The sequence below is a fragment of the Microtus oregoni genome, unplaced genomic scaffold (genome assembly GCF_018167655.1).
Source record: "Microtus oregoni isolate MIOR12 unplaced genomic scaffold, Mior012 000006F_ref0000085, whole genome shotgun sequence".
Classification (NCBI taxonomy): domain Eukaryota; kingdom Metazoa; phylum Chordata; class Mammalia; order Rodentia; family Cricetidae; genus Microtus; species Microtus oregoni.
Genome location: NW_024543065.1, coordinates 58,337,782 through 58,470,751, shown reverse-complemented (window position 1 = coordinate 58,470,751; position 132,970 = coordinate 58,337,782). Strand labels below are relative to the sequence as shown.

Genomic DNA, 132,970 nt, shown 5'->3' with positions numbered 1-132,970 from the left:
TGGCCAGGAGAGGATCTGGTGAGAATCTGCTTGCTTGAACTCCCCTGCCCAACTACACCTGCAGACCTGACCCAGACTGTCAACTTCAGTAGGAAGGGTGGGCCTTATAAGAAGTGAGAAGAGTGCCTGCCCTCAAAGATGCTTTAGCTGGCCTGACATGGTGGCACCTGCTCTGATCCCAGTACACCGGAGGAAGAGGCAGGCAGATCTCTGTGTGTTCAAGGCCAGCCTGGTACATAGTGAGACCCTTCCACTCTCCAAAACAAAGTTTGTTGTGGTTTTGTTTGTTTGGTTTTGGTTTTTCAAGAAAAGGTTTCTCAGTGTAGCCTGGACTGTCCTGGAACTTGCTCTGTAGACCAGACTGACCTCAAACTCACAGAGATCCACCTGCCTCTGCTTCCCGAGTGCTGGGATTAAAGGCGTGCACCACCACTGCCCAGCTCCAAAGGGAAGTTTTAGCTGAAAGGTCAGCTTGTGAGGTACCTGACCTCAGGTTACACCTCTGCAACCTTTTTTTTTTCTTCCTTTTTCAAATGAAGGTGGTCTTGCCACCACATCTGACTTGTAAATTATATGATAATTTATTTTTTAAGTGTGTGGGTCAATGACCTTGCTAGAAAATCTCATTCTCTTGGTTGTTAGACTTTCCTTCTGGGGTAGCCTAACTCACTCAAATAGTGTCTTTAGTCACTATGGAAACCATGGGACTGGCAGCTCCAGCCATAGCTGAGGGCAGAGCAAACTGCCCTTCACTCCAGCCCTCAACTGCTGCCTCCCTTCCCACGACAGTCTTGCTGTGGCCCTGGTGCAGCTGACTTTATCATGCCGGCCTCCCATCCCTATTTCTAAGGAGGAAGACAGTAATTTAAGAGCATGCCCAGTTAGACCGGTGGTAGAGGTCCCCTTGGAGAAGGGACAGGCAGTGTGTTCCCATGACAATGTGGAGTTGGAGCAGACTTGCAGAGATAACCCAGTTGAGGAAGAGTGCAGTGTTGTGCCGAAGGCTGGTGAGTGACAGGGCCACAAAGGACCAAGGACAGGCTAGAGTTGGGACAGAGTTAGGCTTCATTGCAGAGGTAAGAGACTACAGTAGGTGATGAAAGGCTATGCAGTTAGAGGTTAAGGTATAAACTCTGGCTGGGTCTGGTGATTCACACCTGTATTTCCAGCGCTTAGGAGGCTAGTCTGGACTTCTGTTTGAAAAAATGGGGTGGTAGAGACCCTGGAGCCAGATACCCAAACTTGTCCCAGCTCTGCTTGATGTGTGAGTTCAGGCAGCTGCTTGGTTCCTCTGTCTCAGGTGCTTATGTAACAGGCTGCCTGTCACAAGGTGGTCACTACCATGTGGATATTGGCAGTTATTACTGAGGATCCCAGGGCAGAGACTGAGGATAGAAGAAGGGGCACTCCGGGATGCTCTGACCTCGTCTCTCTCCTAATTCCAGATGACTTCAGGATCTTCTGCGGGGACCTGGGCAATGAGGTGAATGATGACATATTGGCACGTGCCTTCAGCCGTTTCCCATCCTTCCTTAAGGCTAAAGTGATCCGTGACAAGCGCACAGGCAAAACCAAGGGCTACGGCTTTGTCAGCTTCAAGGACCCCAGTGACTATGTGCGAGCCATGCGTGAGATGAACGGTGGGTGAGGCCTGTCCTGGGGATAGTGAGTGTGGTAGACCCCCGACATAAGCCTGACCTCCCTAGTTTGACCTGGAATCCTCCATTCCCACAGGGAAGTACGTGGGCTCACGCCCCATCAAACTTCGCAAAAGCATGTGGAAGGACCGGAACCTGGATGTGGTCCGCAAGAAGCAGAAGGAAAAGAAAAAGCTGGGCCTCAGATAGGGTCTGTGGCTCGGCACCCGCTCCCACCCAGCCGGGCGCTAGCTCCTTCCCACAGATGTTTGTGGGAAACCCCAGTTTTCCACTCCCCTGTCCCAAAACCAGTTTCAATAAATTTACCTTCATTTCCATCCCTGACTGGGCTTAGAAACTGTCAGCTGACAGGGCCTGGCTCACTGAGAAGTGGGAACTTGGAAAGTTTACCCAGCAAACATTTAGGAGCACAATGTCAAGCCTGTAGTGTGCCCATTCTTTTGTTTTTGGTTTCTTAAGCATTCCTTTTGTGTATGTGGTGTGTGTGGTGTGGATGTAATAAGTCAGAGGACTTCTAGTTCTGTTCTCTCCTACCACGCGGGTTCCAGGGATCAAACTGGTCCTCAAACTTGGTGGTAAACATCTTTCTTTACCCACTGAGTCATCTCACCAACTCCCTCTCTCGTATGTTCCTGACTGGCCTCAAACCTGGATGTGGTTCACAACTGTACTCCAAGCACTTGGAAGGCTGAGACAGGAGGAACAAGCATTTGAGGCCAACCTGTGCTACATAGCAAGAATTTGTTTTTAAAAGGGAGACCCAGATCTCTAAGGCTACATACATGCACTACCACACCAAATGTATGGGGGTGCTGGGGATTGAATTGAGGGTTTGTTGTTGTTGTTGTTAAATGTATTTATTTATCATGTATACAGTTTTTATCTGCTTGTATGCCTGCATAACAGAAGAGGGCACCAGATCTCATTTTAGATGGTTGTGAGCCATCATATGTTTGCTGGGAATTGAACTCAGGTCCGCTGGAAGAGCAACCAGTGCTCTTAACCTCTGAGCCATCTCTCCAGCCCAAATTGAGGGCTGTGTTTGTACTAGGTAGGGCCAACCATCAGAGCCTTACCTCTACCCTCTGACCTCTTAAAGTTTTAAGTGTATGGCCTATTCTGTGAGGAAGAGGAGCTGTGGCAAGGTCAAAGCCAAGCCTGGCTTGGGTCCGTGTTTCTGACTCCAGCCTGTGCTCTTGGCACTGAAGCAAGGTGCCCTTCTAGAGTGCACATCATGACAGGCTCCCATCTACCCCAAGGTCTAGGCAATGCTGGGTCTTCTGTGGGTTCTCTGAAGCTCTTAGAGCTCATGATGCACTGTCTCCATGGCCCCCCAGCCAGATAGGCCTGGACGCGATCAGGACTTGGATTGAGAAGTTCAGGAACTAACCTGAGGATAGAGCCATTCTGAAGGAGGAATTCTCTGTAGCCCAGGCTGGGCTCCAGCTTGGCATTCCTACCTCAGCCTCCCAGTGTGCAGCGCCATCTCTAGCTGAGACTTCATGCTCTCTTCCTCACCTTGTGGACTTCAGATGTGCGCATTACTTTGCTGAGCCCTATTCAGCATCTCTTGTAGGCTTCTGGGTTTCCACTTCACTTTTCTTCAAACCTATTAGCTGTTTGCATCTCGGGTCTATCCCTAGCTTCAAGCTTGAGGAATGTCCTCTAGACTGTGGACACCAGGCCTAAGCTCAGATGACCCTCTAAAGACAGCACTGAGCCCAGAAAGCTGAGACAATGTTTAGACATCAAACCCAGCCTGGCTCAAAGGTTGACACTGGAACCCTGAAGCTTGAGTTGGTGATGCATGAGGAGAAGCCCAGAAATTGGGAAGCTGAGGCAGGAGGATCAACATGAATTCCAGGCCAGTCTGAATTGATAGCAAGACTCTTATCTTAAAAGCCTACAGAGCCGGGTGGTAGTGGCACACGCCTTTAATCCCAGCACTCGGGAGGCAGAGGCAGGTGGATCTCTGTGAGTTCGAGGCCAGCCTGGTCTACAAGAGCTAGTGCCAGGACAGGCTCCAAAGCTACAGAGAAACCCTGTCTCGAAAAACCAAAAAAAAAAAAAAAAAAAAAAAAATCCTACAGAATGGAATTCCCAAGCTGGGGGTGATAGCATATGCTTGTATGACTGGGGTAGGGGAACTGCCAAGAGTGAGACCCAGACTCTAAATAAATAAATAAATAAACTGGCTGCGTGTGGTGGCACACACCTTTAACTCCAGCACTGGGAGGCAGAGGCAGAAAAATTCTATGAATTTGATGCCATCCTGATCTACATATCAAGTTCCAGGCTAGCCAGAGTTACACGAAGTGAGACTCTGTTTCAAAAAAGGAAGGAAGAAGAAGATCAGAAATGAAATGTCCTAGTCTTATCCACAGAAGCTGGGGAGGCCCAAGCCAGAAGGCAGAGGTGCTGGGCTGGAGTGTAGGAAGAAGGTGTGGAGGTTTCCTAGAGACACACCTATCAGAACCCTGGGTTGGGGAACAAATTAAGGGAGACAGGCACCAGGATGGAGAGGTAATTCCAAACCTCTCTGGAAGATCACTCTGGAGAGGTGTCAAATTTCTCCTGTTCCGTGTCCCCACACCCCTTACAACTCCCTCTCTGACGTCACATTTTCCAGTCTGGCCCCAGGAGTGAGGACCTCCCTGACAGGAAGTGCCCTTTAGCCCCCTGCCACCTGGAATGGAGCGCTAAGCCCCAGAACCCTTAGACTCCCTTCTCCCAGTGTCCAGCCAGCCCTTCCTACCCTGAACCCCTTCTCCCTGCAACTAAAGGAGTGAGTGAGGAGATGGAAATATGGCCCAAGAAAAGAGGATTGTCAAAGAGCACCAGACTACAATTCTGGGCCACAACAGGTAGAGTAAAAACCATCGCTAGCATGGTACAGAGAGATGGGGCAACAGGGACACGCAGGAGTAAACAAGATACTTGTCAAGAGATAGGGTGGCAAGGCCTCACCTCAGGCTAGTACAACAGGGATCTAGGACTGGGAACCAAAGTCATAGAAGAGGGAGACAGGAAAGGCCAGATTCAGGTAAAGGAAATCTGGGGTAAGGACACCAGGACCCTTTAGGCCCCTGGTGGGTGGGTGGATTGGGAGCGGGGGGGGGGGGGGGGGGGGGGGGGTCTAGGGGATCTCCCCAGGGGCTCATGACTCACTCAACACTGGATCCAGTCACAGCTCCCAAAAGACTGTTCTCTTGGGGTTCAGTTTTTCTGCCTCCCTCTCTCACACTCCACAATACTGAAGAATGAAGGGACTGTGCCCGTTCTGGAGCCTGGACTAAAAAGACGTGGACCAAGAGGCTGGAGAGATGGCTCCGTGGTTCAGAGCATACGCTGCTCTTGCAGAGGTGCCCACATGGTAGCTCATAACCATCCATTACTGCATCTCTAGAGGATCCAATGCCACCTTCCAATTTCCATAGGCACCACATATGCACATGGTATACAGACAGAAAAACACATAAAAATTTTTAAAAATTTTGCTAGGCATCGTTGTACATGTTTGTAATCTCAGAACCCAGGAAGAAGGAGGAAGATCAACAATTATCTTTGAGGCCGTCCTGGGCTGCATAATCAAACCCTTGCTCTAAAAACCAAGGGGTTAGGTAAATGAGATGACTTAGTGGGGAGAGACACGACACATTGTGGCTACTTCTGATGACCTGAGTTTGATCCGCAGAATTCACATGGTGAGAAGAGAGCACTCACCCCACAAGGTGACCTTTGACTTCTGGCAATGTATATACACACAGAGAGACACACACACTAAAAATACAAACCTATAGTGCAGTGGTGGTACACACCTTTAGTCCAAGCTCTCAGAAGGCAGAGGCAGGAGGATCTCTGTAAATCTGAGGCCAGCCTGGTCTGCAGGACTAGTTCCAAGCATACAAAGAAAAACTTTGTCTCAAAAAAGCCAAGAAGGAAAGGAGTAGAAACAAACAAACAATGCCAGACATGGTGGCACATGCCTTTAATCCCAACACTCAGGAGGCAGATTTAGATAGAAGTCTGTGAGGCCAGTTGGGGCAATATAGTGAGATTCTGTTCTGGAAAAAATAAGAAATAGAAATAATAAAATAGGCAGGGCCGTGGTGGCGCACTTCTTTAATCCCAGCACTTGTGAGGCAGAGCAGGAGGATCTCTGTGAGTTCGAGGCCAGCCTGGTCTACAAGAGTTAGTTCCAGGATAGGTTTCAAAGCTACAGAGAAACCTGGCTCAAAAAATAAAATAAAATAAAAACAGAAAAAGAAAAAAGAAAAAGAAATAATAAAATAAAAACCAAAGACTTGTTGGGAAGATGACTATGACTTTCATGGGTAAATGTGCTTGCCACACAAGTCTGGACCTGAGTTCAATCCCAGAGCCCTGTAAAGCTGGGACAGAACTGATTCCACAAAGTTGTCTTCGGACTTCTACATACATGTCCTGGCACACATACACGACAATAAAGTTAAGGGTAAGGGGGTAGAGATACAGCTAAGTGGTAGATTACTTGCCAGCACGAATAAAGAAAAATGTGGTACTGGAGAGATGGTTTAGCATTAAGAACACTGGCTGTTCTTCCAGAGGATCCAGATTCAATTCCCAGCACCCACATGGCAGCTCACAACTGTCTGTAACTCCAGTTCCAGGGGATCTGGCACCCTCACACAGACACACATGTGGACAAAATACCACATGTAATATAAGTAAATTATAAAAGAAAAGAAAAATGTTATACTTATTTGTTTATTATTTCTCTGTTTGAGTCTCACTTTGTAGCCCTGGCTAGCCCGGAACTCACTGTATGAACTAAGCTGGGATTGAAATCCAGACATCTGCCTGCCTCTGCCTCCCTAGTGCTGGGGTGAAAGGCAAGTGCTACCATGTCTGGCAATGAAAATGTTTTTAATATTAAATATTTACTTACAAATATGTAAATATTTAATATTAAAAATATTAAGGTGGCAAATATTTTAATGCTAAATATTTACCTATTAATATTTATTAAGAAAGTGCTTAAAAATGGTCAGGTTATGGAATTTAAGGTTTGCCTGGCTTAGCAAATTAGAACAAAACAAACAAACAAATAGAATACCTAGTTTCTGAGTTTCTGTTTAAAAAGCAAGCAAACACAGACTTTTTGGTATAACTATGTCCCAAATATTATGTATACATATGCACATTGTACGTGTTATTCTTTTCTGAATAATTTGAAGCAAGCTACAAACACGACATTTCATCCCTAAATGTTTTCACTTTCTTACAAAGATATCTTCCCCAACAAACCATTGCCATAATTAAAATAATTTTTGCCAAAAATTAAAATAATTTTAATGAATAAAATTATTCCATGCAATAACACATTCAGTTCATACTCAAAATTTCCCAGTTTTCCGGGACTGCTAAAGCCCAGAAAGACATGGGATCTTGACAGAAAGAGAAGCGGGAGAAAGCATGCCACAATTTCCCGTTCATAAAATTGAGGTGAAAGCATCTCCCTCTTAAGAAGATTAAATGAAGGCCCGTTGTGTAAGCCTCCTCGGACCCAGCAGTCCCTCATTTAACGTTAACAGTTACTATCACTATTATTATAACACGTTGATGTTATTTTGATTAAGAGTGCCACTATTCGGAAGACCCTTCCTAACGGTGCCTGGTAGGGGATTCAGGGTTGGATTCCCCCCACCTCACCCATCTGGCTGTCTGTCACCCTGCCGATTATGACGTAGGCTGATGCTAGGGAAAGGGGGCATCTGGCCGGAAATCCCTCTTCCTGTTGCAGATAAGCCCAGAACTGCCCAGCTGACCCCAGACCCTCCTCCCCCACCACCTTTCATGTCACAGCACCAAATTCCCAAGACGGGAAACCTGTCCAAGCCCCTCACCCCATCCCCACTACCCCATAAACACCCCTTAGACCTCTGCACCCCCAGCCCTGCCCTGCGCCAGTTCCCCAAGTCCTTTTCCAAGCCCAATTCATCCCTGAAAGGGGACAATTCCAGGGACCAGTGTGCATCCCTAAAGCAGGGGGTGCAAGTTGGCCACGCCCCCATCCCTGCAACTTGACCCGGGCTACGACCCCCAGCTCTGACGTCTCGGAAAATTCCCCCTCCCCTACTCAGGCCCCCCGGGAAGGGGGCATGGTATGAAATGGGGCTGAGACCCCCCTGGCTACGAGAGAAGGAACCTGCCAGAGGTGAGCCACTGAGAACTGGGGACTGATGCCTGGGTATCTAAAGTGGGAACTTCTAAGACGCTGGGAGCCTGGATTGAAGTGTCTGAGAGAGGGAGAAGGGACTGGAAACCAATATTCCATTTCCTGGGGAAGGAGGCTGCAGAAGTCTAGACTCCTGGGTCTGAGGGAAACAAGGGCTGCAGTCAGGCTCCTGGGTCCCTAAATGTCACTGGCTTGTCCATTACCCTTGGAACTTTTCCTTTCTTTTCCAGGACAATCAGAACAAGCATCCATGGACCTGTGGAACTGGGATGAAGCGTCACTGCAGGAAGTGCCTCCTGGGGACAAGATGACAGGACTGGGTAGGCTGCTGTGGCTTGGGACAAACTGGATGCTAGGGTGCAAGGATGCAGCCCTCTTGACCCCTGATGTGGCCTTAACATCCTTGTTGCCCGCAGAAGGAGCGGAATTTGGCTTCTATTTCCCTGAAGTGGCCCTGCAAGGGGACGCACCGATCACACCAATGACAGTAGAGAACTGCTGGAAAGGTGGCTGCTGGGCTGGACCCCCTGGGTGCTAGGGAAATGGGAGAGGATGGGCTCCTAGAAGGCACGAGGGGGCTGCCCGGAAGGCTGAAGGAGGCATGGGTGGGTGGCCAAGGTCCCTAAGTCACTGCTCACATCATCCCTAAACTAAGCTATCTTGTCCATCACAGGGTTCTCAGAGCTGGACTGGAGCCCCGCTTTACCACAGGAGGAAGTACCTTGTGAGAAGGGTGAGTGTATAGGAAAGGAGATGGGAGGAGGGTACCAGAGCCTCACACACCAGAGCTGAGTTTAGATCCCCTGGTCTACAGAGGAGCGGGACTAGAACTAGGGACGCCTACATCCAGAAGGCTATATAAAGCGCCAACCTCCTACAACTCCCAAGGGTGCAGGGGACCAAGACTCCTGGGCTCCCCTCACTTCAGGTGCATCCTCCTCACAGGGCCGGTTGCTCACCCCGTTCCGTGGTCGCGAGACTGGAGTGACCTGGGGTGCAATACCTCGGACCCGTGGAACTGCGCTTTACAGACGCCAGGCACAAGCCCTTCCTTCCCTGGCTTTGAAGGGGCGACCGACCAATATCCTGCCACCTCAGCTGGAGGGGATCCCTCGTGGTCGCACCCCCCGGCCACCTGGAGCACCGCCAGCTGGGACAGTTCTGCGGGCACCAATGGCGCCACCTATTGGGACAATGGCCTGGGCGGGGAAGCCCGTGCGGACTATAAAACGTCGTGGGGCGGGTCTGCGGGTTCGGACTACACCTCCTCGTGGAATCCTGGGCTGCAGGACTGCAGCGTCCCTTGCGAGGCGTTCCAGAGTGCAGCATTCACCACGTCCTCCAAATCGAGCCAGCAGTCTGATCGGGCCACCTTAAGTCGCTACCGCAAAACTAACCACCGAGGTAAGAAGCTGCAAAGTGTAGAGAAGGGGAAGTCAAATGGATAAGAATGGAGTGGAGCCTGGATACTTTGGCGGGGAGCGTGGGTGGTTCTTGGTAACTAAAAGAGGCGCGATCTGGGAAACTGGCAGCTAGGGGGCCGGAGTTATGTACCGTGAATCTTGGGAAGGAAGGGGTGAAAGGACACTGGTGACTTTCTAGGGACCAACGGCTCCTGGTTTTTTTTTTTTTTTTTTTTTTTGGTTTTTTCGAGACAGGGTTTCTCTGTGGCTTTGGAGCCTGTCCTGGAACTAGCTCTGTAGACCAGGCTGGCCTCGAACTCACAGAGATCCGCCTGCCTCTGCCTCCCGAGTGCTGGGATTAAAGGCGTGCGCCACCACCGCCCGGCGGCTCCTGGGTTATGTAAGAGAAAAGAGTAGTTCGAGACCAGCCTGGTCTACAGAGCTAGTTCCAGGACAGGCTCCAAAGCCACAGAGAAACCCTGTCTCGAAAAACAAAACAAAACAAAAAAAAAAAAGAGTAGCATTCAGACGCCTGGTCTTCCAGGTGGGGGAGGCTAAACCCGTGAATGCCCTAGGTGGGGCTCAGGCTGCTGAAACTGGCTCTTGGATCTCTACTATGGAGGGATCCGAACTCACAGACGCCCGAGGAGGGATGGAGTTAAACTCTTGGGTCTTGAACCTTTTAGCCTTCGTCGTGAAGGCTCCCCGACTCCCAGGGTTGTCCAGCCGAGTGTTCTGGGTTTGAGAAGCCTGGCCTTCATCCGCCTCTCTACCTCGCAGGTCCCATTCAGCTGTGGCAATTTCTCCTGGAGCTGCTCCACGACGGGGACCGCAGCAGCTGCATCCGCTGGACGGGTAACAGTCGCGAGTTCCAACTGTGCGACCCCAAAGAGGTGAGACAGCTCCTCAGGCACGGAGCAAATCCAACCCAGTCCGGAGAAGAGCCTAATCCAGTCCTTGACCCCGCCCCCACCCACCCTCGACCACAGTTAAAACCCGCTCCACCTATAGTGGCTAAGGTCCACCCCCTGGCCCCTCTGACCTCCGGATTGCATCCAAGGTGGCCAGGCTGTGGGGCGAGCGCAAGAGGAAGCCGGGAATGAACTATGAGAAGCTGAGCCGAGGTCTGCGCTACTATTACCGCCGCGACATCGTGCTCAAGAGCGGTGGGCGCAAGTACACGTACCGCTTCGGGGGACGTGTGCCGGTCCTTCCCTGTCGGGACAGCATGGGGCACCTGCCAGGTGCAGAAAGCCAATAAAAACACCCCGTCGAACGTGCTCACTTGTCTGCTTCTTTTCCACTGACACTGATTAGACCGTTGGGGAACCTAAATGTGCACTCTTACATTTCCACATGGCGTCTCCACCCAGACTCAGGTATCCCGACCTCTATCTGTCTTTGAGTCTGTGAGCCTGGATTCTGATGCCCTCAGTCCCTAGACTGCCAATGTCTTAGTTCCCCAACTAGGAGGATCCCGGAGTGAGGACTAGCCCCTCCCATTTCGAATCCATCAGATACTAAGCCCAGTTCCCTCCCTGCTGAGCCCCTGCCAGCCCTTCCTCAGGTGTTTAGGTATCAAGGTCCCAGCTCTCCTCTCAGCATCTTCTGAGCCTATTAACTTGGAAATAAGTTCAGGGGGAAATAAGTTCAGGGTAAGAAGTCCATAGGGCCGCCGGGCGGTGGTGGCGCACGCCTTTAATCCCAGCACTCAGGAGGCAGAGGCAGGCGGATCTCTGTGAGTTCGAGGCCAGCCTGGTCTACAAAGGGAGTTCCAGGACAGGCTCCAAAGCCACAGAGAAACCCTGTCTCGAAAAAACAAAAAAACAAAACAAACAAACAAAAAAAAAAAAAGACAAGTCCATAGGGCCTATTGTGTGTGCCTGTCCAGAATAGGGACTTAAAAACAAAAACTGAACGCCGGGCGGTGGTGGCGCTCGCCTTTAATCCCAGCACTCGGGGGGGGCTGGAGAGATGGCTCAGAGGTTAAGAGCATTGCCTCCTCTTCCAAAGGTCCTGAGTTCAATTCCCAGCAACCACATGGTGGCTCACAACCATCTGTAATGGGGTCTGCTGCCCTCTTCTGGCCTGCAGGCATACACACAAACAGAGTATTGTATACATAATCCCAACACTCAGGAGGCAGAGGCAGGCGGATCTCTGTGAGTTCGAGACCAGCCTGGTCTACAAGAGCTAGTTCCAGGACAGGCTCCAAAGCTACAGAGAAACCCTGTCTCGAAAAAACCAAAAAAAAAAAAAAAAAAACACCTGAACTTGCTAAGGCTTGACAATAGCTTATCCTCAAATTTATCTAAGTATTTATTGGTTTTTCAAAACAAGGTTTCTCTGTGTAGCCCTGGCTGTCAAGTGTCACTCACTTTGTAGACCAGGCCTCGAACTCAGAGATCCACAAGCGAGTTCCAGGACAACTAGGGCTGTTACACAAAGAAGCCCTGTCTTGAAGGAAAAAAAAAAAAACCAAATAAACAAAAAAGGTCATTTAACTGTAACTGGTGACACAGGCCACTTGATTTCACAGCATTCAGAAGACTGAGGCAGAATTATAAATTGAGGGCCTCAAGATCTGCCTGGTCTACATAGCAAGGCACTGTTTTAAAAAAAAAAAAAAGGTCATCAAGAGATGAAACAGCAGTAATCAATCAACGGGGCCTGCTCAGAGCTTCAGTTACACTTTTGGGACCTCACTGCTCCAGACCATGAGCCAGAAGCAAAGCCATGTGCTTTATAAAGAAGTCCCGTTTGGGCATTTCTGTGGCTTTAACCCAATCATAGAAGTTTATCTGCTCTGTCTTGAAGAAAAGATGCAGGCTCAGGGCCAGGAATAGTGGGACATGTCCTTACAAAGATCTCTATGAGTTTGAGGTCAGCTTGGTCTACATAGGGAATTCCAGGACAGTCAGGGCTATATAGAGACCCTGTCCCAAGAAAAACAGAAAGAGACTGAATGACTCAGGCTCCCCCTCTGAAAGACCCTACAGACCCCCTCCTCAAAACCCGCAGCTAGCATGCTCCCGGGGAAACGTCCTGTTTGCTTTAAAAAAATTCTCCGGATCAGCAGCCAGCCTGCTCTCGTAAGAACATCCCATGTGCTTGAGAGAGCAGGATGTCTATGAGATAGGAAGACTGCAGGGCAGGATGTCAATAAGATAGGACATCAACAAAGCAGGTTGACTGCAAAACAGGATATCTATAAGATAGGAACAGGATGACTGTTGCCAGGCATCCATGCTGAGAGAGGAAACCATTCATGCCCCCGCCTCATTCCGATAACCACGCTTTTGCTTCTGTAAACTTGCTTTTTGCTCTCCCCTATAAAAAGCCCGCCCTCCAGTTGGCAGGCACGCAAGTCTTCCGAGAGATCTTGCCGCCCACAGGTACCTGTATCTACTCAATAAACCTCTTGCGATTTGCATCTGTGCGGTCTCGGCCTGTTCCTTGGCGTTGGGGAGGTCTCCTCCCGAAAGAAGGTCCTCGTCGAGGGTCTTTCACCTCCAAAAAAGAATTTGCTGAGTACCCTCTAGCTCTAGAAGCCACTGAATAATTAAAACTAATGCACACCCCCGAAAACCATGGGTATTCCAAGTTGGAAGACATAGGACCAGAACTTTAAAAGGCCTATTGGGGGCTGGAGAGATGGCTCAGCGGTTAAGAGCATTGCCTGCTCTTCCAAAGGTCCTGAGTTCAATTCCCAGCAACCACATGGTGGCTCACAACCATCTGTAATGAGACCTGCAGGAAGAATACTGTATACATAATAAAAAAAAAACAAATAAATAAATATTTAAAAAAAATAAAAGGCCTATTGGACACTTAACCCACTCCAGGAGCCCCCAAAGAGAGCCTCATATATAACTCTCTCATCCTGAACCCTGTCCTCAGAGAGTTCACCGTGCAGTGGACAGGAACACCCTACACTGCCACTAGAAAGGGAAAGCCCACAGTTCTTGGGAGTGGGATGAAGAAAGCCCAGGGGATTATGGAAGCCCAAAAGGAGGAAACTGATCTAGGCCAGGAGGAAGAGAGACTGGGGGTGGGGCAGAGAGAAGTCAGGAAAGCAAAGAATGTTTCAATCAGAAGACCCAGAGACGGAAAATCTTAGTGTTGTTCAGAAATACGCATATAAAAGGGGAGGCTCCACTTCACAAAGGATCGATGGGCCGTGGTGTCTTGGTTTCCTACGCACTGGGGAGCCATAGAGATATATAAGAGACCTGGATTATAGGAAGATGTTGGAAGGAATGGATGTGTACACAAATAACTCCACAGATAATTACAGTGCTGACTGAAACAATAGGAAAGAGGCTCCTGGACCAGTTAGGTCTGAACACTGCCTCAAAGACAGTATGCAGGGCTAGTGAGACGCTGAGGAAAGGCGCCTGCCTGATAACCTGCATTTAAACCCGGGGACTCAACTGGTGGAGACTCCATCGAGAACCATCTCCCTCAAGTTGTCCTGTCTTCACACAGGTACAGTGACGTGCTCATCCCCACCCCCACCCCACAGTTGCTAAAAGGCATTAGGAGGGACGCTTCAGAGGCCCGACTGTGGAGGGAGAGGGAAGCGGTTGGTTCGCTTTTACTCCACCCTTTTCCAGTCCCTCACTCGCCCTCATTTGCATACGAGTTTTGTTCATTCCTCAGAGATTTAGAAATCAAAGCCTCTAAGCAGGCGAGAAGGGGAGCCATCTACAGGCGGAACAAGGAAAAAGGGCAAAGCGGGGGAAGGCGGCTAAAGGAGGGTGCCCGGGGTGCAGGGAGTGAGGAGAGCGTAGGTGAAAGGTGTGGTGCAGGGAGTGAGGAGAGCGTAGGTGAAAGGTGTTTGTAAGGGCTTTGGTTTTAGACTAGTTATGCCAGAAGCCAGGGAATGAGCTCTGGCTGAGAAAAGGACGTGGTATAACCGAGGTGGTAACAGCGTCCTAGGGCAGGGGGTGCACGCTGTGCAACAGCAGGGGAGCCGAGACGCCTGGGAATGGACCTGCTGTGATGCTCCAGGGGGAGGACCCGGACTGCAGGAGGGAGAAATATTCTAAACTCAGCACCCACAGGATTACTTGATAGGTCAGGCAGGCTATATGAAAAAGTTGGGTTTTGTTTTGTTTTTAATTCCATAACAAGAATGATAGAGTAGCCATTTCCCTGAAGGAACTCAGCTGCCTAAATAGGTAAACTGTGATTTTTTAGGTTTAAGGACAGCCATGAACAGGGAGTGGCGTCTGGTCCGATGAAGAGTGAGACTAGGACAGACCGCTTGCTTCTCACCTTTGGACAGAGGTCTTAGGACCTGTGAAGGTAAGAATTTTGTCTTTTCTTCAGTAGTGCCTTCTTATAGATGTGTTTGATAAGGAGAAAACACACTATAAATATTTCTCGAATGCATAGCAGACCCCAGAATAGAAGTACCATTCAGGCTGTAAAACTCAGCACATAGACAACACCATCTGCCAAAATGAAAACAAAGACCTAATTCATCAAAGCCCATAGTTCTGGGGCTGTCTGAATGTTCTAACCTTGCTTTTGGCTTTTGAAGTTCCTCTTTTGGCTGTTCTTTGTTTGTTTGTTTTGGTTAGTTAGTTTTTGGTTTTTCAAGTCCTGGAATTCATTCTGCAGACCAGGCTGGCCTCGAACTCAGAGATCTGCCTGTCTCTGCTTCCCAAATGCAGCGGTTAAAGGTATGTACTACCATTGCCCAGCTGGCTAACTGTTCTTGTTAACTGAAGCATACCAACCCAGAATATGATTTTTGCCCTTAAAAACTCACCCTGAGAGCCGGGTGGTGGTGGCGCACGCCTTTAATCCCAGCACTCGGGAGGCAGAGGCAGGCGGATCTCTGTGAGTTCGAGACCAGCCTGGTCTACAAGAGCTAGTTCCAGGACAGGCTCCAAAGCCACAGAGAAACCCTGTCTCGAAAAACCAAAAAACAAAAACAAAAAAAAAAAAAAAACTCACCCTGAGGAAAGACTGAGCGATACACTGGCATACTGAACACCCAGCGTAGTTCCCAGAGCTCTCTAGTGGATGTCCCTCAACACATGAATGAAAATAACTTTCGAATCCAGTACAAGTTTGTTATCCCAGCACGTCGGAATCTGAGTTCGAGGCCAGCCTGACCTCGAAATCCTGTCTCAAAACACAATCAGATTATCTGGGACATTTTTCCATTCCCGCTCTGCAGATAGTCCCGCGACTGCCTTTGTCCTCCCAGAAGGACAGGCAAGTGTCTAGAGCCCATAATTAGAATTCAGTAGCCTGTCGAGTCCAGCGCAAGATCCGGATTGGACCGGCAACAATAATGAACAGGATTTAGTTCAATAGGAAGTCGGGCTTCTTCGGAAGTGGGCGTGGCCATGTCCGCTTTTGGACACGCCTCCCGTGGCTTCTCTATCCGCCGGAGGACTCAGTTCGACTCCTCCTCTCGCAGCTTCCGGCCGGTCGGAATTCCGCTTCCCGTCTGACATTGTCGCCTTTGCTTAAGGGTCACATTGAACTACTGCTGCTCCAGGGCAGTCTTTAGGTGAGTGCGAAGGGTCGGGATCCCGGGGGACCCAGTCCGGAGCAGAGAAGCGGCCCGGGGCTTCCCTGACGCCGGAAAGGAGCTTCCGGCCGCCATGGCTGCCTCGGGCCCGAGGTCGTGGAGCTGACCATTGCAGCCTTCTTTCTTGTTGCTAGGTCTCATTCTGAGACGTCTCTATTAACTTACTCCTTCCTCCAGCCCTACGAGCTAGGACCGCTACTGTCCCCTTTGACTACGCTGGGGCTGGAGTGTGAAGCGCTTTAGCCTCCGTTACACGACGATAAGGATTTGAACCCAGCAAATTGGACTGTGGTGCTTTTAGCCGCGGGTTCCCAGGCGTGGCCGCCGCGTTCCAAGGCCTCAGCCTGTCACCTCGTCTTGTTTCTTTTCCCGCAGCATCATCATTTATTTATTTATTTATTTATTTATTTATTTATTTTGGTTTTTCGAGACAGGGTTTCTCTGTGGTTTTGGAGCCTGTCCTGGAACTAGCTCTTGTAGACCAGGCTGGTCTCGAACTCACGGAGATCCGCCTGCCTCTGCCTCCCAAGTGCTGGGATTAAAGGCGTGCGCCACCACCGCCCGGCTAGCATCATCTTTGATAAACTCGAGATATTGCACAAAATTGCTTCCAACACTGGGTCTGTTAAATCCTCCGTCCCCAACCTGCCTCCCCAAATGACCCCTTTCTGCTGCCCCAGATGCCCCACTTCGGGCCACTTGAATTGACACTGGCAGCGTACTTCTGTGGCGCCAAGGTCCCGCAGATGCTCTAGAATAGACAGTTTTTCTCGATGGTTTTGACTGTGTCATCTTTTCAGTAAAATCAGAGGGGTTTTTTTTTTTTTTAAAAAAAAAAAAGCCGTGGATACTCAGGGTCAGTAGAATTCGAGGCGCTAAGGTATTCGAATGCATGTGGGGGAGTTGCATGGTGGTTTTATTAACCTCTGGTTGAAATGTAGCATTTACTTTCGTTAGGAATGGAGGCAGCAACTTGAGTAGGTTTGGCAACCTATGGAACTTTGTCAGCAGTCAAAATCACAGATACCTGACACATTCTAGTTGAAAGTGTCACAAGTCACCGGGGTTACTTGGTCACTTTTTTTCTTTTTCCTTTTAGTTTTTTTCGAGACAGGGTTTCTCTGTGTAGCCCCGCTGTTCTGGAACTCACTCTGTGGACCAGACTTGCCTGTAACTCACAGAGATCCTCTGTCTCTGACTCCTGAGTGCTGGGATCAAAGGCGTGCACCACCACTGCCCGGCTCATTGAGCCATATTTTGAGAAAAGTTTATGAGTCCGCCAGACCCCCTTGTAATGTTGTTTTTGATGATGTTGGATGCAGCACAACCATCCGGGTGCTGTTTGACCTTGGGAAGTCATTTAACCACCCTGTCCCTCGTATAGACAGCACAGATAGTAGTACCTTTTAGAATGGCTATAGGACTAGGTAGGTGCGTATAGAGTGCACATAGTATGTGCTATGCACACAGTAAGTGTTAGCTGGAATATAAGGATAAAGCCTAGTTTTTCCAAGGAGACCTCTGTCTCCTGACCCTACACTCAGACACATGGATTCTCGCTGCCCTTCATCTTTCTGTCTTTGTTGAGGAGAAGGAAGTAATAGCTGTTCACATTCAACCCATTCTTCTGATCTGGTCTTCTTCCGTGGGCCTCGTTGATCTGACATCCCTATGCCCAGGCACCGCTAGAATGATTGCCAGTGTACCCACTTTGTTTGCCTCCAGGAATTGGCACTATGGCTGAAGACATCAAGACCAAAATCAAGAACTACAAAACTGCCCCCTTTGACAGCCGCTTCCCAAACCAGAACCAGACCAGGAACTGCTGGCAGAACTATCTGGGTAAGCAGAATACCGGGGCGGGAGGGTAACGTGTGGATCTCACCTGTGTCTTCTCTTGCCTCGTGAAGCCAGGTAGGGAACAGAGACCTATGCATACCAGCTTGTGGCCATTCACTCTGGATTTACTGTCTGGATGGCCCAGTCCCTCATACTATCTGTCGAGGTCACAAACTTTAGACTCAGCAATAATTTTTTTTTGAAGAATTGTGTATGCATTTTGTGTGTATGCCACACATGCACGCTACATACAAGTGAATATAATACGTAAATGCTTAGTTTAGAAGTGAGTCCTGCCATCACATCCGTGTAGAAGATGGGTATTGTCATCTCTCTGTTCTCTGTCTGCTTTGTGCCCAGTCTTAAACACACTTCCCTCTCTCCTCACTAGAGGCACGATACCACTGGTAAAAGCAGTCACATTTTGGTGCTCCTGCCACACTTGAGTCCACGTGACCTTCCCTTAAAAAATATAAAACAGAACAAGCACCGGTACACCCTCCTGTCTTCCTTGCTTCTGATCAAGACTGTCTTCCCCTTTCCCAGCCCTGTCTGTACTTCCGTCATCCTCATCTCTTCCCCTCATACTTTGCTGTCATCCCTAGCTCTAGAATGTTCTAATTGAGCAACAGTGTAGCTGCCCAGGTCAGGTGTATGCAGCTCATTATGGTATACTTATGAGTTTGCATTCCCTCTGTGTATATAACCAATTATGAAGCAAAAACTTCCTCAAAAAGTTGATCCAAGCCTCTTTTCTTCACAGACTTCCACCGCTGCGAGAAGGCAATGACCGCAAAGGGGGGTGATGTCTCCGTGTGTGAGTGGTACCGACGTGTATACAAGTCCCTCTGCCCCATATCATGGGTATGTGCTTTCCAGTAGGACCTTTGGGTGTTCAGGTGGGGACCTGGCAGAGAGGACTATGGTGACAAGTGAGAATTCATCTCCAAGGGCCAAGATAGGACCAACCATACAGTGTCACTGATACCTCCTCAGTTAGGGCCTCCATCCCAGGACCACCCTCCTAGATCCACTTCCTTGGCTATGCACTGTAGAAACCTGGACTTTGGAAGAATGGTAGTGGCACACACCTTTAATCCCAGCACTCTTGGGAGGCAGAGGTGCAATCTCTGTGGTTCAGGGCCAGCCTGGTATGCGGAGCAAGTTCTAGGATAACTAGGACTACACAGAGAAACTCTGTCTCAAAAAACAAAAAAAAGGAAGGAAAATTAAAGAAGGAGACTTAGCATTTCCGTTCAAAATGGCCTAGGTTGGGTTCCCAGCACCCATGTCTATAACAGCTGCCCATAACTGGAGGGCGTCCTGTGGACTCAAGGACACTGTACTCTGTGTACAAACCCATGCACAGATACACATACATACATAATTAAAAATAAAATCTTGTTTTGTTTTTTGGGACAGGGTTTCTCTGTGTAGCCCTGACTTCCCTGGAACTCACTCTGCAGGCCAGGCTGATCTTGAACTCACAGAGATCTGCCTACCTCTGCCTCCCGAGTGCTGGGATTAAAGGTGTGCGCCGCCACCACCACCCGGCTCTCTGTAGTTTTTTAAGATGTATTATTGTACATGTGGGGTGTGTGTGGTACAGGTGTGCCACTGCATACGTGCAGAGATCAGAAGACAGCTGTGTGGAGTCAGGTTTCCTGCCCACCTTTACAGATGCAAATGCGGGTTCTCAGGCTCACCTGGCAAGCGCTTCCTCTCCTGGTCCATCACTGGCCCCACATTCTCCTTGTTAAGACAGGGTCTTGCTGTGTAGTGCAGGCTGGTGTTGAACTCCTGATCCTCCTCCCACAGCCTCTTGGGTTCATGGTTTTTCTTTTTCTTTCTCCCTTGCTGAAGTACTCTAGGGCAAACCTCAGATGTGCCTTTTCGCCCCTGCCTGTTGAGTAGGCATCGCCACTAAATCAGGGCCCACGGAGAGAGTGCCTCTAGCACTGATGTGAGACTTCTAGTCAGTATTTAATACTCCAGCATATTCTCTTTTGTGAAATCAGAGGACCCTGCTGACTATAGGACCTCAAGAGATGCTCGATTTTTATAAAAATTGATGAAGTGATTATAACATTCATGCTCATTTCAGAAACACTGAAAGCGTGTCTTAGAACCAAAATATGGTACTTTAGTTCAGTGTGGTGGTTGCACGTCTGACATCCTAGCACACAGGAGGTGGATCAGAAGTTAAAGGTCATCCTGGGCTATTTGAGACCCCATTGTTTTTTTTTAACTGTGTGTGTGTGTGTGTGTGTGTGTGTGTGTGTGTGTGTGTAAATATATAGCACCCATATGTGTGCCTGTGGGGGTCAGTAGAAGGTGTTTGGTCTCCTGGAACTAGAGTTACAGATTGTGAGCCTCTATATGGGTGCTGGGAATCAAACCTGGGTCCTCTGCAAGAGCATCAAGTACGCTTAATTGGTGAGTCATCTCTCCAGCCTCTCATATTGTATACTGTATTGAGATTTGCTTTGACTTGCTGTGGGATGGTGATTGTTGTTAGACAGAGTCTTACTTAGTCTAGAATGACCTTGAACTCCTGAGATCTTGCCTCAGCCTCCTGGGAGCTGGGGTTACTGGCAAAGGCCACCACACCATGTCTGAAGCAGTGCCGGGATGGATGCCATGCTTCCTGTGTGCTAGGCAAGCAGTCTACCGGCTGCCTATATATGATACAGGAATTTATATATATTGGTTTTGTTTTGTTTTTCAAGACAGAATTTCTCTGTGTAGCAGTGCTGGCTGTCCAGACTTGCTTTGTAGACCAGGCTGATCTCAAACTCACAGAGGTCTGCCTACCTCTGCCTCCTGAGTGCTGGGATTAAAGGTGTGTGCCAACACCACCTGGCTGTGTTTGTGTTTTTTAAGATGTTATTAATTATGTGCTTGGGTATGTGCATTTGAGGGGGTGTCCCTGGAGGCCAGAGGAGTCAGAGCCTTTTGGAGCTGGAGTCACAGTTGGTCATGAGCCTCCTGATACAGGTCTGGGAACTGAACTCAGCTCTTCCTGTGCTCTTAACCAGAGTCATCGCTCCAGCCCCTTCTGTAGGTTCATGGTTATTTTTAGAATCTTCAGCTTTTAATTATGAATATGTGTGTATTAAGGGTGAATGCAGGTGCCTGGGGTGGCCAGAAGAGTGTCAGATCCCCTGGAACAGGATATACAGGCAGCTGTGAGCTGCCTAACATAGGGGTTGGGAACTGAACTCCAGCCCTCTGCAACAGGCAAGAGCAGCAAGCGCTCTTAAACACTGAGTCATCTCCCCAGACTTGTGTGCGTGTGTATTTAAGTGTTTAAGGCTATTCTAATCTCATATGTGTTTGTGGGGACAAAGGTCAGTACCTCTATTATCTACATTTGAATCAGTTTTTGTCCAGTCATCTTTTATTTTCCCTAATAGAAAACATTTTGTTTTCCTAAAAAGTTTAGTGTTTTATAGAATTTTATTATTAATTATTTCGGTTTTTTTGAGACAGGGTTTCTCTGTGTAGCATTGGAGCCTGTCCTGACACTAACTCTTGTAGACCAGGCTGATTGCAAACTCACAGAGATCCACCTGCCTCTGCCTCCCAAATGTTGGGACACCACCACTGCTCAGCTGTGTTTTGTAGAATTTTTAAAGTAACTGGGTGTAGGTTCCTTTCTTTCTTATTCTTCTTCCTTTTTTTGTTCCTTCTCCTCTAGTGGTAGTGGTGGTATGTGTGAGTATGTTTACAACTTTATACAGATATGGTTCACACTCTGTATTTTACCTTTTTTTTTTTGGAGCAAGACTGGCCCTGATATTCACTATTCACCACAGTCTGCCAACCTCTAGCTCCTGATTGCTCAATGCAGGTCTGAGCTAACACATCTGATTGTATGTGTTTTTTTGTTTTTTGTTTTTGTTTGTTTATTTGTTTTTTGCTTTATCTTCTAAGAATCAAAAAACGGGGCTGGAGAGAGATAGCTCAGAGATTAAGAGCAGTGACTGCTCTTCCAAAGGTCCTGAGTTAACTCCTTGCAACGACATGGTGGTTCACAACCATCTATAATAAGATCTGGTGCCCTCTTCTGGTGTGCAGGCATACATGCAGGCAGAACACTGTGTATATAATAAATCTTTAAAAAGAGAAAAAATCCTCTGCTCTGTTGACAGAGGTTTTCATTTTGTAGTCCCAAAGAAACACACAGAGGTCTACATTAATTTTAAACTGGTTGGCCTATTATCTCAGGCTTCTTATTAACTAACTCTTACATCTTAACCCATATTTCTTGTCTATGTTTAGCCACAAGGATGGTATCTTTTATCAGTGAGGCATTCTCATCTTGCTTCATCTGGGTCTGGGTGACAAGTGCAGACCAAGCCTTTCCTCTTTTTAGAATTCTCCTGTTCTGGTCACCCCACCTATACTTCCTGCCTGACTACTGGCCAATCGGCATTTTATTAAACCAATACAAGTGACAAATTTTTATAGGGTACAAAACTATTGTCCCACAGTACTGCTCTTTAGCTGGACTTGGTCTTTGGGGGAATAAATCCATGACAGGGAATGTTTTTCCCTGTTTGCATGATTTCCTATTTCCACAGTGTGTGTGTGTGTGTGTGTGTGTGTGTGTGTGTGTGTGTGTGTGTGTAGTGGGTCTATTGGGGTAAAGGGATAATTTGCCAAAGGTCCTTATGCCTCATGCTCTAGTTTTGTGTTGTGGTTAATGTCTGAGACAGAGCCTCCTGTATTCTTGGCTCACTAGATAGCTGATGCTAACCTTCAACCCTTGATCCTTTGCCTCTACTTCCTAAGTGCTGGGAGTGTAAGAGTGCCACCATGTGTGAGGCTTCCTTGTGTGTGCTTTTTTCCTTTTAATTTATATGTATGAGCATTTTACCTGCACGTGTGTCTGTACCGAGTGGATACCTAGTGCCTGTAAAGGTCAGAAGGCAATGAATCCCATGGGAGTGGAGTTACCATTGGTTGTGAGCTACCATTTGGGTGCTGAAATCAAACCTGGGTCCTCTGCAAAAACAGCAAGTACTCCTAACCACAGAGCCATCTAACTCCCTTGGTGTGCTTTTGTTTTTTTGTTTTTTGTTTTGTTCAAACAGGGTTTTTCTGTATAACAGCCCTGGTTGTCCTGGAACTAACTTTGTAGAACAAGTTTGTCTTGAACTCACAGAGTTTGAGAGATCCACCTGCCTCTGCCTCCCACGTGCTGGAATTAAAAGTCTCTTCCATCCCTGCCAGCCTGGTCTACAAAGTGAGTTTCAGGTCAGCCAGAGCTGTTACACAGAGAAACTGTCTCAAAAATCCAAAACCAACCAAACGAAAATCCTATGCAGTCAGACTTTTCTTTGGGCCATCAGCTCACAAATAAACACAGGGTGACTTAATTATGAAAGCTCAGCCTCAGTTTAGGTTTGCTTTTAGCTAACTCTTCTAACAAATTAACTCATTCTTACTACTTTACGTTCTGTCATGTACCAACCATCCTGCTTCTTCCATATCTCTGATTCATCTCCTGCTTCCTCTCTCTCTCTGCCCAGCAGTCCCGCTTATTCCTCCTGCCTAGCCATTGGCCATTCAACTCTTTATTACACCAATCACAGCAATATAGCTTCACACAGAGTACAAATATCCCGCAACACCCTTATGTCGAGTGTGGTGAAACAAGTCTTGCCAGCACTTAGGAGAAAGAGGCAGTCGGGTCTCTGAGTTCGGGGCCGACTTGGTCTACATAGTGAGTTCTAAGACAGCCAGGGCTATCTGGGAAGGCCTATCTAAATAAAAGGACCCCTTCTTTAAAAAACAAAGCAAAAAAAAAAAAAAAAGAAAAGAAAAAGGTAAACCAGTAACTGAAAAATTCTGAGAGAGCTATGGCCAATGAAGTCTGTCTGTGTGTGGGCTTTAGACAAAGCCAGCCTTGGGAAGGTGCATCCTGTGCCAGTCACCACTGCAGCAGAACAGCAGAGGTGTTGTGAACATGACAAAGCTTGGTGCTGGCCTGTGGTAGGCAAGCAGGTTTCCTGACGGTGGTGTTGCTTCTGTAAACTGGTCTGCTCCCTTGCGGTCAGACTGCAGTCTCCCTTGTCTGTGCTTTATCCGTTGACTCAGCCTCTCATAAATAAATGTGAGGGTGAAATAGCTCCGTGGATAAAGGCACTTGCTGCCAAAGATGACAGCCTGAATGGATCCCCAGGACCCACACGGAAGAAGAGACCCATCTCCTTCAGATGTCCCCACCCCCCACATACATGCACGTACACGCACAAATGTAAAACAGATCATGTGTATCTGTATGTAAGTAGATCCACCGAATGGTGTTTTTTCTTGAGAATGTTAGCAGTTTGATGGGGACCTTTCCATAGTTTCCTTTCCTACGCGGCATCTGTGATGAGCAGTGAAATCCCTTGTGCTTGGCATCTTTTGATACTAGACTACAGAAACTGGTTATTCTTTTGCACTAGAATATATATAGGCTAGCCTCATCTTCTATAAATGCCCAGTGTCTCAGTTAGGGTTACTCTTGCTGTGGTGAAACACCAAAAACAAATTGTGGGGACAGGAACTCAAGCAGGGCAGGAGTTGATGCAGAGGCCGTGGAGGATGCTGCTTACTGGTTTGCTCAGCCTGCTTTCTTTCTTATAGAATCCAGGCCCTCCAGGCCAGGGATGGAACTATCCACAGTGAGCTGGGCCCTCCTCTGTCAATAATCACTAATGCCCGCCGGGCTTGCCTACATAGAGCCATTTTCTTTCTTTCTTGCCTTTTGTTTTCTTTCTTTTGTCCTCCCCTCCCACCAGGGTTTTTCTGTGTATCTCTGACTGTCCTAAAACACTTTCTGTAGACCAGGCTGGCCTCAGACTCACAGAGAGATCTGCCTACCTCTACCTCCCAAGTGCTAGGATTAAGGGCATGCACCACCACCACCAAGCCCAATGAAATTGACTGATTGATTGATTTCTTTCTTTTAAAAATTTATTAATTGTGTTCAAGGCCAACCTGGTCTACAGGATACAAACCCTATCTCAAAAAAAAAAAAAAAAAATAAGAAAAGAAGAGTGGTTTTGTCTTTGTGAGTCGTTGTTGATTCCCTGGGACAGTGGTTGGCACATGGCAGGACTTGTCCTCTGCTGGCCACATGCGTCAGTGGGCAAAGTAAGGAAATGTGGTTTGTCACTGGAGGAGTTAACGCCCATTGTCTTTTACAGGTCTCAGCCTGGGATGACCGCAGAGCAGAAGGCACATTTCCTGGGAAGATCTGACCTGGCTCCACCCACCTCTCCTCTGTTCGCTCTCCTCTCCCCATACAGTAAAGGGGGACCTGGGTATATGATGGTCCCTACTCTGGGACCCTGAATCATGATGCAGCACCTAATAAAATTTCACTGAAAAGTTTGACGCTGTGTGTGTAGGACAGCTGGGCAAGAAGCGGGGTGCACTGGCCGAGAAGGGGCCTCACGTGGTTATTGTTCTTATTTTAAAACGAAGAGTAGATTTCGTTTTAAGGATTTAGTTATTTCAGCTAGTGGAGGCACATGTCTTTAATCCCTGCACTGAGGAAGCAGAGGAAGGCAGATCTCTGTGAGATCGAGGCCAGCCTGGTCTACAGAGAGTTCTAGGACAGCCAGTGCTTCATAGGGAAATCCTGTCTCACAAAAACTTAACAAAACAAAAAAAGATTTATGTATTATTTCATGTGTACGTGTACACATGTGAGCCTAGGGGACGGGAAGAGAGCTGGAGTTACAGACGATCGTAGGTGCTGGGAACCAAGCTCCAGTCTTCTGCGAGAGCAGCAAGTGTTCTGTTTATGGGTGTTTTGTCTGCATGTGTCTGTGTACAGTGTGCATGCGGTGCCTGCAGAGGCCAGAAGAGGGCATCAGACACCCTGAGATGGGTTGTATAGCCTGTGGTGGGTGCTGGGGATTGAACCTGGATCCTCTGAAGGAATAGCCAGTGCTCATAACCACTGAGCCATTTCTCCAGTCTCCATTTTTTTCTGCTTGTTTCACTTTTTTATTTTGTAAAGGTTTATTTATTTATTATGTATGCAGTGTTCTGTCTGCATGTGTACTTGCAGGCCAGGAGAGGGCACCAGATCTCATTACAGATGGTTGTGAGCCACCAGGTGGTGGTTGGGAATTGAACTCAGGACCTCTAGAAGAGCAGCCGGTGCTCTTAACCTCTGAGCCATCTCTCCAGCCCTACATTTTTATTTTATAAATTTTGATCACCCCTAAGTCAGTGGAGTGGATGGTCACGCAAAATAGCTTCAAGTCTTTAGTGTGCTAAAATTAATCTCCATGTTGCCCCTTATGTGGATAGGTTTTTGGGTTTTTTTTTTTTTTTTTTTTTTGTCTGGCAGTACTGGGAATCAAACTGAGGACCTCATGCATGCTAAGCAAGCTCTCTGCTGCTGAGCTGCAGCCCCAACTAGTGTCAGTAGTTAGGAACAAAGCCCCATCCATTTCCTCTACCTTTTCTCCTTTCTGTCTTGTCATAGGATGACCTTGAACTGCAGATTCTCCTGGCTTTACTTCCCAGGTGTCAGTGTTACAGGGTGCAGCACACCATGCCTTTGGTTCTGTCCTCTTAGTTTTTTGTTTGTTTTTGTTTTGTTTTTTATTTTAATGTGTGTGTTGGGGAAGCTATGTGCATGACTGCTACATTCTTGGAGGTTGGAAGAGTGTTTTGGATCCCCTGGAACTGGAGTTACAAGATGGGGAGCTATGAGCTGCCTGATGTGGATGCTAGAAACCACGCTCAGATCCTCTGCAAGAACAGCCAGTACTCTTAACCTGAGCCATCTCTCCAGCTCTCCTTAGTGAAAATTAAATTTACTTTAAAAAGTAAATCCTAGCCGGGTGGTGGTGGCGCACGCCTTTAATCCCAGCACTCGGGAGGCAGAGGCAGGCGGATCTCTGTGAGTTCGAGGCCAGCCTGGTCTACAAGAGCTAGTTCCAGGACAGGAACCAAAAGCTACAGAGAAACCCTGTCTCGAAAAATCAAAAAAAAAAAAAAAGTAAATCCTACCAGGTACTGGTGGTGCACACCTTTAATCTCAGCACTTGGGAGGCAGAGGCAGGTGAATCTCTGAGTTTGAGGCCAGCCTGGTCTACAAGAGCTAGTTCCAGGACAGGCTCCAAAACCACAGAGAAACCCTGTCTCGAAAAACCAAATAAATAAATAAATAAATAAAATAAATAAAATGCAGGAAGTTCTCAGGCCTAGTAACAAGCTCCTGCTCGAGGTTCCCTCTCCTGTCCCGGGCCTCATTCCTCATTGTGTGTTCATCACCATGATGATTGATGAAAATCAGTGAAACTGGGCTGTAATGGAGCACGTTTAATCCCAGGCAGAGGCAGGCAGAGAGTTCTAGGACAGCCAGGGCTAATGAAAATTCATGTCAGTGAGAGAAGGCCAGACAGGCACATCCCTCGAAAGAATTGCCGTAGACCTATGTATCAGGGAGACGGCCTCGGAAGCTAGAAAGTCTCCTATGACTGCAGGAACTCTTACCATGGCTGTGTCTGCTGAGAATTCAGATGAACAGAGATGCTGTATGTCCTGAGGATAGCAGCCCTTGAGTGGGATCTCTAAGACACCTACCTAGAGGAGGACCAGTAACTAGTGCTCACGGGCCTTGAGGGGCTGTTTGTAACTGGTTTAGACAGTGAGAACTGTTTTGTTGGTTCTGGGGGTTGAACTCAAGAGAAACCCAGAGGCTAACAACAGCCACACCCCCAGCACCCCCAGCCCCTCACTGGGGGATTCTAGGCAGGGGCTCTACCACTGAGCCACACCCCAGCCCCTCACTGGGGGATTCTAGGCAGGGGCTCTACCACTGAGCCACATCCCCAGCCCCTCACTGGGGGATTCTAGGCAAGAACTGAGCTGTGTCACAAGATTTCTCTCTGTCTCTCTGTCTCTCTGTGTGTGTGTCTCTCTCTCTCATTTTTTTGTGTATAGATACAAATGCTGACAATGCCCTATAAGACTAGAAGACGGCTTTGAATCTGGAACTGGGATTGCATGTGGTTGTACACTGCATGATAACTGGTGCTGGGGATGAGCTCCCATCCACAGGAGCAGTGAATGCTCTTGGCTCCTGAGCCAGCTCTGTGCTGAGGATGAGCTCCCATCCACAGGAGCAGCAGATGCTCTTGGCTCCTGAGCCAGCTCTGTGCTGGGGATGAGCTCCCATCCACAGGAGCAGTGGATGCTCTTGGCTTCTTTTTTTTTTTTTTTTTTTTTTTTTTTTTTGGTTTTTTTCGAGACAGGGTTTCTCTGTAGCTTTGGAGCCTGTCCTGGAACTAGCTCTTGTAGACCAGGCTGGTCTCGAACTCACAGAGACCCGCCTGCCTCTGCCTCCCGAGTGCTGGGATTAAAGGCATGTGCCACCACCACCCGGCCTTTATTTTGCTTTTTGAGATAGGATCTTGCTATTATTGCCCAAGCTGACCTTGGACTGATTCACTGTGTAGTCCAGGCATGCCTTGAACTTGGAATCCTCCTGTCTCAGCCTTCTGGGTGGCTGTATTACACACTTGTATCACCAGCCCTGGCCATTTTCTTTATTTTTAAAGATTTTTTTATTTTACTTTTAATTGTGCGTGAGGGATTGTATGTGCCTGTGGAGGCCAGAAGAGGGCAGCATTCTCCCTGAAGCTGGAGATGGAGCAGTAGTGAGCTTCCACCAGGGTGGCAGGAGCTAAACTCAGGTTCTCCAGAGCAGTGTGTACTCTTAACCGCTGAGTCATCTCTCCAGCACCCCCCCCCCCTTGTTTAGAGGTGTGTATAATGTGCGTTTGGACACACGAGAAGGTCAGAAGACAGCTTTGCCGCTTCTCTCGCCTTTCCGTAGGGTCTCAGGCATGCAGGCAGGCATGCAGGGCAATCACCTTTTATGCTCCCAGCCATTTTGCCCTGTTACTTTTAAAAATGTTTTCTATTTTCAGATTATTTTGCCTCCATGTATGTGCCCTTGAAGATCAGAAAGAAGGCATTGGGTCCCCTGGAACTAGAGTTATGCAGATGACTTTGGGCCACCACCATGTGATTTCTGAGAATCGAACCCAGGTCCTCTGCAGGAGCAATAACAAGTGCTCTAAACTGCTGAGCCATCTCTCCAGCCCAGTGCTCTAGGGCTTTTGTTTGTTTTTTGAGGGGATTTTTTGTTTGTTTGTTTGGTTTAGTTTGGTTTGTTTGTTTGTTTCTTTGTTTGTTTTATGGTCTTTCGAGACAGGGTTCCTCTGTGTAACAGTTCTGACTGGCCTGGAACTCCATTTGTAGAGCAGGCTGGCCTCGAACTCACAGAGATCCACCTGTCTCTGCCTCCTGAATGCTGGGATTAAAGGTGTGTGCCACCACCTGGCTAGTATTTTTCTTACACTTATTTGTGTGTGTGTGTGCACGTGCATGAGTATTAGGGGTGCCTGTGCCAGAGCCTAAGGGGAGAGATCAGAGGACAGTTTGCAGGAGACAGTTCTCTCCAGTCATGAGTCCAAGGGATGGAGATCAGGTCATCAGGCTCGGTGGCAAGTGCCTTTACCTGCTGAGCCCCGAGATCCGTGCCAATGGGAGGAGGGAACTGACTCATGTTAGTCACCCTCTCACCTCCACGCGCGTGTGCGCGCGCACACACGATAAGTAAATACAATTTGAAACAAAACAAAAGCAGGGAGGTGGTGACACACCTTTAATCCTAGCACTCAGGAGGCAGAGGCAGGTGGATCTCTGAGTTTGAGGCCAGTCTGGTCTACAGAGTGAGTTCCAGGACACAAAGAAACCTTGGCTGAAAAAACAAAACAAAACAAAAAAAACAGAAAGATCTCAAAAAACACAAATTATGGCTTTAGCAACATGAAAATTTGGGGGCTGGGGAGATGTCTCAGTGGTTATGAGCACTGGCTGCTCTTCCAAAGGACTCAGGTTCAATTCCTAACACCCACATGTGTCTGTAATGTCAGTTCCAGGACTTCTGACACCCTCACACAGACAGATGTGCAGGAAAAACACTAATAAACATAAAGCAAAAATAAATTTTATAAAATGTAGCTGGGGAGATGGCTAGGCAGTGTAGAATATTTGTTGGTCTTTCAGAGGACCTGGGTTTGATTCCCAGCACCTGCCTGGTGGCTCACAGCCATCTGTATCTCCAGTTCCCGGGGATCTGATGCCCTCTTCTGGGATATAGGTAAATGTAAACATGCAGGCAAAACACTCAAACACACAAAATAAATAAAGCTTAAAAAATGTTTTTAAAGCGGGCTGGGTGGTGGTGTAGCACGCCTTTAATCCCAGCACTTGGGAGACAGAGGCAGATGGATCTCTGTGAGTTCGAGGCCACCCTGGTCTACAAGAGCTAGTTCCGGGACGGGCACCAAAGCTACGGAGAAACCCTGTCTCGAAAAACCAAAAAAATTAAAAAAAAATAAATAAAATAAAGATGCCAAGAATAGGGAAAGAGGAGCTAAAAATCCGAGGGTAAAGAAGTCTTCTCACAATGGGAATCGTCTGTGTTTCTTTGTTCTCTCTCCAATCCATCATTTCCCATTGTTCCACCTGTTACTTGTTCTCCTTTTTCTACATGGTTCTTAGTCCCGCCTGTTACAAATGCTCCCAGTCATATATATCCTTAAAACCAGCAATTCCCCAGCCTAGCAGGTTCCAGGGCCGGAATTCTTTTGTCCCATAGAAAATCAGATAAGGGTTTTCACACTCACACACAGATCCATGGGAGTGGCTGGTACACGTCCGGTGAGCTCCTTAACGGAGAAAGTTAATTAAGAAAGGGAAAAACCATCAGGGGATTCTAGAGGGGAAGGTTAGTGCGCTACACTACGTTTTGCGGTGGTAGGAAGAGCTAAAAGGTTTATTTCTAGTGAAATTATAAATAGAGCACCGATTGTTTAAGTCAGCGCCTCTTTTCTCCCAGCAAGCACAGAGGCTTACCTGGTAACCAAACAACCTACTTAAAAAGTCAGAGGGAAGCTGATGGCCCTTGAATCTGATAAGACAAACACCAGACGCTGCAGTTTCTATGGGCCTAGGTCTGGAGTTAGACTTATTGCTCTAAGGGGAGAAGAGACCCAGGCCTCTGAATTATCAGTTCCAGTTCTGTGCTATGCTGTTATCAACCGTCCTGGTCGTGGGGTAAAACCAGAGCAGCAGCTTGGGCAGGTAGTAATTCTGCATCTTTGGAGATGTGTGAATGTCTTAGATGGGGCTCTCTCTGCCTGGACCCTGATCATTGATCAAATGCCTGCTGATAAAGATAATGGCAGGAAGGCAGATCTTAGCACTTGATGTAGGAGAGAGGAACAGGCCTGGCAGTGGCAAACTGTTTTCACGACAATTCTGAACTGCGGGAATGAATCCCCAAACATGTAACACAAAGGGAGTTAGCTACAGCAAAGGACAGCCACTTTATCCACAAAGCAATAGTGCCCAAAGCCTTGTTTTTCGGTTTCGCCTTTACCAGGTCCCTTGGTTCTTATAAGTTGCTCATAAAAAGATGGCTGAGAAATTACTATATAATGTTGCGGCTTGTAGCAATATATATATATTATATACATATGTATATTTATTTTAGCATGGCCCAATTGTTTAGTAAATTATTTAGACCAAAACTTATCTACTGTTCATCAATATTTATTTAGGTTTTCTTGGAAGACATTAATATAGATGTAAATCAAAAGAGAAAACTGTTTTAAATCTAAAGTAGGTTGATTGTTTAATTTCCAATTACTTAAATTAGAAAACAGCTCATGTTCTCTCTCTTTGTTCGATTTTTTTTTTTTTTTGAGACAGGTTTTTGGCCCTATGTAACAATTCTAGCTATCCTGGAACTAGCTCTTTTTTTTTTTTAAAGATGTATTTATTTATTATGTATACAACATTCCTTCCCTGTATGCTTGCATGCCAGAAGAGGGCACCAGATCTCATTATAGATGACTGTGAGCCACCATGTGGTTGCTGGGAATTGAACTCAGGACCTCTGTAAGAACAGTCAGTGCTCTTAACCTCTGAGCCATCTCTCCAGCCATCTCTCCAGCCCTGGAACTAGCTCTTGTACACCAGACTTGTCTCAAACTCATAGAGATCCGCCTGCCTCTGTCCCCCGAGTGCTAGGATTAAAGGTGTGTGCCACCACACACTGCCCAGCTGAAAATAACTTTGTTTTGTTTTTCCAGACAGCAGGGTTTTCTGTGTAACCTCATGTTCTTTCTCTCTCTCTCTCTTTCTTTCTCTCTCTTTCTCTCTCTCTCTTTCTTTCTTTCTTTTCATGTTTTTTCTTTTTTTTTAAATATTTGTTTATTTATTTATTTTGTATACAATATCCTTTGTGCGTGTATGCCTGATCGCTAGAAGAGGGCACCAGACCTCATTACAGATGGTTGTGAGCCACCATGTGGTTGCTGGGAATTGAACTCAGGACCTTTGGAAGAGCAGGCAATGCTCTTAACCACTGAGCCATCTCTCCAGCCCTTCATGTTTTTTCTTAACATCAATGCCTGGTGTTTTGTTTTGGGGTTAGGGTCTCACTGTTTAGCTATGGCTGACTTGGAAGTCACACTTTGGACACTAGGCTGACCTCGAACTCACAAAGATCCATCCTTCTGCTCCCGTTGGGATTAATGGCTTGCGCCAAGGCAGGGCCTTCTGTAACACAAGCTGGCCGTGTAACTAGCCATATAACAGAGTAATACTGAACTTGATAGTCTTCTGTCCCAGTCTCCCACACTTAGCTAGCCCACTGTCTTGACAAGGGAATTTTAAGCGCCATTTGTTTACCTACTCCTGTGTTAGGGAAGTGACTGTTGGCCTAGAAAACTCAACCAAAGCTCTGGAGATATTCTGGGGCAGGAACCTTGCTTCAAGGGACCACCAGGGGGTGCCGTCGGGGAGACCGCGCCCTCTGCTAGCCTACCGAACCTCCGAAGTTTTCTTGGACGCTGCCACCTGGGAAGCAAGGACCAAGTTACTCACGGTGCAGATGTGCGCAAAGTCGCCCTGGCACTAGGAGATAGCAAGATTTACGCCTAGATGTGTTTCTTTCTTTTGTTTCCCTTTCCTCCTCCACCTCCACTCTCTGCCCGTCTCTGTCCCAACCCCACCTGCAGCTTCTGAAGCTCAGGATGGTCTTGAACCCGTGATCCTGCACCTCTCCACTACTGGAATTACAATTACAGGTGTGCACTCTTCTGTCCTGCTTGAATTTAGATCCCTTCCGTTATTCAGCCTGAACAAAATGTGCATGTGCGCGAGCATGAGTGTGCGTGCGTGTGTGTGTGTGTGTGTGTGTGCGTGCATGTGTGTGTGTGTGTGTGCGTGCATGTGTGTGTACTGAGGAAAGAAGCTCTTTGTGTCCCACCAAGCCCATGCCATATGTCCCCTTTCTTCTTCTAGCACACTCCTCCCTCCCTCCCTCTTCACACACACCTGTCTCAAACCCCCTCAAGCTATCACCATCCCCCGCGGCTGCTACCGCAGCCCTAATCAAGTGCCTCTCCTCTCTAGCCCCTCCCAGGGGCCTGCCTTGAGCTTGCTCTGTGCTCCTCTGCTGTGGGGGTCTTCTTTTAGTTCTCGCTCTGTGTGGGAGGCAGTTTTCTGATCAGGGATCCCCAGGTGGATCTGTCATGGATCTGACTTCAGCTCCCAGGAAAACTCTTGTTGTCCCCAGGGAAAGAACAGCACGTGTCGTGGGGATTAGCTTGTCCACCCCTCCCCCCACCCCTCCTGCATCACTGCAGCCTGGGAACTAGAGGCCCTGGGTACAGGCATCCCCTTGCCCCAGTGGCCAGTCATGAGCACAATCCTGAATTTCAGGTCTGGAAATCACTCATAAAATCTATCTTCCCATCATGGTCGGCCCGCTGAACCCTTGTCCCCTCCTCCTTGGAGGGTTTTGGGCTTATATAGGGAGCTGCTGTGGGTGGGTGGGGCTGGCCAAAGAAGCTTCTGCAGAGAAGGTGAGGGGGTTCTGGGAATTAACAGGGCAGGGGGAACTGAGAGGCAACAACTGCCCTGTGAGAGCCCAACTCTCTTCTTCTGTAGAAGGCTCACCGCCAGGCTGTAGGATGCTGGTATCAGCCTGGGCTCTGCAGCAAAGGAGCATCCCCTGACAGATAGAGAAGAGGATCTGCTGGGTCCTCCCTCCTAACCTCTGTCCTGTCTCACCCCTGCTTCCATGTCCCCAGCAGGAAGATGAATTCTGCAGCAACAGAGGGAGAGAAGGGGTCTTCTGTGGTGGTGGGGCTGCTGGTTGTAGGCAACATCATTATTCTGGTGAGGCCCCAGTTCTGGGGAGCATGGGGGCGCGCGTGTGTTGGGGGGGGTGACGGCCCCACGTCTATCTGTTTCAGTCTCTAGTCCCTGAAGGGAGCTGGGGGGACGGGGAGCGGGAGCAGCCTGTTCTCACGGTCTTCCTGGTCTGTAACTGAGTCCTTGTGGAGCTTGTACATTCAACCACAACTTGCGAAAAATGCCTGGTAAGAGGAATGATGGCACACCCGTAATCCTAGCATTTGGAAGGATGAGGCCGGAGAGCTGCTGTGAGTTGGAGGCTGACCTAGAACAGAGTGTCCTGAGAGAGAAGGAGGGAGGAAAAGAGGAGGAGGGAGCAGCTGGGTGTGGTGCACCTCTGGGATCCCAGCACTTGGAGGTGCCTCAGGACAGAGTTCAAGGCCAGCTTCAGCTAAGTAGAGATTTGAAGACCAGCCTGGGCTGCAGGAGACCAAATCTTTAGAACAAATTATTCTGACTGGGTGTGGCGGCCCACACTTTTAATCCCAGCACTTTTGGAGGGGAAGCAGGGGATTGCTGTAAATTCAAGGCCAGTTTGGTCTATGTAGGGAGTTCTAGGATAGCCAGGGCTATATAGCATGACTCAGTCACAGCAAGGCAAAGCCAAACAACAACAAAAAGAACATAACACCAAGCAGAACAGGGCTCTTCCCCTCTCCTTCCTCCTTCCCCCAACTTGGGCACTTGGGGGCAGTCAGTTCCAGGTCTGCTCACACTGAGCCTGGAACTACCAACAAAATTTAGATAAAGTTTTGTGTCTTAAAACAAACAAAAACATGCAGGCTTTTGAAATGACTGTGGAGATAAATAAAGGTTGTCGTGGCTAAGCCTGAGGACTTACGGGTCAATTCCTGGGACCCATGGAGTGGAGGGAGGAAGCCGACTCCCACAAAAATGTCCTCTGACCTCCACACTTAAGGCATTGCACTTCTGCTTATGCACACTCATACACGAGACATAATAAACATCGTTAAACACGTGGCAGCTATGATCACAATGCAACTGCTTTCAGTTTTTGAGACAGGATCTCACTATGTGGCCCTGGGTGACCTGGACCTTGTTAAGTAGACTGGGTTAGCCTCTAACTTGTAGAGATCCTCCTGCCTCTGCCTCCTGAGTGCACCAAGCCAGAAATAGTTGACTCTTTTATTTTTATTTTTTTTTAAGATTTATTTATTATGTATACGACATTCTGCCTCCTTGTATGCCTGCATGCCAGAAGAGGGCACCAGATCTCATTTCAGATGGTTGTGAGGCACCATGTGGTTGCTGGGAATTGAATTCAGTACCTCTGGAAAAGCAGCCAGTGCTCTTAACCTCCAAGCCATCTCTCCAGCTTCCTTTTTTGTTATTTTTGAGAGAAAGTCTCTCATGTAGGCTAACCTGGCCTCAAACTCCCTATGTAGCTAAGAATAATCTTTGAATTTTGGATCCTTCTGCCTCTACTGGGCTTACGGGTATGTGACAGCAGGCCCAGTTTATATGAGGCTGGCACAGGGCTTTCTGCAGGCTAGAGAAGCCCTCTACCAACTGAGAGACATCCCGCAGTCTTTCTGATATTTCCTTAAGCAAACACAAGCAGAAACAGATAAGCCTATTTTCTTGTTCCAGTGTATCCTGCTGTATGTCCAACAGTTGCTCCCATGGCCTCTAGGCTGCTCCGTATAAGACCACAGGATGCCAGGCTCCAGGCATCTGGATAGTCACACAGGCACGCTGCCACGTGGCCTCTACTCCCCTCATCATGGTGCCACAGCAACAGGCCTTGCTCTGGACAGTGCACCTGTCAGATGAACGAACTGGCTAAAGCCTGGCATGGGTCCTCTCCTTTTATCTTCGAAGCCGCTGGCTCCTGGGATATGAGGGCTGAGGCTCTGGCTGGACTGTTTCTTCCTTCTCTACACCCCATCCCTGCTCATAAAGGCGTGAGCTGGCCTCCCTTCCAAGCCCACTTTACCCCAAGGGCATAGGGAGGGGGTTCTGGGCCAAGAAAGAAGTGTGTTTTGGAAACTCACACAACCCAACTGCTGGCTCCAGGCACACGTTCCTAACCTTTCCCTGCCCAGTTGTCAGGCCTGGCCCTGTTTGCCGAGACAGTGTGGGTGACAGCTGACCAGTACCGTGTGTACCCACTGATGGGCGTCTCAGGCAAGGACGATGTCTTCGCGGGTGCCTGGATTGCTATCTTCTGCGGCTTCTCCTTCTTCGTGGTGGCCAGCTTTGGTGTAGGAGCCACATTCTGCCGCCGTCGGTCCATGGTCCTCACGGTGAGATCCTAGGTGGGGGATGGCGGGTGATAGTGAGGGCCATGATATAACGCTGGGTGGCACCCACTGAGGACCTCACAGCACCATTTCCCTGCCCTGGCCCCATACCTCAGTTTCAGCCATCACCCCCATTGTACAGAGGAAACTGGGGTACAGTGAGGAGAAGGATGGTCAAAGCAGCTATAAAGAGACTCCTAAAAGTGACATAAATAAATAAATATATAAATGTATTTCTATATATATTCCCAATAAAATAATGGTAATTGAAACCCGACTGTTTGGTCTCCAAGGTCTGTGGTCTGAGTTGTGGCAATAATAGTGAAATGTAATAACGCAGCTAGCATTTAACAAGAACTCAGCCCTTTAAACAGATTAGTTCATACGTGTCATGTGACCTATGATGAAACGCCACCACCACCACTGTCATTACTATTTGACAGATTCAGAGAGGAAGTCACAGCCCAGTTACGCTGGAATAAACCAGCTCTTGACTCCAGTCTAGTTTTCGTTTAAAATTTATTCCACTTTTTAAATTTTATTTATATTTTTATGCACTCTGCATGTACACCTGCAGGCCAGAAGAGGGCATCAGATCCTAAAACTGATGGTGGTAGCCACCATGTGGATGTTGGGAATTGAACTCAGGTCCTCTGGAAGAGCAGCCAGTGCTCTTAACCTCTGAGCCATCTCTCCAGCCCCAAGGTGCACACTCGCTCAGGTATCCAAGGAAACCAAAAGAGAGAGTTGGATGCCCTGAAGCTGAAGTAACAGTTGACCATGGGGTGCTGATGGGGGAGCCAGGAACTGAACTCGGGTCCTCTGCATGGCTTTCACTTAGTCATCTCTCCAGCCCCTGCTTTCATTTGCTTGTTTGTTTGAAGACAAAGTCTCCCTATGTAGCCCCAGCTGCCCTCAAACTGACAATCCTCCTGCCTCAGCCTCTCAAGTGCTAGGATTATAGGTGTGTGCCGTCACACCAACCAAGCCCATAGTCTTTTTGTTTTGTTTTGAGATGGGGTCTAGCTAAACTTTGTCTGACCTTGAATTTACTGTGTAAACCAGGCCTGCTTTGAAATGAACTGCCAGACCCCTACTTTTATTCCTCCCTTAACCTTACAGCAAGCAGTTTATATCTCTGTCCTTATGAAGCCTTGTAAAACTGTGCTTTTAAGCCCATTCACCAGGCAGAGAAACCGAAGCTCCAAGAGGGAAGCCGTGGCCTCTCCCAGGTGTTGGGGAGAGAGCAGGTGTCCCGTAGAAACAGATTGGTGTTTCCCCTCCTACGGAGAGTCCTTTAGGCTACCAGGACCATCATTTATGTAGTCAACAAGAGTTTACTGAACAAGAAGCTCTGAACACAACTAAAAAGCCCTTGATTTGGGGAGTGAAGGGAGCCTGGTAGGTTGAGGAAAACCCACAGCCAGCAGCAGCAAAGAAAAACATGCCCAGTGCCCACCGAGCATGTGTGTTCTGGGTAGCGGGAGCAGCACAAGCAAAGGTCCTGTGGCCGGAGTGAGGCAGCAGTCTTTCTGGCAGTCAGAAAACAGTACAGGGCAGGGTCTGGGAGGGGAACTGCTGGGGACACTTCGCTTTATTATGTAGAAGAGGGAGCTGTTATTGAAAGGAGTTCCTCACCACTCCCTTCCTCCTCTCACCCCCCCCCCCCAATTCCCCTCTTTTGATGCAGGGTCTCACTGTGTAGCTTGGCCGGCCGGCACCCACTACGTAGGCCAAGCTACTCACAGATACCTGCTGCTTCCGCCCAAGTGATTGAGGTGTGCACCACCACACCCAGCTCCTCTCTTCCTGTTCCCTTCCATCCCCCCCCCATCACACATTTAGCAGAACAATTTCATCAAAGCCTAAAATCAACCTAACTACTGTTTTTGTTTATTGTTTCTTTTGAGACAGGGTTTCTCTATGTACTCCTGGCTGCCCTGGAGCTGTCCTGTGTTGACCAGCCTAGGTTCAAACTCACAGACATCCTCCTGCCTCTGCCTCTGCATCTCAAGTTTGGGGGTTAAAGGCATGCACTGCCACTCCTGGCCCCTAACCATTTTTAAAAAATATGTCTGGCTTGTCTTTCTCCCCATTTTTTTTTTTCAAAGACAAGGCTTCTTTATGTAGCCATGGCTGTCCTGGAACTCACTCTGTAGATCAGGCTGGCCTAGAACTCAGAGAGCTGCCTGCTTCTGCCTCCCTACTAGCATAGGGATTAAAGGTGTGCGCCACCACTGACAAGCTTGGTCTCGAGTTTTCAGTCTTCCACCTCTATTTCTTTCAAAATGTGTGCATGCGTGTGTGCACATTGCCAGAAAGGCGACCCAGAGTCTTTTGTTTTGTTTTTTCTTTTTGTTTTGTTTTTTCTTTTTGTTTTGTTTTTTTGAGACAGGGTTTTTCTGTGTAACAGTCTTGGTTGTCCTGGAACTCGCTCTGTAGACCAAGCTGGCCTCGAACTCACAGAGATCCGCCTGTCTCTGCCTCCCGAGTGCTGGAATTAAAGGTGCATGCCACCACGGCACGGCAAACAGTCTTATGCTAGGTAGCACTGTCCCGCTGAACAACAGTTCTTTTGGGACTGTGCATTATAGCACACACTTCATTCCATCTCTTGGTGGCAGGAGGGGTGGGCAGATTTCTGTGAATTTGAATCCAGCTCTGTATGTAGTGATTTCCTGGCTAACTGTGGAGGAGGTGCAAGGCCTCCATCTAGCCTCTGCGCCATGGCTGCCTTTGCTCTCTCTGCAGTACCTGCTGCTGATGCTCATAGTCTACATCTTTGAGTGTGCCTCCTGCATCACATCCTACACCCACCGAGACTATGTGAGCCAGGCAGGGGCTAGAACCCTGTCGGGAAGGGATGAGGGGGGAATGGCATCCCTAGAGCTGGAAGGGTCGAGGGGAGGTGGGCCTCCATCCCTAGCCAGCTGGCTCCTGCTCTTCCCTGTCCCCCCCTCCTCAGATGGTGTCCAACCCGTCCCTAATCACCAAGCAAATGCTGACCTTCTACAGTGCAGACAGCGACCAGGGCCAGGAGCTAACCCGCCTCTGGGACCGGGTCATGATTGAGGTTGGTTGGGCTCTGTGATCATCTCTCAGTGATGGCAGAGGGGATATGCAGAAGACAATCCACTCAGGGGACCCAGGAGGGGTAGGGGAGCCTTTGGTTGCTATGGTTTTGTAGACCACAGACCCAGAAGTTTCCTTTCTCGTCACCAGGTTGGTAAGTGGCAGGGTGGCCTGCATTGTGACTCTGACAGTGGATTCTGCAGTGATTCTCCGTCCATTGTAGTGATGGTGACAATGATGACCTTAAGGATGTAATCCAGGCTGACCTTGAGCCCACTGTTGTGTGTATGTGTGTTGCTGGGAACCCAACCCAGGACTTCATACATTTGAAGCAAAGGCTCCACCACTTAGCTATTTGTTACCCAACTTCCCAGCCCTCTTTTTTTGTTTTTCTTAACTTTTTGAGATGGGGTCACCATAAGCTACCCAGACTACCCTTTAATTCACTATGTAGCCCAGGCAGGCCTTGAATTTGTGATTCTGCCTTAATCTCCTGATTAGCTAGGATTACAGCCCTGTTCCACTATGCTGAGTGAACAGTTAGCTCATACCTTAATCCCAGTGAGTAGATCTTGTGAGTTCGAGGCTAGCCTGGGCTAGCCTGGGCTCCAGCACAACCAGGGCTACACAGGGAAACCCTGCCTCAAAAAACCAAGCAACAACAACAGCAAAGGGTTTGCTGAAGTCCAGTCTGGTGTTGAACTCTTTGTATACCCAAGGATGACTTTGGAATCCGGGTGCTTCTGCTTCCACCTTCCTGTTCTGAGATTCCAGATCTGAGATACAACACAACCATCTCTAGCTCAGAAGCTGAACTCTTAATTGCATCCAACATAATGTTGCAGAAGAAGAAGGTGGAGGAGGAAGAAGTTGCTGAATCCCAGTCCAGCCCAAGTCATGCAGGAGCCCAGAAACTACACCGTGTTGAAGGGTGTCCATCCAAGGGCTTCTGATTAAATACCCATTTGAGATGGGCATTGTGGTGAAGCCTTAGAATTCTAGCACTTGGGTGGCTGAGGCAAGCTGCCACCAGTTTAAGACTAGGGTACATCATGAGACCCTGTCCCCAGAACAGCAACAAACCACTCAGTGGGCTGAAAAAAAAAATCATAAATCTGCCTTTTGTAAAATTTGATTTAAAATTTTTGGTTGTTTTTTATTTTCTTTGTTTGTTTGTTTTTCAAGATAGGGTTTCTCTCTGTAACAGTCCTAGCTGTCCTGGAACTTGCTTTGTACAACAGGTTGGCCTCAAACTCATTGAGATCTGCCTGCCTCTGCCTCCCAAGCGCTGAGATTAAAGGCATGCGCCACTACCACCTGGCAGATTTAATTTTTTTTGGTTTTTCGAGACAGGGTTTCTCTGTGGTTTTAGAGCCTGTCCTGGAACTAGCTCTTGCAGACCAGGCTGGCCTCGAACTCACAGAGATCTGCCTGCCCCTGCCTCCCAAGTGCTGGGATTAAAGGCGTGTGCCACCACCGCCCGACTCAGATTTAAATTTTTTAAAAAAATATTTATTTATGCCGGGCCAGCCTGGTCTGCAAGAGCTAGTTCCAGGACAGGAACCAAAAGCTACGAAGAAACCCTGTCTCGAAAAATCAAAAAAAAAAAAATTATTTATTTATTATGTTTACAGTGTTCTGTCTGTGTGTATGTCTGCAGGCCAGAAAAGGGCACCAGACCTCATTACAGATGGTTGTGAGCTACCATGTGGTTGCCGGGAATTGAACTCAGGACCTTTGGGAAAGCAGGCAATGCTCTTAACCACTGAGCCATCTCTCCAGCCCAGATTTAATTTTTTTTTTATGTGAATATGTGTGTGTATGTGTGTGGGGGTACCCACAGAGGTCAGAAGAGGACATCAAATTCTCTGGAACTGGAGTTACAGGTGGTTGTGAGCCACCCCACATGGATGCTGGGAATTGAACTTGAGCATCAGGTGTTCTTAACTGCTGGGCTGCCTCCCAGCAATGCCACCCCACTCCATCTAGTTTTTGGTGTCATTTTGTCAGCACAGTTAGCAACAAAAGAATTTTAGAAGAAAATGAGTGTAGGCTTGGGCCAAATCTATCAGCCTTACACACACACACACACACACACACACACACACACACACACACACGCATGCACTAGAGCCCAGGACTCTAACAAGTGGGGACCAGCTGTGCCTAAAGTCAATCTGCCTCTCTTTAACAGTGTGACCTCAGCCCAGCCCTGCCTAAACTTGGTTCTTTCCACAGCAAGAATGCTGCGGCACATCTGGCCCCCTGGACTGGGTGAATTACACATCTGCCTTCCGGGCAGCCACTCCAGAAGTGGAATTCCCCTGGCCTCCTCTGTGCTGTCGCCGGACAGGGAACTTCATCCCCATCAGTGAAGAAGGCTGCAGAGTGGGCCACATGGACTACCTGTTTACCAAGGTGTGTCCCTTTGCCCTCTGCGTCTGTCTGTCCATCTGTTCTATTCTCCCTTTCCCCCTTCAACTGTCTGTCTGTCCATCTGTCTTCCAGCCTCTCCTGTCTGGCTTTTTCTTTCTTTCCCTGGTCCTCCCAGCTCTTTGTATGAGTAAGCAGGATGCACAGACACTCTGATTCAGACCTGATGTCTGCACCAAGAGGACCTAGCTAGTTGCTGGAGCTAGGCCTTGCATGAGAGCCTGTCATCCTGCTCAACTCGTGACCTCAGTCAGGCTGGGCTCATGACCAGTCTGAGCAACTTCAGGAGCCCCTGTCTCAGAAGTAAAAAGAAGGCCAAGGAGAGTACTCAGTGGTAGAGCCCCTGCCTAGAATCCCCCAGTGAGGGGCTGGGAGTGTGGCTCATTGGTAGAGCCCCTGCCTAGAATCCCCCAGTGAGGGGCTGGGAGTGTGGCTCAGTGGTAGAGCCCCTGCCTAGAATCCATCAGTGAGAGTCTGGGGTGTGACTCATTGGTAGAGCCCCTGTCTAGAATCCACCAGTGAGGGGCTGGGGTGTGGTTTAGTGATATAGCACTTTCCTAAGCATGTAAGAAGCCTGGGATTCAACTCCTAGTATCGCTAATATTAAAAAATAACAGCTGAAAGTGATCATGTGGTTCACATCTGTAATCTCCATTGTGGAGGACCACTGCCAGTTTGAGCCTTGGCAATATAACCAAGACCCTGTCTCAGAAAATAATGACAACTGAGCATGGTGGCATACACTTAATCCCAGCACTCAAGAGGCAGAGGCAGGAGGATCTCTGTAAATTCAGGGCCAGCCCGGTTTACAGTGTGGGTTCCAAGACAGTCAGGGCTACACAGGGAAACATTGTCTAAAAAAAAAAAAAATAATAGCAGGTGAAGTGTGGTGGTGCTCGGGTTTGACCTAATTCAGACAGATCTCTATGAATTCAAGTCCAGCCTGGTCTACATAGCAAGTTCTACGTTAGATAGGACTACATAGTACCTCAAAATAATAACAATAATAAGCAATTCAAGGCAAGCCTGGTCTATGTAATAAATTCTAGGTCAGAGAGGGCTGTACAGTGAGACCCTGTCTCAACCAAAACTTAACAAAATGGAAAATGCTGCTGTCACAACGGTAGCACAGCCAGCAGTAAGGACCCACGGGGAGCCTTCCCTTTGTCCGGCGTTTGCGGCTGCTTATCACAGTCACATGGGGAAAAGATGACAATGGCCCTGCTTGACACGCGACAGAGGAAGAAGTTCGTTCCTGTGGTGGGGAGAGCAGGGAGGCCAGGGCAGGGCAGGGGCATAAGCAAGAGGTAGGAGGGTTAAGACGAGACCTGGTCCCATTTGTATCTGTGGCTACAAATCTTCTTTCAGGTCTGGAAGGGAGTTGTCCCAGGATACCCCATCCCCAAGGACAGATTAGGACAGCCCATTCTCAAGCCAAAGCCCCATGCATGTTCTTCCATTATTCCAGATTCTTCCATATCCCAGGGACCTCAGAATTCCAGCATCCGTTCTCCAGACTGCCACTTAGCAGGCTGGAAAACTGGGGCTCAGAGAACCAGAATTGTGCCTCTGTTCTACTAACAAGAAGCAGAGCTAGTCCCAGGCTTGGTTGCGTTGCACCGGCCAGGGTCATGCACTCTGGACCTGTAGTCTCAGCTGCTCTGTGGCTGGAACAGGAGCCAGGAAGGTGACCTTGGTGCAGGGCTCTGGCCTGGCTCAACCTCGTCTCTAGTGAGCAGGTAACAGGAGCGAATGACAAACAGAGCTGGATTTCAAACGCTTAGGGCTTGTGGGTAGCATAGAAAGCCAGGCAGGACACAAGCAAGCCCAGACTGACAGCTGCCATCCCAGCAGCACCTGCTGGCTCTGGCCCTGGGTTCAGTGATCACTCTCCTGGCTTCCCTAAGAAGGCAAACATGGCTACAACCCCACAACACAGATGGGAAAACCAAGGCAAAGAAAGGGACGTCTCCCAGGGCACATGGTGACTTTTTATCACCCACCACCCTCCCACGATAGCTTCACAAGCCTCTACTGTCCCTCTCTCCAGGGTTGCTTTGAGCACATCGGTCATGCCATCAACAGCTACACCTGGGGCATATCGTGGTTCGGCTTTGCCATCTTGATGTGGACAGTGAGAGATGGGGCACCTGGGGCTGTGGAGGAGGGACCTGTGGGTGTCCAGGGGTGTGGGTGTGGGCTTGGGGGAGGCAGGTGGTTTGAGCTAGAGCACCCAATCTCATCATTTGCCCACCTAGCTCCCTGTGATGCTAGTAGCCATGTATTTCTACACCACTCTCTGAAGATGAAGAGGAGGCCGTATATCCACCTCTGTCTGAAGCTCCTGCCTCTCAGCTGCACCTGGGCCTTTCCCCCACCCGCAGCCCCATGTACCTCAGCCACAGCTCACCCATGTCCACCTCCCTCCATCTTCCCTTTTTTGCAATCCCAAAGTCCCTTTGTAGGTATAAGAGCTGCCCTGGGCCCTAGCTGTGCCCCAGGCCTGGATTTGTGTGCCTGAACCCCCTTGGCCCTGTTGCACTTGGTTGATCTCTTTATCTTTCTGGTGACAATGAAATGTACTGTCCTTGGAGGCCCTGCCTCTGTTCCTGACAACCCATCATGCACCTCTCTTGTGCCTTTCAGAACTTCTTGCAGGCATAGCCATTGCTGCTCAGTAGTTTGTAGAAGCTCTAACAGACCTAGATTGCTGCAAGGGGAGGGGCAGATCCGCTATGGTCACTGTGGGTCCTGATCACCCAGCATGTGTCTGAGCATGGGTTAGATAGCCAATAAATACTGGCTGACTAAATAAACACAAGCCTCTTTTTCTGTGTTGTTGGAGATGGGGGTTTTACTCTGCAACCCAGACGGTCTTTGGAATTTATACATCCTAAACTAGCCTGGAAGCCAAGGTGATCTCGCTGCCCCCCCCCCCCAGCCCCGCCCCTGGAGAAGATTACAGGTGCGAGCCACAACCACCTCCTCTTCCGGTCTCCACCTCTAGAATCTAGAATGCTGATATCCCAGGCATGCAACACTCCCCCCAGCCTACATTTGTTTTCTTTTCGGGACAAGGGTGAGTGAGTAACACTTCAGAAGGAAGTGGTGAAATCCGGCTGGCATGGGGAAGCATCACGTGGGATATATTGGCTCATGCCGTTGATTCAAAATGGCTGGCTGCATGCTTGTCTGGATACAGGTCTGTCCAGGTTTCCAGAAACTGGCTTCACTCTCAGACGAGACTCCTCTGAGAACATCAGAGTTCACACTTTGAAATTTTCTTTTCTTTCTTTCTTTCTTTCTTTCTTTCTTTTTTTTTCTTTTTTTGAGACAGACATAGTCTCACTGTGTAGTCCAGGCTCTGTGTGGGTGTGTATATGTGCGTTGTTTGCATGTGCTCTCTCATACACACACGCACTCAGAGGCCAGAGGAGATCAGCTGTCTTTCACTGGGTCTCACTTTATTCCCTTAAGACATGGTCTGTCACTGAACCATGAGCCCAACATATTTTTCAGGCTGGATTTTCTGGCCAGCAAGCCCCAGCATTCCTCCCATCTCTGCCCACTCCAGCGCTAGGGTTACTGATCTGAACTCAGGTCCTCTTTCCCCATTGAGTCATTGTGCCATTAGCATCACACTCTTTTTTTTTTTTTTTTTTTTTTTTTTTTTTGGTTTTTCGAGACAGGGTTTCTCTGTGGCTTTGGAGCCTGTCCTGGAACTAGCTCTGTAGACCAGGCTGGTCTCGAACTCACAGAGATCCGCCAGCCTCTGCCTCCCGAGTGCTGGGATTAAAGGCGTGCGCCACCATCGCCCGGCAGCATCACACTCTTGATGCCCCTGCCTCTGCCTCCTGAGTGCTGGGATTACAGATATGCATCACTATGACTGTCTTCAAATCAGAATTTTCAAAACACCACAGAGATGTGATATATTCCAGATTTTAATACATAAGAGGAGGCCCAGCTCGCTGACTGGCTGAGCTGGCTTCTCTGTAGTCCCTAGTAGGAAACTGTCTCCACCTCTAGGCACATGTCTGACTAACCTGTGACCACATCAAGGAAACGGGGTGTTCCGTGCTGCTCTGCTCTTAGCAGATGTCCTCCTGAGCAAGTTCACTGTGACTTAGCATGTGGCTGGGATTCTCTGGGAGAGGCAACTCTGTGCTCTCCCCAGTCCCCCACAACAGTCTGAGCCTCACTGTGTCATCTACAAAATGGGGATTATAATAGTTGCTGTCTCATAGCGCAAGACCCAATTGTTTTAGGGTTGGTTGGTTTGTTTTCTTTTTACTATTTTTTAAAATGTATTTATTTTTTATTTTTGGGAGACAGTTTCTTTTTTCTTTTTTGGTTTTTTGAGACAGGGTTTCTCTGTAGCTTTGTAGCCTGTCCTGGAACTCACTCTGTAGAACACGATGACCTCGAACTCACAGAGATCCGCCTGCCTCTGCCCACTGAGTGCTGGGATTAAAGGCGTGTGCCACCACCACCTGTCTAACACTGGCTGTGTGGTTGTTGGCCGTCTTCCTGGTCGCTCTCCACTTTATTTTGGAGACAGGGTCTCCTCTCACTGACCCTGAAGCTCACTGTTTGCCGGCTGGCTGGCTGCTCCGTCTTCACCCACCACAGCGGCACACATGCATCCAGGCCCAGCTTTTGCACTCAGGTCCTCAAGACTGAGTGGCAAACCCTTCCCACTGAACCGTCTCTCCAGTCCCAAACATTTAAGTTTTAAAAAGTTAAAAAATATGCCACTGCTGGTATTTTGTGCAGAAGGTCCACGGAGGGAAGAATTACTCTGCTAAGCGTTTCTGAACTTGCCCTAAAGCAGTTCAGACAGGCCAGGCCTCGGGAGCTTGGGGTGAATCTGGCCTCTGGGGGAGGGAGTCAGGTAGGCAGACCTGATTTCTGTCCTAGGTCTGCCACCACCCTTACTGACCGCTCCAGGCCACATTCCTGCTAAGTGGCTCAGCTGGACTGACTGTGGTGTGGCTTGGTGGAGACAGCCTGGGCTGGCCTGACAGGTTTCTCCTCTCTGGCCTCTTGCCCAGAGATCAGTGCCTTTGGGTAAGAGGGGAGCAGAGAGGCGAGGGCCAGGTCAGAACAGGGCTTAAGAGAGGGAGGTGGCCATCTGGTGTCTGTTCCTCCCGCCATCCTCCAGCCTTTTCAAGACTATTGTTCTTCCACCTCTAACCGGCTGTGGCTCCCCAGTGCCCTCAACACGTAGTCTAGTTCCTCAGCTGATAGGGAGTGTCCACATGGCTCGGCCCCTTGCTACTTCCCATGCTTATCTCTCTTTTCTGCCCCACTGAACATCTCCTGAGAACTCACAGAACAGAAAGAATAATGCAATGGTTCACAGCAACCAAGCAGGCCGCCAACCAATCCTTTTCCACCCACAAAAATAAGCTTGTTGTTTTTCATTTCAATGTAAAGCTTGCATATGTTTACCCAGCCAGTTCACTTCTGTGAACCTGTCCTGAATACTCACTTAGAAGTGCCTACAGATACTTATTATCACAAGGAGAGTTGGAAAGTAATAACTGGCCGGGTGTGTGGCACACTCCTTTAATGCAGGATCCAGGATACAGAGGTAGGAGGAGCAGGAGTTTAAGACCAGCCTGGACTATGCAGGGAGTTTGAGGCCACCTTGAGCTATGCCAGGAGATCCTATTTCAAATAACCAACAGATAGTTGGGGGATAGGGGTGCATTTAGAGGCAGGTGGGTCTCTGTGAGTTTAAAACCAGCTTGATCTACATAGTGAGTTCCAGGACATTCAGGGCTATGGAGAGACTCCACCTTAAACAAACAAACACTGTTCTAGGATTTGAGGACCCAAGAGAATGTAAATCAGGCCCCTCTCCAAGGCCAGCTGTGGTGGTTGCTACGGGTAATCTCAGCACTTGGGAGACTAAAACAGGTGATCTCAAGTCTGAAACCAGCTTGGGCTACATATTGACACCCTGGCCCTCATCTTGGAAGTGTAGGTGATGCAGTTTATCATAGAACACTTGCCTATCAAGTGCAAAGCCCTGGGGGAGACACGTGGGCCAGTAAGATGGCTCGGTGGGTAAAGGGGCTTGCCATATGTGTTGGTCCCTTTTCTGTTGCTGTGACTAAAACTCTGTGACCAAGGCTAGGAGAAAAGCTTTATTGGGGTTTATGGCTTCAATGGATAAGAGTCTCTCATGGAGAGGAGGCATAGTACTCATGCTGGCTGGAGTAGGTTGCTGAGATAGTACATCTCCAAGGAAAAAGAAACTGGAAATGGGATGAGGGGCTTTACATTCCCAAGGCCAGTGTTTCCTTCCTTCAGCTGCATAGCCCTCCTCTGAACAGATCCACCAACTGAGGACAAGTATTCAAACGTCCAAGCCTATAGGGGACACTTCTTTCTTTTCTTTTTTTATGTTTTTCAAGACAGGGTTTCTCTGTAACAGCCTTGGAACTCACTTTGTAGATCAGGCTGGTTTTGAATTCACAGAGATCTGCCTGCCTATACCTCCTGAGTGCTGGTATTAAAGGCCACCATCACCCAGTGTGATTTCTCTTTCTTTCTTTCTTTCTTTCTTTTTTTCTTTTTCAAGACAAGGTTTCTCTGTGTAGCTTTGGAGACTGTCCTGGAACTCACTCTGTAGACCAGGTTGGCCTTGAACTCACAGAGATCCTCCTGCCTCTGCCTCCTGAGTGCTGGGATTAAAGGCACCTGCCACCAGTGCCTGGCTCAGGTTGTTAGACTTTCATAATGTGATGGTTTGAATAAGAAATCTTGCTGGGGGCTGGAGAGATGGCTCAGAGGTTAAGAGCACTGCCTGCTCTTCCAAAGGTCCTGAGTTCAATTCCCAGCAACCACATGGTGGCTCACAACCATCTGTAATGATATCTGGTGCCCTCTTCTGGCCTGCAGGCATACACACAGACAGAATATGGTATACATAATAAATAAATATTAAAAAAAAAAAAAGGAAATCTTGCTGGGCTCAGTAGTGGTGGCGCACACTCTGTCTCAAACTACCCCCCAAGAAAAAGAAAGAAAAGAAAGTCTAACAACCTGAGTTTGATCAGGTAAAAGGAGAAAACCCAGAAGACAATCCCAGTGACCCACTTTCTGTAGCTGCGCCCCAATGCCTAACAGCCCATTCACCCATCAATTATCAACTGATTGATCCATTGATGAAGTTAGTGCTTTTGTGACCCCATTACTCCTCAATAGTGCCACCAGCTGGGGACCAAAGACCACCCTCTTCCTGTGCTCCTGTGAGGGCCAGTCATGATAATCTAAGTCTGGGCAGAAAGAAAGTTCTTTACTTCCTCCAACCATTATCACCTGGGCCATTGATAATTTAAATGGAGTCTGGAGTCTCAATAGTTTACCCTGAGACAATGCCTGGCAGGCCGAGGTTACCTGACGTCCACCCAAGAGCAGACCATTCAAAGGAAATTGCTGGCATTCGAAGCACTGTAAAATAGAAACACCTGCCAGCACTTCTCCAGGACATCCCTAGACAAATGTCAGCCAATCAGGGGTCCTGGACCTCAGAGACTCCTCACCCCCACCTTTACTACTATAAAAACCCAATTCTAATTGAGCTTGGGGCTCTCTGGTTATTCCAATGCAGAGAGACTGATTAAACTTGATTAAAATAAAGGCTCTTTGCTTTTACATATGGGACTTGGTCTCCTTTGTTGGCTTTCGTGGGGGCCCACGGATTTGGGCATAACACTCCCTCATCCTAGAAGCAGCTGTGGAGAAACAAATCTTTCTCCCTCTTTCTGAGACAGGATCTGATTATGCCAACTCTCCAGGACTAAACCCAAGTCAAAATCCAGTCTGAAACCTAAACCACGGAACTAGGGAGATCTGCTCAATGTAACTGCACAAGCAGGAGGACCAGAGTTCAAATCCCTCGTGTCCTGTGTTTGTAAAAACAAAAAACCAGTGTGGTAGGCTGTGCCTTTAACCCATGTTGTGAATGGGGTGGACATAGGAGGGTGAAACAGGATTGATGGCACTTGTGGGCTGGGAGTCTAGCTCCAGAAGTAATGAGAAGACCTGCCTCAAGGGAAGAAGTTAGGAGAGCAAGGACCCCTGTCATCCTCCTAAGATGGAGGGGGAGTGGTGGGCATGGTTAAAATATACGTGTATTAGATTCTCAAAGAATTAATAAAACTATATTTTAAAACTAAGAGATAGGTCATAATAAATATTAGAGCAGAAAAAGTAATCACAACCCCCCTCCTTTGTAGATAAGGCAAATCAGACCATGTGACTACACTGACCCCCATCTACAGGATCAACTCTGTTTAATAATCATGTACTGTTTTGTTAATCTGTCTCCCTTTTTCTCTGGGACAGGATCTGGATATGCAGCTCGGGCTGACCCCTGCCTCAGATTCCCAAATCCTGGGATTGCAGGCGAGTTCCGCCATTCTCCACTCAACCTGAGGTAGCTCGAAGGCCGGACTCTCAGAGAACAGTCCGGGCTCTCAGAGGACAGTGACTGAGCCCGCGTGAATTGAGACAACGGGTTTCACCTGTCTGACCTTCAGATATTAACTCCATAGGACACCCATCCTCTGCCCAGGCTGATGTGCACAGCGTGATGGCTAGAAAGGGCTGAGTCAACCGTCGCTAATGCTAACAGTACTTCTTTCCAACGCTTTTGCTTACAGTTGTGGGTACTGAGCCATGCTCTTCCAAAGTGCTGCTCTTTTTAGGATACTCATCCCACCCATTCCCATAGCAGCTCTTCGGCCGTAGGCCTCATTAAAGGAGGCGCCTAGCAGGAAAAAGTCGCGGGCTCCCCGCCTCCGGCCCCCTAATCAATCAACAGCGAGAGCAGCCTCGGGCCAATCAAGAGCGGCAGCGGCAGAGCAAGGTCTGCCTCTTCGAGAGCGCCCTCGTGTCTCATTGGTTGTGTATCAGGACCAGCCAACGAGCAGGCTGAGCCCAGAACTGGTTTGTACAAGGTGCCTCCCTGGCCAAGATCCAGGTAGTAGACCCTGGGCGCCGCGATGCACTCAGTTGCTGCTGGCTCAGCAGCTGTCGACTCGGAGCATTAGAAGCGCTTTATTTAATAGAATAGAATAGAATAGAAGTGATTTCAAACAGGCCAATCTTGATGGCATCTTCCTTGCCCGGACACAGCTCATCCTCCAGTCCACGGTGGTTTAGGAAAATAGGCAAGGAAGGGGGCTCCCCAACGTCCACAGCCAGGGTTGGCTTCTGAGGCTTTTCCGATTCACCCTCTCCCTACTTCCCCTCACTTTGTTAATGACAAGGCAAAGCAGCTTCCTACAAGGGCCTAATGTGCGTTCTAAATAGCCTTGTTTTCCCGGAGGACTCAGTTGGGTTCCAGCACCCACATCAGGCCGTTCATAACTGTCTACAACTCCGCTCCAGCGAATCTGACATCTTCTGTCTTCTGAGGGCACCTGCACACACACGTGGGTCACACACACACACTCATGCGCGCGCACAAAAGATTAACAGTGGGTAAGGGCAGGAACAGAGTCTTACTATGTAGGCTTGGATGGCCTGGCACTTGCTATGTAGATCAAGCTGGCATCAAGTTCATAGAGATCTGCCTCCAGAGTGAAAAATAAATCTTTTTTAAAAAAAATCCTTTCCGTTATATTCAGATAAAATTTTATGGTACAAACTAGGTGTATGCAGGAATGAACCCCTTTCACAGTGTCTCCCCAAAATGGGTATGTGTAACCTCCCTAAAACATTCCTCATCCTTTCTTTGATGGAGAATACCCCCTTAGAAATTATTCCTATGCTCTCCTCATATCTCACAGAAGATAAGTCTGTCTCCCTTCTTTCATGTCTGGCTATGTTTATTTGGACCTTGCACTGATGAAGACGCTGCATTCCCTTACATCTTCCCTGTACATTGTAAACTCCACATTGTGGGGGTTGAGAGAAAGCCCGAGTCTTCAGACTGGAGGTGCTCAAACGGCAGGGCAGAGAGTAAGCAGGAAAGATGGTGCTTTCCTGGAGTTTGTGTTGAAGGACCCAGTAAGGCCATTAACAGTGACAGAAAAATGTCAGTAGAGAGGGCAAAAATGGGGCAAAATCCGAAGCCAATCAACACTGTGGGCTGGTTAAGGACACATGACATCTCAGCTTCACGCCTTGACACTTACACCCCCTTCCCCAGGCCAATCAGACTCAAGGTCCAAGTTCTGCAGCCAATCAGCTGCAGCGAGAAGCCTCCGGGGTGCATCACTGGCTGGTCAGCACCAGAGCTGCAGCCAATCAGCGTCTGCCTCAGCACCAAGTGCATGGAGGCTGTGCACGCGCTGGTGGCCTCGAGCCCCGGCCTTGCGTTGAGCCCGCTTTCTAACGGTCATTTCTGGCCTATGCTGCCCTCAAAGTGGGTGAGGTTGATGTGGGAAGAGACCGAACTGGTAAGTGCTATGGCTTTTCTTCCTTTTTCTTCTTTGATAGTGGGCCTAGTCCAGAGAATGCTAGAGTAGGGTAGGGGCGTCCTTAAGGGATATTGTTGAGGATCAGAGTGGTTTTAGGTCGCGTGCGTCTCTTCGTCACTTTTGGGCCCAGGCCGAGCAGGTGAGGCAGCATGTCTCTGACTTTTGTCCATGGTCCCTGAGGCCAGCCTAGGCTGAATTGGGTAAACAGGGCGCCACCAGCTCCGCCTGGCTTTGGTAACTGGAGGGAGAGGCTTGTGGTTCGCTGGTGTGCACGTGAAGGGAAGCTTTGGGGTCTTTGGACCCAGCTCGGATTGGAATCAGTATTCGTGAGGTTAAAAGTCTACTGGGAAACTGTCAATAGCCATTTTCCCAGGCTACCTATGTTTTCCCGCCAACAGGTTGATGTGCTCAAGAGTTTTCAGTATTGTGTGTTAGGTTGGGCATGTGACCAGGATGTTTGACCAGTGGTTCTCTGGGGGTTCTGGGGAGGGAGCCTCTAAACCTCACTCAAGCCTGTGGCCCAATAGGAATGAATACGTCCCTGATGGGATCTGTGGCGTGAGCTATTAGCACGGAGCAGGTATAGCAGTTGTGCTGGCCCGTCGGCGAGAGCTGCGTGAGCTCCTCTGAGCTGTAGGAAATCATCTTGACTGGTGACCTTTTACTTTGGTTTTTTTGAGACAGGGACTTGCTATACGTTCTTAGTCTGGCCCCAATCTTACGATCTTCCTGCCTCCGTTTCCGGAGTGATAGAATTCTAAGCGTGCGTTCCCGCTTCTGGCTCACGGATGGTTTTGTTTTACACTTGCGGGGCAGTGTGCTGACACCTGGTTTCACTTGGCTGTGGAGAGGTGTTAAAGTTCTCAGAGTACTTTAGAGTACACCCAGGTTGCAGATAGGGAAGGCAGTCCCATGACTGGGCTTCCACGGTCTGTTTGCTCTTGGGAATCATAAGGAAATGTGCGCACATGTATGTATTCCGTGAAAGATGATGGAAATATTAGCCTGCACAGGCATGAGTTTCAGAGCGATCTATGGGATCTGTTATTTATTTACATGTAAAATGGTATGAGTATCTAAAATGTTCAATGTAAAGGGCTGCTCCTGTGTCTGGAAGGTGAGCTCCTGAGAGGCTAAGAATCATTGGAATAAAGCAGACTCCTGTACTTTGTATGGATTCTGGGAAAGACCACAAATTACCCATTTTTCCCATGCTTGTTGTTGGCCTCATTTTAATAATTTATTACTATTATTATTAATATTTTTTGAAACAGGTTTTCTCTGTGTAGCCCTGGCTGTCCTGGAGCTCACCCAGTAGACCAGGGTGCCCTCAAACTCAGAGATCCTCCTGCCTCTGCTTCCCAAGTGTTGGGATTAAAGGCCTGTGCCACACCACCCAGCGCTGTCTATGTATATACAGTATATGTCGGTTTCATATGCTAACCTGCATATCCTCCACTCAACAGAGGCCCTGAAGTATGCGTCTGTTCACAGTCCACTCTCATGAGTGGACAGTTGCGGTCCTTGTGGGTTTAGCGTCATTTTGGTCCAGTAAACTCTGGGCTCTGGATTCCCAGATTATAGTCTAGGGATATATGGGTGAGCTTATGTGTGGGGTTCTCTCAGCATCCAAGTGGGCACTTTCTTGATCCCCTGGGACTCTTCAGCCTACAGGGGACAAAGCCCAAGAAGGCCAGAGTGAGGCCCTCTGCTTGGGTTTAGGTGAATATGGAATTTGGTCCTCGTCTTGAAGCAGTCCCCATAAGGAGGCTGAGGTTGTGGGGCGAGTTTAGCTTTACAGTGAGACTGAAAAGGGGTTGTGAAGACTCAAGGTGCCCATCTTTTCTGATGGCTGGTCCCATTCCTTTGTCAGCTGATCCACAGAGGTGTGCTACCACAGGGGCTCCCCTGATCATCGACTATATTCTGTTTTCGTGTTCTGCTCAGTGCAAGTATTCTTTTTCTTCAGTTTAGCCCCATGTGATGGTTTAAGGGAAGAAGGGGACAAATTCACCAGGTGTCTGTCTGCTCTGGTACGTGTGGAGTGTGCTTGACTCAGGTGAGCAGCTCAGTCGTTTTCAGATTTGCATAATTTGTCTTAGTGTGTGTAAACACTGTGGAGCATTTGGAAACCTTGATCTGGGGGAAAATGTGCTCCTGGGAAGATTTCTGCTCTAACCGAATTTTTCTAAACCGAATTCTGTTCAGCTTGGCTTGAGGCATGGACTCTGTTTCAAACACACGAGACAAAGGGAGGTGTGGTACCTGTAATCACAACTCTTGGGAGGCTGCAGTGGGGGAATTGACAGACCAGTCTGGGCTACACAGTGAGAGTCTGTCTCCAAACAAAGGGGGGTGAGGGAGGACAAAAAGAACATTTTCCACAAAACAACCACTCCTGGCATATTGTGATAGTCTAAATTTAATTGTAATATTTAAACAGAATCAATATTTGTATGGCTTTGATGACACATTACATTGAGCTGGGTTTGCATTACAATACAGTGGTTTACAGAAGCTTTGGTTTGGGATCCAGGCTGAGTGCACTGAGCACCTCACACGTGTTCCCTTTACTGTCATTGGCCAGTTCTACTACTAGGAATAAAAATGTCATCCTTCAAGTTTGATTCAGTAATATGGTATTAAAGAGAACAGAGAAAGCTGGGTATAATAACTCATTCTTTTTTTTTTTTTTAACACGGAAAAGACATCCATCACCGCGCTATAAATTATGAGGCAATGGTGTTGTGGGGCATGCCCAGCAGTCACGTTTTGGGCATCTGCCCTTTCTCTCTGTCTTCTTGGGCTTGTATTTGGAGTTCCTCATCTAGGCGTTCTTTTGCACGGACAAACTTTGACTGCAGGTAGGAGCCACCCACAGATTTGTCGTTCACTTTAAATGGGTGTTGATAATTCTTCTGGCCCAGCTCAGGGTTCAGCCTGGAGATGTCGAGAATCTGCTGGGCCTCTTGGAGGCTGAGGCCAGAGAGGTTGGATGTGGCTGCAGACTGGTGCCCAGCACAACCCCGAGCATCAGCAGCTGCCTGGCTTGCTGCAAACTCAGGGCCCGGGCAAAGGCTCTGCCCATCACCTGCACATCCATCACAATGATCTTGGCCAGGTACTTGGCCATGGCGGCCGCTCCACCTCAGGGGCACAGTTGTCGCTTCCTAACCCAGTGGGACCAGCTCATTCTTAGAACCCAGCACTTGGGAGGCTAAGGCAGGAAGATTTCCATGAGGTCAACCTGGGTTATAGAATGAGTTCCAGGTCAGCCTGGGCAATAGACCTTATCTCAAACAACAAAATCAAATTAACAAAACAGTGAGACAATTATGCCTCCCTTCCCCACGTATTTCTCTTCCGATCACATGTTCAAATCTATCCGCGTTAGCCTCTGCCTGTCACAGGCTGTGTCCTCCTGACCTGAGGTTTCTTGACTCTGTCTATTCCAGGGTGAAGGTAGCAGATGATTCTCTCTGCGTGAGCCTGGGAAGCAGAAAATGGGGACATTTTTGTTGTTGTTGTTTCATTCAGTGTCTCATGTTGCTCAGGCTGACTTCAAACTCCTGATCCTCCTACCTCAGCCTCCTGAGTACTAGGATTACCAGCAAGAGCCACTTTTCTCAGAGAAGGGAGACATTCCAAGAACAATAAGTCGGGTGATAAATCGGAAGCCAGATGCAGCAGGTAGCTTAGTTTGGGAAAGGATCAAACTTGAAATTGTCCCTTAGAGCTTGGTGGTGGTGGCACACACCTTTAATTCCAGCACTCAGGAGGCAGAGGCAGGTGGATCTCTGTGAGTTCGAGGCCAGCCTGGTCTACAGAGTGTTCCAGGACACCCAGGGCTACACAGAGGAACCCTGACTCAAACAAACAAAAATTTCCTAGAGAAGTACTTCATTAGGAGAGACAGTCTCCATGTACAGCATGAGCAGAAGTCTTGAAAAGCCATCTGATCCCAGAGGATTTTTCTGACTTGTATAGGTTTTTATGAAGTAGCAGAAGTTTTATACCATGTGATTTAGTCGAGCGAGATCTGTGTGACTCCTGGCATTACAAGGATCCAGATTGGATAGCCTTATATTGCAATTGCAAGGCGAGGGGCTGCAAGGCCACAGAACAGCAGGGCTTCTTAACTGAGTCCCAGAGAGGTGGAGTGCAACAGGGGGTGGGGCTAAGGCAGCCAGAGAGTCTGTGATCTAACAGTGTATCCCTACCCTTGCAAGTCAAAGTGCCCGCTGTAGGATCTGTTTCTGTTGTCATTGTTTAATGCCCAATGACTTGGATTGCCCTTCCATGGCTGTAGAAAGAGGCTAGGGAAGGACCTCAAGTGTCACTAGCATAAGGGTTCGGGTTCAAAGGGCCCTGAGAATACTTCTAAGGGCTCTCTAAGGGGATAGCCTTACCATGGGTAGACACCATGTGGGAGGCAAGATGGGGTTTCCTATTCTTAGGGGGCTTTCGTTTACTCAGTGGGGCATCCCCTTGCTCTTTTCTCCCTTTCGGTGCCCTGAAAGCCCACTGTCACTGCCCGTCAACTATCTTTGCTTACAGAGATACTTTGAGCAGCCCCCATTTCTTGGTCATCAGTGGGTAATGCATACTAGTGGGGCAGCTGAGTCACTGGCGGGGGGAGGGGAGGGGCTTCCTCCTGTGGGTGAAGAGGCTGTCGCCAGACCCCAGTACATTGTCCCTCTACCACTGTGGCTTTGTACCACTTCTTGTTTTTAGAGACTGTGTGTTTTCGTATTGGAGAAGGTTTGTGTGTTTGCAGGCCTATCAGAGGGATTGACATTCTGGGTGTCTTTTACATAGGAATATCTAATGTGTTCCCAAGTGTGTGAGGTTAGGAATTAGAAAGCTCAGAAATGGAAAATATTTAACATTCGGGGAGCAGATGAACACAAGGTTGCCATTTGCATTTTCCCTTTCGCTCTGACTCATCTTCCCCTATCTCCACCCTACTGCCCCTTCACCAGCCTCACCCACCGACACACCCTGGCTGATCTAGGAGGGGCTGACACCTGCCTGCATCCAAGCTAGAATGGGAGGGAGAGCATCCTAGACCTGGAGGGAGAGAGTGGTAGAAGGCTGTTCTGAATACCCTGGGCTGGGGCCAAAGGGAGAAAAGCAAACCTTACCTTATTGGGTCTAGGAGGGGGCTGGAATCTAGGGAGAAACGTATGGGGACTCAGACTGATTCTTGTCACTAAAGCAGTCTGTCAACATCTGGCTAGTTTCTCTCCCAGTTAGTTATCACATCTGTATGACATACCACACACAGATATCCGGAAAGAAGTGAATAAGAAGATCAGCTTAGGTTCAGATTGATAGAATGGGGGAAAAAAAGAAAAGCAAGAAAAAGATAAAGTCTCCAAGGCTTTATCCCTTCCTCAAATTTAAGAGTGCCAAAGCTGGGTGTGGTGGCTGTGGTGGCACTGCCTGGCTGAGGCAGGACAGAGATTTCAAGGACATCTTGAACTACACAGGAAGAGGAAGAGAGAGGGAGAGAGAGAGGCTAAAATTGCGAAGAGGTGGAAATCTCCAGGGACCTTGACCCTTCGAGCAGAAAGTGAAAGAAGCCCCTGGTTTTGATTTCAGAGAAATGTCATTTGTCATCAGCCCAGGAAAGATTTCTCTACTCGAAGACCACCACAGGCTTCCTGGGGTTACCCCCTCAGAGTCTGCTGGGAGGATCTGAGTCACACAGACCAGGTCCTTGCTGGGGTCCAGAGGACAAGGGTCAGCCTTACAGAATAAGAAGAGCTTCAAATTCCACTTCTGTCCTTATTCTTCTGAGGTGTCAGAAATGGTCTCCAGCTACTCCATGCAACGGTCACCTCTAAGACACAGAACTAACAGCAGCTGAACGCTGGCCTGCACTCGCAGAGCACTTCCTTATGCATGGCTCTTCATCGCGCCTCCACCTCCGAAGGACACACTGAGAGGAGATGCGTGAGGTGACAGAGGCTCAGACAGATGACTTGCCCGAGGTGACTCAACTAGTAAATGGCAGAGATGAGGCTCAGCCTCTAACTATTCCAAAATGCCTGTCACCAGAGGCTCACGTCTTTGACTATAAGGAACCCACAAGTAAGAGTTAGGGTGAGGAACTGTCTGGTTGTTACAAGTAGAAGGTAGTCTCTTGTGGGTCTCCAGCAGAGACAGAGGTATAAGGCCACACCCCTTTGGGGGACTGTGGCAGACTGATACTTGGGATGACTGAGGACGGGGTGGAGCTAGCTGGAGGTGGGGGGCAGGAGCCCCAAGAGCAGTAGAGAGCATGCGGTGCCAGGAGGCAGCTACAGAGGTGAGTGACTGTCTCTCCCCAGCTGAGCCTTTCCACCATTTCTGTCTACTCCCTGCCAGCTTGCATCCCTCACCCCAAGGTGTCCATGTATAACCCCTCCCTCCTACAGGCTCCTTTCTCATGGAGGGCCTGCATACAGAGAGGGCTAGGCCTGCTAGGTGCTAAGACACTTGGGCTATTTCTCAATGTCCACCTCCAACATTCTGGGAGGCCGGTGTGATGGTTTTGTATGCATTTAAACTCCTGGCTTGTTGGGCTCTTTCTGATCTTCATTTTTTTGGCTTATGAAAAACAGAAATCAAGCCATTCCTTAGCCTCATTTTGAGAGGAAAGAACTTCCCATTCTCCAGTTTCCCTTTTCTCTCTCACGTCCACAGGCACAAAGCCTTCTCTAAACTTGTGGCTCCCTCAGCTCACTGGATGGGAATCTCTGGTCTTCCTAATCCCTTCTCTGAGGATGTGTTCTAAAAGCTTCAGCCTCGGAGAGGGATGCCCTAGGATGCTCTCCTGAGGTGTAACCTGTCTGCTGCCTTCCCAGGCTTTCTGGGCTTACAGTGGGGGAGGACCCACAAGCTTTTTGAGTTCCTCCATGAACTTACACCTTACTCCATTCAGAATTGCCAGGTTTCATGTGAAGTGAGACTGCTCAGAGGGTTTCCCCTGAAAAAGAGCCCAGGGAAGCAAAAGTCTTTAAACTGAGTTGCTAACTAAATCAGTCCTAAATTCACTACTTGATACTTCTGCTAACTGCCTGGCTCTTGCTCCCTAGGCCCCAGAGTGGCTTCTCCTGCTGCTGCATTCCCACAGCTTGCCCTTGACTTAGTTTATCTGACTCATACAGGATAGACAGCCCAATCTGAAACCAGAGAGTCACTCACTCTTTCTCCCTTCCCTTCCACAGGCCTGAGTATGCGATTTCTCCCTTCCTTTTCGGCCATGGACCCCACATTGTGACTTTTCTTTTAGAGCCTCTGAAACTGGTAGATTAGCCAGGAGCGATGTCCCAGACCCCCACAAGAATAACTAGCCCCTATGGCTCTGATAGGTTGGTGCAGTTAGCCGCGAGGCTTCGGCCAGCACTGTGTGACACCCTGATCACTGTAGGGGGCCTGGAGTTCCCTGCTCACAGTCTGGTGCTGGCAGGAGCAAGCCCAAGGCTGGGTTGCAGGGGCCGGTGGGCTCTGGTTGAAGGCATCAGCCCATCTACCTTTGCTCAGCTTCTGACCTTTGTTTATGGAGAGAGTGTAGAGCTACAGCCTGGGGAGCTGGGGAACCTGGAAGAGGCAGCCAGAGCCTTGGGGGTGCAGGCCCTGGAAGAGGCATGCAAGCAAGCTCAAAAGCATAAGAATGAAGACAAGCTGGATCCAGGACGGAAAAGGCACCATAATTCAGAAGAACTCATGAGGAGTTCTGAGAGAGGACTGGGGGGCCCTGAAGAGAAACAAACACCAGAGAAGGATTTTGGAAGTCATGAGGGAGGACAGGAGACCGTACACAAGCACAAAGCCCCCGAAGAGAGCCTGGAGATGGCAGCGGTAACTAGGAAGAGGAGTTCAGAGGAGGCCCTCAGTCCTGCCTCGGTGGGCTCTGGGGGAGCAGAGAGGAAGCAAGGAGAGGCCATGCGAGGTTTAGAGAGCCCTGAGGGCTCTGAGGAGTGTCTTCGTGGGTGCTCTGGTCCCCTTTCCTCACCAGGTTCCCTCCTAACCAGCCTCATTCCCAGGCCCTGTTGGGCTGAGGCCCCTTGGTTGGGGCAGGGCCAACCTGCCCTGTGGAGCATCTTCCTGTGGCCGCCCAGATATGGCGTTCCCTTCTCCCTTAGCACCCCCATCACTGCAGCCTGGCAGGTCTGGCCTCAAGACCAGAGGTGAGTGAAGGAGGGCTTAGTGGAAGATCTAGGCTGGGAGGGAGTAGCTCAGGAGAGGCAGCAGTAATGCGTGGGAAGGCACCACATCTCTGCATTTCCTGAGTTAAGGAGACAACAAAGTATTCTGGTCCCGAGAGAGGCCAGAGCTGGTTAGGTTCTCAGGCTTTGCCAAGGCTATCATTCTTCTCCATCCAGGATCCCACTGACCTTGAACCACTCCAAAGGTCTTTGGAGTCAGAATTGGCAGCCCTCCTCCAGCCCCACTCCAGGTAAGCCCCTTCCTGTTCCATCCAGGGCTTCCGGAGAGCCGCTGGGCTCCTGGAGTCCAGCCTTAGCAGCGTCCCTACTACACTCTACTTGCAGGATCCTTTCCCCAGGGCCCTGAACAACTCAGCCCTTGGGAGATAGAAGAGTCTGGGCAAGGGTACACAGGTAAGCAGGGTACTAGAACTGCTGCCTCTGCCCCTCCCAAGCGCTCAGCTTGCCTGGATGGATGGATTCAGCCTCAGGGATCCTGGTCATGCCACTTTGACTTCTCTGTCCACACAGGCCCACTGGCAACCTGTGTGGGTCAAGAACGCACACCGCGCTGCCCGTCTCACCAGCACCCTCATTTACCCCTTCCGGCTCGCTCTCGGCCCTATTCTTGCTCTGTCTGTGGAAAAAGGTTTTCACTCAAGCATCAGATGGAGACGCATTACCGAGTCCACACAGGTATGGACTGTGTGCATTTGTCTTTTTTCTTTTTCTTTTTCTTTTTTTTGCTCCCATCGCTGGTCTGCCAGCTCCTCCCTTGCCCCATTGCTTGACTTTCCCCTAGCTTGGCCAACCTTCGCCCATTTCTTTCTTCTCTGGCTTTCTCCACCTGTAGGAGAGAAGCCCTTCTCCTGTAGCCTCTGTCCTCAGCGCTGCCGGGATTTCTCTGCCATGACCAAGCACCTGAGGACACATGGGGCTGCTCCCTATCGCTGCCCTCTGTGCAGGGTTGGCTGCCCCAGCCTGGCTTCCATGCAGGCGCACATGCGTGGCCACTCGCCCAGCCAGCTGCCGCCTGGATGGACCATACGCTCCACCTTCCTCTACTCTTCCTCGAGGCCGAGTCGGACCTCAATCTCTCCCGGGAGTCCTACCTCCTCCTCTGGCACCTGACCGGGTATTGGTAGCTTCTCTGGCTTGATAAGTGTCCAACCAAAGAATGAAAGGCGAGCCCTGTCTCTATTGCCACCTGGCTAATTTGTCCCGCAGAAGTGCTGCGGGACAGGAACCAAGAACCCTCTCTGGATGCGCGTGGGTTGCAGAAGTCTCGGCCGACTGGAGAGTCCGAGTTAAAGACATATTTTAGTTGGTTGGAATGAAGACTAACTGGGGACTATCAATTTCATCACTATAATAAAGAGTTTTCTGTGCTCTCCAGTCAGGATGAGTCCAGAATTTTCCGTCTGCGCCGGGGTGTGTGGGTGGTGGTGTGTCCAACCCTTGTCCCATGTCCTGTAGCGGCCCCTGCTGGGCATTCACACACTAAACAGAGAGTCGGGCATTTCATTTCCGGGGACTCCGTATAATTCCCGAGGGCAGCACGCCGGGACGAGGAGGGTGGCTGTGAGGGCTCCAAGGCTCTGGTCCCTTCCACAGCAATGCACCGCGCGCGTACTCCAGACTGGAGAGGAGCGCAGGCTCAGGTCGTGGTTTTAGGTACCCGTCTGCTCTCCCTGAGAGCAAGGGACGGAGGACCAGCCTCTCGAGCATCTCCCCTCCGCTCCGTGCAATGCGACTACGGGACTGCGCTTAGAAGTGAACGCCACCGCCCTTCCCTCAGCCCACGCCTAGCGCATAAGCGAACTTCGTTTGCCGGTGTCGGTCGGGTTCCCAGGGTCCGACGCCCGCGGTACCCTGGGAATGGTAGTCCGTGCAGGCCGCTAGTTCCGACTAGAACAATGGGAGGAGTCTGAACCGGGGACCACACCTCCTCGAGACCAGGAACTGGCTCTCCGGCTCTCCGTCGCTGACCCCGTAGTCCCAGTCCTCGCGCCCTAGCTGTCGGCGGAAGAAGCAAGGCCGTCTGGACTACATTTCCCAGATGTCTTTGCGCCTCCCGCTCTCAGGCCGCGACGCGGGGTTCGTTTTCCAGGTGTGGCCTGAGCGTGACGGCCGACCAACCCGGACTCCTGCTCCCGTGGTGCCCCGCGCGTGGCCAGCCCAGCCCCCCCGGCTCCTGCGCCCGCCCCGCAGCGGCGCTGGTTGTTGTCGTGAGCCGCAGCCGCCCCGCTTCGCCCCTCCCCTTCTCCCCTCCCCCCGGCCCTGCGCACGGGCCGCCCCTCCCCCCGCCTCCCCGGCCCCTCTCACGGTGCCAAGATGGCGGCAGCGGCGGGCGGCGGCAGTTGCCCCGGGCCTGGCTCCGCACGGGGCCGCTTCCCGGGCCGGCCGCGGGGTTCCGGCGGGGGTGGGGGCCGCGGCGGCCGAGGCAGCGGAGCCGAAAGAGTGCGGGTAACCCTGCGGCGCGGCGGCGGCTCGGCGGGGCCGGGAGGAGCCGAGCCCGGGGAGGACACGGCCCTGCTCCGTTTGCTGGGGCTCCGCCGGGGCCTGCGCCGGCTCCGCCGTCTGTGGGCTGGTCCGCGCGTTCAGCGGGGCCGGGGTCGCGGCCGGGGCCGGGGCTGGGGCCCGAACCGTGGCTGCATGCCGGAGGAGGAGAGCAGTGACGGGGAATCCGAGGAGGAGGTGAGGCGGTCGGAGGCGTCTCTTGCGCCGGGTGGGGCGGAGGCCAGGGGCTTGCAGGGCTCCGGATAGCTTCGAAGGGTGTTGTGGACAAGTGGGGTTCTCGGGGAGCTTGGAAATAACCATGGAAGGAGGCAGGCTGCGTGGAGCTTTCGGGCGGTTAGGGCCTCTGAAAGTGGTCAGGGAAAACCTGATTGCAGCGAGACTCCTGGGCTCCAGGCAAGCCCTGCTGGTGTCCTGAGCTGATCTTTCGCGGTAGCAATGGCAGAGCAGAAGAGGAGTGGGTGAAGGGGCCACAGGGATTGCATGCTCGACCAGTGGTGGTTGACAGCAGCAGCGTGGCCTTAATGGACCAGGACTAGAGCCTCATGGGCTCTCACCTGCAGGCTGCCTTCTTGGGCCTCACAAGCCGCGACATATCCCTGGTTTCCCAGTGTCCCTGTTGCTCTTTGGTTCTAAGATAGAGTGGTGGAGGATTCTTTGAGTACAGGTTGAAGAGGGCTAGAATGAGAGCTGAGTCTTGAGTCTGGGGTGAGTGCAGCTGGTGATTTGGCCCTCTGAGCCTTTTGGAGAAGGAGGAGTGTGTGGATGTGTGGATTATATTGCTTAGGAGAGCTAGTAGTCCTCTGAGGGCTCCGAGTGGCTTCTAATGTGATAAACCACCTGCTCCACCTCCCCCCCCCCCCCCACAGCATTCCCATTTAGGAATGCCCTGCATGGGTGTAGATGAAGGACTTGCTTCGTATTAAGTTGGAATTAGCCCTCAGTGTAATGCCTACTGCTTCTCTTGAGGAGAGAGACCCTCTAGTGTTCTGGGCCAGTGCCCCACTGAAGGCTGTGCTGGTATGGTCTGGTTCAAAACTGCTTTGTGCCTTCATTTCCTCTGACCTGGCCTCAGTCTGTTAAGTTTTTTTGGTAAATAAGCGGGAGTACATTAAGGTGGAAGCTAAGTATTATATCCTCAGCACCTGAAACCCAGGTGGAACCAGGGCTTTGGCACTGACTGCTGTTTCTCCCCTCACCCCTGGTCCCCTAAATCAGGAATTTCAGGGTTTTCATTCAGATGAAGATGTGGCCCCCAGTTCCCTGCGCTCTGCGCTCCGGTCCCAGCGAGGTGAGTGATGGGGAAGCTCTACCTCTTTAGTCTGATGGGGATGGTCTTGCCCTTTGTGTCAGCTCTCTGGCCGTCACCTAGTTTCCACCAGTTCCTCAGTTTCCTGTGTTCAGAGTCCAAGCTAGCTGGGGCTTTGGAGGAACAGACAAGTAAAACTTAATACCTTGCCCTTCTGGGGTGTTTTTATCAAGTCCTCCGGGCCAGCTTGACCCAACTCGCCATAACTGTTTTCCTTTTAGGTCGAGCCCCTCGGGGTCGGGGCCGAAAGCATAAGACGACCCCCCTTCCTCCTCCTCGCCTAGCAGATGTGGCTCCTGGTCCCCCAAAGACCTCTTCTCGGAAACGGGGTGAGGAGGGCACCGAACGAATGGTGCAGGCACTGACTGAGCTTCTCCGGCGGGCCCAGGCACCCCAAGCCCCCCGGAGCCGGGCATGTGAGCCCTCTACTCCCCGTCGGTCTCGGGGTCGACCCCCAGGACGGCCAGCAGGCCCCTGTCGGAAAAAGCAGCAAGCAGTAGTGATAGCAGAGGCGGCTGTGACAATCCCTAAACCTGAGCCTCCACCTCCTGTGGTTCCAGTAAAGAACAGAACTGGCAGCTGGAAGTGCAAGGAGGGACCTGGTCCAGGACCTGGAACCCCCAAACGTGGAGGACAGCCTGGGAGAGGAGGCCGTGGAGGCAGGGGCAGAGGCCGAGGCGGACTTCCCCTTATGATCAAGTTTGTTTCAAAGGCTAAAAAAGTGAAGATTGGACAGTTGTCCCAGGGACTAGAATCAGGTCAGGGTCGTAGTCAACATGGAGAAAGCTGGCAGGATACCCCCCAAAGAAGAGATGAAGATGAACAGGAAGGGGACTCTTGTTGGAAGAAACCAGAGCAGAAACTGGAGGAGGAGGGAGAGGAGAAGGAAGAAAAGGAAGACAACACTGAGATCAAAGAAGAGGAGACTGAGACAGCTGTGACTGAGGAAGAAGTGATGCTAGTCAAGGAGAAGGAAGAGGCAAAGCTGCCATCACCACCCTTGACTCCTCCAGTCCCTTCACCACCACCTCCTCTCCCACCCCCATCAGTATCTCCACCTCCAACATCCCCTCTACCACCCCCAGTTTCTCCTCCTCCCCCACCATCCCCTTCCCCACACCCAGCCTCAGAAAAACAAGAAGAGTCTCCTCCTCTTGTGGTGCCAGCTACATGCTCTAGGAAGAGGGGCCGGCCTCCCCTGACTCCTAGCCAACGGGCAGAGCGGGAAGCTGCTCGGTCAGTACCAGAGGGCATCTTTTCTCCCACTCCAAACCCCAGCACCACCACAGGAAGCCCTCCGGAAGACAGTCCTACTGTGGCCCCCAAAAGTACCACCTTCTTGAAGAATATACGGCAGTTTATTATGCCTGTGGTGAGTGCCCGTTCCTCCCGTGTTATCAAGACACCCCGGCGATTTATGGATGAAGACCCTCCCAAGCCTCCAAAGATGGAGGTTTCTATTGCTCGACCTCCTGTTGCGACCTCCCCACTTGCTCCCCAGGAGCCAGTACCAGTCCCCTCTCCACCTCGTGTCCCAACTCCCCCATCTACTCCAGTCCCACTCCCTGAGAAGAGACGGTCTATCCTAAGAGAGCCCACGTTTCGCTGGACTTCATTAACCCGGGAGCTGCCGCCACCTCCCCCTGCTCCTCCACCAGCCTCATCACCACCAGCACCATCTCCACCACCCACCCCTGCCACTCCTTCCCGGAGGCCCCTACTCCTTCGGGCCCCCCAGTTTACCCCAAGTGAAGCCCACCTGAAGATCTATGAATCGGTGCTTACTCCTCCTCCTGGGGCTCTTGAAGCCCCTGAGCCAGAGCTGCCTCCTGCTGATGACTCTCCAGCTGAGCCTGAGCCTCGGGCAGTGGGGCGGACCAACCACCTCAGCTTGCCTCGATTTGTCCCTGTGGTCACCACTCCTGTTAAGGTCGAGGTGCCCCACAATGGGGCTCCAGCTCTGAGCAATGGGCAGCAGCTTCAGACTCAGCTCCAGCAGCCCCCACAGGCCTTGCAGACACAGCTCCTACCCCAGGCACTACCACCACAGCAACCGCAAGTACAGCCACAGGTACAGCTGCAGCCACCTCCATCACCGCAGCAGACACCACCACTGGAAAAGGCCCCTGGTGCAAGTCCAGGTCCGCTGCCGCTGTCTGGGGTGGAGGAAAAAATGTTTAGCCTCCTTAAGAGAGCTAAGGTGCAGCTATTCAAGATTGATCAGCAGCAACAGCAGAAAGTGGCAGCTTCAATGTCGGTGAGTGCAGTGCTTTGAGCAGGCCCCTGCCTTCATGCAGCTGTCTCCCTAGCCAGTGTTTAGCAGGAACACTTGACCAGTTTCCCCTTCATTTCCACCTGTTTGTTCCCTGGCCCTATCCCTTCCCTCTCCTACTCCCCAGTTTTCACTGGTCCTCACTTTGCAGCTCCTAACCCTGTGGTTTCCCCAGCAGCCAAGTCCTGTAGTGCAAATGGAGGAGGCTGTGGGGACTGTCAAACAGACCCCAGACAGAGGCTGTGTCAAGTCTGAAGATGAATCCATGGACGCTAAGAGAGATCGAGCCTCGGTATGCAGTGAGAGGAGGGTCTTCTGAAGAAGGCTGGCTACAGGATCATAGGGAACAATGTCCCACACCTGTTCCTGGTTTTTCCTCTCCCAGGGCCCTGAGTCACCTGTGCAAGGCCCCAGAATCAAACATGTCTGCCGTCATGCTGCTGTGGCCTTGGGTCAGGCTCGGGCCATGGTGCCTGAAGATGTACCCCGCCTCAGTGCCCTCCCTCTCCGGGATCGGCAGGACCTCGCAGCTGAGGGTAGGGGACTTGTGTAGGGGGAGGCTAGACATCAAGGTTTGTGCATGAGCAAGAGCTCCAGGGAGCCGAGTAGAGAGCTTTGTTTGGGCTTAGGGGGCGAGTGGACAAACCCAGTTAGCTCCAGGGTACCTGGAGCCGTCAGTGTGGGAAAGCATAGGGAAAACAGAAACGAGGTAGGATACCTAGTGTTTTGTGGCTCTGTCTCCCCTCCATCTGTTACAATAGATACGTCATCAGCATCAGAGACTGAGAGTGTCCCATCCCGATCCCAACGGGAAAAGGTGGAATCCACAGGGCCTGCGGGAGACTTGGAGCCTACAGGGTCTGCAGGGGCCCTGACCCATACGCCACGGCGGTCACTGCCATCTCACCATGGCAAGAAGATGAGAATGGCTCGTTGCGGGCATTGCCGGGGTTGCTTGCGTGTGCAAGACTGTGGCTCTTGTGTCAACTGCTTGGATAAACCTAAGTTTGGGGGCCCCAACACTAAGAAGCAGTGCTGTGTGTAAGTAGCTGGAGTGTGGCCTTCTGGTCCCATCTGGGGTTGTTAAGTCACTTGAGCCTCCTGCCCCAGCCTTTCTTCTGCCCAGTCAGAGCAGTGGGATTGGCATCCTTGTGGAGAGCTTCCTCTCTTCCCCCCAGACCACCAGTCCCCTACCCTGGTGACGTGCTGCTCCCCTCCCCAGATACCGGAAGTGTGACAAGATAGAGGCTCGGAAGATGGAGCGGCTAGCCAAAAAAGGTAATAAAGATTGAAGAGCATTTATTCGTAAAACCTTAGTAGTGTGGCAGAGGCCACATTTTCTTTGTTCTCCGCCTTGCCTTTGCATTTGTCACGTGTCCTTCTCTACCAAAGCTTGCATCTCTCCTGCATTCCTTTTGTGCCACACTTTCCGGATTTCCTTTGTCCTGGTGCCCAAGTCCCTTGCTGAGTTCAAATCCTACCAAGTCCCCTGTTCCCACAGGCCGGACGATAGTGAAGACGCTGTTGCCCTGGGATTCCGATGAATCTCCCGAGGCCTCCCCTGGTCCTCCAGGCCCACGCCGGGGGGCGGGAGCTGGGGGGCCCCGGGAGGAGGTGGGGGCCACTCCCGGGCCCGAGGAGCAGGACTCCCTCCTACTGCAGCGCAAGTCAGCTCGACGCTGCGTCAAACAGCGACCCTCCTATGATGTCTTCGAGGACTCAGATGACTCAGATCCCGGGGGTCCCCCTGCTCCAAGACGTCGAACCCCCAGAGAACATGGTGCGTTCTCAGTTAGTTTGTCCTATGTCTCTTTTCCTTTTGGCCATTCTGGGGGTGAAATCCAGGGCCTTCTGCCTTTTGTTTAGAAGGGACAAGGCTCCTTAGTCTGTCCACAAGGGTAGCTGGGGATAAAGATAAAGCAGTTCTAGGGACGCACATACACAGTTGGTGTGAGGTGCTCACTAAGGGCCTGGTTGGAGGAAGCCCTGGATGTAGGTGCAGAGGGGTGGAGGGCCCAGCATGAGAAGGGTCAGCTGTCCTGTGTCCTGCCTAGAGCTGCCAGTGCTAGAACCTGAGGAGCAGAGCCGGCCCCGCAAACCCACCCTGCAGCCTGTGTTGCAGCTCAAGGCCCGAAGGCGCCTGGACAAGGTCAGCACGGCCCGCTCCGAGAACCCCAAGCCCTGTGTGAGGCATGGCTCCTGCTCTCCAGGAGCTACCTGGCAAGTCAGGGTGATGGGCACACCTGAGTGTCGTGGTGTGTCCTCACCAGAGGACAGGTCCTGAGGGATGAGGCAGGTCTTGCCTTTCTGGAAAGCCAAGTGGGATCTGGGCAAAAGGCAGGGTCTGGCAGGTTGGGGGAGGCCAGTGAGGAGAGGAGTCTACAGAGGGGTGGGATTGGCATCCTTTGACAACTCCATGTCCCTCCTTAGGATTCTTTAGCCCCTGGCTCCTTTGCCTCTTTCCCCAATGGCTGGACTGGAAAGCAGAAGTCCCCTGATGGTGTGCACCGGGTCCGAGTAGATTTTAAGGTACAGGGTTGAGGGCCAGTTGTAGAGCCTGTGGTGGGAGAAACTTCCTGATTGTATCAAGAGTAAACAGAGCTTTCAGCATGGATCTGACTCGTGTTCCTGGCTGCTTTCCAATCCTGTGTCTTACTCTATTACCCAGGAGGATTGTGACCTAGAGAACGTGTGGCTTATGGGCGGTCTCAGTGTGCTTACTTCTGTGCCAGGGGGACCACCGATGGTGTGCCTTCTGTGTGCCAGCAAAGGCCTCCATGAGGTTGGTGCTTTGCCTTTTTTTTTTTTTAAATAGATAATCTTGGCTTCCAAGTCTCCATTCACCCAGGGCTCGTCCTCTGGCTGTCCAGCCTCATTCTGTTCATCATTTCCTTATCCCTCCTAGTTGGTCTTTTGCCAAGTCTGCTGTGATCCTTTCCACCCCTTCTGTCTGGAGGAGGCTGAACGGCCCTTGCCCCAGCATCGAGATACCTGGTGCTGCCGGCGCTGCAAGTTCTGCCATGTCTGTGGGCGCAAAGGCCGTGGGTCCAAGGTGGGGCACTAGCAGTCTAGGGCAGATGGAGGCCTAGGGGGAGGGGTATCATTATACAGTATATTTTACCCTGCTTTTTCTTCTGCTGTCCTCTAGCACCTCCTGGAATGTGAACGTTGCCGCCATGCTTACCACCCAGCCTGCCTGGGACCTAGCTACCCAACCCGGGCCACACGTAAACGGCGCCACTGGGTGAGAGATGAGCCCATATCCCTTGCTCTGGCATTCTACTTGTTCCACCCTCAGATATAACCTAGCCAAAGCTCTCAAAAGATGTAAGGGCTGGGCTGTTCATCACTCTTGAGAATGTGACTGGCAACATTCTCTGGGTAGAGTATACACCCAGGCAGAATTGACTTTTAGGAGCTCATGAGTTCAGTATTCCTAGCCTCACAGGAAGGACCCTGAGATCCACTTCTGCCCCTCCCTTTCTCCTCCTCTTAGCATAATTTCCTGTACTGGTCCTTCATTTGTTTCCTTCCACCTCTCCTCTCATCTCACCTGTCAGTCTGCTGCAGCCTGCTGTCCAGCTGTCTTCTAACATCACCCTTCTCCCCAGATCTGTTCAGCCTGTGTGCGCTGTAAGAGCTGTGGGGCAACTCCAGGCAAGAACTGGGATGTCGAGTGGTCTGGAGATTACAGCCTCTGTCCCAGGTGCACCGAGCTCTATGAGAAAGGTGGGACCTGGCAGGAGAACGGGGGGCGTGGTATGGTGGAATGGGCCAGGCTCTGGACTAGGGTCCTACTCAGTGGGCCTCCAGCAACGAAAGGAAGAAATTGTAGTAGCTTTCCAGCTTTTAGCTGTGGAAGTCCTCCAGTATACAGATAATGAGCACAGAGCAGAGCCATTCTGAGAAGTGCAAGTCCAGGGCTTGGGAATTCACCTAGTCACTAAGATTTCTCCTGGAAGAACCCAAGTTTCCACTGTGCAGCTTGAAGACCAGTGCTTTCTTCATTTGTTCACCCAGATCGTTTAGCAAAATTTTTCTTTTCTTTTTGAAAGATACTGACTATAGAGAACACACGCTGTCCACGGACAGCTTTTAGACTGAAGGGTATAATGGAAGCAGCCTATGTAGTTGTCAGAGATGTGCACAGCCTCTGCACCTGACTAGGGCCTGCTCCTGCCTGCTCTTGACTTTGACCTCTCACTTCCTCCCCCAGGGAACTACTGCCCAATTTGCACACGCTGCTATGAAGACAATGACTATGAGAGCAAGATGATGCAGTGCGCACAGTGTGACCACTGGGTGCATGCCAAATGTGAGGGACTTTCAGGTGAGAAGAAGAGTGCTTAAGGGGCACAGGTTCAGCCCTTGGGGGACCCTATTCCCACCCCAGGCCTGTAGGATGACAGGTACACTAACTGTCCTTGGGTCCAGGGGCCTCCCAAGAGCCCTTAAATCTTTCCAATCCATTGTCTCCTTTGTCATCGGCTATTTTAGATGAAGACTATGAGATCCTTTCTGGGCTGCCAGACTCGGTGCTGTACACATGTGGGCCATGTGCTGGGGCAACACAGCCCCGTTGGAGAGAGGCCCTGAGTGGGGCCCTGCAGGGAGGCCTGCGCCAGGTGCTCCAGGGCCTATTGAGCTCGAAGATGGCAGGCCCATTGCTGCTGTGCACCCAGGTCTGGAGGACCCCAGAGGCAGTCGGGTGGGGTTGGGCTCAGGATCAGCCCTTCTGACTTTCTGAATTTGCAGTGTGGGCAGGATGGGAAGCAGCTCCACCCAGGACCCTGCGATTTGCAAGCTGTGGGACAGCGCTTTGAGGAAGGCCACTATAAGTCTGTGGTGAGTGGGGTATGGGGAGGAGCAGCCGGCTGCTGTGAGAAGAGGGCAGAGACAGTCTGGGGTTGGAGTTTGGGGTCAGGGCCCAGACACTAAGAAACTCCCTTACAGCACAGCTTCATGGAAGACATGGTAGCCATCTTGATGAGGCACTCAGAAGAAGGAGAGACCCCAGAGCGCCGCGCTGGGAACCAGATGAAAGGACTCCTACTGAAGGTGAATGCTGGGATGGTGCTAGAGGGTAATCGGAGTGGCGGTAGAGGACAAAGAATGTCCCTTCAGACCCTGCCCCGTCTGTTCTCATCCTGTTAACCCATTTTCCAGCTGCTAGAGTCTGCGTTCTGCTGGTTCGACGCCCATGACCCTAAGTACTGGCGACGGAGTACCCGGCTGCCAAAGTGAGCAAGACTGAGTAGCTGGTGGGGGATCAAGGAGTGAGGCCAAAAGCAAGGGCACTTGGGATTCCAGGGATAAGGCTTAGGATGAGGAGCAGGGTTCGGGTCAAGGCTGGAGAGAAGGGTGGTGGAGCCAGGGTAAGCTTTCCTCATTGCTTTAGACTAGCAAAGGTTTATGTGTGTGATTAGCACTGTCTTTGCTTCTGCTTTTTTTTTTCCAATTATTTTATGTGCATTGCCTGCTGTATGGCATGTCTGTTCGTATGAGGGTGTCTGATCCCCTGGAACTAAAGTTACAGTTATAGGCTGCCATTTGGGTCCTGGTAATTGAACCTGGGTCCTCTGGAAGAGCAGCCAGTGCTGCTAACCACTGAATCATTTCTCCAGTCTCTGTTTCTACTTTTAGAAAGCATTTGGGGAAGCTCATGTTTTGAATGGTAGGCAGGTACTGATGGCCTAGTGGTCAGAGCCCAAGAGGCTGTGAGAGCCTAGACAAATAAGCCACTAGAGTCTGGGGATCAGGAGTCCTGCAAGGGTGACACATAAGCTGAGAAACAGTATTCCAGAAGCTTAGGAACAGCACATCTAGCTAGCACAGAGGAGTGTAGCTTATTTGGGAGAAAAAAAGTCCAAGTGAGAATGGAAGAAAGGAGTCAATGGTGTGCTAAAGCTTATATTGTGGGTGGGCTCCAGTTGAATTACCTTTGTTGAACACATCCGATACTAACCCTGCCTTCACAGCGGAGTCCTCCCCAATGCCGTGTTGCCCCCTTCTTTGGACCATGTCTATGCCCAGTGGAGACAGCAAGAATCAGAGAGCCCAGAATCTGGGCAACCTCCAGGGGATCCTTCAGCAGGTACTAGGAAGCAGAGACTGGTACCTGATTGTTGGGCCACGCTTTAGATCCTGACTCCTAGGTTTACTTTCCCGCATCCTTCACAGTTTTCCAGAGCAAGGACCCCGCTGCTTTCTCGCACCTGGATGACCCCCGTCAGTGTGCACTCTGTCTCAAGTATGGGGATGCTGACTCCAAGGTAAAGGTTACTATACAAAGCTCTAGGTTTTGGGGCCTGGTCCTCGGAACCCTCCATCTCCCTTAATGCCACTCCTCTTCTTCCCACAGGAGGCTGGGCGGCTTCTGTACATTGGGCAAAATGAGTGGACACATGTCAATTGTGCCATTTGGTCAGCTGAAGTGTTTGAGGAGAATGATGGCTCCCTTAAGAATGTCCATGCTGCTGTTGCACGAGGAAGGCAGATGGTAAGGGCATGGGCCCAGAAAGGTGGGCAGCTCCTGGGGTCACAGGTGGGTCCTTCCTTCAGTGTAGAACTTACCCTTTATTACACGGTAATCTCTGGGACATGTCCTTCCGTTCCACTACTGGTCCCTAGTACCCTTTTGTGGTGCTGGGAATTGAAATTAAGGCTTCACTTGTGCTAGGCAAGTGTTTTACCACTGAGCTATATTTTTAGCCCTCCCTCTTTTTTTTTTTTTTTTTGTTTTTGTTTTTTCGAGACAGGGTTTCTCTGTGGTTTTGGAGCCTGTCCTGGAACTAGCTCTTGTAGACCAAGCCCTCTCTCTTTTATTTATTTATTTGGTTGGTTGTTTGGTTTTTGGAGACAGTGTCATGAGCCCTGGCTGCCCTAGTACTCTTATGTAGCCCAGTCGCGTTCCAAACGTACTCTTTCTGCTTCTGCTTGCTGAATGCTGGGATTGTAGGCATGTGCCCCTGGTCTGGCTCTCTCAGTGCCAGTTTGGTTGTCTCAAGACTCTGGCACTGGTATTGACAACATTTTTTCTCTAGCTTGATCTAGGCCTGTATCCCAAGAGACAGGTATTAAACACCTGTTGACAGTACTGTTATAGGACACCTTCCATACAGTGCCATCTCCCTCTTACTAGGCAGTCTCTTTAACCCAGTCAAGTCAGCTTCAGAATCTTTTTTCAGCCTAGAGGTGATGGTACAAGCTTTAATCCCAGCACTCAGGAGGTAGAGGCAGAAGGGTCTCTGTGAGTATGAGGCCAGCCTGGTTGGTCTACAGAGTGAGTTCTAGGACAGCCAAGGCTACACAGAGAAACCCTATCTGGAAAAACCAAAAACAAACCAAAAAAACCAGGACATTTCTCACTGTGTGTCCCTGGGAGGAGTCTCAGAGAAGAAGACTTCCCTTGGTGGGAGCTGTGTGATAACTAGTGTAAAGAAGGGGGCAAGTACCGGTCAACAAGAGTTGGTGACTTTCCCCAGGGTCACTTCAGCTTTCGGAGGTTGTTTGGGTGTACACGTGGCCCTGGGGACAGCCGGGGAAGGCTGTGTAATGGTAGGCCAGCCAGGGCCTGTGCAAATTATCAGTGATGCTGAGCCACATAGTTTTCATCTCAGCAGTCCCTTCCTCCCCCAGCGCTGTGAGCTCTGCCTGAAGCCTGGAGCCACAGTGGGCTGCTGCCTGTCCTCCTGCCTCAGCAACTTCCACTTCATGTGTGCTCGGGCCAGCTACTGCATCTTCCAGGATGACAAGAAGGTTTTCTGCCAGAAACACACAGACCTCCTAGATGGCAAGGTGGGCCAGGATGCTGGAATCAGCTGCCCATTCCCCTATTTTCTTGTGTTTCCCTGTGATCCTATAGGCCAAGCCCTTGAGTGCTGAGTCCCTGCCTTCAGAGCTTTTCCCTCTTACTTCTCTACCCTCTGCCAATTGAGCAACTCCCATTTGCTTTCTGCCTCTCAGGAGATCGTGACCCCTGACGGTTTTGATGTTCTCCGGCGGGTCTATGTGGACTTTGAGGGCATCAACTTCAAACGAAAGTTCTTGACTGGGCTTGAACCAGATGTCATCAATATACTCATTGGTAAGCCATTTGCTCTCTTACATACTGCTGCTGACCTCACCTGGCCCTACCCTATCTGACCTCTCCTTTGTACTATAGGCTCCATCAGAATCAACTCCCTGGGCACCCTGTCTGATCTCTCAGACTGTGAGGGTCGGCTCTTCCCCATTGGCTATCAGTGAGCACTCTAGGGCTGATGGGGGGAGGAGGACTTGAGGGCTGGATGTTGTTTCTAGGTTTCCCTTAACTGTTGTCCCCTTTGCTCCAGGTGCTCCCGCCTGTACTGGAGCACAGTGGATGCTCGGAGGCGCTGCTGGTATCGGTGCCGAATTCTAGAGTATCGCCCCTGGGGGCCAAGGGAGGAGCCGGTTCACCTGGAGGCAGCAGAGGAGAACCAGACCATTGTGCATAGCCCCACCCCTTCCTCAGGTAGCCTCACCCCATTCCCTAGATGGGACCCCTCAAAGAGGTTACCACCAACCCCATACCCTCCTTGCCTTAAACTTAAAGATAGCCAGGCGGTTGTGGTACGCGCCTTTAATCCCAGCACAGGAGGCAGAGGCAGGTGGATCTCTGTGTGTTCAAGGTCAGCCTGGTCTACAGAGCGAGCACTGACTCCATAGCTACTGGGAAACACTGTCTCGAGAAACGAAAAAGAAAAAGAAACTTAAGGGTGTCCTTATCTTCCCTTTCCTGGAATGACAGAAGCAATAGCAGCTGGCTTTGAAGCATACTACAGAGGCTGTGCCCAGCATTTTATAGGAAGTGAGGGAAGAGCACCAGACTACCAGCCATAGGGAATAGGAGTGGTCACAGCTGGTTTCCTAAGGGTTGTGTGCTCTTGCTAAGGGCACAGACTCTACTGTACTATGTACAAGGGGAAGGTTTATCACTACAATAAGTGGTAAAGTCGGTTTGGGGTCCAGATGTGCTTATTTCCTGGCTGTGTGTACATGAGCCTACAGAGGCCAGAGGGGTGCCTGGAGCTGGAGTGATTGTGAGCCACTTGGCATAGTCTCTGGGAAAGGAACTCTGGTCTCATGGAAGAGAAGCAAGTGCTCTTTAACTACTGAGCCGTCTCTACAGACTTTGAAGGGGCATGTATAGGGAAGTTTTGGTACTGAGTCTCCACCTCCCCTGAAACAGTTTTCTTGCCATTTCAGAGCCCCCCAATCATGATGACCTGCCAGATGCAGATTCCCTGATTCCTGGAGATCCTGTACACCACTCACCTATTCAGAATCTGGATCCCCCACTTCGGACAGATTCAAGCAGTGGCCCTCCTCCCACCCCCCGCTCCTTCTCAGGGGCTCGAATCAAAGTGCCCAACTACTCACCATCTCGGAGGCCCTTGGGTGGTGTCTCATTTGGTCCTCTGCCCTCCCCAGGTAAGCACATGGTGTCAAGAATGGCTAGAACAGCTGGGTATTGGTGGTACACACCTTTAATCCTTGCAGTCAGGCGGCAGAGGCTGGCGAATCTCTGAGTTCGAGACCATTCTGGTCTAGAGAACCCTGGTCTAGGACAGCCAGGGCTACACAGAGGAACCTTGTCTTGGAAAAAAAAAGAATGAGTGAAGCTAGGAACAACTAGGAAATGTGGAACAGCTTGCTGATACTGATCTTTTCTTCCACAGGAAGTCCATCTTCCCTGACCCACCATATCCCTACTGTGGGAGACTCGGACTTTCCAGCTCCCCCCAGGCGATCTCGCCGTCCTAGCCCCCTGGCCACAAGGCCACCACCATCCCGGCGGACCTCCTCTCCTCTCAGAACTTCCCCTCAGCTCAGGGTGCCCCTGTCTACCTCAGTCACAGCCCTCACACCTACCTCAGGGGAGCTGGCTCCCCCTGACCTGGCCTCATCTCCTCTGCCACCCCCTGAAGACCTGGGCCCAGACTTTGAAGACATGGAGGTGGTGTCAGAACTAAGTGCTGCTGACCTGGACTTCGCAGCCAGCCTGCTGGGGACTGAGCCCTTCCAGGAAGAGATTGTGGCTGCTGGGGCTGTGGGGAGCAGCCAGGCAGGCCCAGGGGACAGCTCAGAGGAGGAGGCCAGCCCCACCACTCACTATGTTCACTTCCCTGTGACGGTGGTGTCTAGCCCTGCCCTGGCTCCCAGTTCCCTCACTGGAGCGCCCCGAATTGAGCAGCTGGATGGAGTGGATGATGGCACAGACAGTGAGGCGGAGGCTGTCCAGCAACCTCGGGGACAGGGGACTTCGCCTTCAGGACCAGGAGTGAGCCGAGGTGGAGTCCTCGGAGCAGCTGGGGACAGAGCCCGACCTCCTGAAGACTTGCCTTCAGAAATTGTGGACTTTGTGTTAAAGAACCTAGGGGGTCCTGGGGAGGGGGCTGCTGGTCCCAGAGAGGAATCTCTCCCCTCAGCACCTCCCTTGGCTAATGGCAGCCAGCCCCCACAAGGCTTGCCTGCTAGCCCAGCTGACCCCACCCGGACATTTGCCTGGCTCCCTGGGGCTCCAGGGGTCCGAGTGTTGAGTCTGGGTCCTGCTCCAGAACCCCCTAAACCTGCTACATCCAAGATCATCCTTGTCAACAAGCTAGGACAAGTATTTGTGAAGATGGCTGGGGAGGGTGATCCTGTTGCACCCCCAGTAAAGCAGCCACCTCTTCCCCCTATAATTCCCCCAACGGCTCCCACCTCCTGGACTCTGCCCCCAGGACCTCTGCTCAGTGTGTTACCTGTAGTAGGGGTAGGAGTGGTCCGGCCTGCCCCACCCCCACCCCCACCCCCACTAACACTGGTGTTCAGCAGTGGGCCCCCCAGCCCACCACGCCAGGCCATCCGTGTCAAGAGGGTATCCACCTTCTCTGGCCGATCCCCTCCAGTACCTCCCCCAAATAAAACTCCCCGGCTGGATGAAGATGGAGAATCCTTGGAGGATACCCACCAAGTGCCAGGGATCAGTGGCGGTGGGTAAGTATGGGTCTCAGGCTGGTGCTGCAGGCAGTGGAGGTGGACAGGAGAAAGCAGTTGAGCCTCTGTGCTTCCTTCCAGGTCCAGCCGCGTGCGGATGAAGACACCTACAGTTCGTGGGGTTCTGGACTTAAACAATCCTGGGGAGCCTCCTGAAGAAGAAAGTCCTGGGTGAGTGACCAGGTCCCTTCTCTGGAGAATCTGGTCCTCCTCCTCCCCAATAATTTTTGCCTCCTGACAGGTCTCTCTTCACAGGCCCCTTCAGGACCGGTGCCCTTTGCTGCCACTTCCTGAAGGTCCTGCCCGGGCCACTGATGGTCCATCAGACCTACTCTTTGAGTCCCAGTGGCATCACTATTCAGGTAGAGACCACCTTTTCCCCTCATTGCCTCCTTGTGCTTGACCCAGTGGTGACTGACAGAACCTGAATTGGTTACTTTCAAAAACTCAGTGCACGCCAGGCGGTGGTGGTGCACTTTAATCCTAGCACTCAGGAGGCAGAGGCAGGCAGATCTCTGAGTTCGAGGCCAGCCTGGTCTACAAACAAGAGCTAGTTCCAGGACAGCTAGGACTGTTACACAGAGAAACCCTGCCTCAAAAAAAAAAAAAACAAACAAACAAACCTCAGTCCAGACCAGGGGCTGAGGTCTTGGGCTCTTTTTCTCAACAGCAGAAACAGACAAAACCCACACACACTCTGTGGGTGTAAGCCCAAAGTTAGGTGCTAGGGTTACACAGATACTCACAGGGAGCTCCTAGCCTTGTCATAGAAACAGAAGTGTTAGCAATCAGGTTTAGTGACTGGGCAGTAGTGGTGCACACCTTTAATCCCAGCACTCAGATGGCAGAAGCAGACAGAGCTTGAAGTTTAAGGCTAGCCTGGTCTACATAGCAAGTTCTAGGACAGCCAGGGCTACACAAAGAAACCCTGTCTCAAACAACAGCAAAGGACAAGAAAAGAAATGAGGTTTAGTGATCCCTTGCTTGTAATGCCAGCAGTGCTGGGCTGAGCCAGATTTGATTCCGATCCAGCAGTAGACTGGGCCACATAGTGGGACCCTCTCTCACAACAAAAAGAAGGAAAACAACTTTGTGTACAGACTCAAGTGGTAGGGCTGTGTGCAGCTGTGGAGATGGTGTAGGGGCACATCTAATGTTGGTATCAAAGTTAGTGCTCAGTAAAGCGAAAAAGTCAGGGATCATCCAGAACCCAAGTGAGAGGAGCAGGAACAGTAGGAAGATCAGAAGAATCTGGTGTTCCAGGAGCCAGGGATGGAGTTGTTAGCAGTTCATCTACCACAGTGAGCCACCAGGCCAGGCCTGTGAATCCTGGATTGGCAGAGTGCATGAGCAGGTGGCATGGAGTGGGTCGGATGTTGAAGATAGTGGTTGGTGAGAAGCCAGAGCAGCACCTAGGCAGCTGGCCAAGAAGTTGAGCTGAGCATCAGGAGGAGGTAGGGCAGCAGGTCAAAGAGCTTAGGGCTATGAGGACTGCAGCTTCAGAGCCGATGGGAGCGGGAAGGGTAGTGGTTGAGGGAAAGACTGAGAGAATGATGGTGAGCTTTGAGTGGGTGACTGCTGGGGTAGGGGGACAATCTAGCAGGTCTCCCTGCAGTTTGGATCGCAGGTGGGTGTTCGAGTGGTTCTTGTTAAGACTTGGTGAGACTGGAAGTGAGGCTTTCTGATGGTCTCTGGAGTCACTTGTTAGAAGAGCCAAGTAAGCTGGTGGGCAAGCTGGGTTTGTAGTGACCCAGTCCTATCCAGGTGTTGGGGTCTCATACTCAGTACATAGAGCTAGCCTGGGATTACCAAATTAGAGTCATGTGGACTAAGGCTGCCTAACTGAGAGCTTTCAGTCTGGCATAAGGGTGTGGTAGTGATGATGTTGGGCACATTGCTGTTCTTGGGGACCCAGATGTGTCCATTCTGCAGCTCAGGGACTTTGCATGGTAGATAAGCAGTGTGAGAAAGAATAAGGGGGAAGGGCTCTGTGGCTGTTCTTTGATTATTCAGGGAACAGCAGATAGAGGGGGAAGGAGTTAGTAATGGAAGGCCTTGAAGGCCTGGAGACATCTGACTTCTCTAACAAGCAGTCAGGGTTGTCTGACTAGACTTGGACAAGGTGCAAGACTGTTTGATTGACTGGGCATGTGGGTCTTGCTCCTGTGTCATGTTCCACTCCTGCTTTTGTGCCCCACCCCTGCCCTGGATAAAGCGGTTGGCCATGTTGTACACTGCAGTTGCTGGCAGCAGCGTTTGCTCTCTAACTTCCCTCCTTGAAACACTTCCTTCTCTAGCTTCCGGGACCCCACATTTTCCTCTCACCTCTGGTCATGCCTCATTTCAGCCTTCAATTTCTATGTCCCAGGGTCTGGGCCTCAGACTCAGAGATCTACCCCTACCTCTGCCCCAGAAGTTCTGTGATCAAATATATCTGCTGCTTCCCTGGCAGAGTGCTAGCTTTTGAGTCCAGGAAGGTGATCCTCTCCTATTCTTACCTTCCCCATGGAAGCAGGTGAGGCCTCAAGCTCTGAGGAAGAACCTCCATCCCCAGAGGACAAAGAAAACCAGGTTCCAAAACGAGCTGGTCCGCACCTGCGCTTTGAGATCAGCAGCGATGATGGCTTCAGTGTGGAGGCAGAGAGCTTGGAGGGTGAGTTGGGGGTAGCAGTAGCAGAGGAGGAAAGTGTTCAGACCCCATTCTGATTACTCTGGCCCCTCATTCCAGGAGCATGGAGAACTTTGATTGAGAAAGTGCAAGAGGCTCGAGGGCATGCACGACTCAGGCATCTCTCCTTCAGTGGTAAGAGGTATCCCCAGGAATGCTGGGAGCAAGGGCAAGGTGGGCCCTCCGTGTGATTGTTTTGTCCTCCTCCTTGTTCTCAGGAATGAGTGGAGCACGGCTTCTGGGCATCCACCACGATGCTGTCATCTTCCTGGCAGAGCAGCTGCCTGGGGCCCAGCGCTGCCAGCATTATAAGTTCCGCTACCACCAGCAGGGAGAGGGTCAGGAGGAGCCCCCCCTGAATCCTCATGGGGCTGCCCGAGCTGAGGTCTATCTCCGGTGAGTAGTTGGGAATTAAGTCTAGAAAGACGAAACTGAGACAGTAGGCCACTGAAGAGTAGTAATCTGTAGACTTAATGTCAGAAGAATGGACCCCCACCCACCTCCTCTATGCTGTCTTCAGCCCTATAGTCCTTGGCGATACTGGCCCAGATCAAAAATGGCTAGGCAGCATCTCTTTGAATGCACGACTGTGACTGTCTTACCTTCCTCCTGCTTTCAGGAAGTGTACCTTTGACATGTTCAACTTCCTGGCTTCCCAACATCGGGTGCTCCCTGAGGGGGCCACCTGCGATGAAGAAGAGGATGAGGTGCAGCTTCGGTCCACCAGGTGTGCAGAGCAAGAGGGAGTACTGGGCCTGGTCTGAAAGGGTCCTAAAGAGGGTGCTGTTCCTGGATATCAACTTATGTGGTATTGCTCTACCCTATCAGACGTGCCACCAGCCTGGAGCTTCCCATGGCCATGCGCTTTCGCCATCTCAAAAAGACATCCAAAGAGGCTGTGGGTGTCTACAGGTTAGTGGGGTTTTGGGGGGGTGCCCCTTGGGTGGATGGATAGATGCCATGATGGGGAGATGCCTGGTGTCTGTCCCTCTGCCCCCTGATTTTCCATGGCACATCCTACCCTGTAGATCAGCTATCCATGGACGAGGCCTGTTCTGTAAACGCAACATCGATGCTGGTGAGATGGTCATTGAGTATTCTGGCATTGTCATTCGCTCTGTGCTGACTGACAAGCGAGAGAAGTTCTATGATGGAAAGGTAAGTGCCATGAGGGTATGAGGGAAGAGAGTGTTGGCTGACCTGCAGGTGCAGAAAGCGAATTCCTTTGTTCCATCTCTGTAGGGTATTGGGTGCTACATGTTCCGCATGGATGACTTTGATGTGGTAGATGCCACCATGCACGGCAATGCTGCCCGCTTCATCAACCACTCATGTGAGCCCAACTGCTTCTCTCGTGTCATCCATGTGGAAGGCCAGAAACACATTGTCATCTTTGCCCTGCGCCGCATCCTGCGAGGTGAGGAACTCACCTATGACTACAAGTTTCCCATCGAGGATGCCAGCAACAAGCTGCCCTGCAACTGTGGCGCCAAGCGCTGCCGTCGCTTCCTTAACTGAGGCCGTTGCTGCCCCAGATTCCTTATGTGCCCGCTGCCATCTCACCCTGGCCTGTGGCTCCCTAGTCTCTCAGTGTCTCACTCCTACCCTCCTGTTCATGGTGGATGTGGGCATGTAGCGGGCAGGAGCCCTGCCTCCAGCCCACCTAGCCATCGTCTCTTTTCCTGCCCTGGGAACCCAGGATGTAGATATTGTACAAAGGTTTCTAAATCCCTTCTTTTCTATGCACTTTTTTATTTAAGAGGGTGGGGTCCCAGGTGGGAATCCCCCCCTCAATAAAGTCTGTCAATGTTTGGAGAGGTGGTCTTTCCCTGATTTTATTGTTGTGGTTGTTGTGTGTACATGTGCTGTCTGTCTCATGCCCATAGATGTCAGAGGACTGTTCAGAGATCTAATTCAGGTCCTCAAGCTTGTGTGGTAAGCCATTTTATCCACTGAGCCATCTTGCCAGCCCTGGTCTTTTTATTTGTATGGTGCTGGAGGCAGATGGGAGCTCTTAACACAACCCTTGTAACCAAGAAAGCCACAGTGGCCAATGAGGGTGGCAGGGCTAGAAATACAACCTTGTTGATACTGTACTTGCATATCATATAAGAGATCCACAGCACTTGGTAAGTAAAGGCAGGCAGATGGAGGTCCCAGATTCTTGAAACTCAAAGTCATCTTCAGTATCATACAGAGTTCCAGGCCATCCTGGACTTTGTGGGATGCAGCCTCAAAATCAGGGTCTGCAGAGATGTCAGAGCTAGTGTGCTAGTTTCTGCCTTCATGCACAAGTTGAGTGCAGACAGATAACTACAGGAGTGGCCAGGTTCATGCAGGTCCTCCTGTTCATACTGGAATGGACCCTTTACAGGAAAGAAGGCTGTTGGCTTGGGGCCCCACCAGGATTATATTCCAAGAAGACTCCTTTAATGAGCAGCAGACATTAGCTTCAAGGGAAACTTTATTGAGAGCAGTAAACTCTAGCAAACCCCGACTCAGCCAAGCTTGGATAGCACCTGCACTGCGTCTGCCCGCCCTAGCTGGGCCAGGTGTATGCCAAGCTGTCCCAGAGTAGCAGATGGCTCTCTTGCCACCACCATCTCAATCAGGGCTCTCAGGGGTGAGCGATTGGGCCGCAGTGAGTAGGCAAAGGTAGACCAGGTGGCAGGCAGCCCATATCTTGCAGCCAGGTGTCGTGTGGTACCATAAGCCATGCTCCCGCCAGGCCCAGGCTCAGGGTCCAGCAGCATAATCAGTTCCTCCAGAACTTCCAGCTCGTCCAGGAGGCGAGACAGGGGCTGTGAGGTCAGGCCCTGAAGCTCTGGAAAACCAGGCGGGTAGTGAAGGGGAGGAAGGACAAGCTTCAAGGTCACCTTCCCTCCTGAGCAGGGCTGTCCCCTACTAACCCCAGCTTGAGAGCTGCAGCGGTGGTGTCTTGCCGGTGTTCCTACTTCCCAACACCTCCAGGGTGCCTGGAGAACACCAGTGTGCGGAGGTGCTGGGGCCTCCAGAAGCCAAGCTGAGACATGGACGGGAGCAGGCTTTTCTCTTGAACAAAAAGAGCAAGACCACTACCAAGAGCAGGAGCACCAGGAAGAGGGTCAGCACTGAGGGTGGAGCAAAGCCGGGCTTGGAGACCTTGTTCTTGGTTGTCTGTCCCTGATCCAGGGAGATAGAGAGCCCTGCTTCTCCAGCTGTCAGAGGACAGACTTCCTTGGGAGGGATGGGTTTCTGAGGATAGGGGTTTGAGAGTGAAACAGGGCTCATCCGGCCGCCAAGCCTCCCACCCACCCCTTAGGCCCTTAAATGGATCTACCTCTCCTGCCCCCACCTCATCCACCCACTGAAGGCGTTGCACTTGGGGATTCTGCTGTGCTCCCCCACCCTCTTGAGTGAGGCTTCCCCACTGACCCAAGCTTTGCTCATGGAACCCACAGCAGCCCACAGCTACCTCAGGCATTCCCTGTCCCAGAGCCCAGGCATCAAGCACCTTTCTACACTGCTTCTGAGTTCTACTGTGGCTCTCCATACGTGCGGGGGTTGTGGCTCCGCTGCTACAGGGACTACACAGCTCTGTGCCATTGGGGTTACAATACCCAGGAGAACACTTCCTGAAAGGATGTGCTACGGTGTCGCCGAAGTCATTGAGTCCGCAGTTTTCTGTAAACTCGTAGTCTAGTAGGACATTTGGGCTCCAGAGGCACATCTGCCCACAGGCCTTCTCTCCAACGCTAGTTGGCCCTCCCCCTTCAAATCCACAGGAAAACCCACCCCTTTCCCCACCCACTCTACCAAGTCCTGCCCACATTGTAAAATCTACATAAGCCCTTTCTCCCTCTCCCCACTCACAGGTAAAATTCGCCGTGTCCCCCTCCTATCCTTTCTGCACAGGCTCAGTCTATCCTCCCATTTTTACTTGCCAAAGACCCAGCGCCCATACTCTTCAAACAAGCCCCACTGCCAGGTCCAGCAAGAACCTAGCCACTTCCTAATGCCCCTTATCTCGGTACTATCTAGTGCTCACCAGGACAGGCAGGAGGCCCAAAGCGCTGCAGGCAGCTCCGGCAGCACCTGTTGTCAGGGTTCCAGTACTCAAGGCGGCCGCAGAACCAAGAGACTTCCCGCGAGGCAGCTCGAATCAGCAGCAGCACGGCCACTGTGGCTGTCCAGAATATACATCTGGGCCCCATCTCAGCAGAGCCTGTAACCTGTGGGTTGTGACCACAGGACTTTCTTCCATCCACACCGCTTCTGCAGCACTTTCCAGGAAGTCCAGGGCAGGAGGAAGTGGTGGGTGTAGGGGCGCAGAATTCTAGGTGGGGCCTCTTTGAGGGCTGGTGTGCCCCATACCCAACTCCAGGCCCACAGGCCTAAAAAGAACTTGATGTGGATGGTCAGATTATCCATCCTCATACACCTGCCTTCTCATTGTCTTCTCTAAGATTCCTGGGGTGACAGAACCTGTCTGACTAGGTGAAGGCCCTGTGTGTGTGTGTGGGGGGGGGGGTCTACTAAAAACATCCCAGTAGTCAGGTGTGGGGCGCATACCTTTAATCCCAGCACTTGGAAGGTAAAGGCAGAAGGAGCTCTGAGTTTGAGACCTGCATGGTCTACAGGGAGAGTTTCAGTCCAGCCATAGTTACACGGTGAGACCTTGCCTCAAAAACCAATTAAAGCCTTTTAATCCCAGCACTCAGGAGGTAGAAGCAGGTGGATCTCTGAGTTTGAGGCCAGCCTGGTCTACAGGGCTAGTTCCAGCAGGCCAGCCTGGTCTACAGAGCTAGTTCCAGGACAGCTAGGGCTGTTACACAGAGAAACCCTGTCTTGAAAAACAAAAACAAACCCAAAACCAATTGAAACCACAAACCAAACACCACAGTACTAGAAGATGGCCAAAGCTTTCCAAGCTCTGAAAGGGTAGGGACCAGTGTTTTCACTTAGAGTGGTGTGGTGGGCCTAACCTGCGGACTCACGGTCTAAGCCACGCCTCCCCTCCTTTTCTCATCCCCATCTGTTAGGAATCCTCCAACCTGCCACAATCGGGGACCTCTCCCTAAAAAGCACCTAGAAAGGGGAATCTAAGGTTTTGGGTACAAAAGCAGTCCCAACTTACCGGTGCAGACCCAGACCCAAAGCCTCCTTTCACAGCTGGTTCCAAGCTGCTCTGCTGAGCAGATTACACATTCTCTTAGATGTGGGGGTGGAAAGAAACCACACACTCAAAGTCTAAAGCTTTATTGGAGGAGGGATGGGAGGAGCAAGTTCCTCTGCTGAGCAGATTACACCATGAAGCTCTGAAGCCTGGGATGGAGCTGGAGTGAAGAGGGCTTTGAGAAGGGACCCTGCACAGGAACATCTCTGCCCTTGGGTGAGGAACAGGAGCACCAGTCTCAGAAGCGACCATGCCGGTGGTCTGGGGAACGGCGCCGGTTCCTTTCTCGGGGACGGTGGCCTGTATGGGATCTTGGGGGTGACCTGGGAAGTGGGAAGAGGTGTGGACAGAGATGGGTAGGAAAGTTAGGAATGGTGTGAAGATTTCCCCAGGCTGCTCTCTCAGGCACAGGATGGTCAGGCACTTCAGGATTGGTACTCAGGGGTGGTATTCAGGCTGGTCTTGGGTTTGGACTTCACACTGTCTGGGGCACTGAGACGAAGGTTATTTGAATAATCCTTTACACTGTGTCACTGTGATTGGTTTGCTAAACAATTTGACTGGCCAATAGCTGAACAGGACCAAGTTAGGCATGAAAGCGAAACTGAGAATGAGGGGCTATGTCAGGGCAGAGTCAGGGGGTTATCAGTCAGATGAGGCAGCACATAGGTTAATAGAAATGGGTTAAGTTGTAAGAGCTAGTTAGTAATAAACACGACCTACTGGACAGGAAAACTCCGCCTACTGGTAATGCTCTCCAGGCAGGATTCAAAACTATATATATATATATCTCACAAGAGCCTTGAAATGATATACCCACAAAATCAGAATCATCTCAAGGTATAGGAGAACTTGGCAAGCTGGACCTGAGGTACCTATGCCTGGGTCCTCGCCCATAGAGCTGCCGGCGCAGGTTCCGGGATATGGGTCGTAGGTGCATGAAGTTGCAGAAGCCACCTCGGGTACATTCCCTAAGAACAGACAGAAGAGGCCATCACCACTGACAACCCCTACCAAACCCTGAAGCGCCTGGGACTCTGATGTCCAGCATCTACTTCTGCCATACCCCATCTCGTACTGCCGGCAGCACGACTCTCTAAAGTCAGTGACAGGGGACAGCTCCGCGTGCACAGCCTGCCCGTTGAACCAGCGGTTATTGAGTTCAGTCACAGCCCGCTCTGCATCCTCTTCCCGGCGGAACTGAGGGGAAAGTGGATGACCATGGGCTATGGAAGTCAATATCTTCAGGGGACAGTCCTCAGGCTGTGAGGTCTCAGTGGTGGCCATCAGCCACTCAAATGTTTCCCCTGCTGGGCTCTAAGCAGGGGGCAACAGGCACCTTAACATAGACATTGCCCACGAGGTGGTCCCCAAGGTTGTCACACACATTCATCTCTTCGATCTCTCCGTACTTCTCCTGCAGTTCTGTGAACACCTCCTGCAGAAGATGGAGAGAGACTCAGCTAAGGTCTGGCACCCAGGTCAGGGAACCCAGCTATCCCGGCAAGTCTCACCTCAAAGAAGTTATCATAGTGCTCTTGCACCTCCACATCGCTCACGTGACCTGGAGGCAGGACAAAGGGGGAAATGAGGGCGTAGACTACTGGGGGTTGTCTGCCCGGCCCCTGACCTGACTGGTTTTCTTACTCACAGTGCGATCCGTCTGCCGTTTGGGCTGTGTTCTGTGGATTTCGGTACAAGTTGAGCAGCACTATGGTCTGAACAAAAAATAAAGAGGCCTGGGTTCAGAAATCAGGGCTGCATGCAGAGTGGGTGTGAGGCTGGGGACCGAGATGGGAACCACTGGAGTTTGTCAGAGATGCTTGCGCCTAAGAAACGACCTGGACAGCAAGGGGGCGTGGCCTGCGCACATGGGAGGTGTGGCCCAGTCCCCGAGAGAAGGGTCTACTCAGAGGGCCAGGTCAGAAAGCAACAGAGATTGGCTTTAGGAATCCGGAAGAGGCGGGGCCTCGGGATGATGGGCAGCAGATGAAGCGCGGAGTGGCACGAATCTGGGTCTCACCTGGCTGAATGTCGGTTTGTTGTGAAGTCGGGAGCACCGGTCCCCGTGCCGGCAGGCCCCAATCTTAAAGTAAAAAGAGCAGTTAACCCTGGAAGAAGTGCAAAGACAGAGGTAAACCGAGGGCCAGGAAGGCCGGGCATCCCACGAACACTGCCCTGTCCACCCAGCCCATAAGGACCCAAGTGCCCCGGCTCCCTGAGAGGCCACTCCCTTCACCATTCTCACTTGTCCTTCTCAGTCCCGAATATCGAAGCTAAATATTCAGCCATTTTTACCCGAACACTCCAACGCGCCTGCTCCTTGCGTCACTTCCGTTGCTCAGGAGCGTTGGGAAGTGTAGTTTATACCTGCCTGTGCCGCGACTGCGCACGCGTGTTGTAGGCCCGCTAGTCCTCCCAGACAGTCGTGCGCAAATTTCCTAGCAGCGCATGCGTACGACGTAGCCTCCAGGGGAAATTAAAAAAAAAAAAAAGACTACAAACTCCACAGAAACCTGCGGCGTCTCCTGCAAACGGCCGTAGTTAAAAACAACGAAGGAATCCCAGCAGAAGGGATAAACTCCACTGGTGAGTTAGGGGTTGTCTCGCGCACCCTAACTAGATAAAGAACTTCTCCGCACCAGCCTGTTCGAGGGCGCAGAGGTACCCTCCTCGTAGCAAACCCCCCCTTTATCTAATTTGTCGTAATAGGGGCGTGGTAGTTCGTGATCTCGCCTGTCGTTTGGGTCTCGGTCTGCAGACCCTTAGGACCACCGGGCTCCAGCGCAGCTATGAACTTGGAGCGGGTGTCCAATGAGGAGAAGTTGAATCTGTGCCGGAAGTACTATCTTGGTAAGGCCAATTCCCCCTAGGTTTCGGGTAATACTGGGGACTGGACTAGAGCGCCCCGAGGCTAGGGGACATAGGAACCTGGGTTGTGGATCTTAGGGGTAACGCAACTGGGAATGGAAACTCTGGTCTGCGAGAAGAGAGATCTCAGGAAGGAGCAAGCTGGAAGCCTCAGTTTCTGAGTCCCGAGAGAGAAAGAATGAAGATCTCCGGTTGGACGTGGGAGAGGCCCTTCTAAAGGGGCCTTTTAAGGTGGGGATTAGGGAAGGTCCTCATTGCCGTTTGGCCAAGTGTGGCTATTTTTTTCCTAGGTGGTTTTGCATTCCTGCCTTTTCTTTGGTTGGTCAACATTTTCTGGTTCTTCAGAGAGGCCTTCCTCGCCCCAGCCTACACAGAGCAGAGCCAAATCAAAGGCTGTGAGTTCTAGGGCACCAGCAGAAAACCAACACAGGCTAGCGGGTGGCTGGAAGGACGGTGAAGGCTCCAGACCCCGGGGAGATCTGTGGCAGAGATAAAAAGGCGGGCCTGGGGGAGGCCAACTCTTCCTACCCTTGTTCTTCGTTATAGATGTTTGGCGCTCAGCTGTGGGCTTCCTCTTCTGGGTAATTGTTCTCACCACCTGGATCACCATCTTCCAGATCTACCGGCCCCGCTGGGGTGCTCTTGGGGACTACCTTTCCTTCACCATTCCCCTGGGCACCCCCTGACAACCTCACAAGCTGGCAAGCTGGCGGTCTGTTCTTTCTCCCAGGATGCGCTTCTCTGCGCTAAGCTTTTTCTCAAACCCTGAAGACTGTCCCCCATTTCCCATCTGCCCCAATAAATGACCCTAACTTTAAATTTTGACTTCTTGGGATCTTTTGGAAGTAGGAGCATAAAATGGTTGCCAACATTCAAAAACACTTACTGAATGTGTTATGTGTTAGGCTTCACACATTGTGCGAATTTTGATTTTATTGACTACCACTCAGACCCTTTTGAAATAGGAACTCTCCTGCTGAGGAGCCCTGTCTCACAGATGAGGAAGAAAAGAGTGACACAACCCCCCACCCCCCCACTTCTAGGAGCTGCTATCCTGTACTGGTAGTTGTGCATTAAAAAATAACAACTTTCTTAGCCAGATGGGGGTGGTGCACATCTTTAATCTCAGCTCCGGGGAGGCGGAGGCAAACGGATCTCTGTGAGTTTGCAGCCAGCCTGGTCTACAAAGTGGGGACACACAAACAAAACACCCCGACTTTCTTAACTGGGGATGTAGTTTACTGGCAATACACTTGTTCCGCATGAGAAAGATGCTAGGTTCAATTCCCAGCAGGCAAACCAAACAAGATACTTTCTTGTTCTGTGTTTTAGTATTGTCAGCCAAGGAAGAACTCATGTGAGCCTAGACTCTGGAGGTGTTTAGAGCAAGAGAACTATCTTAAGAGCACTCTTAGAAAAACTTCATTGACTTCCCTATTTTTATTCTTTATTTTTAGGTGTGTGTGTGTGTGTGTGTGTGTGTGTGTGTGTATGTGTGTGTGTGTTGATGCGGTACCCATGGAAGCCAGAAGAGGGCGTCTTGTCCTCTGGAACTGCAGTTGCAGATGCTTATGAGTCTCCATGTGGGTACTGGGAACCAACTTGGGTCCCCTTGACCAGTGAACCATGTCTCTGGCCCCTTGATCTTCCTATTGGAAATTTCATGATTTTGGTGGCTTACATCTGTAATCCCAGCACTTGGAAGCAGAGGCATGTGGATTTCTGTGAATTCCAGGCCAGCCAGAGCTATATACTGATATCCTGACCCAAAACAATAAAATACAATTTCAAGGCTGGAGAGATGGCTCACTGGTTAAGAGCACTGGCTGCACTTCTAGAGGACCTAGGTTCAAATCCCAGCACCCACATGATGGCTCACAATTCTGTCAGTCCAGTTCCAAGGGATCTGACACCTTCAAACCAACTAAATAACATAAATAAAAAAAAAAAAGTTTCAGCAAAGGGTCTGGTGAGATGACTCAGTGTGTAAGGGCACTTGCTGCCAATCCTGGCCTGAGTTTGACCACCAAATCTCGTGATCCTCTGACCTCTACAGGTGTACCATGGTACATGTGTGCCCCTTCACACCCCAACCCCCAATAAATAAGTAAACAGACAAAGATACCCACCAGGGTATGTTAAAGTTCAAAGCCAGCTTGGGTTGCATATATAGTTTCAGGCTAGATTGAGCCAGAGTGAGGCAATAAATAAATAGATAAATAAATGAACAAATAACGATATAAAATCTCAGTCCCACCTTGACGTTCCCTAGGACTATTATAGAGCATATTTTTGTCCCTATTACATTTCACTTAGAATTTTGGCTTATTGACTACTATTCTCTACAAGATAAGCCACCTTAGGGCAAGGCATCATTGCCTGCTTTGTTCCTGCAGTGTCCTCACTATCCGCATGAATACCCAGCGCTCTAAATACTTAACTCACAGAGATTTTGCTCAGCAGGCAATTGATATCTAGCCATCTTTCCCTAAGAAGCCACTCCAACTCCAGATCGCTCTTCCTTTTTAGGGATCTCGGTGACAAAGACTACAGTAGTTAGTTCAAAGCTATAAATGAGTATACTGACAATACCACTACGAATCTCGAGAAGCCTTGCGCTTTTGTTTCCCACAGTGCTCCGCGCGGCGATCCTTGGAAGTTTGAATCACACGATCTCCCCCGCCCCCCCGCCCCCCCCAGTAGTTTCCTGGGTTGTCGTTGGTTTGTTTCCGGAAACAGGGCCTCGGGAAGGTGGAACTTACAGGCTGGGGAGCCAATGGTACAGGCTGTCAATTGGCCTGCGAATGAAATTGACGTTTTCATTAACTAATGGGAAATAGCGGCTGCCGAAGGGGCCCGCCTACAGAAGGGAAGGAAGGGAGGTGGCGGTCAAGGCAGTGGCCACTGGACGGTGCTCAGGCCCGAGGGCCAGTGGTACCCAGGCTTACCTTTGACCTTTTCCTGCCCGCCTCCTGTCTTGGCTTGTGAACCGTGTCTCCTCTAAGTGTTTCTAATCCAGCGAATTAGACTTGGACCCAAACCATGTTCCCGGTGAAGGTAAAAGTGGAGAAATCAGGTGAGGACTGAGGATCCAGGATACCCGAGAGACGTGGGTTATCGCGAAAAAGGGAACTATGTGACATCTCTCTGCAGCCCATCTGACAGTCGCATTAGAGCATGCCACCTTCAAACCATCCCGGCTGTGTTCAGAGTAGCTTTGAGATTGAATGGTGGTCGTTCTGGCCCTGTGGCGGTCGTAAAACTGCGGGGTCCGGAGCCCCTAACTCTAAGAAGAGTCCTTTTCTTGTTCTACTTCAGTTTTCCCATTTCTGGAAGTGGGCACGAGTCAGCAATTGTGCTATGACCCTGAAGTACAGGGAATCAATTCTCAGTTGCTGTATTCCAGTAACCTTAGGGCGTAGGAAGTGTGGTGGATGAGAAAACATAGGCTCAGGCAGAGCCAGACGGGAACCCTACAATGGCGTGGTAAAGGGCAGTGAGGCGGGAGCACAGAATCCAGAAGGAAAAGGTGGTCAGTAGTAAATAGTGATGTGAGGTGTTAAATGGGAGAAGTGTTACCTAAAACGAGATAAGGCTGTAGGTGCGCCTATGGTAGATCGTTTGCTTAGCACTCCCTGGACCCCTGGTTTCATCCCCAGCCCTGAAAAATAAGTAAAACCAGGCCCTAGTGATATTTCCTATAGTCACAGCTAACCAAACAAATCAGTCCTCAAGGTGGGAGGAAATGGCAGTTGGAGTGGCGATGTGAGGGAGTAGCCAGCGGAACCAAGGGAGCGAAGTGGAGGCAAAGAGGTCGTGGGGAGGACAGATTGATGGGTCCAGGACTTTTCCTCTGAGGGAAATGGGTAGGTTTGTGAACCAAGGAGTGAGTTGGTAAATGTGTACCACAAGATACCAAATAAAACAAAAAACCAAAACAGAACAAAAACAATAAGAAAACTTGAGTGGAATAGTGGAGGGGCTGTTTGTGTTGGCACACACCTTTAATCCCAGTGCGCGGAAGGCAGAAGCTGGCAGATCTCTGAATTCAAGATCAGTTTGTTCTGTTTAGTAAATTCCAGGCCACCCCACAGCTGCCTAGTGAGAGACACTAAAGTGGAAGGAGCCTTGCCACAAATATGCAACAGGACAAGAGTAGGCTTGGAAACACCAGGCTGAGTCCACAAATATGCAACAGGACAAGGGTAGGCTTGGAAACACTGGGCTGAGTCCACAAATATGCAACAGGACAAGGGTAGGCTTGGTAACACCGGGCTGAGTCCAGACTGCATTTTCTGTGGTCAGGATTGTGGAATCCTGAAGGGGTCCATGCTGGGGAAGATCAAAGCCAGGTTGCTTGTCTGTTTTTATTACTTTTTTCTCTGTTTTGCTTATTGTTTGAGCCAGGGTCTCAAGTAGCTGAGGCTGGCCTTGAACTCTTAATCCTCCTGTCTCAGCCTCCAGAGCTGGTGCTGGTATAGCAGCTACTATACCTAGCTAGACCTGACTTCCTTCATGGGGGTGGGGGGTGTCTCTTGTCCACATCGTGGAAAGTGGATCAGAAGGAGAGAATGAGGCTAGGAGCTGAGTGGGAGGAGAAGGCAAGGTGGGGAGGGAATACATGGTTAGACACACAGGAAGCCAAGTGGGCTGAGACCAGGAAGGGAAAGGGGTGTCTATGGTGAGTCCAGGAGCCTGTGGACTGGTGGGGATTCAGGAAGAGGGGTTAGTTTAGAGAGCCAGACCTAGTACAGGACCCCGTAGAAAGCCCCTAAGGGCTGTCCATGGAAGGTGTGCAGATCATAGACCTTAAGCTGGTGTTGTGTGGGGGAGAAACCAACAGACTGGAGCAATGGCAGCAGCCTCGGCTTGACCTCTGCCTAAGGCTCAGCTGCCCCATTCTGTCTTTGTCTTATTTCTCCACTGAGGGGCACCAAAGCTGCCACTTTCAGGGCACCTGGACCAGACCTTAGGGTTGCCTCCCACAGAGGATGTGGGGTGCACATATGTGAACTGATTCCTACTTCGTACCTTCTGCCCTCAGAGATGGAGATGGCCAAAGCCCGGAACCAGCTGGATGCTGTTCTTCAGTGTCTCCTGGAGAAGAGTCACATGGACAGGTTGGGGTCTGCTCCAGCCTGGGGGACCACAAGGGTGGGGATTATGTCTGGACTCTTTGTGGTTGGGATCTGGATGAGATCTAGAGGCTGACACAGGGAGAAAGGTGTTCCCTGGGGAGATTCATTATTATCACACTCTGGGCCCTCAGTACCCTAAGCCTATGGTGCTTTTTGCTCTTAGGGAACGTCTGGATGAAGATGCTGGAAAGACACCCTCGGATACACACAACAAGTAAGAGGTTTTGATAGGGTTTAGACCTGAGAGTTTGGGTTAGGTAACTTTTCCCTCCTCCGAGTCATAACCGTCTTATATGGACAGAGATACCTGCAGTGTAAGTGGCTCACACCTTGGGGATGTTTGTGGGATACAAGGCCCGAAGGGTAGCAGTAAAACCCCAGGATGTCCATTTTTGTTTGTTTTCAGTGCTAGGGATTGAACCCCAGGGTTTTTGCCCATGCTATGCAAATGCTCTACTACCGAACTACATCACCCCTGCCTTGGGGTGGGGGTGTTGAGCAGGTGTTTATTAAAGGCTCGGCCTGCTGATACCCTGTCTCTCCCTGCAGGGATTGCTCCATCGCTGCTACTGGCAAAAGGTAAGGTGGCTGGGGCCCCAGCCCACTCTCGGGTTCCCAGTCCCCAGCTCCGGGTTGATGCTCACCTTCACCACACAGGCCATCCGCCCGCTTCCCCCACCAGCGGAGGAAGAAGAGGAGGGAGATGGACGATGGGCTGGCTGAGGGGGGTCCTCAGAGATCCAGTGAGTAGGCAGGGGCCCGAGAGGGTGGGCATGGAGCCAGGAACTAAATAAGGGTGCTCATTTGTGTCCCACCTCACCACCCCAGACACATATGTGATCAAGCTGTTTGACCGGAGTGTGGATTTGGCCCAGTTCAGTGAGAACACACCATTGTACCCCATCTGCCGTGCCTGGATGCGCAACAGTCCCTCAGTGCGAGAGCGGGAGCGGTCACCCAGCTCACCACTGCCCCCTCTGCCTGAGGATGAGGAGGTGGGATGACCCAGAGGCCAGAGAGAGCAGTGGGTGGATAGACTCAAGATTCACCCCCATTGGTGGTAGATTGGTGTAATCTCTGGGCCCCTTAAATGAGTATGGAGTCGTAGAGTAGGACACACAGCTATGTGCCATTAGGTGAAGACAGAGGTCCTTAGGCCAGATAGATACAGCTCCCTAGGGAACAGGGATTCCAAGAAATAGCAGGCTAAACAGGGATCTTTAGTGCAAACAGATGTGGCTACCAGTTGGGGCCTTGGTGAGCAAATGTGGACCCTATGAGTGGGGTGGAGGATGATGGGGGTTTGGAAGTCATCTGGCCTAAGAGGGCAGACAGGGGTCCCTGGGACGGACATAGGACTTGACTATGTCAAGATAAGGGTAGACATGTTGCCCCCTGGACAATTCCTTAAGGCAGGCTCTTGACCCCCACCTTGGGCTGACAGGTATAGATGGAATTCCCTGGGCTTGGCAAGGGAGACAAGGGTTCTCAGACTGACAAAAAGATCCAGTCCCTAGAACAGGAAGACCATTCTCTAGCTGGTAAAGGTATGTGTCCCTCTGCTGTGACTCCTCCAGGTGCAGGTTTCTGACTCATGTCTGTGTCACTGGGAAAGGTAGGAGGGATGCATGTACTTTAAACATTCTGCTCTGACTCTTGGGCCTCACAGTGGGGCTTGGTCTCCCTAGGGGTCAGAGGTCATCAACAGCAAAAGCCGTGATGTGTACAAGCTGCCTCCACCCACAGCCCCTGGATCACTTGGCGATACCTGCAGATCCCGAATTCCATCCCCCCTGCAGCCTGAGACCCAGGGTACCCCAGATGATGAAGTAGGTGTATGAGGCTGGCCTGGAGTCAGGACATGTGTTGGGAGGTTGGGGCGTGGCCACCTAGCTGGGCCTCTCTGTCCATGCAGCCCTCCGAGCCTGAACCATCTCTTTCCACGCTCATCTGTCGCAACATGCAACGCTGGAAACGTATACGCCAGAGGTGAGCGTGCCCTGCCCACTTGCTCCCTGCCTGCATGCCCTCTGCAGCAGTTGCTAAATCCTCCTTTACTTTGCTAGGTGGAAGGAGGCATCTCATCGGAATCAGCTTCGTTACTCAGAAAGCATGAAGATCCTGCGGGAGATGTATGATCGGCAGTGATGTTCCCAGTCCCCCACCCCCACCCCAATAAACCTGCCCCCAACCAAAACTGGCCCAGACATAAGGCAGTCGATGAATCTTTAGCAACTTTATTGGGGATTGATAGGAAGGGCATGAGGTGACAGGGAACGGAGTTGTGACTGATCTTACAGGACAAGTGATGGGAAGTGGCTGCTTAGGCTATCTGGCTGCAGGTGGGGAGTCAGGACAAAGGAACCCAAGGGTTCTGGTTCATTGGCCTAGCACATCTGGGGAAGTTGGGGTGCCTGTACAGTCTGAGTTTGAGGCTCCTGGTTGGTGGGAATAGATTTCCAAGGATTGGGAAATCAGAACAGGATTTGGGAACGTAGGCTCCTGGAGTTTCAAGTCAGAAAATGGCCTAGGGCAGACTGTTAGGTGGCAGGGACAGGATCTAGAGTCTGGTGGACCAGACTTGAATGTTCTGATGTGGAAAGCCCATGCAGTCTGGGTCAGACTGGCCTTCCCATGGGTCATTGTGGGGAATTAGGTGACAGGCCTGGGGTGTGTGGAGCACTGTCTGCATTGTACTCTGGTCTCACAGTGTGGGTATTCTACAACTTAGAAGTGCAGTAGGAGGCCTAGTGCTAGTATAAGCCCAAAGTGTGGTCAGTCAGGTGGGAGTGTAGACCAAGGAGGGTGACAGTGTTTGTGTTGTCTCTAGGGGGGTATTATGGAAGGGGCTGAAAGCTGATGAGGCATGGCAGGCTTGGGTGTGTGTGTGTGTGTGTCTCAGTTACTAAGGCCCAGGTAGGGCTTTAGGTGGAAAGGTCCTAGGGGAAGACACTCAGATTTGGTGGGGAGGAACTGTCTTGACAGCGATTGGGATATCTGGCTGGGCAGCGGAGTCAGATTGGCTTTTAAAAGGGAGCCTAAAGAGACTTCTTAGGTTCGGTCCTATAATGCCCAGACTCCTACTTGGCAGCAGGTGGTGATGGAAGTGGGGCCTGGGCCGATGCTGGTGTGGCCTGGATGGACAGGACACCCTCAGGAGACAGTGCTGAGGTCACAGCAGCAGGGTCCACGCCAGGAGGCAGGCGGTAGCGGCGGTGGAACTCTCGAGCAATGAATCCATGTTCATCCTGGGGGAGAAAATGGACTTGAGCGTCCCACCTTCCTGCCCAACCTTGCTGTCCCATCTGGCCTGCAGGCCTACCGGGCGCTCCTCATGCCGTGCGTGAACCTCCACGTGGTCGCCAACCACCTTGACAGAGATTTCCTCTGGGGAGAAGTGCTTCACATCCAGCAGCACAGAAAAATACCCAGGGTCCTTGGCCACCTGCACACATGGGACATAGGTGTGGAATTTATTTATTATGTATAGTCTTCTGGGGTACCAGATCTCACTACAGATGGGAGTGAGCCATTATGTAGTTGCTGAGAATTGAACTCAGGACCTCTGGAACAGCATTCAGTTGTCCTAACCTCTGAGCCATCTTTCCAGCCCCCAGGTGTGGGATTTTCATTGGATGGGGGCTCGGCTTCTGGGACTCAGCACCCCTACGCTATAGGTTACAGTGCTGCTGCCCAAGGACTCGGGTAGACAGTCCCCTTCTCGGAGTCACCAGAACCTCAACCTTACACATAAATAACTAGCCCCCTCCCTCCCCTTGTAGGCACTGGGTCCATCTCTCCTGAACTTCCGCATTCATAGGGTGACAGAGTTGGGTACCTGCCCTGTACCCCCACCCCATGTCATTGACTCCACAGCCGCCATGTCTTTGGTTACGAGACCTCTTATTCCCCACCACGCTAGCAAATGATGCCACTTCCCCATCTCCAGAGTTCTCAGGTCATGAAACTTCCTGTGCCTTCTAATTTACGGTACTCTTCCTCTGCTTTAAAGTGACCAAGGCTGCCTTCATCAAATCACCCAACTGGGAGACGGATACACAAGACCATTCCAACCCTTCGGGACTCACTGTCCCTTCCCCGGATTCCTGGGGTCACCTTCCTCCTTCAGTCCTTCCACCCCCGAGCTATGAGACTCCACTCCTTGCCCCTCAGGGGAACAGTAACCTGGCCTCAACACACCACATTCGGAGGACTCTCAGTGGCCCGCTGAAAGGTGGTATTCTTCCCTAAACTTAAAATCCACAGACACTCCCGTACCCCCACCCCAGGGAGAACCAGACCGCTAGTCTTGTTAGTAGTTGAGTTGTCCCTTCCCCCAAGTCTGGCACCTGTGCTGTGGGCAGTGCCACACTGGGGGCGCGCAGATAGTAGGGGGCGATCGCAGCAGGGCACAGCGAAGCCAGCTCGGACTCAAGCAGCCCCTCCCCGAAACGCTGGTCAAAAAGGCGTCCCGGAGCGGAAAAACCAGGTAAAGGAGCTGAAGCGCGGCGCAGCCAAGAAGGCTGAACAGGCACGGGGATCTCCATTCTGTTCCTCTGCTGCCACCCTGGGCTCCGCAGTGCCCAAGCGCACGCACTCTCCGATTTATACCGTGCCCAGTGCGGCCCCCGCGGCCGGCCTCTCAGGGACACTGGGATTGAGGCCAGACTCAGCCATTAGTATGCCTTATTTAGAAACTTCAATAATGACTTGGCTAGTTATTAAACGCCTGCTGGATGCCTGGAAAAGGACACCAGGGTACTGTTATTAAGCCTTTTCCATTTCTAGAAGGGGAAGCTAATGCTTAAGGAGGCAGACCCTTCTAGGTGTGGCGAACCACTGTGGCAGCAGTTGGGAACCTGGGCCCCGAAGAAGAGTCCATCAAAGAGTTCTCCGTCCTCTTAATCCATGTCCGCCAGGCTGGCATCTGAGGATGACGCACCAGTCTTAGGAAGATTCCTGGAGAATGCTGCAGCCACGCCAGGCTGTCAGAGGACACAGAACAGACCCTACCCCAGAGTAGGTCGGGCCTAATTCTGGGCCTCTGACTCAGCCTCGGGTGCTCAGCGGCCAGGGGGGGCGTGATCATGAACACTCCAGGTCGGCCCCCAGGGGCTGAGCGCCGGGACCAGAAATAGCTCGTTTTGATCCTACTGCTTGGGCCAGGAGCCCGGACCTGGCAAGGAGTGAGACCAGCTGCTCAGTAGCAAGAGGAAAGTGGTTAAGGTGACCATTAAGACGGGTTTGCCGGCCAACTGATAGAGGGATGGCCAAGTGAAGACAGACGTCCCCGGTTACCCCCGCAACAGTAGTTAGGCTGGAGCTGGGACTTGGCTCCTGCAACAACTCTGGCGGTTAGGGAAAAAAGGACAGCGTAATAGCCAACACACTCAGCGCTCTTCCAAGCGGCTTCCGAGCCTCTGATCCTTTCTATTGGTCGAAAGTCTTGCCAATGACTGTTGCACACTCCTCGCCTCCAATCAAACAAGCGCCCTCAGCAGCGCTGCAGCCAGTCACGAGGGAACACCCCTCGGCCGCTTTTCCAGTTACTTTTATTTTCTAGACTGTCATTGGTTGCCTTGGAGGCCCCCCCAAAAGGGGCGGAGCTGACAGCGTTACTAAGCGAGGAGGGTAGGCGTCGTGGTGTCCTGTTAAAGAGCTCAGCTGGCACTAACGCTGAGGTAGATGCGGGACGGACTGCAGGTGAGGTTGGTCCCTCCCTCAGAGATCACAGGAAGCCCAGGGAAGGTAACACGGGTTTGCTGGAGCCTGGGGTCTCCGGCCCAACCACACTGGAACTACAACTCCCAAAATGCTACGCAGGTTTTGGCGCTCCAGCCGTGAGCTTCCCCATCCCTGGGATCTCATGTCTTTTGTTCTCTCTGGATGGCTCTAAGGGAGTCTAAAAGAAACTTGGAAATTAAGTTTGTTGGTTTCCAAATTTCCCCAGACAATCATGGGTGTTATCTTTGAACTTCTCGCTTAGGAGGGCCCGGTGGCTCATGGGGATTGTAGTCCATCTACCCCTTCCCTCATTCCACATCCTCCTCCCCTTAACAGATTTCGTTTCCGGTTCTTTGTTGTTCTTTTATTTTTGTCTATTCCTCTTTTGTTGTTTTCGTTCTTCTTTTTTCATTTATGTCTTTTAATTACTTTCTTTTTTTATTCTTATTTTATTTTTATTTTTTTGAGACAAAGTTTCTCTGTGTAGCCCTTAGTTGTCTTGGAACTCACTCTGTAGACCAGACTGGCCTTGAACTCAGAGATCCACCTGCCTCTGCCTCTGCCTTCTGAGTTTTGGGGTTAAAGGCATGGTCCACCATGCCTGGCTAATAAATTACTTGTTTTTTAGTCTTGGTCTTCTTGAAATGGGCTTCATGGAAGATGTTTAAAGAGATTAATTACCATGATTTGATCATAACACGTTGTATACATGTATTGCATACTGCACCTCATAAACGTGTACAATTAACATGTGTCAGTTAAAAACATATAAAACCATACAACAGACCATATTTTACCTGGATGGGGCTGGAGAAAGGGCTCACTCAGAGTTTGGAAGCAGTGACTGGTCTTCCAGAGACCCCAGGTTTGATTCTCAGTACCCACATGGCTGCTCCCCTTCATCTGTAATGTGCTAATTCCAGGGGATTTGACACTTTCTTCTGGCCTTCGAGGGCATTGCACACATGTAGTGCAATAACACTCATACACAAAACATAAAAAGAATTCAATCTTTTTTTTTTAATTGCTTGGATAGTGTGGAGAAGATGCAATGTCTAGCTTGTTTATTGGCATTCTGATTCTGTTAGCTTGGAGTGGGACCATGGTTCTATAGCATGTTATCCTTGTCCATGTAGCCTTTGTGTGTCAGTGCATCTGTTTCTGTGTGTAAGTGTGGAGATCAGACAACCTCAGGTGTCTGTCCTCATCTTCCGCTTTGTCTGTCATCCTCCCATCTCCCTCCCACTCCCACTCCCATTCCCTCCGTCCCCAGCTGAGGACTCAGGGCATTGCACTCACTAGGCAAGTGTCAACCCCAACTTTCACCTTGTTGAGACAGGGTCTCTTTGATGTTTACATCTGAGTACTACAGGTTAGCTGGCCTACAAACTTTTGGGGGGCTCTCCGGTGTCCACCTCCCACCTCAGTGTAGGAGTACTCGGATTGCAGACTTGTGCTAGCACATGGCTTTACATGGGTTCTGTGGATCTGAACACAGGTCCACATGTTTCTGCACAAAGCTCTTTGCTCACTGAGCCATCTCCCCAGCCTCTGGAACTTCTGATCCTCCTGCCTCAGTTTCTTGAGTGTGGGGATGACAGGTGAATATCACATAGGAGTTTGTGGGTTTTTTGTTTGTTTTTTGTATTTCGAGGCAGGGTTTCCCTGTAGCTCTGGAAACTAGCTCTTATAGACCAGGCTGGCCTCGAACTCACAGAGACCTGACTGCTTTGGCTTCCTGAGTGCTGGGATTAAAAGGTGTGTGCCATCACTGCCCATCTGGCAAGTCTATGATTTTAAAAGCCCTTTCCTAAATTTCTGTAATCCTATCACTCAAGAGGTTGAGGCAGGAGGATAACCTGAAGTGCAAAGCTAACCATGGCTGTATACAGAGTGAAACCTTGTCTCAAAAATAAGTAAATAATAAAAGCTCCTCCTAGGCTGGATCCAGAGTTAAGAACTACCAACTACCAGTTCCTAGGTTCTCTTAAGTCTCTTTCAAGAGGTCATGGAATCACACCTCTACGAGCATTGTCTTGACTACGAAGTGATGATTTGTGGGAACTGTAGTCCATCTCTTCCAGGACTCCATGGGAATTGTTAGCTTCTGTCCTCCTTACCATGCTCTGCTTCTTTTGTAGCTTGTCAGTTTTCACAACCCAAGACAACCCCTTTGAAATGTTCTCCAAGGTAGACAACCCTGTTGGCCATCGAGGAGCCAGAACTGGAGCCCCAAGGTGAGGACACGCTTTAGGTAAAGTTCTGTGACATAGACTAACAGCAGGAAGTGACCACTAGAAGGAAGGAAGGCATGTGATGAGAATGGGGATGACCGATTAAGAGAAGTCCCCTGCCCCACTGCTGGTGGCCATCCCACTTCTGGCTCTCTGCCACCTGGGTCCCCAACCACAGCCTCCCTTAGGCTGTCAACTGAACCTTCCACTGGTAACAGTGGGATGTGTCCTCTCTTGGACCTCTATGTGTGTTCATTCCCCACTGGGATCACCCTCTGATCTGATCTTTTCTTCTTGTGATTTCTCCCAATTTAAATCCTGTGTCCATCTAGGTCTCAAAGGCCACAAGCTCTCCAGGCCACAGCAAGCAACTCCCCTGAGCTGTCTGAGGCATCCTGGCCATCTGATTCCGGAACCCCTTCCCCACTCAGCACTGAGGAACAAAGTACCTCTCCACCACTTGCTGTAATTGACAGCGGGGACTCTGTGGTAGCCAAGTAAGTGCCAGAACTCCTGGCGGGGAAGGGAGATCTGGGGCCAAAGGGAGGAAGAAGGCATCCCATAATGACCGTTAGACAGAGCTGTTTACATAGAACTCTTAGGACTGGGCACTTCGTGTGTGTAAGGGAGGAAGAAGGCATCCCATAATAACTGTTAGACAGAGCTGTTACACAGTACTCTTAGGACCGGGCACTTCATGTGTGTTATTGAGGGGTCTGGAGCTTGCCTGGGTTCAGGTCCTGCCTCGGTTAATTATTCTCTGCATTGCTTTGGTCTCAGTTTCCTTGAATTGGGAATGCTAAGCACACACATGCACTGTGACTGTTCTGAATCCGCGGTTCCTCCACATACTGATCTATGAGAACACGCATCGCAGAGTGAGTCCCTGGGTCTGAAAGATAGAGGTCTCCCTCAGCTAGGGGTCCCGACAGAAGCAACCAGGGCTGACATTGCAGGCATTATTTAAGGTGATAGGAACATAGGTTCTGTCTATCTTATTGTTGTTCTATCTCTAAGCTATTGTCCTTTCCTTCATAGGCCAAAATGGTCATCACTGACATTCCTCTTCCAGATTCATACTCCCTTATTCTTTGTTGCTCCAGAGCCAGTCTGGCTGGTGATGTAGCTCAGCTGTTAGCGCATCTGTCTAACATGCACTGGGCCCTTGGTTTGATTCCCAAAGCCACAGAAAATGAGGCATAGTGATGTATGCCTGTAGACTCAGCATTTTGGAGGTAGAGGCAGCTGGGCCGTGGTGGCAGACACCTTTAATCCCAGCACTCAGGAGGCAGAGCAGGTGGATCTCTGTGAGTTCAAGGCCAACCTGTTCTAAAAGAGCTAGTTCCAGGACAGGCTCCAAAGCTACAGAGAAACCCTGTCTCGAAAAACCAAAAAAAAAAAAAAAAAAAAAAGGTAGTGGCAGAAGGATCAGAAGTTCAAGGTCACTCTTAGCTAGTAGTGAATTCAAAACCAGCCTAAGTTAAATGATACCTTGTGTAAAAACAAAAGAGAAGGGGCCAGCAAGATGGCTCAGTGGGTAACTGGCAACCTGGGTTTGATTCCAAGACTCCACATGAAGACGGAAAGGGAGGACTGACTCCACAAAGTTGTCTTTTGTGATGTGTGTGCTATCCCATACACATCAAGTGTGAGAAAGCACACGTACAGCTGGGCAGTAGTCACGCACACCTTCAACCCCAGCACTCAGGAGGCAGAGGCAGGGGGATCTCTGAGTTCAAGGTCAGTCTGGTCTACAGAGTTAGTTCCAGAACAGCCAGGGTTACCCAAAGAAACCCTGCCTCAAAAAAATCAAAAGAGAAAAAAATTAAAGAAAATTAATATCGGGACGGCTATATGACTCAATGGATAAAGGTGCTTGCCACCAAGCCTGACAACCCCAGGCCAATCCCTGAGACCCATCTACACATGTGCACTGTAGCATGCCCCTTCAAGTGTGCACCCATGTCTGTAAGTGTGTGTGTATGTACACATGGAGAAAAAAATGTAAAAAAATTAAAATTACATTAATATATAAGAAAAAGAAATGGATTTTTAAGGTCAAGTGCTTGCTTTTTTAAAAAATATTTATTTATTTATTCATTCATTTATTTATTTATTATGTGTTCTGTCTGTTTGTATGCCTGCAGGCCAGAAGGGGGCACCAGACCTCATTACAGATGGTTGTGAGCCACCATGTGGTTGCTGGAAATTGAACTCAGGACCTTTGGAAGAGCAGGCAATGCTCTTAACCGCTGAGCCATCTCTCCAGCCCCAAGTGCTTGCTTTTGATAGATTTGAAGAAAGCAGTTATTTATTTAGTTTATTTTGCTTTTTAGAGACAGGATTTCTCTGTGTAGTCCTGCTTCTCCTGAACTCACTCTGTAGACTAGGCTGGCCTCGAACTCAGATCTGCCTGCCCCTGCCCTCCCCACCCTCCCCTCCAAGTGCTGGGATTAAAGGCCTGCGCCACCACTGCTGGCAAAAGGAGTTATTGTTATCTGGGCCTCTGAGCACCACTTTCCCCTGTGCTTGACAAGCAGACGGAAGAGCACTGTGTCTGCTGCTGTTGTGATAATTACTGTCATGACTGCACGGCTCCCTTAGTCCCTCTGCTTCTCACCCCCGGATGCTCACAGGTACATAAACAGGTTCCGCCAAGCTCAGCCTACAAGCCGAGAGGAACGCCAGCCTGCAGGCCCGGCCCCAGCTGACTTTTGGTGGCTACAGCCCAAGTCGTCAGACATCAGCAGTCACCTTGCAGCAGGTACCTAAAACCTCTCCTGTTCGGTGCTCAGCAGCAACCGCTCTTCCTGGTCCCTGTGATCAGCTGAGGTTCCCCTGTAGGAGCCAGTGAACCCAAAGGAAGATCCCCAACAACAGGTCCATCTCCTGCTGGGATGTGCAGCGCATCTCTGGCTTCAGCTCCTCTTCAAAAAGTAAAGCAGGTGAGATTGCTACCTTCTCCCTCTCTTGTGTGCCTGAGTTGACAGCACCAGCCCTGGGACAGAATTAGAGACAATGACCACTTTGTGGGCATGGAGAGTGGCTCATTTGGGAACATGCTCAGCCAGTAGACAGAAAGTCCAGTGCCACATAAAAGCAAGCCTGGTGCTACAGAGTGGGAGTCTCAGCACCTAGGGTCAGAGGCTTAAGTTACCCTCAGCTGTCTATGGACTCGGAGGCCGCCCAGGGCTATATGATATCCAGCTTAAGTAAGTAAACAAATAAATAAAATAGTCTTTAGCAAAAGAATTTGGTAGTTGAATGAGATTTTGAACGCTAAAAGTAGATGTGCGTGCGCTTTCGTATTTGTTATGTTTATGCTGCTGGGACCAACACTTGACCGAAGCCAGGGAGAAAAGGTGTATTTGCTTAGTTTTAGGGGATTCCAGTCCAGTATGGCAGGGGTGTGTGATGGGATTGAATTTAGAGCCTTTGGAAGAGCAGTCAGTTATCTTAATGGCTGAGCCATCTCTCTAGCCCTACATGTTGGTCTTTTTTTCCCACACACCTTCAAGTTAATCACTGAACTGTTTGATAGAATCTTTTGATTAGGCAGGTCCGGTCAGGGAGATAGGTTCAATCTTTCAATCTTTCCTTTTTAAATTTTAAATGTAGTATGTGTCTATGTATGAGTCTCTCTCTCTCTCTCTCTCTCTCTCTCTCTCTCTCTCTCTCTCTGTGTGTGTGTGTGTGTGTGTGTGTGTGTGTGTGTGTGTGTAGGTCAGAGGACAACGCCCAGGAGTTGATTCTCTTCTTTCACCTCTGCGTAGGTTCTAGGGATCAAACTCAGGTCTGTGACCTGTACAGAAAGCACTTTCCCCACTAAGCAATCAATACTGGCATGGCTGAGGTAGTAGGATCGCGAGTTCAAGGCCAGCCCGGGTTACAGAAACCCCAAGAGCGAAAGAGGGAAAGGAACCCTCTCTTCCTCAAGAGAAGCGGATTTAAACTTCCCTGCCACAAGAAAGTGCCAGGTGGAATATAGGTCCCCAGGCCTTCTGTCAAGAGCCCCTTTCCCAGCAGCCTTTGGCACAAGGACTAGCTTTGGGCCCCTCTCACTGTGCAGAGCCTGAACACCTGGAACTCACCTTTGCTGGACTTGGAGACACTGAGCCTTCAAAGCAGAGCGGCCAAGCTCCTGAAGCGCAGGTGACGCCTCTCCCTGTCCTCTCCCTCACCAGTTGTGCCCGGCTCACCGCTCTCCTCACCTGTACTTTCTCCCTGCAGCAAGGCCTCCCTCTCCTCGTCCTCCTCCCTCAGTCCCAGTGATGCCAGCAGCTCCTCCTTCCCCATCAGCTCCAGTGGCCTCTCTCCTTGCTCCTTGACCTTCAACCCAGACTCCAACAAGAGGTCTAGTCCCAAAGAATCCGTTTCGGGAGGTAAGGATTGATGGTAGCCAGGTTCAAATCCCATCGTGTTCGCTTACGAGCTGTGTGACTTTGGCCTCTCTGGGATACAGGAATAGTAACTGGACCCCTCACTCACAGGTATGGTGGAGATGAACTGAGTTCACTAGTCCCTGGAGGCCCTTCACACAGGCCTGTCAACAGTAGCTGTCAGGGCTGTGACAGGCCTACTATACTCACTGATATGACAGTAAGCTCCAAAATCAGAAGGCTTATCGCAGAGTAGAGGAAATATTCACACTTCATTGGTTCTAGTTTTCTTTCTGTGAACCAGGGTCTTCCTACGCTGCCTGAGCTGGCTTGGAACTCATGTGCAGCTCCTGCTGGCCTTGAACTCTTGCTCTCCTGCATCAGCCTCCCCAGTACTGGGATTTCAGGAAGGCACCACCATGCCTATCACGCTTGTTTGTATTGTTAATATCACAATGAACCATATGGAACTTTTTTGTAGGCAAAGAAAACCCCCAAAAACCCAAAGTTGAATATCTGGCAATTTCACACGGCTTGGCTAAGTCTCAGTGTGCTCAGGACTGGTGTGTTGTCCCAAGCCCACATCTATCCCACACATCCCAGTGCAGCTTAGCTGCAGCATGAGGACTGTTGAAGGTGAAAAACTTCAGCGAGAAGCTGGGAATGGTGGTGCCTGCTGCTGCGGGGGTGGGAAGATCGGTATCTCATGGTCAATCTCAGCTCCATACTGAGTCTGAGGCCAGCACAGGCTAGGTGAGACTCTCACAGCTAGAGGGGAACAGGTTTCAGAGAGCACACCTTCAGTCTCAGCAGATCTCAGAGTTGCATCAGCCGGGTACACAGGGAGTTCCAGGCCAGTGACAGAGCAGTGTGGTATAGGTGGGAGAGGCCTGGTGAGGCTGTCGGGAGAAGGCTGACCATGGAGGGTACGATGTCTTTTGGGATGATAATAGGGTCCTGCAGGTGCTCTGAGCACCTGGAGCAGGAGGGAGGGATGTGATCAAGTTCAAAAGAATCACAGAAGAAATAAAACAAATAAGGAAATATACAAGTACAATCACAAACTGGGTGTAATGACACTTGTCTGTAAGCCCAAACTGCAAAGCAAAATCGCAAGAGAAAGAGAATCCCAAGCCTCTTCTGCCCCGCCCTTCATTTCACAAAGGAATTGTGTGGTGTCTGGGCCGCCTGTCAGAAGAATCTGGGCTTAGGTGTCACCCTGTGCTCCCTCAGCCCTTTCCTCTCTACTCCCCCTACAGCAATTCCAGAACCATCCCAGGCCCGCATCCCTGTTCCCAGCACAGCCTCCTCCCAGGCAACCATTCAGCCTGAGGAAGACATTTTATACCAATGGCGACAGCGGCGGAAGCTTGAGCAGGCTCGAGGAGCTGAGGGTGATGGAACCTGGGTGTTGCCTCGGACCCCAGCCCTCGCCACTCAGGTGAGTTGGAGGCGAGATCCCAACAGTGGTAAGGGATACCTAAAGGTGACAGAGGACCTTCCAGCGCTTCCTTCCTGTCTCAGATACCTTTTTCTGTCTACAGACTCCTCCTGCTCCTGCAGTGAATCTGGGGACTCAGCCTAACTGTGCTCCACCATGGGGCAATGTGGCCCAGCCTCCTCTTCCGGGGCCCTCTCCACACATCTGGACCCCCAGCCCTCACGGGTTCCTCTGGGCCCCACAGGCCAATCCATGGATATCTCTCGGGATGGTTCCTACCACACTGCTAGCCTCCCCCGCTGCTCCCGTGGCCTCCTTCCCAGCACCCCCTAGCGCCACTCCAGCTGCCCCAGCTCCCATCCCTACTCCCCAAGTCTCCATCCCAGTGCCCCCAGCGTCCACTCCACCTCCCTGGGCTTCCACCCCGACTCTCCCAGCTTCCACCCTTCCACTACCGGACACCCCTCAGGAGCCAACTACCATTGAGCTGAGTAGTTCTGCCCAGCCCAAGAAACTCAAACCTCGGAGGGCCAGCGCTTCGTCGCGCCGGGAGACAGCTCAGCCAGACGCTGCAGCAGCTTTCGAGAGTCCCTGTTCGCAGCTCAGGGGCGCCCTAGGCCAGGTAGTGACAGCTCGGCTGTTCCCAGACAGCCTGGACGACAGGGCCCCTAACCTTGAGAGCCCGTCTCCATCTGAGGCAGAATCTCAGGAAGTCAGGACCACACCTCCTCAAGCCAAGGGTCTGCCCCCTCCATTGGAGTCTCAGCGTGGGTCCAAGACTGAGTCCCGCAAAGCCAGGGCCGAGTCCTCCACGGGCCGGTCGGTGCTACGGAAAAGTAAAGTCACCCTCTCAGTTGAAGCTAGGGATCCACAGCCGGCTACAACCCCAAAGGCATCCAGAAGACTGGAGAAGGTCCTGTCGCCTGAATTCAAGGCGGGAGCTGGTGACGCCTTGACCTCGGCCCCGACTGCCTCAGGCCACGCCCCCTCCGAGGACTTGCTATCTCAGGCCACCCGACTTCTGCAGGCTGCGGAAGGTGAGGGACCCTGAGCCCTTGGGTATCTTTTTTTTTTTTTTAATTCATTTTTATTTTATGTGCATGTATGTCTGCGAGGGTGTCAGAAGCCCTGGAACTGGAGTTACACACAACTGTGAGCTGTCACGTGGGGACTGGGAATTGAGCCCAGGTCCTCTGGAAGAGCCAGTGCTCTTAACCTCTGAACCATCCCTCCAACCCTTGGGTATCTCGATGGTGGTCCCAAATCCCATGTCCACCTTCTGCAGCTCAGCCTTTTTACTCCTCAGACTCTGATGGCAGCGAGTTTCAGGAAGACCCTGTGTTGCGGGTGCTAAGAGCTCAGAGGGCAGAGCTCCGGAAGCAGAAAAGGTGAGTGCTCCTCACCAGGATCTTTGATCCTGAGCCCTGAGTCCTATGACAACCCTCCTGGGTGCCTGCTTCTTCCAAGCCCCTTTCCAGAACCCCACCCACAGCCCCAGATTCTTACCATGAGTACACACCCCAGCATCTACCTCCCCAATTTTTCTCCAGGAAAGTGGACGCCCAATTATCTCTCCTTTTGGACCACGCTGAAGACCCAGGATCTTCCTCTCCACCAGCCAGCCCACCTCCCAGGTCCCCAAGAATGCGATTGAGAAGGGAAGGAGGCTCCCTTGAAGCTAGGCGACTTTGAATTGTAAAAATTCCATTTTTCCTGGGCTGGAGAGATAATGTACTTGCAAGTGTGAAGGCCCGAATTTAGATCTCCAGAACCCACATAAAGGAAACTGACCCACCAAGATTGGGTCTCAAACAAGGTGGAAGCCAGCAACCTGTATTCAGAATTCTTTGACCCCCTCCATACACAAGCTGTGGGGGACACACACGCACATACATACTAAGAATAAAGTTGTCTCCAGTTAACATTTTTCCAGTTTACTGTTAATCTCTAAGAAATGGATTGTTGGGCCAGGCGGTGGTGGCGCACGCCTTTAATCCCAGCACTTGGGAGGCAGAGGCAGGCGGATCTCTGTGAGTTTGAGGCCAGCCTGGTCTACAAGAGCTAGCTCCAGGACAGGCTCCAAAGCTACAGAGAAACCCTGTCTGGAAAAACCAAAGAGAGAGAGAGAGGGAGAGAGAGGGAGGGAGGGAGGGAGGGAGGGAGGGAGAGAGGGAGGGAGAAAGAAAGAAAGAAAAGAAAGAAAGAAAGGAAGGAAGAAAGGGATTGTTGTAGAAAGGCTGATTGTGCAAATAAGGAAATGTAACCTCTTCCCCACCTCCCCTGCCAAAGAAACAAAATTTCCTTTCTGGTTGTGTGTATATGTGTCAGGTGTGTAAGCCCATGGTTCTAGGTAATATTGGGGACTTCTATAACTCAGAAGTGGATTTTTATATCTCAGGTGGGGGCAAAGGCACTGTCATTTGGTCTTGAAAGCATCAGTGTTAGTAAACAGCAGTACTCGCATTGTGCTGGCATCCCCCCTCTCTGATCCACACCTCCATCCAAAGGTCCTCAAATTCCTTGTCTTTCCCAAGTTTGTTCCCTTTCTCCACTTTCTTCAGCTGTGATCTCCCTGCTCCGCACCAAAGCCTGACTCCCCTCTTGGTTCTCTTTTGAATCTATCAGAATCTAACTCCTTTACACTGTCCTCCCCTTGTCTGGGCTACCTCCTACCTGTGCCACTGAAACTTGCCATCGCTGTAAACACATCTGCCCACTCTCTGATGCACTTGCCATCCAGGGACAGCCTTTCTCTTCTTGAAACTGAACCCTTCAACACACTGCACGCAATCAAAGGGATGCAGCTTCAGTTAGGATAGTGGGTAGCGTCCACCTGTTTTTCTTTCCTTCTTTTTTCTCTGACTCAGAGATGCTTTGGAGAGCCGGATGTGGTGACACACACCTGTAGCCCTAGGATGCTGAGGCAGGAGAGTCTCAACTTTGAGGACATCCTCATAGTGAAACCCTGTGTTGAAAAATAAATCAGTTGTTACAATGGGGATGAAACACATATGGATGTCCCCCACTGAGCTCAGTTTGAGTTTGGTGAATTTCATTGTGTATGGCTGTTTTGTTTTTCTGCTTTTTCTTTCTTCTTTAATGTATTGGTCTGTCTTGTTTTTTTTAAAATGTTTGTTTGTTTGTTTACTTTGTTTTTTTTCCCCCAAGACAGGGTTTCTCTGTAGCTTTGGAGCCTCTCCTGGAACTCACTTGGTAGACAAGGATGGTCTTGAACTCACAGAGATCCACCTGTCTCTGTCCCTCAAGTGAGTGCAGGGATTAAAGGTGTGTGCTGTTGTAATAGGAGCGGTGGGGCTGTGTCCCCAGCACCCCGGCCGCCTGCTAGCTTAAGCCCTGAAATAACAACACACAAATTGTATTCATTTAAACACTGCTTGGCCCATTAGCTCTAGCCCTTACTGGCTAATTCTGATATCCCGATCAACCCATCTCTAATAAACTTGTGTAGCACCGGTCTTACTGACATTTGTCAGCTGCCATGTGGATGCTGGGATTTGAACCCAGGTCCTCTGGAAGAGCAGTCAATGCTCTCAACCGCTGAGCCATCTCTCCAGCTCGTTTTACTTTTCTATTGCTGTATTAAAACACCATGACCAAGGCAATTTATAGAAGAAAATGTGGATTTGGGGCTTACAGTTTCAGAGGGTTAGAGTACATTACCATCCTAGTGGGGAGCAAGGCAGCAGGCAGGCAGGCCTGGCTGGAGTAGCATCTGAGAGATCACAACTTGAGACACAAAACAAGGCAGAGAGAACTGGAAATAGGAGTCTTTTGAAATCTCAAAGCCTACATCCCAGTGACACACTCCTTCCACACATCCAATCCTTCCCAAACAATTCCAGCAACTAGGGACCAAGTATACACAGATGAGCCTATGGAGGCCATTTTCATTCAACCACAGTGGTTTTTCTCAAAAGCAAATGCTGGGTTCTAGTTAAGGAGATGCGTGCTAGCTGGGCATAGTTGCACTCACCTTATTTGTCACAGCGTAAATGAACAGCAACAGACATTATAATAAAATATTCAGCTTTAATAAGGAAAAGACAGAACCGAGGTTCCCGCGGAGAACAGGAAAGCAGAAGGGAAGGCGGGAGCACACCCGCATATTTACTAGTAAAAATAACCTTAGAGGATCCCGCCCTTCAAGCAAGGTGATTGGCTGGTCTTCCCCTATACTTATTCACCTTTAATTCCAGTAGAGGCAAGTGAACTCTGTGTAAAAATAACCTGATATGGGACTGGAGAGATGGCTCTGTGGGTAAGAGCACTGACTGTTCTTCCAGAGGACCAGGGTTCAATTCCCAGCACCCACATGACAGCTCACAGCTGTTCATAACTCTAGTTCCAGGGGACCCAACACCCTCACACAGACATACACACAGGCAAAAAATCAATGCACATAAAATAAAAATAAATTATTTAAAAAACCCAGATGTACATAGGGAAATCCAGGCCAGCCAAGGTACATAGTGAAATTCTGTTTCAAAAAACCAAAACAAAACAAAACAAAATTCATGTTGCAATACTTAGATGCCAATACTGCATTTTTATAAATGCAATCAGTACGTTCCAGGATGGTATGGGTATAATGGTTTATTTGCCTTTTGAAACAGGGTCTTATAGAGCCCAGCCTCCAATTCACTATGTAGACAAACCTAACTTTGAACTCTGAATCTCCTGCTTTTACATCTGAGGTGCTGAGATTGCAGGTGTGTGCCACCATGCCCAGCCTTATTTGTCTGGAAATGCATCCACAGATGAGTTGGATGGGTTAATAAAATAATAAGCGATGTGAGATAAAATGTCGATGGTAAGGTCTACCTGGTGGATATGTGGATGTCAGCTTGCCATATCTTAGAAACTTTTTTTCCCCTCCCCCGCGGGTCTTAGAAACTTTTAATGAAATGATGGCGAATATATATATATATATATATATATATATATATATGGCGTGGGTTGTTTTGATATATGTATCTATGAAGAGAAAAGGGGTGGATTTCTAACAGGCAATTCTCTATGTCAGAAACAAGGTAAATATGTGTTTTCAGTCTTTTTTTTATTATTTATTTATTTATTATGTATACAATATTCTGTCTGTGTATATGCCTGCAGGCCAGAAGAGGGCACCAGACCTCATTACAGATGGTTGTGAGCCACCATATGGTTGCTGGGAATTGAACTCAGGACCTTTGGAAGAGCAGGCAATGCTCTTAACCTCTGAGCCGTCTCTCCAGCCCCCTGTTTTCAGTCTTTTTAACAAACCACACATTTGATTGAATCAAGAAGGGAGTGGCTGTTTAGACACAAGGAACAATAAAAGATGTTATAATAACATCCTGGTCAAGGAGAGAGGGAGGACTAGCGGGTGCCAGAAGAAGTTTGTGCTTCCACGTGGGTAAGTCTGTCTTTTTTTCTTTGCTTTGATTATTGGTGCATCCCCTAATTAAATGATCATAGTCTTTGAACGAGTGGACCAGGGGCATGCTCCCAAAAGAGGACCCTGTGTAGGTCCTCATCAGTGGAAGCATCCTTCCGGAAAAGGGTGTGGCTGCAATGCTTTCTGGGCGCTGCTCTATCGTTTGTATTAAAAAAATATATATACTGTGCCTGGCTTTCTGAGAGGCCTTCCATACGGAAGCTTTTCCCAGAAAAAGGAGTTAAAGACTAGAGGCTGACCTGTAAGAAGCAGATGTGGGGAAACAAGGGAAAATGTCCAGAGAATAGGGTGCGAACACAAGCTGGATGTGCTAGAACAAAAAGCTTGTGGATGGGGTCAGGATCAGGACTGACAGAGTGGAGACTGGAAGACACACACTTCGAAAAGGCTGCTTGAGGGATGCACGTCCGAGGAGCCACCGCGCACCGCGGATTAGGGCGGACTGTTTAGGGACAGTGGCAGAGGCAGCGGCGGAGCATAAAGAACACGGGCTTGTATCTCAGGAGGGCGCTGACTGCCAATGACAAGCAGCCGTGGGCGTGGCGCTGTCAAACTTCAGGGGGCGGGACTGAAGGGGGAGGGTTTGGGAGGGTGGAGCCTCACCCCAAGCCAATAAACAACCGTCTTATAGGCGGGGCGTACCCCTCAGGCCAAAATCGGAGCCAATGAAAAGGGCCTCCGCGTGCCCGCTGGCCCGCCCCTCGTGGGGCGCGCGCCAGAGCCCTCCGGCAGCCGTTAGGGGCGGGGCCTGCGGCCGCTCGCGCGCACCTCCCGCCCTCCCCTTTGTGTCACCATGGCGGCGGCGGCGAGGATTACGAACGAGGACTCGAAAGCCGCCAGGGTCTGAGGAGGCTACCGCGACCATGGTGGTGAGGGGCCCTCGAGGCCATCAGTCTGTCTGTCCGCGTGCCAGTCTGTCCGCGCGGCCCCGCCCTGCGCGCCCCGCCCCCGGCCCCGCCCGAGCCCGCAGCCCGCCCGCCGCCCCTCACCCTCCGTCGTGGTCTCCTATGGTCCCCACCTCGGTCCGGTCCTGGGTCGCAGCCCGGGCCTCGACCCCGCCCCCTCAGCGCGCATCCCCTCCCCCCAGTTCCGAGCCCTGCAAAAGGGGTGACAGTGGCGGAGGACCCCGGACTTGAGAAAAGAGGGGGCTGGTTCAGCTTCATGAACTGCACCCTCTCCCCACCCCGAAGGCGCCTGCTGAGGTTTCCTGGAAACCAGCCCCCATCCCGGCGCCCTCCTCAGCATCCTCATCCCCAGCCACCCTCCCGACCACCACCTCCCGCTCCCAACAGCCCCTTGCTCGTTCCAGAGCCCCACCCCCATCCCACTCCATCCCCTGCCTGACCCTTTTCTTCTCCTTTTCCTTCTTGTTCAGCCCACTCCACCTGCTCTCAATCCTCCCACAGACATCGATCTGAACCTTTATCTCATCCTCTCCCGCCATCCTCTACCCTAGAGGCCAACACTGTGCCTCCGTTCCACTTGAGCCTTGGGGGTTTCTCCATCTTCTTGTCTTCATCTCCCCTCCTCCATGTCTCCCTTTCCCACCATACTGCTCCCGTTCATTCATCCATTCATTCCCTCACTCCACAGACATTCACTGAGACCTCCTCTGTGCAGGCCCCATGCTCCAGGCACAGAAACAGTCAGATCACATCCTGCCTTGGGGAACTTCATGGGCTGGCAGGGGACAGACTCTGAGGGTGAGACCCAGGGATGAACTCGGGGTTGCAGGGACATGGAGGAGGGAAAAGCCCAGTCTAGCAAATCCCTGAATCCCCATCTGGCAGCTGGTTTAATTTATTTATCAGATGTTGCCCAGTCTATGCACTGTGCAACTGGATGGACATGCTATATCAAGGACCCAGAGAGCAATATACAGTTCCAACTCTGCCCAACTCTTTCGGGTGCGCTGGGGGTCCCCAGCCTGGGGCCCTGCTTCAGGGGAGGTCGGAGTCCAATGGGAAAGATGAGTTTCTCGCCAGAGGCGTTTAAGAACAAGATGGATAAGCTTAGGTATAGCTGTGCAGCCTGGGATGGAGGAAGCCCAGGGGATGGAGACAAAGGTGTGTAACAGCCTAAACGGACAGAGAGGGCTTTCTGGAGCAACACACATGAGGTGAGACCTGAAGAAGGAAGAGGAGAGAACCTGGTGACAGGGTGGGTGAAGTTCCAGTCTGAGGAACAGCCTTTCAAAGGCATAGAAGGAAAATGAGAAGGTGGCACTTGTGTTCTGAAAAGTCAGAGCTCTGAGAATGGGGGGTAGAGGCAGGACTGGGGAGGCAAACAGCACCCAGCTCAAGGAAGCTTGACTGCCAGACCTGAGAATTCCGACTTCATCTAGAATGCATGAGAGTCATTGAAGCGGAATCTAGGAAAACAGTCACGCTTGTACTTAGTGAAAACCAGCCTGGCAGGATGGGAGAGATTGGGAGCAGATTACTGAGATGTGGACTGTGAAGTCCAGACAGTGGCAAGTGACTGTACCCTGCAGTGGCTACAGAAGAGTCTTGAACACGCACAGACAGGACCAGCATGCTTTCGCTTCTGTTACCTGTTCACCCTTGGTCCCTGCACCTCCAGCCTTCATCCCAGACCACACAGGAAGAAGCAGGCTCGCTACAGCCCAGCACTCATCTGTTGACCTACCCTTTTGCCCCTGCTGCCGGACAATGTGTAGAGCCTCCAGGCTCAAGGCCCAAGCTGGCAGATAACAAAGCTCCCGTTGTCCTGCTCCCATCTCTGGGGGCCTCTGATTCTTCTCTCTGCTTTACAGGCCCGCAGCACTGACAGTCTGGATGGCCCAGGGGAGGGCTCAGTGCAGCCTGTACCCTCTACAGGGGGGGCTGGTGCAAAGGGGAAGCCCGGGAAGAGGTGAGCCAGTGCCAAGGGGCTTATCCTAGGAGGGAGGGGAGCTCCAGGAGAGAACTGTAGCTGATACTTTGCCTTTCTCCCAGGCTCTCAGCTCCTCGAGGTCCCTTCCCCCGGCTGGCTGACTGTGCCCACTTCCACTATGAGAATGTTGACTTTGGCCACATTCAGGTAAGGGAACTTCTACCCAGGTGGGAAGGTGAACTGTTGGCAAGCCACTTTGCCCCGAAGCACATCCCTGAGTCCTGGCCACCTCATGTTTGAGCAGACACCAGCAGGAATAAAGGCAAGCCAACTGGAAGGGCTGCTCTCCTATCCGCCACTTAACTCTTTGTATTCTTCCACAGCAGTCTTTTGCTAGGCACCTGCTCCACGCCAGGGCTCTGTTCCCAGACAGTGATATTGCCAGGCCTGTCCTTGTGGAGGTCCAAGAGGGGAACCAGATCTACCCCTAGATAGTCCCAGCCAAGAAAGGTTAGGTCTGGGACAAAACTGAAGCCCTCTCTTTGGTTTGTGCTTCTTTCTGCAGCTCCTGCTGTCTCCAGAGCGTGAAGGCCCCAGCCTCTCTGGAGAAAATGAGCTGGTGTTTGGAGTACAGGTGACCTGTCAGGTGAGGCTGCCCTTGCCTCTCATCTAGCCTGAGGGACTAGTCACTGTAGTCTTCAGCTCTGTGTAATGGAGTCTGTACTCTCTGTCCTGACTGCTCCCACAGGGTCGCTCCTGGCCAGTTCTCCGGAGCTATGATGATTTCCGTTCCCTGGATACCCATCTCCACCGGTGCATATTTGACCGGAGATTTTCCTGTCTCCCAGAGCTCCCTCCACCCCCAGAGGGTGCCAGGGCTGCCCAGGTAACCCGCTTGTCTCAGTCCCTGCCTGAGCCATCAAGGGTGTCCTCATCAGCCATGTGTACAGCCAGCAAGGCGAGGGAAATAGTTCAGAACTCTTGAGTAGGACGTGTTGGTGTGAGCCTGTAATCTCAGCACTTGGAAGGTTCCAGTGGTACGATCTGAGTTCCAACAATCAGAATGGAGAAGCCTTAGAAACAGGACAGGAGACTAGAGGGCCCCTTTGGTTTGGCTGTTATGGGAAGGTTCAAGGGTTCACAGGCCAGCACAGCCACATCAGTTCCACTCCAGAGCTCAGCTCAGTGTGATATGAGGGTTTTTCAGAAGCTAACAGCTGAGCCATGCCCAGGCATCCGGGCTGGATTTCAGCCTTGCTGAGAGATGAGCTTGGGTCCTGCGGGAGGGGAGCGGGCTCTGTCCTCATCCATTCACAGGAGTCATCCTTGGCAATTTGCTCCCAGATGCTGGTACCATTGCTGCTGCAGTACCTGGAGACCCTGTCAGGACTGGTGGACAGTAACCTCAACTGTGGGCCTGTGCTCACTTGGATGGAGGTGGGCCTGGCATGGAGAAGATGGAGCTAGGATCTAGTGAGAAGTGTCTGAGGCACAAGAAGCAGCCTAGAGTGTGTGGGCACAGAAAAAGAAGGAAGCCAGAGGGGAGGAGGCATTGATATTATTTTAGTGTCTGTGTGGGTGCATGCCTGCGAGAGAAAGGTAGGTGTGTGTGTGTGTGTGTGTGTGTGTGTGTGTGTGTGTGTAGTTGTGTGGCTGTGGAGATTTAAAGGTATACTAGTTAGAAATGTGTTGCTGTGACTCACAGCACATCTGGCTGACAGTGACATAAACTTAATAAATTTAATGGACAAAATGCCAGTGTCTGCTATGAAGGATGAAAGTGCAGGTATCTGTGGGGGTTTTGGGGACAGGGAAGTCTTGGGACAAGTTGGGGTAGGGAAGAAGAGACAACTTTTTTTCTTGCTGTTGTAATTTTGTTGGCTTTAATTTTTTTTTAAATTTCATGTGGGTGAGTGTTTGGCCTGTATGTGTGTCCACTACATGTGTGACTGTAGAGGTGGGATAAAAGGATCAGATCCCCTTGGAATTTTTTTTTTTTTTTTTGAGACAGGGTTTCTCTGTGGCTTTGGAGCCTGTCCTGGAACTAGCTCCGTAGACCAGGCTGATCTCGAACTCACAGAGATCTGCCTGCCTCTGCCTCCCGAGTGCTGGGAATAAAGGTGTGTGCCACCATCGCCCGGCTCCCTTGGAATTAGAGTCTCTAACAGTTGTGAGCTGCCATGTGGGTGCGGGGAACTGAACCTGGATCCTCTAGCAAACACTCTTAACTGCTGAGCCATCTCACCAGCCTTTTTTTTTTTTAGAGGCAATAAGAATCTAGGTGTTTGGTCAGGTGGTGGTTGTATACCATTAATCCCAGCACTCAGAAGGCAGAGGCAAGTGGATCTCTGTGAGTTCGAGGCCAGCCTGGTCAACAGAACGAGGTCCAGGACAGGTTCCAAAGCTACATAGAGAAACCCTGTCTTGAAAAAAACAAACAAAAACAAATAAAAAAAACCCAAGTAAACAAAAAGAATCTATGTGTTTGGACTATGGTTCTGACTGACAGCTACTCTGATAGATAAGTGGTGGCCTCACTGGACATGGAGGAGGCTTGTGTGACTTTACTGATGGCTCTGACTTCCCCTTGCCACATTTTGACTCTGTCTCAGCTGGACAACCATGGCCGGCGCCTACTCCTCAGTGAAGAGGCCTCTCTCAACATTCCTGCCGTGGCTGCCGCCCACGTGGTCAAGCGGTACACTGCCCAGGCACCAGATGAGCTGTCCTTTGAGGTGAGACTTGACAGCAATGGCCTCTACCCGTGTTCTGTTTCTCCTGCCTTTCCTGAACCCCCTTCTTCTACCCATTCCCAGGTGGGAGACATTGTCTCAGTGATCGACATGCCACCTACAGAGGACCGGAGCTGGTGGCGGGGCAAACGGGGTTTTCAGGTGAACTGGGTGAGGTGGGCATGTGCAGTAGGGCACGATGCCCACCAGGGTGCCCCAGCTACTGACTGTGGTCCTTCCTCAGGTTGGTTTCTTCCCCAGTGAGTGTGTGGAGCTCTTCACAGAGAGGCCAGGCCCTGGCCTAAAGGCAGGTAAGTACCAAGGAGAGTGGGCGGTCCCCTCCCCTCTGCCTACCACCTGTCCTCTCTACAATTATCCACCCACAGACGCTGACAGTCCCCTGTGTGGCATCCCAGCTCCTCAGGGTATCTCCTCTTTGACCTCAGGTAATGCAAACAAGGGATCAGGTCTCTGCCTCTGGCCTCACCTAATCATTTGTGCTCCTGACTCTATGTGGTCTGCTTTTGCCCCCACAGCTGTGCCTCGGCCACGTGGGAAGCTGGCAGGGCTCCTCCGCACCTTCATGCGCTCTCGACCCTCCCGCCAGCGGCTGCGCCAACGGGGAATCCTGCGGCAGAGGGTATTCGGTTGTGATCTTGGAGAGCACCTCAGCAACTCAGGCCAGGATGGTGAGGCCTGGGATCTCTCACCCATCCTGCCTCAGCTGCAGCTCTGGTCCTGACACTGCTTCTTTCTCCCAGTGCCCCAAGTGTTGCGATGCTGCTCCGAGTTCATTGAGGCCCATGGTGTGGTGGATGGAATCTACCGGCTCTCAGGCGTGTCCTCCAACATCCAGAGGCTTCGGTGAGCACACACAGCCTACATTTATTAGCACCTTCTGTCCCAGCCCTGTGCTACATGTCAGGGTCATATTTGTTGGGAGTTAGGAAGGCATGGTGCAATGGTGACCTGAGGCTTCCTTGAGGAGGTGACAGCCAGGCCAACGCTGGACAGTGAGAGTAGAAGTAGCATCCCCAGAGGGTCAGCTCCATGGACCCTACCACATGCCAAGACTGACTCTAGGGCTGGGGACACCACAGTAAATGACACACCTGGAAGGTCTTGAGGGACAAACAAGATGGCTGAGGTACTACAGTTGTAGTGGAGAAAAATAGATTTGGGCTAATGAGGACCAAAATAAACAAGGAGAAAGAGCAAGGAATAGTTGGCTATGCCAGGAATCACAGCACTTGGGAGGTAGAGGTAGGGGAATCAGGCATTCAGGTCATAGTTGGCCACGTAGGGAGTTCTAGGCCAGCTGGAGTTATGTAAGAGACTTTCCCAAAACCCAAAACAAAACACCACCACTACAAAAGAAAACCAGGATGGAGAGCTCATAGTCTTGAGTAGTGGAAGAAGGAGACCTCATGGGAAAGAGGTGAGAGAGCAGGCGATATCCTATTAAAAGTGCCCATGGTGGAGGCAGCAGCCATGAAGGGGTATAGCAGTGGAGACAGTAGGGAGACTCACCCAGGCAGCACATGCAGGGCTTCTTGCACTTCAGTACTGGGATGACTATGTGCATGCTAAGCAAGCACTCCATTGCTGAGCCATGCTCCTAGCCCTTCTGGGGTTTCTAGGCAGGTACTCTATCAGTGAGCCACACCCAAGCTCCACTTGTACAGGGCCACCTGGATGATTTAGAATTTGGACTTCATTTAAGGGAAACACCAGAAGGTTCTGAGCCAAGGAGGCATAAAAGTGGGAAAGAATGTGGCAAGGACAGGGGCCAGCAGAGACTGCAGGCGAGAGTTGAGGGAGCAGTGAGTTGGGTGGAATCGCAGAGGGGAAAGGCTTTCCCTGTGAGCAGCAGACAGTCAACAGAGTAGTGAGCAGGGGCTATTGGGGCCTTCATTTCCCAGGGACTTCTTAAAGCCCTGAGAATGGCACAGCATGTGGCCTATGGCAGGAGCATAGTTAGACTTTGGAGTTGGCCTGAAGTAGCAGAGGCATCTTACACATGAGCCTCAATGCTCCCCTTTCTAAAATTGCTCCGTTGTCTTTGCCACTCAGGGTCATTGGGAGATTTAGTAAGATTCTCTTTCTGGATCCCTGAACAGGGCCTGGGGTAGAGTGTTGCATCCATCTGTGGGACTTGTAGGTTGGGGTAGGGGTCATGACCTGATGAACCAGGTTAACACACCTTCCTCTCCTTGATCTGGTGATTCTCAGGCATGAGTTTGATAGCGAGAGGATCCCCGAGCTGTCTGGCCCTGCCTTCCTACAAGATATCCACAGTGTGTCCTCCCTGTGCAAGCTCTACTTCCGGGAGCTACCCAACCCCTTGCTCACTTACCAGCTCTATGGGAAGTTCAGTGTGAGTAAAGGGACTGGCCAGGGAAGAGGGGCCAGTTGCATATGGCCCAGCACCATCATGCCTGTCCATCATCGCAGGAGGCCATGTCAGTGCCTGGAGAGGAAGAACGCCTGGTGCGAGTGCACGATGTCATCCAGCAGCTGCCCCCTCCACACTACAGGTAAATGGGCAGGGTCAAGAAGGACTACAGTAGGGGTGCAGGGAACTGAGGTGAGCAGTTGTCTGCTATGACTTCTGCCCCCAGGACCCTAGAGTACCTGCTGAGGCACCTGGCCCGAATGGCAAGACACAGTGCTAACACCAGCATGCATGCCCGCAACCTGGCCATTGTTTGGGCACCCAACCTGCTACGGTAAGCTTCTTTCAGTGGGGCAGACTCCATTCAGAAAATAACACTTGCATAAAGACCAACATGGGATCCACTAGAGTATCTGGGGAGAATCAGATTACAGAGGGAGCAGAGTACAAACCTGAGGCAGATATGGACTTGGGGGTTAGAAGGAATCCCAGGGATGTCTGTTGGGCTGCAGTTGAGTGAAAGAGCAAGGGCAGGGAGCAGAGGACCAAGTCACAGATGAGAGGAGACCAGACTTATAGGTCATAGTGAAGATTTCATTGTGGGTTGAGGTATAGCCAAGGCAGGCCTCTAAGCTGGGAAAGCCTGACTGACAGTCTGAGGACAGTGTGTTGGAGCAGGGGGAGGAACAGAGCAGGACGTCCACATGAGAATGGAGATTGGACTATGTCAGTCAGCTTTTCTGTAACTATAACAAAATACCCATAGCAGTTAGCTTCTAAAGAGGAAGTGTTTGTTTTGAAACACAGTCTCATTCCACAATCAACTGACTCCATGTGGTCTTTGGGTTTGTGACAGGGTAACATGGTGGTAGTATGTGGTAGAATAAAACTTCACAGGACACAGGAATGGTTAGGGGAGATCCAGGACCCCATGACTGTCTTTGAGAGCATGCCTCTAGTGACATAAAGGTTCCACCAGGTCCCACCTCCTAAATCCCCACCTTGGGGACCAAGTCTTTACTGTGTGGACATTTTGGGGATACTTTCCTGAACAGTACCAAACAGGATGGGGCAGAAGGGGTGTGTTAGAATCTGAACAGACTTTCGGAGGTCCAGGTGCAGTGGTGGTTTACTGACAGACTGAATGTGGGTGCTCAGGACTGACAGAGGTAGAGGAGGTGGGGGGAAACAGGTCTGGGAAGAATTGAAAGCCCAATTCTAGCTTCTGTCACTTCAAGACTGGCAGAGGTATAGGCTGGAAGGACAGTGGTCTCTGCAGTTGGCACCACACACTGCCAATCAGGCTCAAGGTATGTGGCCTTACTTGCCCTGCCTCCAGGTCTATGGAGCTGGAGTCAGTGGGGCTGGGCGGGGCAGCAGCCTTCCGTGAGGTCCGGGTGCAGTCGGTGGTGGTGGAATTCCTGCTCACCCACGTGGAGGTCCTGTTCAGTGATACCTTCACCTCTGCTGGCCTGGACCCTGCAGGTATGTCCAGTCCATCCGCTGACATCCTGGCTACTGCCCTTCAGTGTCAGGCTCTGTCAGGGCTGCAGTGGGAGGGCAGGTGGGCTCCTGGCCCTACCCTTACTCCACTGACTAGACCTCCCCCCCAGCTCCTTGAGGACCCCACCCTGGCCCATCCCTCCCCGCGCCCCCCCTCCTTCTCATTTCAGCTCCTACGCCCAGGATCCCCACTTCTTGGCCAGGACGCCGTTCTTCCTTCACCCCTTATAGTTCCTGGGGGCCCTTGGGGCCTTGGGTCCACCTGGGAGGAGGTGGGAGGTCCCCAGACTTGACCCCACCCTGGCCCTGCCCAGACTCCCTGCCCTGCCCCGGACCCCAGCCCAGTCAGGATTCTGCTCGTCGGAGGGCCCTCTGGCCCGAGGTAACTGACCAGAGCCACTGCCCTTGCTGGCTGCTGGGAGCTGCCTTCTCATCAGCTCGTTCTGCCTCACCCTTCCTCCTTACCTGCCTGCTGCCCCCCCATTCCCGCCTGATCTACACCGGCCCCTGCCTTGCCAGCCCGGGTGGGCACGCTGCGGGGCCGGGGCTTGGGCTGTGGCGCTTGGCTTTGCCTGTAGTCTCAAGTGGCCCAAAGCTTATACTTGTCCCCTTTCGGACCTCTCCAGGTCGCTGCCTCCTTCCCAGACCTAAGTCCCTTGCGGGAAGCAGTCCCTCCACTCGCCTGCTGACACTGGAGGAAGCCCAGGCACGCACCCAGGGCCGTCTTGGAACGCCCTCTGAGCCCACAACTCCCAAGACCCCAGCCTCACCAGTGGAAAGGTATGCATGGGATGCTGGGGAGGGAGGAGTAGCTGGGAGCCCTGGTTTCTCAAACTGCCTGCTCTCTCTCACCCAAACTCCAGAAGGAAAAGAGAGAGAGCAGAGAAACAACGGAAGCCAGGGGGTAGCAGTTGGAAGACATTCTTTGCTCTGGGGCGGGGCCCCAGCATACCCCGGAAGAAGCCCCTGCCCTGGCTGGGCGGCAGCCGGGCTGCACCACAGCCTACAGGTCAGAGGCTGAGCCCTTGCTGTGTGGGTGATGTAAGTGGCTATAGTACTGGAGAGGCCGGTGACTTCTCTTCTCCCTACAGGTAGCAGACCTGACACTGTCACACTGAGATCTGCCAAAAGTGAGGAGTCTCTGTCATCGCAGGCCAGCGGGGCTGGTGAGCATAATGTGGACCCTACATGTGCCCAAGATGAGCTAGGAGGAATCAAGACCCTGGTTTCACCTTTAAATGTTGTACTTCAGATTGGAGGAGAGGGTCTTGGGTTTGTTTTGTTTGTTTTAGGGGATTTTTGTTATGATTTTAAGGCTGGGTCTTGCTAATGTTGTTCTGGTTGGCCTGTATAGTCCAGGCTGGCCCCACAACTCTTAACTGTCTTGAGCCTAAGAACTGAGATTACATGTGTGAGTCACCAGATCAAGCAAGGGATTTAGACTTTTAAAACCAAGGCCTCAGGCATAAGCTAGATAAGTCTAAGGTACGACTTAGATGTAAATTGCTATTGACAATACACACTGCATTCACTAGTTCATACAGGGTCTTTTGTTTAGTCGTTCCTTTTGAAAATACTTAAGTAATATTATAACATCCCCAAACACTCTGGATGCAATTAAAAGAGTCCCCATAACTTACCTGGGAGTGCCTCCCTGCTGCTGCCCCTGCCCAGAGGCATCCTCTTGACAGCCATCATCCCTCACTCTGGAGGCTCACGCCCCTGCAGGTGTCTATATGAAAGCCTTGTTGCTCAGTTCCAGTTGCTCTGATGCATGTGTAGGCAACATGGGAAGTGGGAGGCAGACTGCATATGCTGCTTGATTTTCAGAACACACAACCAGACAACCATCTACATTGACCAGTGCAACTTAGCTCCTCCCACTGCACTCTCTCTCTCTCTCTCTCTCTCTCTCTCTCTCTCTCTGTGCATATGTGTGTGTGTCTTGTGTTCACCATTCTCCACCCAATGGTTCTTGTCAGCAATCCTGTCACACTCCTAGTGAGCAGGCTTTGCGTGATGCTCAGGAGTGAATAAAGCTGCTGCTGTGTGGGCTCAGCACACGCTCACAGCATCAGAACAGCCAGTGGTTTTCCAGGGCGGGTGTCCATCTGGACACCCTACGGAGTGTGTGACAGCCTGCCATGCTCATGCTTCATAGCTATGCACCGGATGCCCCCTCACTCTGGATCTGGACTAGTTCATAACCTTGTCGTACCACTCATGCTCTGAACAGCTCTTTCTGAGTCAGGTGTCCTCTAGGGAGCTCTGCTTCCTTTCACATGGTTTCTGCCAAGTTGTATCCCATCCTCACGGGGTGTTTTGGTCTGTAAGGTTCTCACCTCTGTGCTGCCCTCTCCCAACAGGCCTCCAGAGGCTGCACCGGCTGCGACGACCTCATTCCAGTAGTGATGCTTTCCCTGTGGGCCCAGCACCTGCTGGCTCATGTGAGAGCCTGTCCTCATCTTCCTCGTCATCTTCATCTTCGTCCTCCTCCTCAGAGTCCTCAGCAGCTGGCCTGGGGCCACTCTCTGGGTCCCCCTCACACCGCACATCAGCCTGGCTAGATGATGGTGATGAGCTGGATTTCAGTCCTCCCCGCTGTCTGGAAGGGCTTCGGGGACTCGACTTTGATCCCCTTACCTTTCGCTGCAGCAGCCCTACCCCAGGGGACCCTGCACCTCCTGCCAGTCCAGCACCTCCAGCCTCTGCCTCTGCCTTCCCACCTCGGGCAACCCCACAAGCCCTGTCACCCCATGGACCCACCAACCCTGCTTCGCCCACTGCCCTGGACATCTCAGAGCCACTGGCTGTATCAGTGCCACCTGCTGTCCTGGAATTGCTGGGGGCTGGAGGAACACCTGCCTCAGTCACCCCAACACCAGCTCTGAGCCCTAACCCAGGCCTGCGCCCCCATCTCATCCCTCTGCTGCTGCGTGGAGCTGAGGCCCAGCTAAGTGACACTTGTCAGCAGGAGATCAGCAGTAAGCTAGCACCAGCAGGTCCCCGGGGAGCTCCAGGCCAGTACAGTGAGTCTTATTCAGTAGATCTCACACCCAGTCCCCAAACTGTCCCAGGACCCAGCTGACCCCCTTTCTATTCCTTTCTGTATTGTAGGTCCTGGCATGGATTCACCATTATTGCACCCACCCTTGTCTCTACTGCGCCCTGGTGGGGCTCCACCCCCACCCCCCAAGAACCCAGCTCGTCTCATGGCCCTGGCTTTGGCTGAGAGGGCTCAGCAGGTGGCAGAGCAACAGAGCCAACAAGAGCAGGGGGGCACCCCACCTGCTCCCCACTCCCCTTTTCGTCGCTCACTATCCCTAGAGGTGGGTGGGGAGCCTTTGGGGACTTCAGGGAGTGGACCACACCCTCCCTCCTTAGCCCACCCAGATGCCTGGGCTCCAGGTCCTCCACCTTACCTCCCAAGACAACAAAGTGATGGAAGCCTGGTGAGAAGCCAGCGGCCCTTGGGGACCTCAAGGAGGGGTCCCAGGGGCCCTTCCCATGTCAGTACCCAGATTAGGGCAGGTGGGGCTTACAGGGATGCCCCAGAGATGACAGCCCAGTCCCCATGTTCTGTCCCTTCACTGGGTTCTAACCCCAGTTTCTTCTCAGCCCCCCGGGAGTGTCTGCCACCTTTCCTTGGGATCCCCAAACAAGGCTTGTACTCCCTGGGTCCCCCATCATTCCCACCCAGCTCCCCGGCCCCAGTCTGGAGGAACTCTCTGGGTGCTTCCTCAGCACTTGACAGGGGAGACAATCTGTACTACGAGATCGGGGCAGGGGAGGGGACCCCCTATTCTGGCCCCAGCCAGCCCTGGAGTCCATTTCGCTCCATGCCTCCCGACAGGCTCAATGCCTCATATGGCATGCTTGGCCAGTCACCACCACTCCACAGGTCCCCTGACTTCCTGCTCAGCTACCCACCGCCCCCCTCCTGCTTTCCACCTGACCATCTTAGCCACTCAGTCTCCCAGCACATTGCCCGGCGCCCTACCCGGCCTGAGCCCCTCTATGTCAACCTAGCCCTAGGGCCCAGGGGCTCATCACCTGCCTCTTCCTCCTCCTCCTCTCCTCCTGCCCACCCCCGAAGCCGGTCAGATCCTGGGCCCCCTGTTCCCCGCCTCCCCCAGAAGCAGCGGGCTCCTTGGGGTCCCCGTACCCCACATCGGGTACCTGGACCTTGGGGCTCCCCTGAGCCTCTCCTGCTCTATAGAGCAGCTCCACCAGCCTATGGGAGGGGAGGCGAACTTCGAGGATCCTTGTACAGAAATGGAGGACATAGAGGAGAGGGGGCTGGTCCCCCTCCTCCTTATCCCACTCCCAGCTGGTCCCTACATTCGGAAGGACAGACCAGAAGTTACTGCTGAGCTAGGGCCAAGAAAGGACCCTCCCCACATTGGATCTTGGTCCAAGTCAATCCTTTGTTTTGTATTTTCTTGAGCTTGCTACCCCACTCCAGGTTTCTAACTTTGTAACTCTCTCTGATGTGGGTCCCTAACCCAAAATCATTATGTCCGTACCCTGAGTTGCAGGGTGTGACCATCCCCCACCTCCCTCCTGGGGCCCTTGCACAAATTGGGAGTGGTGGAACAATGCTGATATCCTGTCCTCCTCCTCCCTCCAGGAGCCTCCAGCCTGTGCTGCTCTGTGCACAGGGGTGGGGAGACAGTCCCTGCCCACCTCTCCCTATGCACCCCACTAAACCACCTGACAACATTAATAAATAAAAATGGCAAAAATTTGACTTCTGGAGCCACTGAATGAAGAAGAGACAAACCGGGGACTTTCTTTGCTTTGAGGCAGACACTGAGGAATGGGGTCAGTCCTGGGAAGGCTCCCAGGGTAATGTCTGCAGGAAGAGCTGTGGGCACCCTAGGAGTCTGGGTTAAGAGTGGGGCTCAGCCTGGGAGTGTCTTCAAGGTGGCACTTATTCTGCAGCTCTGCCATGATCTCCTCCAGCAGATCCATCCTGGGCAGCAGTAGGGCAGACAGACCTGGGCTTAGCTCAGGGTGAGGGAGGGGCCCCGGGGCCACCCACCACAGCCTGTGTATCTCACTCCTGTAGCCGGGAGAAGAAACTGCCTTCCATCAGCTCACTCTCCTCACTATCAGGTTTCTGTGGGAAGAAAGGGCAAGGTGCCACCAGCTGCCACGGAAGCTCAGAGCCTGGGGCTTTGGGTGTCCTACTCATGGCCTTCCCTGGCAGCAGCTCTCTGGGCATTGAAGCCTCTTTGTCAGCAGGCATGGGTGGGGGTCCAGGACAGCAGTCCCATGTGTGCCACAGCTGCCCCTGCAGAGTTTGGGTCCTGACAGAACTTCCTCTCACTCTGCTCCTCAGAGCTATGGGTCCCTAGTAGGGAAGCTGCTCCACAAGGCTAGTGGGCTGCTCAGGGAATCACAGGTCAGAGGCTAGGGTGCAGGTTAGTAATGGAGTAGGGGTATCCGTACTATTGAGATGGATTCCGGACAACAGTGTGTGCTGGGGCTGGAACTGGGGCCCACACCAGAGCTGGGGTCCAGATGTAGACTGGAGCTGGGACTGAAGCTGCTGCCTAGAGTCAAGCTGCTGCCCGAGTCCCAGGCTGCATTCTGCTGGACTCTGTTGCGATCTGTGACCTCAGAACTATCCAGGGCCTATAGAAAACAAAGGCAAGGAACTAGCATGGTTGTCTGGGTCCCCACACCTCCTTTGGTTACTGATCATTCTTCTGTTTCCTACCTGGGAAGGGTCTGGGAAAGGGAGCACAAGCCTTGATCTGGCCTTGGCCCTGGGGGTCACTTCACGGTACAGATGCTCTGGGAATACAGAGCAGATGACTGAAAGTTATTCACACCTCCACAGTGTCCAGAACACCCCATCATCATCTGAATCCTCTAACCTGGCAGGGAACCCAGGGTTACAGGAGACAGTGCTGTCCACTCTGCTGGGGAGTTGACCTTGGGTTCTGAGTCCTATAGAAAGAGGTGAGATGTGATGACATGGGCCCTCCCTGGGGTTCCATAAGTACCCAAGCCACTCTGACCTTCCTGTACCTTGGCCATGGCCTTTCGCAATAGGTAGCGAGTGCTCTGCAAGCTGCCCCAGCGGTCAGCAGGCTCTAGGCCCAGCCCTGCTTGAACCAAGGCCTGATAAGGGGCTGGCAGCAAGGGGTCCAGGGCCGGGCTCTCACCTGCCTCCAGCTTTGCCTTCACCTCCAGTCCCTCTCCCCCAGCCCACGGCAGCGCTCCTGTGAAGAAGGACCATGAGGAGACCCACACTAGTGCTACGTCTCCATGGTGGGCAGGGAGTGTAGGGTGAGCCACTGACCAGTGAAGACCTCCTGGGCCAGGATGCAGACGCTGTAGAGGTCTGAGGTAGGGGCTGGCATGTCACCACGGATCAGCTCAAGTGGTAGCCATGGGTACAGTTCAGGGGGTGGGGGAAGCCCTGGACTTGGGTCTCCCTGGGGGTAGTCCCGTTGCCGCCTGGAGAGGTCAAAAGGTCTGGTGAGCTAGTGGCTGCCAGGAGGGAGATAGGGCAGACATGGGGGCAGGCTCTCACCTGGGCTGTAGCCTGGGCTGGTTCAGCGGACGCCCGTGCTCTAGGTGGCTCACCTTAACCAGGCCTGGCCGCACTAGCTGCACAGCATGAGAACTGAGGCCGCCATGGGCCCAGCAGCGGGACTGCAGGAACAACAGGGCCTCCACCACCTGGAGCAGCAGAGAGCTGGGCAGCAGGCCTGGCAGCACTGGGGGACCCTCCTCAACCGCTCTTGCTGAGTGCAGCAGGATATAAAGGGAGCTCAGACACACTGGCTCAAAGAGCAGGCTGAGTCCGGACAGGTCCTCTGAGGGGCTCATTGCCATCAGCAGCAGAAGGCCAGGGTGGTGCAGGATGCTGGGAGGGAGCAGAGCAGGTCCTTCAGAATGTCCCCCACCTGCTCAAGGTGAGGGCTGCTTCTGGCCACAGGCCACCTACCATGGGCCAGGGGAAGACTGTCTCACCAGCTACCATGCAAAAAACACTGAGACCCTCCATCACAGCCTAGCAGTGACAGGTCAGCCCCAGTCCATATCTGCCCAAGTCCCCTCCCATCCCTCCCTCCTCTCTGGGTACCACTCTCTGGGAGGGTGTCATTACAGCTGGAGGGCTCCATGCGGGATACTAGCCCAGAGACAACGTTTAACTACAACCATGGCCAGTACCACATCCTCTTGGTTATGGACTGCTGGAGCCAGCGGTCAGCTGGGACTGGTAACCTGCAGTGCTGAAGGTCAGCCAGTAGCACGTCTGGGCGGGTTTCCGGCGTCTTCAGCTGACGTACAGTAACAGGGTGGCCCTTCCACAGGAGGCTGGAGAATGGGTAGCAGGTGAGTGACATGGGCAGGATTTCTTTGTGAGGGAAGCAGGAGGCGGAAGGGGCTCTCACTTGGCCATGAGGGTATGAGAACTGCTCTCGTAGGTGCGGTCAGGCTCACCCTGGGTTGGTACTAGCTCCTTGGGGTCTACCAGCGGGATGCCCATTATCAGTGCCGGTGGCTGCAGGCTGTTCAGCTGAGGGAAAAGCAGGGCTTTGAGCACCAAGAGGATGCAGGGGTCCCTGCTCTCCCATCCTCTCCCTCTTACCTGGCCGAACCCCAAGGCTGGGGTTTGGGAGGATCTCCTGATCTGCCCTTGCCTCAGTGCCCTGGGATAAAGGGCAGGCTGAGGGTAAGCATGGGGTCACTGGGTGTGCTGGCCCGGGAGGCTCAAGAATGTGAACTGTTACCTGTCTGCCCGTGCCAGCCTGAGTGAGGGCAGGGTGCCACACAGGCTGTGTCCAGAGCTAGCTTGTAATTGACTCGGGGACACAGTGGGCGCCAGCTCCCCACTCTGCACCAGCGCTGACATGTGAGTACAACACCACCGCAACACCTCCAGTACCTGGGTGGGACACAGGGTGAGACTGGGCGCCCATGCTGGCCTTGCTGACTCGAACGTACCCTGGCCACTACTCACCTCCCAGCTCTGTTTGGCATCACCCTGCTCAGCCCAGTCTCTTGGCGTGCGACCCTGCCGGTCACGCAGACGCAGGTCACCTCCTGCCTGAAGCAGGTACCACATCACCAGCCCTCGGCCTGAGAAGGCGCCGGCATGCACAGGTGTGCTGCCATCAAGGCAGCGGCTGGGACAGAACCAGAGGCAGGGGTGGGTGGATGAAGAAAGGGGAGGAGACAGGCACAAAAGGGAGCTGAATGGGGGCTGAGTGGAAGGGAGGAGTCCTGGGAAGCGGATTACATGAGAACTCAGGGGGGTCAGGGTAGGAGGGGGGAGGATCTTTGGGAACTCTGGAAGGCACCAGAATGAGAACAGTCAGTGGGGAGCCAGAAGAGGTTAACCCAGAGGCCAGGGAAGGCACTAGGCTCTGGAAGGGGATTTGTGCCCTGAGAGTGTTGGGGTACTGGGATCTGTCTACTCACTGGTTCGGGTTGGCGCCGAAGGCCAGTAGGAGGCGCACAGTAGAAGTATGGCCCAGTAGTGCAGACAGGAAGAGCCCCGTCTGCCCAGCAGAGTTCTCACCATCTACCTGGACAACTGAGGGACAGCAAAGTCTAAACCTGTGCTCACTCCAGACTCCTGGAAGTCTCTCTGGCCACCAGGCAACACACATCTCATGAATTCTAGGCTAGCCTGGCACTCAGTATGTACCCAGGGATGACCATGAACTTCTGCTCCTCCTGTTTCTGAGTGCTGGGATTTACCATGACTAGTTTATGTGTGCCGAGGTGCCAACCCAGGGCCCTGAGCACTGTGAACAAGCATGCTATCAGCTGAGTACATCCCCAGCGACTTGGCAAAGGCTCCCGGCCAGCCCAGCCCCCACTGTTTTTCTTCGGCTTGGTGCCTGTTCTTCCCCTTTCTTCACCCATCCCACTTCTGGTGCTGTCCTAGCCAAGGCTTTGATGGCAGCACACCCATGCTTTGATCCCTGACTCCATTTCTGTGGCCTGGAACTAGTGCCTCAACACAGGGCACTAGAAGTAACTCCACAGAGCTAGAACTAGGTGAGACATCTGTCGGCCATTATAATATTCATCCTCCCCAGGCCAGAGGTGTGAAATCAGGGCCAAATGTGGCTCCTTCCCGATCCTCTGAGCACCAGGTTCTCTGCCTCACACTTGACTCACAGCCCAGCCATCATCGTCTGCACAGACATCTTAACTGGTTTTCCACTCTCAACCTGTGCCCCGAAGGCACCTTCCGAAAACACAAATTGTTGCAAGGACTAGATCATCCCAAACAAGTTCCAAAACCAAAATACACAAAGAGGGTGAGGCTTGTTTTATGAGGCCCATCTGGCCTTAATTCCAAACCTGGACAATAGTTTCCAGAACCAGAAAGTAAAACCATGAATGGATCACACAGGCGAAAACCTAAGTAACTCAAACTCATCCCCAGAAAGCAGGTGTTCTTCCACGTAAGAAAACCTGTCAGAGTAATAGATCTTTATGAATTAAAGGGGCAAAATTTATATGTCCTGGGCTGAAGGTACAACTCAGTGGTAGAGCCCCTGCTTAGAATCCCCCAGTGAGGGGCCGGGGTGTGGCTCAGTGGTAGAGCCCCTGCCTAGAATCCCCCAGTGAGGGGCCGGGGTGTGGCTCAGTGGTAGAGCCCCTGCCTAGAATCCCCCAGTGAGGGGCCGGGGTGTGGCTCAGTGACAGAGTGCTTGCCTGGCATGAATAAGTCACTGAATTCTTAGATATAGAAAAAAATAAAACTAGTCGGGCAGTGATGGTGCATACCTTTAATCCCAGCCCTTAGAGGCAGAGGCAGGTGGATTTCTGTGAGTTTAGGCAAGCCCAGTCTACAGAGTGAGTTCCAGGGCAGCCAGTGCTACACAGAGAAACCTTGTCTTGAAAAACAAAAACAAAAGATACAAAAAGAAAAGAAAAAGTAAATTGATGAAATTTAGTGTTTATATCTAATTATGGAGAATAAACCTCAGAAAACTTAGATGGGAATTACTAATTATTAAAAAATTATATATACAATTAAATATATATAGTGTTTTGTTTTTTTGAGAAAGGGTTTCTCTGTAGCTTTGGAGTCTGTTTTGGAACTTGCTCTTTTTTATTTTTATTTTATTTTTTTAATATTTATTTATTTATTATGTATACAATGTTCTGTCTATGTGTATGCCTGAAGACCATTAAGAGGGCACCAGACCTCATTACAGATGGTTGTGAGCCACCATGTGGTTGCTGGGAATTGAACTCAGGACCTCTGGAAGAGTAGGCAATGCTCTTAACCACTGAGCCATCTCTCCAGCCCCGAACTTGTTCTTTTTTAAACAATAATTTACTTAGATTCATTTTATGTGCATTGGTGTGAAGGTGTCAGATCCCTTGGAACTGGAGTGACAGACAGTTGTGAGCTGCCATGTGGGTGCTGGGAATTGAACCCAGGTCCTCTGGAAGAGCAGTCAGTGAGTGATCTTAACCACTGAGCCATCTCTCCAGCCCCTGGAGCTCACTCTTGTAGACTAGGCTGGCCTCAAACTCACAGAGATCCACCTGTCTCTACTTCTCAAGTGTTGAGATTAAAGGTGTGGCCACTACCGCCCAGCTGTTATTATAATTAAAAACCCCAACAACAAGCATGACAGTACAAAAAAACAGATTTAATTCTTTAAATATAAAAAATAAAGTGTGTGCCAAGTGGCAACAGTAGTTTGGGAGTTAAAATTTTTTTTTGAGACAGGGTCTCATTAGCACAGGCTACCCCCAAACTCTCTATCCTTCACCCTCAGCCTCCTGCGGACTAGAGTGGCAAGTGGCTGTGCACTATCATGGCTGTTTCTCTCTTCAGCTAACAAAAACTTAAGACACAGCCAGCAATCAGAGCTATTAAACAAGTTTAGAAAGTGGTCAGATTATCAGTTTAGAAAAATCAGTGGAGTCCCATCTGGGGTGGTCTATTTGCCGGTTGTGGTGG

At 51.1% G+C, this 132,970-nt stretch overlaps 13 protein-coding genes and 1 pseudogene across 22 annotated transcripts in view; 10 read left to right on the top strand and 4 right to left on the bottom strand.

The window, feature by feature from the left end:
- The window catches only part of Rbm42 (RNA binding motif protein 42), a 10,724-nt gene extending 8,749 nt beyond the window's left edge, over window positions 1-1,975 (top strand). For all 3 annotated transcript variants that reach the window (XM_041653794.1, XM_041653793.1, XM_041653792.1), the window contains 2 exons: window positions 1,446-1,640; window positions 1,735-1,975. In XM_041653794.1, coding sequence (XP_041509728.1) covers window positions 1,446-1,640; window positions 1,735-1,847 — 308 coding nt within the window. In that variant the 3' untranslated portion in view covers window positions 1,848-1,975. The remainder of the gene's footprint in view (window positions 1-1,445; window positions 1,641-1,734) is intronic.
- A 6,150-nt stretch (window positions 1,976-8,125) lies between these two features.
- Window positions 8,126-10,539, top strand: Etv2 (ETS variant transcription factor 2). The gene is made up of 6 exons (XM_041654419.1): window positions 8,126-8,195; window positions 8,295-8,381; window positions 8,549-8,608; window positions 8,821-9,279; window positions 10,059-10,171; window positions 10,339-10,539. The coding sequence occupies exons 1-6, from the start codon at window positions 8,126-8,128 to the stop codon at window positions 10,537-10,539; spliced, it is 990 nt and encodes a 329-aa protein (XP_041510353.1).
- A 5,130-nt stretch (window positions 10,540-15,669) lies between these two features.
- On the top strand, window positions 15,670-25,059 carry LOC121449638 (cytochrome c oxidase subunit 6B1). The gene is made up of 4 exons (XM_041654211.1): window positions 15,670-15,810; window positions 17,557-17,673; window positions 18,434-18,534; window positions 24,873-25,059. Exons 2-4 carry the CDS (start codon window positions 17,568-17,570, stop codon window positions 24,924-24,926), a joined length of 261 nt encoding a protein of 86 aa, XP_041510145.1. The 5' UTR covers window positions 15,670-15,810; window positions 17,557-17,567; the 3' UTR covers window positions 24,927-25,059.
- Window positions 25,060-33,873: 8,814 nt separating this feature from the next.
- Upk1a (uroplakin 1A) lies at window positions 33,874-44,106 on the top strand. Its single transcript, XM_041654941.1, has 7 exons — window positions 33,874-33,954; window positions 36,039-36,239; window positions 38,988-39,062; window positions 39,202-39,309; window positions 41,547-41,726; window positions 43,792-43,875; window positions 44,000-44,106. Exons 1-7 carry the CDS (start codon window positions 33,874-33,876, stop codon window positions 44,042-44,044), a joined length of 774 nt encoding a protein of 257 aa, XP_041510875.1. The 3' UTR covers window positions 44,045-44,106.
- Window positions 44,107-54,683: 10,577 nt separating this feature from the next.
- On the bottom strand, window positions 54,684-55,543 carry LOC121450213 (annotated as a pseudogene).
- A 3,951-nt stretch (window positions 55,544-59,494) lies between these two features.
- Window positions 59,495-61,759, top strand: Zbtb32 (zinc finger and BTB domain containing 32). Of its 2 annotated transcripts, XM_041654385.1 has the most exons (6): window positions 59,495-60,058; window positions 60,113-60,360; window positions 60,556-60,629; window positions 60,724-60,792; window positions 60,910-61,074; window positions 61,232-61,759. In XM_041654385.1, the coding sequence occupies exons 1-6, from the start codon at window positions 59,495-59,497 to the stop codon at window positions 61,507-61,509; spliced, it is 1,398 nt and encodes a 465-aa protein (XP_041510319.1). In that variant the 3' UTR covers window positions 61,510-61,759. The 2 variants fall into 2 exon arrangements, with proteins under 2 accessions (XP_041510319.1, XP_041510318.1); XM_041654384.1 differs by having other exon boundaries at window positions 59,495-60,360.
- Window positions 61,760-62,696: 937 nt separating this feature from the next.
- On the top strand, window positions 62,697-81,960 carry Kmt2b (lysine methyltransferase 2B). 4 transcript variants are annotated; one of them, XM_041653633.1, is made up of 37 exons: window positions 62,697-63,075; window positions 64,114-64,186; window positions 64,426-66,461; window positions 66,655-66,768; window positions 66,862-67,012; window positions 67,238-67,517; window positions 67,699-67,754; window positions 67,978-68,256; window positions 68,531-68,625; window positions 68,907-69,005; window positions 69,145-69,258; window positions 69,382-69,528; window positions 69,625-69,720; window positions 70,088-70,205; window positions 70,693-70,806; window positions 70,974-71,158; window positions 71,232-71,321; window positions 71,430-71,534; window positions 71,643-71,716; window positions 72,455-72,570; window positions 72,657-72,748; window positions 72,838-72,975; window positions 74,115-74,273; window positions 74,442-74,562; window positions 74,641-74,719; window positions 74,810-74,970; window positions 75,705-75,929; window positions 76,178-77,477; window positions 77,559-77,648; window positions 77,733-77,839; window positions 79,993-80,130; window positions 80,206-80,280; window positions 80,364-80,541; window positions 80,765-80,872; window positions 80,974-81,057; window positions 81,174-81,303; window positions 81,388-81,960. In XM_041653633.1, exons 1-37 carry the CDS (start codon window positions 62,713-62,715, stop codon window positions 81,661-81,663), a joined length of 8,166 nt encoding a protein of 2,721 aa, XP_041509567.1. In that variant the 5' UTR covers window positions 62,697-62,712; the 3' UTR covers window positions 81,664-81,960. The 4 variants fall into 4 exon arrangements, with proteins under 4 accessions (XP_041509567.1, XP_041509565.1, XP_041509566.1 ...); XM_041653631.1 differs by having other exon boundaries at window positions 79,990-80,130; XM_041653632.1 differs by having other exon boundaries at window positions 66,652-66,768.
- Window positions 81,961-82,608: 648 nt separating this feature from the next.
- On the bottom strand, window positions 82,609-84,365 carry Igflr1 (IGF like family receptor 1). The gene is made up of 4 exons (XM_041655016.1): window positions 84,173-84,365; window positions 83,639-83,823; window positions 83,055-83,379; window positions 82,609-82,969 (listed from the first exon to the last, which is right to left on the bottom strand). Exons 1-4 carry the CDS (start codon window positions 84,336-84,338, stop codon window positions 82,644-82,646), a joined length of 1,002 nt encoding a protein of 333 aa, XP_041510950.1. The 5' UTR covers window positions 84,339-84,365; the 3' UTR covers window positions 82,609-82,643.
- A 1,002-nt stretch (window positions 84,366-85,367) lies between these two features.
- On the bottom strand, window positions 85,368-87,622 carry U2af1l4 (U2 small nuclear RNA auxiliary factor 1 like 4). Of its 2 annotated transcripts, none has more exons than XM_041653796.1 (8): window positions 87,549-87,622; window positions 87,324-87,411; window positions 86,952-87,018; window positions 86,815-86,864; window positions 86,640-86,738; window positions 86,367-86,500; window positions 86,176-86,271; window positions 85,368-85,623 (listed from the first exon to the last, which is right to left on the bottom strand). In XM_041653796.1, the coding sequence occupies exons 1-8, from the start codon at window positions 87,590-87,592 to the stop codon at window positions 85,539-85,541; spliced, it is 663 nt and encodes a 220-aa protein (XP_041509730.1). In that variant the 5' UTR covers window positions 87,593-87,622; the 3' UTR covers window positions 85,368-85,538. The 2 variants fall into 2 exon arrangements, with proteins under 2 accessions (XP_041509730.1, XP_041509731.1); XM_041653797.1 differs by having other exon boundaries at window positions 87,324-87,386; window positions 87,540-87,558.
- A 106-nt stretch (window positions 87,623-87,728) lies between these two features.
- On the top strand, window positions 87,729-88,990 carry Psenen (presenilin enhancer, gamma-secretase subunit). Its single transcript, XM_041653798.1, has 4 exons — window positions 87,729-87,889; window positions 88,013-88,153; window positions 88,462-88,566; window positions 88,718-88,990. Exons 2-4 carry the CDS (start codon window positions 88,093-88,095, stop codon window positions 88,855-88,857), a joined length of 306 nt encoding a protein of 101 aa, XP_041509732.1. The 5' UTR covers window positions 87,729-87,889; window positions 88,013-88,092; the 3' UTR covers window positions 88,858-88,990.
- A 2,056-nt stretch (window positions 88,991-91,046) lies between these two features.
- Window positions 91,047-95,516, top strand: Lin37 (lin-37 DREAM MuvB core complex component). Its single transcript, XM_041654775.1, has 9 exons — window positions 91,047-91,247; window positions 93,216-93,291; window positions 93,473-93,523; window positions 93,859-93,888; window positions 93,967-94,052; window positions 94,138-94,304; window positions 94,998-95,138; window positions 95,225-95,298; window positions 95,376-95,516. Exons 1-9 carry the CDS (start codon window positions 91,214-91,216, stop codon window positions 95,455-95,457), a joined length of 741 nt encoding a protein of 246 aa, XP_041510709.1. The 5' UTR covers window positions 91,047-91,213; the 3' UTR covers window positions 95,458-95,516.
- Window positions 95,517-96,153: 637 nt separating this feature from the next.
- Window positions 96,154-98,232, bottom strand: Hspb6 (heat shock protein family B (small) member 6). Its single transcript, XM_041654774.1, has 3 exons — window positions 97,659-98,232; window positions 96,632-96,754; window positions 96,154-96,557 (listed from the first exon to the last, which is right to left on the bottom strand). The coding sequence occupies exons 1-3, from the start codon at window positions 97,854-97,856 to the stop codon at window positions 96,390-96,392; spliced, it is 489 nt and encodes a 162-aa protein (XP_041510708.1). The 5' UTR covers window positions 97,857-98,232; the 3' UTR covers window positions 96,154-96,389.
- A 654-nt stretch (window positions 98,233-98,886) lies between these two features.
- On the top strand, window positions 98,887-108,999 carry Proser3 (proline and serine rich 3). Its single transcript, XM_041654077.1, has 11 exons — window positions 98,887-99,012; window positions 101,175-101,270; window positions 101,600-101,764; window positions 103,904-104,031; window positions 104,112-104,212; window positions 105,337-105,419; window positions 105,498-105,649; window positions 106,906-107,087; window positions 107,191-108,124; window positions 108,394-108,475; window positions 108,638-108,999. Exons 2-11 carry the CDS (start codon window positions 101,212-101,214, stop codon window positions 108,777-108,779), a joined length of 2,028 nt encoding a protein of 675 aa, XP_041510011.1. The 5' UTR covers window positions 98,887-99,012; window positions 101,175-101,211; the 3' UTR covers window positions 108,780-108,999.
- A 4,280-nt stretch (window positions 109,000-113,279) lies between these two features.
- Arhgap33 (Rho GTPase activating protein 33) lies at window positions 113,280-126,751 on the top strand. Of its 3 annotated transcripts, none has more exons than XM_041654694.1 (22): window positions 113,280-113,414; window positions 114,139-114,248; window positions 115,322-115,419; window positions 115,503-115,587; window positions 115,946-116,026; window positions 116,129-116,266; window positions 116,725-116,817; window positions 117,993-118,115; window positions 118,197-118,274; window positions 118,357-118,423; window positions 118,499-118,558; window positions 118,649-118,801; window positions 118,874-118,976; window positions 120,345-120,489; window positions 120,567-120,649; window positions 120,734-120,841; window positions 121,847-121,992; window positions 122,637-122,790; window positions 122,874-123,019; window positions 123,102-123,176; window positions 124,377-125,039; window positions 125,128-126,751. In XM_041654694.1, the coding sequence occupies exons 2-22, from the start codon at window positions 114,171-114,173 to the stop codon at window positions 126,381-126,383; spliced, it is 3,933 nt and encodes a 1,310-aa protein (XP_041510628.1). In that variant the 5' UTR covers window positions 113,280-113,414; window positions 114,139-114,170; the 3' UTR covers window positions 126,384-126,751. The 3 variants fall into 3 exon arrangements, with proteins under 3 accessions (XP_041510628.1, XP_041510629.1, XP_041510627.1); XM_041654693.1 differs by having other exon boundaries at window positions 113,307-113,414; window positions 114,166-114,248; XM_041654695.1 differs by lacking the exon at window positions 114,139-114,248 and having other exon boundaries at window positions 113,302-113,414.
- Window positions 126,752-132,970: the final 6,219 nt, after the last annotated feature.

Excerpts from the sequence above, each read along its gene's own strand:
- Etv2 (XM_041654419.1), top strand. The coding sequence starts at position 8,126 with ATGGACCTGTGGAACTGGGATGAAGCGTCACTGCAGGAAGTGCCTCCT. Across the intron at positions 9,280-10,058 it reads CCGCAAAACTAACCACCGAG|GTCCCATTCAGCTGTGGCAA; the intron begins GTAAGAAGCTGC and ends TCTACCTCGCAG. Across the intron at positions 10,172-10,338 it reads AACTGTGCGACCCCAAAGAG|GTGGCCAGGCTGTGGGGCGA; the intron begins GTGAGACAGCTC and ends ATTGCATCCAAG.
- LOC121449638 (XM_041654211.1), top strand. The coding sequence starts at position 17,568 with ATGGCTGAAGACATCAAGACCAAAATCAAGAACTACAAAACTGCCCCC. Across the intron at positions 17,674-18,433 it reads CTGCTGGCAGAACTATCTGG|ACTTCCACCGCTGCGAGAAG; the intron begins GTAAGCAGAATA and ends TTTTCTTCACAG. Across the intron at positions 18,535-24,872 it reads CCCTCTGCCCCATATCATGG|GTCTCAGCCTGGGATGACCG; the intron begins GTATGTGCTTTC and ends TGTCTTTTACAG.
- Upk1a (XM_041654941.1), top strand. The coding sequence starts at position 33,874 with ATGAATTCTGCAGCAACAGAGGGAGAGAAGGGGTCTTCTGTGGTGGTG. Across the intron at positions 39,063-39,201 it reads CCTACACCCACCGAGACTAT|ATGGTGTCCAACCCGTCCCT; the intron begins GTGAGCCAGGCA and ends CCCCCTCCTCAG. Across the intron at positions 43,876-43,999 it reads TTGCCATCTTGATGTGGACA|CTCCCTGTGATGCTAGTAGC; the intron begins GTGAGAGATGGG and ends TTGCCCACCTAG.
- Zbtb32 (XM_041654384.1), top strand. The coding sequence starts at position 59,495 with ATGTCCCAGACCCCCACAAGAATAACTAGCCCCTATGGCTCTGATAGG. Across the intron at positions 60,361-60,555 it reads GTCTGGCCTCAAGACCAGAG|GATCCCACTGACCTTGAACC; the intron begins GTGAGTGAAGGA and ends TTCTCCATCCAG. Across the intron at positions 60,793-60,909 it reads GTCTGGGCAAGGGTACACAG|GCCCACTGGCAACCTGTGTG; the intron begins GTAAGCAGGGTA and ends CTGTCCACACAG.
- Kmt2b (XM_041653630.1), top strand. The coding sequence starts at position 62,713 with ATGGCGGCAGCGGCGGGCGGCGGCAGTTGCCCCGGGCCTGGCTCCGCA. Across the intron at positions 69,529-69,624 it reads GCAAAGGCCGTGGGTCCAAG|CACCTCCTGGAATGTGAACG; the intron begins GTGGGGCACTAG and ends GCTGTCCTCTAG. Across the intron at positions 70,206-70,692 it reads CACCGAGCTCTATGAGAAAG|GGAACTACTGCCCAATTTGC; the intron begins GTGGGACCTGGC and ends TTCCTCCCCCAG.
- Igflr1 (XM_041655016.1), bottom strand. The coding sequence starts at position 84,338 with ATGGGGCCCAGATGTATATTCTGGACAGCCACAGTGGCCGTGCTGCTG. Across the intron at positions 83,824-84,172 it reads TGGGCCTCCTGCCTGTCCTG|ACTACGAGTTTACAGAAAAC; the intron begins GTGAGCACTAGA and ends ATGTCCTACTAG. Across the intron at positions 83,380-83,638 it reads CTCAGAAGCAGTGTAGAAAG|AAACCCATCCCTCCCAAGGA; the intron begins GTGCTTGATGCC and ends CCCTATCCTCAG.
- U2af1l4 (XM_041653796.1), bottom strand. The coding sequence starts at position 87,592 with ATGGCTGAATATTTAGCTTCGATATTCGGGACTGAGAAGGACAA. Across the intron at positions 86,272-86,366 it reads TGCCGGCAGTACGAGATGGG|GGAATGTACCCGAGGTGGCT; the intron begins GTATGGCAGAAG and ends GTCTGTTCTTAG. Across the intron at positions 85,624-86,175 it reads GGGCGAGGACCCAGGCATAG|GTCACCCCCAAGATCCCATA; the intron begins GTACCTCAGGTC and ends CCCACTTCCCAG.
- Psenen (XM_041653798.1), top strand. The coding sequence starts at position 88,093 with ATGAACTTGGAGCGGGTGTCCAATGAGGAGAAGTTGAATCTGTGCCGG. Across the intron at positions 88,154-88,461 it reads GTGCCGGAAGTACTATCTTG|GTGGTTTTGCATTCCTGCCT; the intron begins GTAAGGCCAATT and ends TTTTTTTCCTAG. Across the intron at positions 88,567-88,717 it reads GCAGAGCCAAATCAAAGGCT|ATGTTTGGCGCTCAGCTGTG; the intron begins GTGAGTTCTAGG and ends TCTTCGTTATAG.
- Lin37 (XM_041654775.1), top strand. The coding sequence starts at position 91,214 with ATGTTCCCGGTGAAGGTAAAAGTGGAGAAATCAG. Across the intron at positions 91,248-93,215 it reads GGTAAAAGTGGAGAAATCAG|AGATGGAGATGGCCAAAGCC; the intron begins GTGAGGACTGAG and ends TTCTGCCCTCAG. Across the intron at positions 93,292-93,472 it reads GAGAAGAGTCACATGGACAG|GGAACGTCTGGATGAAGATG; the intron begins GTTGGGGTCTGC and ends TTTTGCTCTTAG.
- Hspb6 (XM_041654774.1), bottom strand. The coding sequence starts at position 97,856 with ATGGAGATCCCCGTGCCTGTTCAGCCTTCTTGGCTGCGCCGCGCTTCA. Across the intron at positions 96,755-97,658 it reads TGGCACTGCCCACAGCACAG|GTGGCCAAGGACCCTGGGTA; the intron begins GTGCCAGACTTG and ends CCATGTGTGCAG. Across the intron at positions 96,558-96,631 it reads CACGGCATGAGGAGCGCCCG|GATGAACATGGATTCATTGC; the intron begins GTAGGCCTGCAG and ends TTTCTCCCCCAG.
- Proser3 (XM_041654077.1), top strand. The coding sequence starts at position 101,212 with ATGTTCTCCAAGGTAGACAACCCTGTTGGCCATCGAGGAGCCAGAACT. Across the intron at positions 104,032-104,111 it reads CAGCAGTCACCTTGCAGCAG|GAGCCAGTGAACCCAAAGGA; the intron begins GTACCTAAAACC and ends GTTCCCCTGTAG. Across the intron at positions 107,088-107,190 it reads CCCCAGCCCTCGCCACTCAG|ACTCCTCCTGCTCCTGCAGT; the intron begins GTGAGTTGGAGG and ends TTCTGTCTACAG.
- Arhgap33 (XM_041654694.1), top strand. The coding sequence starts at position 114,171 with ATGCTCCAGGCACAGAAACAGTCAGATCACATCCTGCCTTGGGGAACT. Across the intron at positions 115,420-115,502 it reads AAGGGGAAGCCCGGGAAGAG|GCTCTCAGCTCCTCGAGGTC; the intron begins GTGAGCCAGTGC and ends CCTTTCTCCCAG. Across the intron at positions 118,559-118,648 it reads TATCTCCTCTTTGACCTCAG|CTGTGCCTCGGCCACGTGGG; the intron begins GTAATGCAAACA and ends TTGCCCCCACAG.